The 128,268-nt window shown below is 40.9% G+C and overlaps 2 protein-coding genes across 2 annotated transcripts; one reads left to right on the top strand and one right to left on the bottom strand.

The window, feature by feature from the left end:
• Positions 1 to 21,758: 21,758 nt before the first annotated feature.
• Positions 21,759 to 73,236, top strand: tub (TUB bipartite transcription factor; the record flags this gene model as incomplete). The annotated part of the gene is made up of 12 exons (XM_084057704.1): positions 21,759 to 21,887; positions 37,220 to 37,271; positions 46,129 to 46,291; positions 49,314 to 49,451; positions 53,131 to 53,289; positions 54,970 to 55,091; positions 60,560 to 60,751; positions 63,291 to 63,403; positions 71,337 to 71,451; positions 71,672 to 71,770; positions 72,706 to 72,877; positions 73,103 to 73,236. Exons 1-12 carry the CDS (start codon positions 21,850 to 21,852, stop codon positions 73,234 to 73,236), a joined length of 1,497 nt encoding a protein of 498 aa, XP_083913830.1. The 5' UTR covers positions 21,759 to 21,849.
• Positions 73,237 to 79,462: 6,226 nt separating this feature from the next.
• On the bottom strand, positions 79,463 to 86,971 carry ric3a (RIC3 acetylcholine receptor chaperone a; the record flags this gene model as incomplete). The annotated part of the gene is made up of 7 exons (XM_084054591.1): positions 79,463 to 80,025; positions 80,074 to 80,304; positions 80,739 to 80,908; positions 82,754 to 82,847; positions 83,987 to 84,065; positions 85,910 to 86,124; positions 86,851 to 86,971. The coding sequence occupies 7 exons, from the start codon at positions 86,969 to 86,971 to the stop codon at positions 79,463 to 79,465; spliced, it is 1,473 nt and encodes a 490-aa protein (XP_083910717.1).
• Positions 86,972 to 128,268: the final 41,297 nt, after the last annotated feature.

Here is a 128,268-nt window from a genome sequence, read left to right as displayed (position 1 = left end):
GGGTCGCTCTGCAAGTGACGTTTTGGACAGTTTGATATGCGACTTGGGTGGTTAGAGCAGTTTACTGTGTTCAGACTGAGACGCATCTTTAGAAATCCGATTTGAATCCGATTTGAAACCACCTCTGAATGCGGCTCAAGTCAGATTTGAAAAAATCGGATTCCATGTGACCTGTCTTTGTTAAGACTCCATAAAACAAATCGGATTCCAATCTGGATTTGGCATAAATCTGATTAAGGCTGGATTTGGCCGCCAGTCTAAACGGGCCTAAATCACTCCCCTGCACTGCTCATTTCATTCCTTCTGATCCATTAATTCCCCATGCGTGCTCTGCATCTATCATGCTATTGTGCAATTATTTATCACGACCTGCTCTGCATACCCGTGTGTGTGTGTGTGTGTGTGTGTGTGTGTGTGTGTGTGTGTGTGTGTGTGTGTGTGTGTGTGTGTGTGTGTGTGTGTGTGTGTGTGTGTGTGTGTGTGTGTGTGTGTGTGTGTGTGTGTGTGTGTGTGTGTGTGTGTGTGTGTGTGTGTGCGTGCGTGCGTGCGTGCGTGCGTGCGTGCGTGCGTGCGTGCGTGCGTGCGTGTGCCGTGCATGTGTGGATGATGCCTGTGCAGCTGGTTGCTATGGTGAAACAACATGTTGGACGGTACTATCATGAAGATTCTGAGAAGTGAGGCGCTTTGTGTAATTATGCAGCCCTTCGCCTTTGAGGCTAAACTCTATGTGAATATGTATGCATGGCTGCCTTTCTCCCTCTGTCTTGGGGGGTGGGGGGGGGGGGTTATGGTATATTATATGTCTTTGTTGTGAATAGGGCTGGGTGATATTTCTTCAAATCAATATCACAATTATTTCAAACCTTTGCTTAGATTACGATTAATGAAGGATTATTATTATAATTATTGTGAATATATCAGATTCAACTCACAACACTTTGCATTGCGACGCGTTAGATCGGGAGTGAATCTCAGGCATGATTACGGGCATAATCTCTGACATATACTAGTGTGAGCGGTTCAAAGATCCAATCTTAAGCCTCCCGAGTTGCTCACAGAGAATTTTCATCATACTGTATATCAACAGAGAAACCATCTCTTCCATTGCATTATAGAAACTAGAAATACTGCATTGTTGTTGTATGCCAACGCCAACCTGTTGCCGTTTAGAGTACATCCGTATCTGTACAGACTCAGTTCAAATGGCCACACCACCGGGGTTGGAATTTAGCTTTCATGGTGGGTTAGCTCAGTTCAACATCAAAACATAGACGGCATTATACCATGATGAATGATTGACACAACAGACAGTATTCACAGACTGTCAGAAGACAAAGCTCACAGACTACTTATTGCACCAGGAAATTATGCAGTAAATTATTATGATTTGATGGCCAGAGAACCTGTACAGGCGTTGCGCTTTACGTTTGACAGGCATGTAAATGCTGTAGTAAAAGCCAATTCCAGCTGTGTGCTATTGCCAAAATCAAACGCTTTCTCTCTTTCAAAGACCTTGAGAAGGTCATACGTATACGCCCTCATAACATCCCACCTGAACTACTGCAACTGCCTGTATACGGGGATTAGTCGGTTGTCCTTGTCCCACCTACAACTGGCCCACAATGCTGCTGACAGATACTTAGATGAGGTTACACCTATCCTGGCCTCTCTTCACTGGCTGTCAGTAGTATGTTTCTGAATGTATTGTAAGATTCTCCTAGTTTGTTTATGAAGCCCTAGATTGGCTGCCCTCCTCCTATATCACAGACCTTCTAACCCCTTATGTATAACTCCAGGTCTTTCACATCAACTAACTTGAGGCTCCTGGCTCTCCCTCGATCTAAACTCAGGGGTGACTGCAACTTTCTTGTATTTGTGATTTTAGCTACCTCCATGGTTTTCACATAGTTTGTAGCTAGGCCAACGCATTAAAAAGTATTTTATAAAGAAATGTTACTTTACTAGATAATAGTTTAAGGATTGAATAACGTTCTATTAGGCATAAGGTGAGGCTGCTGAAGAAGCTTCTTAATTAGTTATACCAGTGAGTGAGGTGATAGCCTAGGTGTCTAGGTTGTGACCAGAAGGTTGCTGGTTAGAATCTAGGTTAGGAATTTCAAACACCCTCTCCCCCAACACCCTCTGTTCTTGAGCAAGGCACCTGGAAACTTAGCAGCTCAGTGTAACTATGGTGTGAAGCTGGGTGTTGCTGTGAAATCAGACAAGGCATGCTGGACCAAGCCTTCCGTGATTAAAGGTAAATAAATAAAGTAAATAAATACATACAGCTAGTGTGGCGTTACTGACACGTCTGCCACATGGCCACATGGTGTCACTGCTGGGCCTGCTGTTTCAAACAGAATCAGATCACACAACTTCACAGTAATACATATTCATAACACTTAATCAGCAACAGTTTCAAGATAAGCACATTAAAAATGTAAATAAAGTCAGATAGTTAAGATGGTCGTGTGGCCAAAATGATTTACTCAGTCTTTCCTAGCCTATTATTTTAGCATGGGTGAAACATTCAATAGAATCAATTCTATTTACAACAAACAACCCCTTACACCCAACTTGAATTTATTATTCACCCAGGTTATGGTATGAGAAATGTTATCGTGGAACACACACCATAGTGTAAAACACACACACACACACCATAGTAGTGTGTGTAACACTATGGTGTGTGTTACACCCAGCTGTAAACTGTAGAGCAGCACATGCTGGTGTCTGCTGCCCTCTATTGGTTCAATAAAGAAACACAGTGATCGGGAAGCTGTTAATGCTTATACATTGCCTCCAAAGCCCAGGCCATTAGTCACATCAAATCACACATGAAATCTGACAACTAGGTAATGTTGTGTTTATCTGTATGTTTTCTTCCCCTTACCAAACCCATTATTGTTCAATCGCATACCAGTATGATTGAAAATGATGCTGGTCTACACTGTTGCCATGGTTACAGTGGCCATCCAGAACAGCATTTCTGAGATGCTGAGTTGGGATAGGATCTCTCTCTCTCTCTCTCTCTCTCTCTCTCTCTCTCTCTCTCTCTCTCTCTCTCTCTCTCTCTCTCTCTCTCTCTCTCTCTCTCTCTCTCTCTTATATATAATATTTGCCACTTTAATCTGTTAACACAAGGAATTAAAGAGGCATTTGACCTGAACATGTTCCTCTTGATTAAACTGGTTGCCCTATTATATGTATCTATATTATTATTATTATTTTAATTAACAAGGTGACAGTATTTTCCACTGAATGGATCACCTAATGACTCATAGTTCTTCTTATGTGGCTTGAGGTATTACCTTATTTAATGGTATCCTAAACTGCTGTAGCCTGTAGGTTATAGTTCATAGCGTATTTGTGTAGCAAATCCTGAAGAAACTATGTGAAAATAAGCAAGATAGATACGAGAAAATGTCAATCAACAACTAGATGAAATTGTGAACAACATCAGTTTAGAACTTGTGAGTCACATACTATAAGCTGTATTTAATACTTCCTTGTACGACAGTGTCATATGAAAATAACGGAAATTAGTTCTAGTGCTCATAACACAGCGCTTTGGGAGCTTGTAGACCTTTTTGAAAACCTTCGATTTAATGACATGCCCAAAAATAGGGACACCAGGTTGAAATTGGCACTCTCTAAAGATAGACAAAACATCAGACAATGCACAGCAGCACCTGACAAGATGGCAGTCACATGCAGCAACAACAGCCCTTCACTCTCCTTTCTGCCTCTCAGCAGGGTGTGATGTACCGTACAGGAGTGTGAAGGGATCAGTGTGTTCTGCAGTGCAATGCACACACCTGCTCTTTGAACCAAAGCCAAGGACAGTCTATTTTTTGCAAACTATTACTCCAAAATGACAATGCAGCCTGCGTATAATGAAAATGTATTATGCATGTAAGCCACTGTAACCAGTGGCTTACTTTAGGTCAGATTAGGGCTTTAGCCAAAGGCAGTGTGCTCTTATACCATGTGGAAAACACATCTGACTTTGTTCTGAAGACAGGTTTTTGGATGATATTTTGATCCCGTCTCTAAAATGGACTACAGGTGGACATTGAATGGCACTCTGGTGTACTGAAGCAGTCCATCTGTTTGCCTTGCTGCCACACTGGGACACTGTTTCATCAAGGCTGACATTTCCTAATCCAAATCATGATTTATGGATGTCCTCTGTTGGGCTCTGGGAGATGCGAGAGGCTACAGGGGCATGTGTTGATACAGCTGTGTGTGTGTGTGTGTGTGTGTGTGTGTGTGTGTGTGTGTGTGTGTGTGTGTGTGTGTGTGTGTGTGTGTGTGTGTGTGTGTGTGTGTGTGTGTGTGTGTGTGTGTGTGTGCTTATTTAATGTTGTTTTTATATATTATTTATACTGTGCACTTGCATGGTGTGCAAGGACATGCTGTGATGCAGCTACCTACTCTTTTTTTTCCTTCTAAATTTTCATCCCACGATTTTGTAACCTCTGTTTTTCACCCAGTGCCAATGCCTAAGCTTGTAATCCTGGGTGCTACTCTCCCTCTGCCAGCCTGGGGAGAGCCCCAAACTGAGCTCATGCTTCCTTCAACACTTGAGGAGTTGGCAGACCGCTTCTTATCACCTGACAGGGGAGTTTCCCCGTTAGGACATAGCATGTGGAAGGAACACGTTATTCCATCATGCAACCTTGGGCAAAGCAATGACCCCTGAATGCTAAGAGAGAAAGGTGCACAACCCATAGCATCCCTATTCTGGGGCAAACATTCAACAAAAATGGCAGATCTACAAACATTTAACAACACAAATCTTGTATGGGGGTCCCTGAATATACCCAGAATATACCCACACCTCTCCTTGGCATGGAGCTGGTACCTAAATATCCTGGTGGGCAGAAAGCAGGAAACAGAGCATTATCCCAAATATCTGTCTGACCTTGGGAGCCGTGCGGTGCAGCAGCCCCTATTTATGTCTAACCTTTTATTTCACACTGTCATGTTCTTCTACTCTTTTCTTTTGAAGAGAAAGAGCAAGATTAAGTGGGAGAAATGTCGTGATGCCTGGAGGCTGAAAAGGCATTTTGAGCGTGAGATTAAATTGCGGACGTCATTGTATTTAACACAGCATGCTTGTTTAAATTCACATTTCTTTAGATTTTGGAAGGAGTGTAACTGAAGGGAATTAGATTAGAGTTCTGTTACCGACACTGAATATTAGCTCTGCTCACAAAATGTGATTTGATCCCGTCTCTCTGCCTCAAATGGCACAATAAAGGTGACTGTTCTGCAACGGGCCATCTGTTTGTCTGCCTCTTGACAGGGAACCAACTCAGGCTAGCGTTAGTGATGCCAGTGATGTCAATGTCTGGTGTATCTAGAACGGTGGTTCTCAAACTTTTTCATGTCATGGACTCCCAAATTAGAAATGATTTGGCCTCAGACCCCCATCTGAAAAACTATTTTGCTAGGAGAACCCAACCCATGCAACATTTGTGTGGTTAAAATGTAAAAAAAACATTTTTTCAAGAAAATCTACAGGCAAACTTTGAGTACCACTGAGAGAGATTGCGTGGGGGTGGGGGCTATTAGCGTTTCCCAAACGTATTTTTCTTTTTCCTGGCTTGCTCATTATCCTGATCCTAGTCCATGGGCCAGACCAGATATCTGTACCATTTGAGTGGGCAAAACCTTACCTATACTAAATTGCGTATAGGGTCAATACAAGCAAATTAATATATGATAGCCTTTCCAGAGTACCTTTACATTTTTATTTGACATTTTGTTATTTCCCCCATTAGTGTATTTGTCACAATAATAACCAGTCAGATTTAAGAAGGTGCACTCGTTTTCACCGACACGGAGGCACGCCATCTGAAGGGGACTTGAGCCACGAGTGAGCTTAGGCGAAGTCACCCACCGAGTTATGCCCTGATCGGGACAGAACCGTAAATCATCGTCCCCCTTAGTCTCGGTACCTCCGAGACGTCATTTCCTTTTTTGACTGGGGGGCCCGCCTCGCCGCGGGGGAGTGCAGGAGGTGAACTCGAAGAAAACAAGCACTCTTTTTCCAATCGGACTGGTTTTCCAATCAAACTGTAACATATTCAATGTTTCCAAAAAGCACGCAAACTGCCAATATCATATTTAATCTGGAACTTAAGGCACAGCAGGAGCGGTATTGCAGTCGCTGTACAGCACTGCTGTGACGAGAGAGAGCTGAGCCAGAATCTTCGTTCCTACTCTCACCTATGGTCATGAAGTGTGGGTCATGACCGAAAGAAAAAGGTTGCATATACAAGCGGCCAAAATGAGTTTTCTCAGACGGGTGGCTGGCATCTCCCTTAGAGATAGGGTGAGAAGTTCAGTCACCCGAGAGAGACTCGGAGTAGAGCCGCTGCTCCTTGACTTGGCAAGGAGCCAGCTTAGGTGGTTCGGGCATCTAGTACGGATGCCTCCCGAGCGTTTCCCTAGGGAGGTCCTCGCTGCACGTCCCACTGGGAGGAGACAGGAGACCCCGTGGTAGACCAAGGACCAGATGGGGGGATTACATCTCCACACTGGCCTGGGAACATAATTTCATAAGAAATTATGAAAGATACATGAATATATTCCATTATAATGTAGGTAATTAATGACTACATGAATTACCATGCACCAACAACATCGGAGCACCTGTAATTGTGTGCCCCAAATCATGTGCTCACTGCAGGAAGTGGAGAGAATGATTGTCCGTCTTAATCTTGTGGGAAAGTGGAGATATATTTTACTAAATGCATGTTTTCTGCCATTAAATGTCAAATTATGAAACTAGAGGGCAATTGGCTGACCCCAAGTTAATTATTGGGTGAGTCCAAGCGAGCATTACGACTTTTAATGCAGTCGCAGTGAGCCCCCTCCTGGACGTGTTCTATGGCTGATGTAGGCTATGCTTTATATAAATGTTGGCTATTGTGCACATAGCAATATGTATTATTATTGTCGCTGCTGCTCAAGAGAGAGAGAGAGAGAGAGAGAGAGAGAGAGAAGAGAGAGAGAGAGAGAGAGAGAGAGAGAGAGAGAGAGAGAGAGAGAGAGAGAGAGAGAGAGAATAATACAAATAAATGATTATACTACGTATTATTATTAACTTTAGTAGTTAGTATTTTACTGTGTTTGCATCATTATCTGTGCATTATTGTTTACAGTCAGTGCATGTCATTTCTGTTATTTATATCATAACGTTGACTATGTGGTCCTTAAAACAAATAGCCTATAATAGTTGGTCAAATTGCCTATTAGCCTTCCCTTTTCTCTGCCTATGGTTTCTGGTAATATTATTGACCACTTATTTTGTATGTCCGTGGCAAAAATCTCATTTTGACGAAAATGTCCACCACAAGCTGGCATGGTGGTAATCTCTCAAGAACAGATTCTGCACTGCGTTGAGGTCGCTGTTTTTCCTTGTCAGTTGAATCTGGGTTCCCAGATTGGCATGGTGGTGACCCATTCCTCCCCACTATTGAAATTGGTTCATTCAACTTTTTTACACCATTAACTGTTCCTGGTCAAAAGTGACATTTTGACCGAAATGATTAAGATTATAATCAGTCTCTCTCTCTCTCTCTCTCTCTCTCTCTCTCTCTCTCTCTCTCTCTCTAAAAACCCACACGTTTTAATTTGTCATGTACCGTCGGAGCTCCGTGGTGGGTAGAACATTTATATAAGCCTATGAGATGTTCAACATATAGAAATATGAACAAAGTCAGTCGGGATTGGGATGACAATTCCCCACTTCAGAGTGGACGCTCGGCGCTCGTAAAGACAGTGATGTCACTGAAATGCGACTACTTGTCTGTCTGGCGTCTCCCCTCTGCTGTGTTAACATTATGGGTAATCCATTCAAGTGGCAAATTAAATGTGAAACACATCAACTATTAAGAAAATAAGAAGATATGTTGCCAAAGACACTCCATACATTTGGAAACATATATATTTTTTTTTTAAAGATTTTTTTTTGGGGCTTTTTATAGCTTTATTTGGAGAGGGACAGTGAAAGTAGGCTGACAGGAAACGGGGAGAGAGATGGGGGAAGACACGCAGCAAAGGTCGTCGGGAACGGGACGCGAACCCGCGACACGCTGTCAGTTAAGGGATTTCAACCGAGGGTGCCTGGACCGCGACGCCACGGCCCAGGCCTGGAAACTTATTTTTGATTAAATCAATATCGTCTCCAGTTAATGTACTCTCATATCCTCTCATAGGGAATGCATTGGCAGCTGCAGTTCATAGTTCTCATGGACCTCGAGTAGCGGCACTGTCTCAAAAGTGGGCGTGAAATTTGTAATTCCTGTCTGTGTCTATCAGCTTGGATTCCCCATCGATGATGTCACTGGTAGGCGGGTTTCTAAACTGTCCACATCCCACCTCTGAGATACAGAGTGAGTAGACAGAAAAGACGTTCATTGTCATTGTATTCCGAATACAACGAAATTCTGCTTAGTGCACCCGCCTCAGATGACACCATCATCATACAAATACAGCAGCATTATGCAATAAACTGTTAATACTGTCATCATCATACAGTAAGTCATGTCACAAGTTAAAAAAGTCTGTTGTCAAAGATAAGTCCGCATATCCGGGGAGAATGGGATTATGAATCCAATGATGTGTGTCTGAGTGCATATGTGTATGTGTGCATATTCATTTACGAAAAGAGACATGGGTAGAGAACAAAGAAAGAAAGAAGGGAAACAGGGAAAGTCAGATAACAAACTTTGTCAAAATAGAAATAAAATGGCAAAATGCAGTATGCTTCTTGTGCTGCCGTAGAAACACATTTGCAGCAGCTATAGCGGCAGATAGAGATTCACAGTCTCTTGCGCAGGTGAGAGACATGACTTCACAGCTGCTATCAAGCATCTAAGTTATAGTGCCAGTGCAGCAGCAATGGAGTGTAACTAATCATAGTCATTACTGTACATATAGCGTTAATGCCTGTGTGACAGCTTGTGAAACGGCAACAGGGCTCAGGGCTTCTTCAGCAGACAGATGGATGACATTCGTCTGATGGAAGGGCTTTTGGTACATGGGTATCGCTTGCCTGAACATATTGTGGCTGGGGTGGTGAATGTCCAGAATGATCCGCTTACCCTTGGCTACTCACTGCTTCTTGTATGTCGTGGAGGGAGGGACACTCACCTCAGACTATGTGCTGGGCCAGGCATCTGCAACACCCTCTGTAGTATAATATATAATCCTACTATAATTCTAGTAACCTGACGGTGGATGGGGTCTTGGGACTCCGATCAAACTGCGCATGCGTCGTGTTGCCAGCTTTCGGGAGAGAAACAAGCAACGAGGTCTATGAAAACGAGGCCAAACCAAACGAACCCTATACCACCAACATTGGCCCTAAAGCGCTTACAATCGGCGGACATGGCAACACCGACGCCGACGCTACACCATAGACCCCGCCCACTCTCTACTGTGGAAAGTCAACACTCCAGATTTTTTCCCCCACACACGATGCACATTAACTCCATAAAGAACGGTTCTATGTCGTTCTCTTCCAGGATCGGGCGAACGTCCGCCAAGGCTCCGCTGTTTACCCTTTTGTATACATCGTATCCCAAAACTAATGGTAGATTCTAAACCGCACGGATGTTTAAGGTTTGGTCGGCTGCATAATATTTTAGGTCGCCAGCGAAACTACCCGTTTAAATCGCTTATTTAGTCAGCCTGTGGCCATGTTTCCCATTGGAGCCAAACCGGGAGACACCGGCTACACGAGGCGCGCGGATACGTGCATCCCCCATACGCAGACTTTTAAAATAGGACTGGATCTAAAAGTGAGCGTGTGTGCGTCAAAAACTCTGCTGTGTTTCGTGTGTGTGTGTGTGTGTGTGTGTGTTTGCGACGACGGGGGGGAGTAGCATCGTGCCTCCGTGGTGTGTGTGTGTGGCTGGGGGCTGGGGGGGAGATGATCGCCCGTGTGTGTGTTTGCGACAGGCCACGGGCCGCATGGATGTACCGTGGTGTGTGTGTGTGTGTGTGTGTGTGTGTTACGGCTAACAGCTACGTTAAACATCTTATCAACAACCTGTATGAACGTCAGTGTGGTCAATGTCATCAATGCTAACTAATTAGCCCGTTGAACAGTGTTAATTTGGTGACTTCTGGGGGTTTCTGACTGTGACACAATGTCACGATGTCGCGGACGCAGCTCGCGGGAATCGCGGCCTACTGCGCCACCAGAAGCCTCGGATCATGGTGGCCCTGTCCCCCAATCAACGTGCTTTCAGCACGAACGACAACAACACATCTACCGGATGTACAAACACGGAATGAATAGCTTAGCACTTCCGGTGGTTCCTTCACAATAAAGGTTGCAACAAATACACACACCATGCAATGAAATAATCATATGCGTTTCTTAAACTCTAAATTAATACATTCCTTTTTTAACTGTTTTAACTACTCCTGCAATTACATTTATATGAAATAAATCACAACACCCCCCTATAACATTAAAAAAACGCCCAGTGGTGGACAAAGTCCTCACATTTTCAACTTAAGTAAAAGTATCAATACTGCAATGTAGAAGTACTCTGACACAAGTAAAAGGCCTAAAGTACAAAAGCATTGCCATCAAAATATACTTAAAAGTTCCAAAAGTACAAGTACTAAAATGTTTGAAAATAGCTCATCATCAGGCTCACAACGCGTCGCCATGCGTTGTGAAAATAGCAGATCTACAAGCTCACAATGCCTCGCAATGCGTTGTGAAAATAGGGAGATGGAGAGAGAGGGACGGAGAGAATACTCAAATACCTTGAGTAAAAATAATTCAGAGTACTCAAAATGAGTAAAAACACTTAAAAGTACTGAAAATGAGTAAAAATACTTCAAAGTTGAAAAACAAAGTACAAATACTTAAATATTGATAAAAAACACTAAAAATACCTAAAAGTTGAGAAAAACAGTAAAAATACTTAAAAATAGGGGGGCGCCACGACGGGGCGCGCGCGGGGGAGAAACCGCGCGACAGGACGTGCATTAACCCCAACTTTGCAACTACTTTCGCCTGCGCCCTTCACCGGGTATGGTCTAGTATATATAATAGGTGGTCCATGTCGGTGCAGCTCCCATATAACAGGTGGTGATGCAGCTTGAACGTGTGCTCTTTATGGTGCTGCTGTAGAACATCCTGAGGGAGTCACACTGAATTTCCTCAGCCATTGGAGGCAGTATGGACATTACTGAGCCTTTTTCACCACATGCTTGTGGCCCATTTGAGGTTCTCTGTGGAACTTGAAGTCACATACCCTCTCCACTGTGACACTGTTGATGTCGATGGGGTGTGCACTGTCCTCGGCCTCCTGTAGTCCACGATCAGCTCCTTGTTGACAATGGGAGCTGACCTCCTAATGATGTGTGTGTGTGTGTGTGTGTGTGTGTGTGTGTGTGTGTGTGTGTGTGTGTGTGTGTGTGTGTGTGTGTGTGTGTGTGTGTGTGTGTGTGTGTGTGTGTGTGTGTGTGCGTGCGTGCGTGCGTGCGTGCGTGCGTGCGTGCGTGCGTGCATGTGCGTGCATGTGCGTGCGCGCGCGATAAATAGACTTAACAACGCTTAACCTGAGATGTGAATGCCTTGATGCTGTGCTATCCCATTAGGTGCTCTGATAGGATAGCATTAACTGCTGTCATCAATTGCCAAGGGATCAGGCCTACTGCAATCAAGCACACACACACATAGATCGATCTCTCTCTCTCTCTCTCTCGCTCTCTCTCACACACACACACACACACACACACACACACACACACACACACACACACACACACACACACTACTGTTTGTACAACTCCCTCACAGCAACTGTGACCTCCCTCTTTGGTTTCCGACACAAACCCTAATGCACCTGAAACCTTAGTCAAACCAAGAAGCCAAGGTTTTTAAATCTAGAATGCCATTTTCCATGAGTGTGTTTGTATTTACCTGCATGTTACTAAAAGAAAGGTGTCAAGAATCAAGAAGGGTTTTAATACAATAAAACAAAGTAAGAATAATTATAAAAATGTACAATCAAAGTTACCAATAACGATACAATAGTGGATGTAGCCTAATGGAAATAAGAGTTAAGGTCCTTACACACCGGGGGTGATTTTTTCATGCGAATAATACTTTAAAAAAAAAAACTTATAAAGTCAATGCAAGCTGCCACATCAGTTTCGCGGAGCTAAAAAACGTCTTTTATTTATTGGGACCGAGTCCGAATTTTGCATATATTTGCATAATCGCCTGTGTGTAATGACCTTCAGAGTTAGGGTCTTGTCTTAGAAGGGTACAATAGCTTATTTTTTTGCAGTACATTGTGCAGACCATATGTTGGTGGTCCAACTGTTATTTTCGTTGAGTGTCACGTCACATGACCAGCTCAATGGCCTTTGGTTAGGGTGTCCGCCCTGAGATTTACATTCAATCACCTATGGTCATACTAGAGACTATAAACATTGTACCCAGTGCCTCCCTGCTTTGCACTCACATTTTTTTTTTCATTTATTATTATTATCATTGTTATTATTATCTATGCTGCTGCATTGTCTGAAGGAAGCCAAACAAAAATAAGTTTGACTCTTATGTACCTGTGCACAAGATTTAACAATATAATGTGACTTTGACCTTGACTTTGGCATCAAGGGTCGGATTGGGGGTAAGTGCCCATGTCCAGGGGGTGTACTTGCACATCAAGCCACCTCATGCTACAGAAACACATGGCCCCTATACGCCACATGGCTCAGGTGCCATTCGTTCCCAAGGCTACTTATGTCGCTGACACTACCATCGCTGAATCATCAGACTGTACACTTGCACTTAATGATGAAATGAATGATGAAAGAGAATGTTGACAATGTGGAGAATGTTTTTCACACAGACTTTCTTTTTTTTTTTTTTTTTTTTTTATCCCACGATTTTGTAACCCCTATTTTTTTCACCCTAGTGCCAATGCCTAAGCGTGTAATCCTGGGCACTACCTTCCCTCTGCCAACCTAGGGAGGCCAGGGCCGAGCTCATGCCTCCTTCAATGCATGAGAGCCAACTGACCTTCTTATCACCTGACAGGGGAGAGTTTCCCTGGTTCGACGTAGCGCGTGGAAGGAACACGTTATTCCAACCAGTTCCCTTCCCCTCCATCAGGCGCCCCGGCTGGCCAGGGGGAGGCAGTATAGTGACCAGGATTACTGCATGTTTTTTGTGAGGGTACCTACCCTAGGAGACACGGGGAGAACATGCAAACTCCACACAGAAAGGCCCTTTCGCCAACCCCGCCAAAGACTTTCAACTGACTATCGAAAGTAATCCGAGTTTTGAAGTTGCTCTTGAAGACGCTTGAAAGCTCTATCACTGTTGAGAAATGTGGATTTAGTTAAATGTGGCTGTTTTTGGCCTCTTTCCTGAGCGAGAAGAGGTCTCAGCGGCTTGTATTTTCCAAACACATATTTTCTACTAATTTATTAGATAAATACAGTACATGCTGTTTTCACATTACGAGGATTCTATTGCAAATAGAAGGCTTACAAGCAGCTTGTAGGTGTGTGCATACAGCATAGCCCTTTGAGCCGCTAACGCTGTACTGCGATCAGGTTACACACACTCACAAGATGTTATGCTGTTGTCACATGTCCTGTCTTTTGTCCCTGCCACACTGGGAACTATTTTGTTCCTGCATAATTAAACAAGTGATCATCATTATTAAATGGTACGGTACTGTAGGTGCGGTACAGTACGATATACGTCCTCCAAAACATGACCCGAGCGTCCATTTATTTTACCACATTTAGGAGAGGGACCAGGAGCCCTAGGGTAACACTGTGAAATCCCAAAGTGGACTGACTCCATTGAAGAGGACATCATGGACTGACTCAGCTCGTTGCACAGAATACACTCGCTGTGAGCGTGACTGTGGACTTGAGGCTATTGTTACTTCTGGTATTATTTATCACCACAGGATCACTGAGACCAAAAGAAACTTTCTCCACCACTACTATTTATAAAGATATCATGACCACAGGCTTCCACATCATCCACGGTTGATTCAAACCCACAACCTCCCTACCCACCACCACGGAGGTTGTGGGTTCGAAATGCACCACCGTGGCGTATCCGGCTTTGTCGAGCGTCTAGTCTACTCTACATGAACACAATTGGCCCGTGTTCGGGGGGAGGGAAGCCGGGCGGGGAGGGTGATAATTGCCATTGCATGTAATCCTACGGCCTGGGGAGGCACCTGTCAGCAAGGGAGTGTTTGACGGGAGGAGTAGGACGAAGGCTCTACGTCCTCCCGGTGGGGGCTCCTCACTGGCAGGTGAGTCAGAAGGATACAACACCGGTGACAACACAGAAATGTGTGTGGGGAGGAATCAATTGGCATAGCAACAACATTGGGAGACAAAAGCGGTAAAAAGCTAAAAAGAAGAAAATGTTTTCAATAGTCTGTACACATAAAATGATAAAACAAATGATAAAACTCTTTTAATAATAGTTAAAATATAGCCCTGACGCAGAATTTCAAATCATGGATAAATTCTATGTGGTACGGAGAGAATGGAAGAATGAATACAATCTGTGAGAATGAGGTCACCATGCCATATCAGACTGCTATATTGTTAAGCCTATACGGTAAGAATGCCCTATAAGACTGCTACTGTATATTGTAAAGGCTTCAGTATGAATGCCCTATCAGACTGCTTGCTATATTGTAAAGGCTATATGGTATGAATGCCGTATCAGACTGCTATATTGTAAAGGCTATATGGTATAAATGCTGTGTCATACTGCTATATTGTTACGGCTAAATGTATGAATGCCCTATCAGAATGCTATATTGTTATGGTCTACATGCCCTTTCAGACTTTTATATAATGGCCATATATGGTATAAATGTCCTATCAGACTGTTGTAGTATTATTATAAGGCTATATACCTCTGTGGTACTCAGGTCTGCAGCTTTGTCTCAGCCAGTTTGTGTCTATGAGACAGACACAAACCAGTGCTCCATTTATGTATGGCTCTTCTGTGCCCAGACCCATTATGACAATCACTGATTCCGCCATCCTCCACTTACCAACAATAAAATGTCTCTGGTAAAGCTTCTTAAAAAGAATGGCCTGGCTAAATTGAATTTGGTTAGGAGCATACCATTTCTGCCCCAGGCACGTTTGCCATTTCCATAAAGAAGGAGATTGCATTTCTGACATTGAGTGTATGAAGTGAAAGCACAAGTCATGATAGGAGTGCAGGACTGTGTCATGACTAAAGCTGAACTTCAAAGGGCTTCTTCCAGCATCAAATAGCAACCTTCTTCTACAGAGTTTATGTCAGTGGTGGACATGCCTAACACATTTTAGGCAGGTCTGAGTTTTTGTTTTGGATTATAAACTTTGGATTTCCAACCTACAGTATACCACCATAATGAAGTGAACACATCCAGCCTAAGGGCTCTCCATACTGGGCTGGCCACACTATTGCTCCCCTGACACCCACCTGCCAGCTTTCCTCTTTAATCACAAACATTTCACTAACACTCTCACACACTTAAATGTTAGGTCACTTTGAAATGCCACTAGAACACATGAGTTATATAACTGCCTGTACAAATTGGTTGTGGACGTATAAGAGGAAGAGTAGAGGAAGTGTAATTTTGAGATACAGTGGCCCTCATTTATCTACACGGTGCAGACCAAATAATGGGCGTACGGCGAGATCACCGCAACTTTCGGCATTTATCAATATATTGGCTTCATCCTACCGTACGCTGAGATCTCACGTCTGGTCGAGACCAGTTGTTGACGTTGGCTGCGCCCGTTTATTCCATTGTAGACCTGCGGAGGAGCATTGTCTGACAGGCATCTGGACACATAATCCACTCAATAAATAATCCCTATGAAAATATAATATAACATTTTATAAAGTAATTTAAACAAACTACTTTAACAGTCATTCGGTTAAGCTTGCAGATCAAGCTGCATTGGTTATTTGAAAATAGGTTCGGACGGTTGTGAGCTTGTAGATCTGCTATTTTCAAAATATCCGAGTGCTTCTGCAAGAGCATTTTCGGGAGCCCCGACCATCTTTTCATGGACAGTGAGGTCTACAAACTTACAGTAGGCCTAGCTTGTCCCATGTTATGGAGTTATGTCATAGAGAGTTATGTAGGCTACACAACCTGGCTGGTTTAAGGATATAAACCCGACGACGGTATGGGTTAAATAAATTAATATACAAACGTATTCCATGTGATTGGTATCATAATACGTCATGTAGGCTACAAGCCTACGTGACAAAGATTGTACCGCTACGTACGTGGTGTGTGTGTGTGTGTGTGTGTGTGTGTGTGTGTGTGTGTGTGGCGTGTGGCGAGGCGAGTGGGGGAAACTCTTTCTTATTGGCTTTTCATGATGTGTTTGGTCATATTCTGGCTCTTCATGTCGTAAAATCGGGGCATTTTGAGAATATTTAAGGGCGTGTTATTTAAATGACGCTCGTTTTCAGACGTGAGATTTATCAAAGCTCCAACCTGATGTAGGCTAGGATTGGCTGTATCTCACTTTGATAAATGTGACTTCGACGTTGGTGTACGGCCGAATATATGGAAAAATATAAGCCTTTTTTTACGCTCCGTTGATAAATGAGGGCCAGTATGACATTGACAATAGTGCAAAAGATTTGAAAAGCTTGTATGCTCTACCATAATATGAATGGCCATTGGCCAAGGAGCTTGTGCAAAATTTTTTAGGCCTCCTATCATGGGCTCTAAGGATGGTGGTCCGTCCGACCATCCCAAACAACATAGGCCTACTGTATATCAACAACTACTGGCTGGATTGTCATGTTATTTGCTGTGGTGTGCACCTTCTTGATCCTGAGGGGATGAACCCATACTGATTTTGGCAGTCCAAATGGCCTTTATAGCGCAACATTAGGGGCTCTGTCTACAAAAAGTGTTTTATGAGGCGGAAGAGCGTTTTGGATTTCATGTGCAGAGTAGAGTTCTCAACGGGCCTGAAAATGGGCCGGCCCGAACAGAGCCCGGCTTGAACAATTAGAATAAGGTTAGGCCCGAAAACCAGAAAAAAAAAAGTTTTTTTTTGCAAATAGCCTAGCTGACACAACAGAAAACATCAGGCCGTAAATGACCGGATTGTCAGACACAGCCAGGAGGATCAAACCTGAGAGTGATGAGCAATATCTTCCACTTGACACGCTCAGAGCGCTCCGCCAAAAAAAATGCTCACATATAATCATATTGTTGCTGTGGGGCAGGAAAACCTCTTATCTCGATATTGTAACTTTTTGTGTTTTTAGCGGTGCCAGCCGCTCCACACTTGACTCTGTCCGTCCGTTATGTCCGTCCGAGCCCGGATGTCCGTTTGAGCACGGGCTTCAAACAGCTATAACTCCAGATCGCAGCATGCCAGCAAGTCCAAATTTGGTATGTGGACTTACACCACCAATTGGGACGAGCATTGATTGCTGAAGCCCCGCCCCGCCCTATTATAGCGCCACCAGGAGGCCACTGGCTCCGTTTGAGCACGGGCTTTAAACAGCTATAACTCCAGTTCGCAGCATGCCAGCAAGTCCAAATTTGGTATGTGGACTTACACCACCAATTGGGACGAGCATTGATTGCTGAAGCCCCGCCCCGCCCTATTATAGCGCCACCAGGAGGCCACTGGCTTTAAACAGCGCTTTACACAGCTATAACTCCAGTTCGCAGCATGCCAGCAAGTCCCAAATTGGTATGTGGACTTAGACCACCAATAGGGACGAGCATTGATTGCTGAAGCCCCGCCCCGCCCTATTATAGCGCCACCAGGAGGCCACTGGCTTTAAACAGCTATAACTCCAGCTTGCAGCATATGCCACCAAGTCCAACTAATACCACCAATAGGGACCAACTGTAATTACATAAGCCCCGCCCCCTCTGTCTTCCCATTGGCTGGGCTTTAAACAGCCATAACTCCAGTTCACAGCATGCTACTGAGTACAAATTTGGTACGTGGACTCAGACCACCAATAGGGACGAACTGAAATGTAGTAAGCCCCGCCCCCTCTGTCTTCCTATTGGCTGGGCTTTAAACAGCCATAAGTCCACTTTGCAGCATGCTACCAAATACACATTTACCACGTGAACTTAGACCACCAATAGGGACAAGCTGTAATTGCTGAAGCCCCGCCCCCTCTGTATTGTCATTGGCTGGGCTACAAACAGCCATAACTCCAGTTTGCAGCATGCCACCAAGTCCAAATTTGGTATGTGGACTTACACCACCAATAGGGACGAGCATTAATTGCTGAAGCCCCGCCCCGCCCTATTATAGCGCCACCAGGAGGCCACTCATCAAAGGCACCGCTTCCTTCACACAGGGTGGGATTTTTCGTAAATTGATACTTCATCATACTATGTCACACTAAAGCATCAAAGTAGCAGATCCACAAGCTCGAAACACTGCGCGAAGCGACGTGTTTTGAGCTTGTAGATCTGCTACTTTTGGTACTTTTGAATTTTAATCCTGAAAAGTAACAGTTTTGGACATTTGAGGTTTCCACCCAACAGAGACGATGGGTATATTACATAAGGGTTTATTTATAATTTGTCACACGATTGCGTCACTCAAGACAAATTGCGATATAGTTGTATGTTGAAGCATAAATTAGGGATAAGAATTTGCTAAAGTGAATATCATGTAACACTGGATAATGTAATAAAACCACCAGACGTTTCAAAATGTAATAACGTTTTCCTGTTCACTTAGTTCATAATGTAACAAAACCGGATAATGTAATAGCTAGATAATGAGTAATGTGATGTAGTGATGGGTTGCTCATTATAGTCACTGACAAAAATGTTATTTTTCTTATTAAGACTACGTACAGTACAGTAGCTACTCATTGTAGGTCATGAAATATGTTATCTATTGGAAAATTATGCATTTTAGATACTTATATAGGATGTTATTTATTTGTTTTATAGTTCATACCAGTAGTCTTAGACTAGGTTTAGTTTTTGTGAAGAAGAAAAACAAAACATTTTATGTAATATTATATATGTAAAGAGACATTGAATGTTATTTGTTTCAAACAGAATTTGTGAAAATGTGTTAAATCTTTCAAAACCCCTTTGAAGTGTTCAATAGTCGATGGTAGAGCAGAAACATTTGAATAGAATGTTATTCCTCTAAAGCTAGAGTTAAAACAAAGATAGTAATTGTTAAACAATATTATACACACATTGTACAGTAGCTACATTGGAATTTGCCATATATAAATATACTAGGCCACACTGACTGACTAAATTTAAACTCTCTAAGGTACCGTTCACTGTTATGAATGCATTAGGCAGAATTCATGCAAAGTGTTTTTTTTTTTAATATAACCTAAACCATAGAGGAGTGACTGGCAGCCTTTCTGACTTGTGGGGATGTGCTATTCAGTAATGTACAACTGGTACTGGTACAGTATGTGTACGTGCATGTGTGTGGAGTGTGCACGCACACACACTGAAGTTCCTCCTAGTTCCTCTACACCAGTGGTTCTCAACTGCGGCCAAATTAATATATTTGGCCGCAAACCTAAAAAGATTTTCAGTTCTGAACTGAACTGAACTGTGTTGTTAAAATGTTTTTTGTTTTTAAATAGCCAATCTACAAGTTCAATGTGACGTGTCGTGAGCTTGTGGTTTGGCTATTTTCAAATAGCTGATGTATATGGTTAAAGTGGTAATACTGCTATATTAACTCGTTTTGCTGGGGGTCCCTGGAACCCCCTCAAGGATCCCTAGGGGTCCCTGGAAGCCACACTGCTCTACACCACGATGTTACAGGTTAAAATCAAAGTGACTGTAACTGCTGTAACAGGACAGGGAGGGGCGGATATGACTTTATTTCTGAGGGGGTTTATTGATATAATAATGCAAATTATAATAATAGTATCTTATATTAAAATTGGCTTATGGGAGGGCGGACAGGGAGACCATGGACTCAAACATAACCATAAACAAACCCGATACACCCATATATAGGCATACTGTATATGGAGATCCGGTTGTCTATAGCCACAGATCTGACCGTTTTGCCCATATATGATTATGTGCATATATGGGACCATTCGACTTCAAACTCTGAATTGCATTTGTCCAGAACCGCCGATACAACCGATATGCCCGTATATGGGCATGTCAATATATTTATTGATGACAACAGGGATCTCAATATATGGGCATTCAAGTGACGAGGACTGACAGATACATATACAACGGGTACTCTGACAAAGCCCCCCGACACTATGACTCGGACATATCGGTCGGATTAGCTGTGTGACGTAGGTGTGAGGGCCGCGTAGCCCTCATACCTAGTAATAATATAATATGTGCGTTAGAAGAAGTCACTAGATGGTAAGATGCTTCTATCTACATCTGCTGGAAACAGATCTCATCCCACATGACCATATTTCAAGATTATTGCACTATTTTCTACTATTCCATAGTCATGATCCGATAACCCCATGTGAAGCACACAGTTGCACCATCTGAAGTGGATCTAATCCATGCCTCACACAGCAGCTTTAACCACTTAAACCCGAGACTTTGACCGGATATCCAAGGGCTCTGAACTCGCCGCGATACGAAATTGTAGATCTGCTATTTTTGCCGAATGTTAGGCCCAGAATAGGGATACTAGGGTTGAAGTGGTTCAGATCAATAATGTATTCAGTGGGTTTAACTGTCGGTAGATGGACTCTTAAATAACCCTGGGAACACACAGAGAGGTGTGTGTGCTTATGTGGTGGTAGCGTGGGTGGGGGCGGGCTGGGGGTGTTGGGTTTGGAAGAGGGCGGAAGCAGATGCGTGTGAGAGAGGGGGTTCAGAGAGCCGTGGCACTATCACAGTGTGCCTTTGTCTGTGTTGTCTGCGTGTTTTAATTAAAGTAGTCTGCACAGTCATATGCTGATGGCGATTGCTTTGAAGGAATACATAAATTGTGGTTTGAGAAAACACATCTGATTTCCTGCTTTACATGGCCTGAGTGGCACACACAGTGTGAGGAAGACACAGAGAGAGAGAGAGAGAGGGGGGGGGGGGGTAGCAGTAGAGAAAGAGATGGGGGGGGGGGTAGTCTAAAGATGGGGTCGCACCGTAGAGAAGCTGCGTAGCTGAAACATCAAAGGATCAAGACAAAGGGGATTCACCATTACCTGTTTCCTCCTCCTGAAGTCTGTGGCCATCGCTGTGAGAGAGATGGAGAGAGTGAGACTGGGCGAGGAAGAGAGGGAAATTTAGACATAGGAGGAAGGGGAGGGGAGGGGAGGGGGGATTTAAAGAGAGACACACGGAGGGGCAGAGTGTGCAGAGAGAGAGAGAGAGAGAGAGAGAGAGCGAACGACAGAGCGAGAGAGGGAGGGGGGCGCGAGAGAAAGAGCGGGGGAAGATAGCGCAGAAGAGGTGCCGAGAAAGAGGCGGGCGTGAGGAGGAGAGGAATTGATGGGACCGTGCACACGGGCGAGAGGACACAGACGCACACGGGGGTTTATTCTGTGAGCCCGCCGTGCATGACTGAAGAGTGCGGCTTCTGCATCTGGACCATCAGTTATCTCCAGACTCTGAGATCTGCCTTAGACGTGCCGCTCAGCATCAGCGGACATCGGAAAGGAACACAGAGAGAAGCTGGGGAATACGAGGGGCTGTGTGCAGAGGATGAACAGGCTATGTGGGCTCTGTTGCTGTGATCACTGTCACCAGACCCCACGGTCACTCGTGCTGTCACCGTCGCAGGCCGTTGGCCTCACTCTCGGAAGGGACCAGCTGTCAGTGCGATAGATACATTATGAGCTCCAAGCACTCCTCCGATTGGATCCCCTACAGGTACTGTAGGTACTCTCTCTCTCTCTCTCTCTCTCTCTCTCTCTCTCTCTCTCTCTCTCTCTCTCTCTCTCTCTCTCTCTCTCTCTCTCTCTGTGTATGTATATATATATATATATATATATATATATATATATATATATATATATATATATATATATATATATATATATACTGTAAATACATACATATATATATAATGGATGCTTTATATATACAGTATAATACATAGATAGTGGGAAATACATATTCAATAGATTGACAGGTACTGTATTTGGGATTAGCTTGTATGTCAGCCTGTTTGTTTGCAGTGGATTGGATTTGATTCAATTAGAAGGATTTCTTACTATCATGTTGTCATTGCTGTTCCCATGGTATAATTAGAAATACTGTGTATATAGCATTATGTATTTTCTTTTTTCAGAGAAACACTGCAACAAATGAGATATGCTGAAATAGAGCAAAAACTCCTCAACTTCACAGTTAGATACTGTTTTGCATAATTTAACTCAGTCGTCCACAATCACATTGGGAAGTTTGTGTGTGAATGTGTGTGCACCGGTCCGTATGTGTGTGCAATGCATGTGTTTATGAATGTGCACATAAATGTGTGAATGTAAAACAATTATCCCTTGCATCTTACTGGCAGTTCAGTCTGTTGCTGATCTGTTCCCTTTGACTGAAACCTCATTGACTCCACAAGCTCTTGGTTGCTATAAGTGACATGAATTAAATCTCTCTCCATCACTGTTTTCAGTGAGATATTGTATCAGGATGGATTTCTGTCGCTGGATGGAATTGCTGTATGAACATTGTAATAATGCTGACATTATCACATGTATTTATCTCAGTGTCTCATTTCCGTGTACCGATCAATTTTTACTGTATCAGTACTTTTTCATATCCATGCCCTTGGACTTTCTTTCCTTGTCTGTAGTACATATTCATGTTTTTATTTCTCCACGGGGGAGTAAGCAGCAAGCAGCAGCATAATTTATGACATGATCATGCTACACTTTCTGAACCTCCTCTTCATTCTAGACCCACAGCATGGATGGTCTCCTAGAGCAATAAGCACCTCTTCCCATGGAAGCTGCCATGAAAAATGTATGGCCCTCTGTGCAAGGCTGTGAGTTAGAGACACAGCTGCACTGTGTAGCGGTAGCCCATCTCATTAAACACCCCCCACCCCCGTTTCTCAATCCCCCAACCTTGTTGAGCCAGACCAGTCTGTCATAATGACTGAGGTCACAGCCCTGTAAACACTGCACTTAGTTACACATGGTGCATCCATTCTCCCTGATGATCCATTATATACACCTGCACACTCAAAGAGAAGAATACACAGGGAAATGTCACTGAAGAGACCTACAGTAGAGCTCTGATGTACACAAAACAACGTCATGCTGGTGTATCAACATAACAATCTCTCTCTTTCTCTCTCCCTCTCTCTCTCTCTCTCTCCGTGACACACACACACACACACACACACACACACACACACACACACACACACACACACACACACACACACACACACACACACACACACACACACACACACACACACGCGTTTAATATGCAGAACTTTAAACACATCTTAAAGGTGATGTAAATGATATTTTTGTTAAAAATAAGTGTTACATAGCTCTATTATATTCCAATAAACAAGTGAAATCGGACGGAAGTGTAGTGATGAAACAAATAAATGAGCAGACAAAACTGGCAGTGGAACACAAGCTTTGTGGGGTTCTCTCTCCTGATCGAATTAAATTTGTAACACACCTGAAAATGTTCTTTCTGTTTACTGGAGAGACGGAGAGACCCCTGTTACTGTTAGTAACTGTCTATAGCAATAATTACTATTGAAATTTAGAGCTTTAACTTTTTAACAATAAACTTTTTATTTTAAACAAAAAAAGATCACTTTCAGCACCTTTTTAAAGTTATGTGTTGGTGACACACCAACCATGAATCATGTGGTTGCAGGATAGAACAGAGCTACACTGTACATTACCTAAGTTAGTTAGGTTACACACTACAAGTAACACAACCACCACAACACTGCATTATTGTAGTTCACATTGTCCCAATTTAGTGCTGTACTGTAGGTCACTGGTTCTCAAACATTGTCATGTGAAGGACCCAAGTTAATATGTATTTGGCCATGGACCCCCATCTGAAAATCTTTTGTGCCAGGGACCCCAGTAACGTTTTCCCCCAAATTCTTCACAGATGTACAAGCTCACAAAGTGTTGCATTGCGACGGGTTGTGAGCTTGTAGAGCTGATATTTTCAGAATCATTATATCAGTATCGGCAATTAAAAAGACCTTAAAAATGCAATATTGGCATTGAACCGATATCAAAATATTATATTGGTTTTAGCCGATATTTTATTTTATATAATATTTAGGTTTCGAGAGCCTGTAAGGCTTCGAACCCTATTACATCTCTACACTTTCACTATTATTAGGTTTCGAGAGCCTGTAAGGCTTCGAACCCTATTACATTCCTTGGCTTTCATTATTATTATTATTCTTCCGCCGTTTTTGCCAGTTCTGGCCTAACCGCCTGGTCACTTCTTATGAAATTCGGCAATATGGTAGAGGGCTATGCCAAACGGCGAAAACCCGAAACTCACAACCATTGGCCAAAGGGTGGCGCTGTAGCACTCAATTGAACATGCCAACTTTGAACAGGTACAGCTCATGCCCTGTTCGACCTACAGCCATGAAACTTCGATACACACATGCGTCTCCTCATGCCTAACAACTTTCACTGTTTGACTTTTGACCTCTGACCTTTAGATCTCCCACCATTTCGAATTCTATGAAAAGCAGTAAAAAGCAGTAAAAAGCCTACTCCTCCTGGGATTTATGAGCAATCTGTACGAAACTGTATACACATGAACTTTGGACCAATGCCGACAGACGTAACTTAGCGGATTTTCCATAAGTGAAAACGTTAAGCTTTTATAAGCCAATGAAAATTGCAGCTTTTTTTAAATTATTCATCTGCCCCTAACACATACATGCAGACTCACATTTGTTTGACACTTTGCAATATTGTAGAGGGTCCTTCCAAGTATCACTGAAACCAATCTTACTCCAATTGGTCAAAGGGGGGCGCTATAGCAATTTTTTGAAAATGCAAACTTTAAACAGGCAAAAGTCATGCCTCGTTTGGCCGACAGCCGTTAAACCTGCTTACACATGTGCCTTGACTCATGAGGAACACATGTATCACTTTGACCAGTAAGCTCTGCCCTTAGATTGTCTGCAATTTTGAGCAGTTTGAAAAACATTTAAATCCAGGATATCTGAGCAATTTGCATGAAACTGTGTCAAATACATGTTTGAGGCCCTTTTTCACAGGTTCAGGTGTGTTGGTTCAATAGCTTGATCGCTTAATCATCTGCCTTGAAACCATAGGGTAGCCGGTTCGAATCCCACCTCAGGTAGACTTAATTATAATTGCATTGCACACAACATGACTATATCAATGAATACATGTGCAATTGTTAAAGATGACGAGAAATGAATACTTGAAAGTAGTTATTTTCAATGTATGACGTACTTCATTCGCGCTTTTGTTTTGTTTTGTTGGATTCTCCCTTTTCACTGTCTAAGGCTGTGTATTGGATAGCTCCACCAGTAGAGTGTGAGTCTCATGTGCCAAAGGTCCCTGGTTCGAATCCCACTTATTACAGTTCACATTTAAATTGCATTGTACAAAACATGACCCTGTTAATTCAGACATGTGCAATGTTTAGACAATAACACGAAATGCTTTTGAGAGTAGTTTTTTTTTATGTATGACATACTTTCTTGTGAAAATAGCCGATCTACAATCTCACACCTTTTTAGATAGCAACGCGTTGTGAGCTTGTAGATCGACTATTTTCCACTAGTTTCCATTCCGAAATATATTGAGCAGTTTGAAAAACATTTAAACCAAGGATTTCTGAGCAATTTGCGTGAAAGTGTGTCATGTGTGTAAACTCCCTTTTCACTAGTACAGGTCTGTTGGCCCAATGGCTTAATCATCTGCCTTGAAACCACAGGGTTCCTGGTTCGAATCCCACGTCATGTAGAATTCATTATAATTGCATTGCACACAACATGACTGTATCAATGAATGCATGTGCAATTGTTAACCAGTAAACTCCGCCCTTAGATTGTCTGCAATTTTGAGCAGTTTGAAAAACATTTAAATCCAGTATTTCTGAGCAATTTGCGTGAAAGTGTGTCATGTCTGTGAACTCCCTTTTCATCAGTTCGGGTCTGTTGGCCCAATGGCTTAATCATCTGCCTTGATACCAGAACGTCGCCGGTTCAAATCTCACCTCATGCAGACCTCAACTCAATTGCATTACACACAACATGACTGTATCAATGAATAAACATGCAATTGTTAAATGAAACGCTTATTGAGAGTAGTTGTTTTCAATGTATGATGTACTTCATTCCCTCTTTTGTTTTGTTTTGTTTTGTTGGATTCTCCCTTCTCACTGACCAAGGCTGTGGATTGAATAGCTTGATCAATACAGTGTTAGTCTCATGTGCCAAAGGTCCACGGCTCAAACCCCACTTGTCACAGTTTACATTTAAATTGCATTATGCAAAACATGACCCTGTTAATTCAGACATGTGCACTTTGCTCTCTCTCTCTCTCTCTCTCTCTCTCTCTCTCTCTCTCTCTCTCACTCTGTCACAGTCTGTCTGTCTGCCTGTCTGCCACTCTGTCACTGTCTGTCTGTCTGCCAGTCTGCCACTCTGTCACTGTCTGTCTGTCTGTCTGCCAGTCTGCCAGTCTGCCACTCTGTCACTCTGTCACTCTGTCACAGTCTGTCTGTCTGCCTGTCTGCCACTCTGTCACTGTCTGTCTGTCTGCCAGTCTGCCACTCTGTCACTGTCTGTCTGTCTGTCTGCCAGTCTGCCACTCTGTCACAGTCTGTCTGTCTGTCTGCCAGTCTGCCACTCTGTCACTGTCTGTCTGTCTGCCAGTCTGCCAGTCTGCCACAGTCTGTCTGTCTGCCAGTCTGCCACTCTGTCACTGTCTGTCTGTCTGCCAGTCTGCCACTCTGCCACTCTGTCACAGTCTGTCTGTTTGTCTGTCTGCCAGTCTGCCAGTCTGTCACAGTCTGCCAGTCTGCCACTCTGTCACTGTCTGTCTGTCTGTCTGCCAGTCTGCCAGTCTGCCACAGTCTGTCTGTCTGCCAGTCTGCCAGTCTGCCACAGTCTGTCACAGTCTGCCAGTCTGCCACTCTGTCACAGTCTGCCAGTCTGCCACTCTGTCAAAGTCTGCCAGTCTGCCAGTATGCCAGTCTGCCACTCTGTCAAAGTCTGCCAGTCTGCCAGTCTGCCACTCTTGTCACAGTCTGCCAGTCTGCCAGTTTTCTCGAAACCGCTCATTGCTGCTTGCAGCTATATTTATTATTATTATTCTTCCGCCGTTTTTGCCAGTTCTGGCCTAGCCGCCTGGTCACTTCTTATGAAATTCGGCAATATGGTAGAGGGCTATGCCAAACGGCGAAAACCCGAAACTCACAACCATTGGCCAAAGGGTGGCGCTGTAGCACTCAATTGAACATGCCAACTTTGAACAGGTACAGCTCATGCCCTGTTCGACCTACAGCCATGAAACTTCGATACACACATGCGTCTCCTCATGCCTAACAACTTTCACTGTTTGACTTTTGACCTCTGACCTTTAGATCTCCCACCATTTCGAATTCTATGAAAAGCAGTAAAAAGCAGTAAAAAGCCTACTCCTCCTGGGATTTATGAGCAATCTGTACAAAACTGTATACACATGAACTTTGGACCAATGCCGACAGACGTAACTTAGCGGATTTTCCATAAGTGAAAACGTTAAGCTTTTATAAGCCAATGAAAATTGCAGCTTTTTTTAAATTATTCATCTGCCCCTAACACATACATGCAGACTCACATTTGTTTGACACTTTGCAATATTGTAGAGGGTCCTTCCAAGTATCACTGAAACCAATCTTACTCCAATTGGTCAAAGGGGGGCGCTATAGCAATTTTTTGAAAATGCAAACTTTAAACAGGCAAAAGTCATGCCTCGTTTGGCCGACAGCCGTTAAACCTGCTTACACATGTGCCTTGACTCATGAGGAACACATGTATCACTTTGACCAGTAAGCTCTGCCCTTAGATTGTCTGCAATTTTGAGCAGTTTGAAAAACATTTAAATCCAGGATTTCTGAGCAATTTGCATGAAACTGTGTCAAATACATGTTTGAGGCCCTTTTTCACAGGTTCAGGTGTGTTGGTTCAATAGCTTGATCGCTTAATCATCTGCCTTGAAACCATAGGGTAGCCGGTTCGAATCCCACCTCAGGTAGACTTAATTATAATTGCATTGCACACAACATGACTATATCAATGAATACATGTGCAATTGTTAAAGATGACGAGAAATGAATACTTGAAAGTAGTTATTTTCAATGTATGACGTACTTCATTCGCGCTTTTGTTTTGTTTTGTTGGATTCTCCCTTTTCACTGTCTAAGGCTGTGTATTGGATAGCTCCACCAGTAGAGTGTGAGTCTCATGTGCCGAAGGTCCCTGGTTCGAATCCCACTTATTACAGTTCACATTTAAATTGCATTGTACAAAACATGACCCTGTTAATTCAGACATGTGCAATGTTTAGACAATAACACGAAATGCTTTTGAGAGTAGTTTTTTTTTATGTATGACATACTTTCTTGTGAAAATAGCCGATCTACAATCTCACACCTTTTTAGATAGCAACGCGTTGTGAGCTTGTAGATCGACTATTTTCCACTAGTTTCCATTCCGAAATATATTGAGCAGTTTGAAAAACATTTAAACCAAGGATTTCTGAGCAATTTGCGTGAAAGTGTGTCATGTGTGTAAACTCCCTTTTCACTAGTACAGGTCTGTTGGCCCAATGGCTTAATCATCTGCCTTGAAACCACAGGGTTCCTGGTTCGAATCCCACGTCATGTAGAATTCATTATAATTGCATTGCACACAACATGACTGTATCAATGAATACATGTGCAATTGTTAACCAGTAAACTCCGCCCTTAGATTGTCTGCAATTTTGAGCAGTTTGAAAAACATTTAAATCCACTATTTCTGAGCAATTTGCGTGAAAGTGTGTCATGTGTGTGAACTCCCTTTTCATCAGTTCGGGTCTGTTGGCCCAATGGCTTAATCATCTGCCTTGATACCAGAGGGTTGCCGGTTCAAATCTCACCTCATGCAGACCTCAACTCAATTGCATTGCACACAACATGACTGTATCAATGAATAAACATGCAATTGTTAAATTAAATGCTTATTGAGAGTAGTTGTTTTCAATGTATGATGTACTTCATTCCCTCTTTTGTGTTTTGTTTTGTTTTGTTGGATTCTCCCTTCTCACTGACCAAGGCTGTGGATTGAATAGCTTGATCAATACAGTGTTAGTCTCATGTGCCAAAGGTCCACGGCTCAAACCCCACTTGTCACAGTTTACATTTAAATTGCATTATGCAAAACATGACCCTGTTAATTCAGACATGTGCACTTTGCTCTCTCTCTCTCTCTCTCTCTCTCTCTCTCTCTCTCTCTCTCTCTCTCTCTCTCTCTCTCTCTCTCTCTCTCTCTCTCACTCTGTCACAGTCTGTCTGTCTGCCACTCTGTCACTGTCTGTCTGTCTGCCAGTCTGCCACTCTGTCACTGTCTGTCTGTCTGTCTGCCAGTCTGCCACTCTGTCACAGTCTGTCTGTCTGTCTGCCAGTCTGCCACTCGGTCACTGTCTGTCTGTCTGCCAGTCTGCCACAGTCTGTCTGTCTGCCAGTCTGCCAGTCTGCCACTCTGTCACTGTCTGTCTGTCTGCCAGTCTGCCACTCTGCCACTCTGTCACAGTCTGTCTGTTTGTCTGTCTGCCACTCTGTCACAGTCTGCCAGTCTGCCAGTCTGTCACAGTCTGCCAGTCTGCCACTCTGTCACTGTCTGTCTGTCTGTCTGCCAGTCTGCCAGTCTGCCACAGTCTGTCTGTCTGCCAGTCTGCCAGTCTGCCACAGTCTGTCACAGTCTGCCAGTCTGCCACTCTGTCACAGTCTGCCAGTCTGCCACTCTGTCAAAGTCTGCCAGTCTGCCAGTCTGCCAGTCTGCCACTCTGTCAAAGTCTGCCAGTCTGCCAGTCTGCCACTCTTGTCACAGTCTGCCAGTCTGCCATTATTCTCGAAACCGCTAATTGCTGCTTGCAGCTATATTTATCTTTGAATTTGAAGCTGAAAAAGCATTTTGTGATGATGAAGGCTGCCGTTTCAATCAGTGTTTTCCTTAGCTTAGTGGGAATATGCATGCAAACTTTCCCAGCAATCGGGCGATTTATTCATGATGTGTGGCATTTTGTGCAAAACGGACACCCCCACTAACTTTGGAAGCCAATCATATCCAATCCATCGGAATGGATAATGTATACGGATTTGCGTACAGGTTTTTAGAAAATCTGTAGAAGCTGTAGCAAAAATCTGTCTCATGGTGGCGGTATAACTGGTCAATTTGAGAAAATAAATTGGGTGAAAATTCTTCCTTTGCCTACAGGGAGTAAAGCAGGCCCCTCCAGCAAACTTTGAAAGCCAATCGTAGTCTGTCAGAATAGAATCTGAGAGATCAAAACGGGCCACTCCTGCAAACTTTGGAGGCCAATCTTAGCCAATCAGGATGGAATATGAAAAATCTGACAGATCCGTCATGATCACATGACTATAGAGATAATGTGTACTGATTGGCTTGATGTTTGGACAAAATCTGCAGGAGTAAAAAATCTGTTTAGCAAAAATCGGCCTCCTGGTGGTGCTATAACAGCCCGATGTGAAAGATTTGGGGCAGAGGTTTCTCCTTGGCCTCTAGGGAGTGTGCTTGCACATTTGCGTGCCCACAGACAGACGGACAAACACACACACACACACACACACACACACACACACACACACACACACATACAAGGACACACGAACGGACAGACGGGCGAAAACATAGTCTCACCCTAAACCCTACTGGAAACTTGTAGTGCAATGTCGATATCAGTATCGGTCGATTAGACAATGCAATTAATCGGATATCGGATATCGGCCAATATTGTATTTGAATATTGGGCATTCCTACTGGAATGTATACCGAAAAAGAAGATATACCGTCATGGATCCATGAAAAGATATCGATTTCTACTAACCCTCATCAATGATGTACATATCGCAAAACAAAACAATATATACTGCATATTTTTAAGTGAATCAATTTGTTTCCCCTTGCAGCAGAATTAAAACGTTAAAGAAAACCGACCGCTTTGAATGGAATAGGACCATGACAATTGTTTTATAAAATATAAGACAAAAATAAGACAAACAATATGTCATATCATATCACATTGTACTGAAAAATATTGTGATATGATATTTTGGGCATATCGCCCAGCCCTAAAATGAGTCTCTTGACAATAATGAGGTGGTTGACCTCCAAGGTAACAGTTCTGTGTCATTACATTCCAGTCGGATGCTTATTCTCACACTTGATTACACTGATTGCAGATGTTGAGTGCTTTGTTTTTCTGTGTGCTTGACTAAGAGTGGGAGGTAAAATGTATTTTTTATTATGCCTATTAGTCAGTTACAGTATGAATAAACTAGCAACTAGAATAGGCTCTGCATAGATTCCAAGCTGGAGCCATCCAAGGATAGATATATATGTCACAGTATGACTGGAAAACCAGTCAGATTGAAAAAGGCACTCGTTTTCACCGACGGAGGCGCGCCGTCTGAAGGTGACTTGAGCCACGAGAGGCACCGCCGAGCGAGCTTAGGTGAGCGAGTCGGCGTGCCGAGTGTTGCGAAGTCACCTTCAGCTGACTCAGCGCCGTCCGAGTTATGTCCTAATAGGGACAGAATCGTCCCCCCCTAGTCTCGGTACCTCCGAGACGTCATTTCTTTTTTTGACGGAAGAAAATGAGCACTCCTTTTTCAAATTGACTGTTGACACAGTTCTAAGATGTGTAAAAGGATGAGAGCTTGCCATGCTTGTCAATCTCTTTTCATCAGTGGTGGACTAAGTACTCAACCACCCCAGTACTTGGTAAATGGTGCATTTATATAGTGCCTTTATCTAAGGCTTTACATTCACCCATTCACACACCCATTCACACACCCATTCACACACCGACGGCAGAGGAAACCATGCAAAGCACCAACCTGCTCATTGGCAATTAGCGGTTCAGTGTCTTGCTCAAGGACACTTCGGGCACTAACTCTAGAGGGGCTCAGGATGGAACTGGGAACCTTTCGGTTCCCAAGCGGCCGTTCTACCTTGTGAGGCACTGCCGCTCGGTACTTGTCACAGTATCGATGCTCCTGGTCAAATATTACTCAACAAGTGAAAGTTGCTCAGTCAAATTCGTACTTGAGTTAAAGTACTGGTGAACACTGATTTTAAAGTACAAATTCCAAAGTACTTTTGTACTTTTTTCTTTTAAATATCAATGCATTTGCTGTATTGAAAATTAGAACATTTCCCCCCGAAATTCAAAGATTTTCTAGAAATGATCAACAAATATCAATGATAGTGAAAAAAGCCAATCTACAAGCTCACAACGTGCCCTGATGCGGCGCGTTGTGAGCTTGTAGATCTGCTCTTTTCACTATACAGTTTATAGTGCTTAAGTGGTTAATTCATGTGCCCTTTCCCTTCCTAGAAACGTAGTGGAGCCAAAAGTACAATATTTGTCTTTGAAATGTAGTGGAGTGAGAGCCATCCAAAAAATACACATACTCAAGTAAAGTACAGATACTAAAAACGTTTTACATAACTTCAAGTAAATGTACTTTGTTGCTGTCATACCTCTTGGAATCACTGGTTCCAAGAGGTATGAAAAGAACACATTTTGAGAGATCGCCATGCATGTCAGTCTCTCTTCATAGTCCTTAACCCATTCAATCCCATAACGCATCTCTGTCATTTTAGATTTCTTTGGCGATTCAAAAATAGCAGATCTACAAGCTCATAGCCGCGCTATGAGCTTGTAGATCTGCTATTTTTGAAAGATTGTAAAAGGTTTGCAAATCTTTGAATATGTATTTTTTAAAGCGAACATTTGTAAAATATTTTGTTCCAGGGACCCCCAGAAGCAAAGATTTGAGTTACAAATGTTCGCTTTAGAAAATATAATATATATTCCAAAATGTTCACGATTTTTCTAAAATAGCAGATCAACAAGCTCATAGCGCGGCACTCTGTGCTTGTATATCTGCTATTTTTGAATAGCCAAAGAAATCTAAAATGACAGAGATGCGTTCCGGTATTGAATGGGTGCCTCACCAGCCTCCCTGTCCCGCTCTCTCTCTAATACAATTCTTCCCCCAGCAGCCTAATTAATCTGAAACCATTCATTAACCTTCTCTCACTGTGTGGATGCTTCTTGACATCCAGCTCACTTGGAAGAAACCTCTCTCTGCCTTTTTAAAGGGATATTTCACTTTCAAACATGTTTGAGGTCATTTTATCGTCTACTCAGACTTTTGTGTTTCACCACAGGCAGTTTTTAATTTGCTTGATTCAGCATTTAGATATTTGATATTCATTTTATCAGACACGCCCCCTTCCTATACAAACGCATGGCAAACTCCATTTTAACAGTCTCTTCTGGTGACTGATATTGTCCTTCTAATGCGTGAGGAGACCGTGTTACTTTTTAAATTAATTTCTTATAATTTTTATATACCTTTTTTCACCCCCCCTCCCCCAAAGAAAGACTTTGTCATTGTTGATTAAAGGTAGGGTAAGTGATATATATATTTATATATATTATTATTTTTTGGTTAAAAAGGTTAAAGTACTATATTCTGATAGTAATCATTGCTACAGAGTTTGTTCGGTCACAGTGGTATCTCCAAGAATTTAGTACATTTTCAGGTAGGTGACAACATTTAAGCCAATCAGGAGAGAGCACTGAAAATGCATTTTCTGTTTAAAGAGCTGGAGAGACATGGGAGACTCCTTTTACTGAACAAACACTCTATAGCAATGAGTACTGTCAGAATATTGAGCTATTTAACACTTATTTTAACAAAAGTAAATCACATACCCTTTAAGAAGTGACCTGATAAATTGATGCAATATTCCAACTCTCATAATGTTCTTTCAGCTTTCATCTTTGTTGCATGCTGTTAATGGTTTTACACTTGAACTGTGCTGAGCACAAGGCCTCCTAATTGTATTCCATTGTATGCCAAAATCATTACTATTATAATTGTTTTATTATAAAGTTTATGAAATAAAAAGGGTATCAGTGTAAGACAAGGGGAAGAATTTAGATGTCTCTCACATTTCCATGACACAGAACTATTGGTTCAGAAAATAACTTAATTAAAGCGGTCCAGTTTTTTGTGACATGATTATTTTGAAAGCTTTGTGCTTACACTATAATGTTTCTCTGCTTATTATACCTATAATCAGATAATTCAGATACTGATTTAAAAAAAAGGGTTCATCATCAACAATTGTTGAGGCAATGTTGCTCGTCTATAAATGCTATAACAATGTAAAGAAAGGACAAGGGTCTTGTGTGTTCAATTACTGTAGGCCTACATATTATCAGTATTATGACTGAAAAAATACTGCTTTACTACTGACCTGAAATTCCGAAACACTATATTATTATTATTATTGTTATTATTATTATTACTCAGTACCACCGAGCTTGTCGATCGGCTATTTTCAGCGAAAGCTGTACAGAAAATACACTAGTATTGAGCCCTGAGGGACTCAGGTTACCCATATAGGCTTTAAGTGGTTAAACAGACATTTTAAAAAAATGCTATATTGCATGGCACCAAAGTATGACTTAAAAAACAGGCATAACATTGTGTGACACCTGAGCAAGTGGAGCAATGCATCCCCAGGGAGTAGGCTTTTGTCGTATCACCTGTTACATGTCAATAGATGTAATGAAGCAGACAGCTTATACCAAAGCCTTCCATATGGAAAGCTTTCCTTTGACATTGAACAATCAGTGATTTAGCATGAGCAAAGCTTAGTACGTTTATCAAGTCGTACGAAAGTAATCATTTGACTCCCCCCCCCCCCTAATAAATATAATAATGATGAATATTATGTTGTAAACAACAAGCATGGCATCTCTTCTAAACAAGCGATCATCATAAATTTAAATTGTCAATGTCATTATAACCTTGGTTGTGCAGTGCATACAGACCGAAGCCAGGTCTGGGACGGTGGATCCTGCTAAAATGATTAATTGCAAGTCCTACCGAAGGAATTGGAGCCAAGATTTTCACAACTATTTGCTATCAACTCAGTCTGCTGATGGGTCTTGTTTGTGTCGACATCATTCTTCATTAACCACACCAGCAAGTGGTGCTATTGAGAATAGCTGCCACTACAACCTGTGTGTGAAATACGTAAACAGTGGGATTGGAATTATATAGTTTGTTGTGAGGCCATTTCATTCATTAAAATGGTTGGTAGTTTGTTGAAACTGTTACACTATTCAATAGTGTGAAACCCTCAGGTTTAACACAGTTTAACCAGTCTTCATTATCCAAATCATATTGTGATGTGTTGCGTTGAAGGCTATTTCATTTATATTAATTGTTTGTCCTTGTTTGATCTTGAAGTTGGCCTAACAGACTGCAACATAGGTCTGCTATCACTTTAGGCAACATAATGTGTTTTCAATCATTTCCTCCCCTGATCCACTCAATATCTGTACAATGCTGTGTATGCTGTCCTTGATGCATTATTCTTTTTCATAGAGTCATAGTGGCTGTTTCTTGACCAAGAGGTTAAGTTATGTTGAAATGCAGTTTATTTTGAATTAAAAAAAGACCCCTCTCCCTTACAGTATGCTGCATTCTCACAGTATTCAATGAAACAAACCTTTTCAGAGAACACCATCCCACCTTGAGTGCATACAGTACATCAACAAAACTTGTTGTGTGTGATTATGCACTTTCAACCTGGCCTCCCCATTTTGGGCATTGTAGCAGAAAGTGTTTTAGAAATATCTAAAATAGCCAATAGCTCAGTCAGTTGCCAGCTTGTAGATCGGCTATCGCCGTACAACAAAGTGTATTGGGCACTGTTTCCTTGGGTTGCGGACCACTTTTATGGGTCGTAAGCAGGGCAGGAATTTCAGGGAGGCCAGGAAGGCCATGGCCGTTGTTGCCCCTCAGTTTGGCCTTGTGCCCCTCAAAAACATTGCATGCTCTGAGGCCACAGTGGCCTTACTGTACCACTTTCTCCTCTGTTTCTTTCTTGTCATGTAGACACCAGTGTCTTTTGTTGAGATTCTGAATTCTTAACTCCCCTGAGCCCCCATCTTTAAACCAATCCAGTAACTTTGATTGGTGCAAGGCTGAGCATGGATCAGATTGTAATACCATCATTTATTTATTTCACTGCAGATAGTCTACAGTATACCATACATTCAATACCTTAAATTCAATTAATTCTAGTGGTTGAATGTAGGCTGTTTTCGCCAGAAAGCAACAGAAAGCCATTCTTCCATATCGATTAACAAGGAAGTGAACGGGCTGTTTTTTTTTGCGATCACATGACCTGTTGCTTCTTTGCTTCTTTGCTTCTCTGGGAGCCAAACGGTGACCCATAGGCGAGCGAATAGCACCATCTAGTGGAAAACCACTGAAAACACGTCATTGGCATACTGCACCATAGCAAAATATGGCGAGAAATCTCGTCATTGGCAGTCAAAGAGTTATATTACGAAATTCCAGAAGAAGGCTTAATGTAGGCTGTTTTCGCCAGAAAGCAACAGACAGCCATTCTTCCATATCGATTAACAAGGAAGTGAACGGGCTGTTTTTTTAATATATAACTCAAAGAGTTATATTACGAAATTCCAGGCCTGGTCGCAAGTAAATATCCCCTTTTTTGTTTCTTACATAAAAAAAAAATATATATATATACTGTAGGCTATATTCAAAAGATTTAAAAAAGTTTAAACAGAAAAGGTCACAACTTATCATCAATTAAAAACAACAAACATTTTCCAAAAGTATTTAATGAATAAAATAGAAAAATCTAATCATTAACATAAATACATTTGAAAAACGTTTAAGAAGCAGTGAAAAGAGCAGCAACGTGGCGCCAAGTGACGTTTTGTGAGCTTGTAGATCTGCTATTTTCCCTAGTTTGGGTCCCGGGCAAACGTCTAATTTCTCTTTTGGGTCTTGACCTAAAAAGTTTGGGAACCACTGGTATAGGGCTTAAGTGGTTATTTAACATCCTTCTTTGTTTTGTTTCCTTCTCTGTGTAGCACTTTAGACGATGAAGGCAGCAACCTCCGACAGCAGAAACTGGACAGACAGGTAGGTGTCTCTGTCAACGCTCTATTGTGCATTTCAGCGGCCAGAGAGCATATCTGATTGGATCAGTACAGCGCTGTTGTAAACGAGAGAGACGTTTATTTTAGAGATGAGAGAGTGAGAGTGCTGCTGTGCCAAAGCTACACAGCATACACACGAAAACAAATACATTATATATACACACACATCACACACAAATAAATAAATGATATATACACACACACGTCACACACAAATAAATAAATGATATATACACACACACGTCACACACAAATAAATAAATGATATATACACAGTCACGTCACACACAAATAAATACATGCACGGATGCACACATGCAAGCGCGCACGCACGTGTGCACTGCGCGCGCGCACGCACACATTTTAACCATTTATTTATGTCCACACAAAGGAGAGTATACAAGGACACAAATATTAAAGGTGCAGTGAGATTACATCACAAAATCATGGAATACGTCTTCATGATACAATAAGCATGTCACTCAGTTTCTCTATGGGTATAAGTAACAGCGTCTCCGCCATATGTGACGGCTGCCAATTATAGCAGAAATAGAACAATACTTTGCCAGCCTTTTTGCCTCCTTTTTGGGCATCCCAAGTTGTTGGAACCCTCTAACAACCAGTCTGTGGGTTCTATGTCCTAGGCTGCCAAATATAAAAACAAATAGTCTGCACCTATAGCCCAGCTCTGAGATGGTATGTAGAAGTGGTTGGTATTTAATGACCTTGGTCATAAAGGCTTCCTCTAGGCTAAGGTCAAAGGTGCAGGCTATCTCTAATACAAACACCTCTCTGGACTCTTCATCAACCACAACAACATCTGGTGTATTAGCTGTCAAAGATGTAAATATGTCTGGGTTATCACAGAGATGAAACATGGATGAAATGACACGGGAATGTTTGTTTCTCACTGAGGGTGCATGATTTTTTGATATGTCCTTTGCGATGAGTTCCACTATTCTATCGTGGCGTGCAATGTACATCCCTTTGTATGCATAACAGCCATTCAAGATGTGTGACAGTGTTTCAGTGATCTGTTCTGTGGTGTGGTGCAGACAATGAGGAGCTTGACTGGTGGGAAACCATATGGAAAGGTTGAGTCTGGTGGGAAGGACTTGTAGTCTGGCTTTTATAGTGAATGTGATGACACACACACACACACACACACACACACACACACACACACACACACACACACACACACACACACACACACACACACACACACACACACACACACACACACACTGATATTGTAATTGATTTTACCACAGTCTTTTTTTCAATTTTATTTTCAATTTTTGCAGTTTTTCAGCCGCAATGTGGAGGAGCCCAAACCTCAAAATTCCTCTCCCTTATGCTTAACAATAGAGAATCTTGAATCTTGAATGATTTAAACAGCCATGACAGCAAAGTGCAAAATCCACATCTATCACACTATAGTTAAATCAGTGGCGGCTCTTGCGATTCTTGATACTGAAACGGGACACTGAAATTAAGATATGTTTAGCTTGAATCAAATTAATAATCATAATTGTGCATTATTATAATAATCAAATGTTTTTTTTGTGTAATCATTTCAAGTGAATGGAATTATAGTGACATTAAACTACTCCACATTCGGGAGGGGGGTGCTTGGATCCCACTTTGAAAACCAGTACAGTACAGTACAGTCACTCATCACATGGCCTAGGGGGCCGTAGGGGTATCATGGTGGATGCTTTGACAGCAAAGCATCCAGCATCCAGCAAAGCAACCAGTCTATTCCTTCATGTTGTCCATCCAGGACTTTCTCTGCCTGCCTCTTCTTCGCTTTCCCTCTACTGTCCCCAGTAAGATGGTCTTTGACAGGGACGTATGTCTTGTGACATGACCATACCAGGCCAGTTTACAATGTTTTACTGTTGAGAGTAGAGGCTCCTGTTCTCCAGCATGGGTGGTAACTGTGTATCGTAATCATTTGACCGGTGGTCTTTATATGGTATATGTAGCATCCTTCTGTAGCACTTGTTTTCGAAGGCTGTATCCTGCACTTAATTTTATTTTTGAAAGATAAAGAAAATGAAAGTTCTGGACCTTTTTTTTGTCAAAAATGGAGACGAAGTCTATAGTGCAGGAAACAAATTGAGATTTAAATCAAATATAATTACGTTTTATTCACACTGTACCAATTATCACTATAAATGAGGGAAGGATTACTGAGGATTTCTAAATTGTATCCTATTTCCTGATTTATCCCATATCCACTTTCCCTTTTCAGTTAAAAAATCTAATCATTTGGATCTCAGGATCAGCATTGGAACAGCGTGTAGTAATGTCGATGAACGCTCACTGTCCTCTCCACTTGCAAATAAAATCTATTTATTAGGAACAGAAAGTTTCTGTTCCCAATAAATATATATTTTTAACCTCAAGTGAAGAAACACTGTCCTCTAAACTTGCAATTAAACAAATAATTATTGGGAACAGAAGGTGTCTCTAACCCAAAAATATATTTTAATTGCAAGTGAAGAGAACAGCACACAGGAGTCTGTTCTTCTAGCTTCTTTCATGAGGCACGACATGACATCTATTATTATGATTTCCTATCTTATCACGGATGAATGCATGAAAGACCACCAAGAGGGAGAATGAATACATGCAGGCTTACTATTTATTAATCATTTCCAATTTAATTGATGATTTACAGAGCAGTATAAAGGCAAGAGCCAGGAGGAAGGTCTGCCTAGAGTGCCTTGGCTAGGAGGACACTCCAGCAGTAACTCAAAACAATCAACACTTAGGGACCACTCAATACTGACAATGAGGATGGAGGATTTTAAAGTGCTCTTAAATGAAAAGGTGTGACCCTCCCAGGGCCATAAATATGTTTTTCTTGACCCTACCCAAGTGATTGAAAACAAAAACTATTAACCCTCCCCAACCAAATAATAAACAACGATTTGATTATAGCCTACTCTCTAGTGGTGTTCTACACCTTTTAAGAATTACAGAATAAAGCGATTGTAGTAATTGTCATTTTTGTGCATGTGCACGACGATCTTAATATTAATTATTCTGTGCCCTGGCCAGCAATGTTTGATACATTATATGATTTGATATGTTGGATACATCCCACAGGATAAAGTTAATATTGCGACTCTGGATGAAGCAAGTTTACTGTCACGGTTATAATACAATGTCAAACCTGTGGTATTATGATTTTTCAACGCAGGTTTCATTTTGAAATCCGCCTTTTAGATTCCACAAAGTCTCTCTCTCTCTCCTGTGGTTTAGGTGCGTTACCAAAATGTTATTAAAATCTTTTTTGAAAGAGAATAATTTCTCCAGTCTTCAGTTTATACTGTATACTATATTTTTAATTGATTGATTAAAATTTGTATGACCCTCCCTTGGACTAAAATGTCAAAAAGCTAGACCCTCCCTTGTTTTCCTCCTGTCGCCCCCTCCCATAAATATTGAACGGTCCCTTATAGGGGAATCTAAAAGGCTTCTTAACATTGTCTCTGTATTAGGGATGCAAATTATCGATGAATTCATTAATTGATAATTGATAACCTTATCAACCGATTAACCGGTTAACTGATAAGCGGCTTTTTTTTTTTATCTGAGAATCTTAATTGCAGATTTTTTAAAAAGTGCTTAGAGGCCGAGATACAGCCTTTTTAAGTAAGTTAAACAAGAAGTGAATGGAGCAGAAAATCTTCAAATCATCATATCTTGGGTTCTGAACATAAAAAAAAAAAAAAAAAAAAAAAGTTTTATTTTATTTTTTTCAATTAATTGTTAATCGTTTGATTTAATCGGATCATTTCTTAATCGATTAATTCGATTAATCGATTAATTGTTAACATCCCTACTCTGTATACAGTGAGTTCTACCAGGAAATCCTCATTCACTTCACAAACAATTCTCAATGGCTGCACCGCTTCACTGAGTGGCTGTGTGCCACTGTCTTTTTCTCACACACAGCTTCCGTCCAACATGATTTCCATGTTTCTCTGAAACATTCAGAGTGGAAACGGTTTCCTTTAAAGGTTCCCTGCTCGATCACTCTTTGTCTCCGCCAGGACGAAAGACATTAACCTGACTTCGTCAGATGGGGGCGGAATTGACTTCACAATACAGCCTCCATCTGGACTCGCTCAGACAGTAGAGCTACCCGCACCGCTGCGTGTTCGAACCAATCAGCGGTTGCTAGGGGCGGGATCATCAATCACCTGCCAAGTAGCTTGAAAAAAAAAGGGACCGCCCCTTCATCGATTGTGCTGCCGAGGTCCCAGATGGAAGTAGCCTGTGAAACAAATGTGACGCAAGCTTCTTCCATCTGGCAGAGTCAGGTTAGAAAGACATGGCCGAGACTATGTTCTGCACCCTGTCCGACTCCGTCCGTCCGTCCGTCCGTCCGTCCGTCCGTCCGTCCGTCCGTCCGTCCGTCCGTCCGTCCGTCCGTCCGTCCGTCCGTGATTCCGTCTGTGATCAGCTAATATTGGCTTGATTGCAGTGAAACTGTGCACACACACTCCTTGGATGCCAGAGCGGAACCTCTGCCCCAAATATTTCACATGGGACTGTTATAGCGCCACCAGAAGGCTGATTTTTGCAAAACTTTTTTTTTTTCTTTTTTTTTTTACAGTACTCCTATACAGATTTTGTCCAAACTTCACGTACACAGTATCTCTATGGTCATTAAACGAAACGGGTCTTTAAGATTTTTCATATTTCATCCTGATTGGCTAAGATTGGCTTCCAAAGTTTGCGGGAGTGCTCCGTTTTGAACAAAATGCATCAAATCATGAACACAGTGTGATTTCCGTGAAATTTTGCACACACATTCACACTAGGCCGAGGAAGAAATGCACTTGACATTTTTCAAATCAGCCTCATGGTGGCGCTATAACAGGCCGATTCGTGTTTTGACCTATAACTGCACCGATCTGTGTAAAACTTTGTATGCACACTCCCCAGAGAAAAACCTTTACCCTGCATTTTTCACATCTGCTTTTTATTGCTTTTTTTTTTTTTTTTATATTACTCCGTCAGATTGTATCCAAATTTCACGCAAATTGTTACACATGATCTCTATAGTTATGTGATCAAGACAGACCTGTTTGATTTTTCATGTTCCATCCTGATTGGTGAATTCCGAACATTGCTGCCCCACAATAACCTACCTGACCTGGCGGAGTCCTGTCTAGTATTGGGCACTCATTTATTTATATACTGTATTGGAAATGTCAATAGCACTAAACAATCGGACAGAAATCTACTGTACTGCTGATCTGCCCTTAATTTCCTTAATAATCAATGTTACAGTCAAATTCTGAACATAACACTGCAGTAGGCCTACAGTATAAACACTGAATTAGCTAATCAATTGTATATTTCTATCATCATGATTTGTAATTAGACCTAGATCCCATGCTTATCCAGCTGTCTAAATTTGCCTTATATCTTGGAATAAACACCCAGGCGGCCTGTTCTAATTCGAGTTGAGTGAAGGTCTGTTGTGCCCACGTTTTGGCTTAGATATGAGTTTGCAGCCAATGGGGGGATTAATGCACTGCACTTAGAATTCTCTGTTGGCAGGAATTACATTTTTCATGAGCAGAATGCTATATTGGGAGATTTGTGTTGTTGTGTTTCAATCACTGGTGGCTGCTGGCCTGGTGAGAGAGCTACGTATATCCAGCCTTTTACCATTGGTAGTGATTTTAGCAAACCCTAAAATATTTTGTACTGTATGTATCATACAAGGTTGCTTTTCAGGCTGTGAGATGTTGTACTACAGGCTGTTGCCACCAGTCCTTTCTGTAATGTGAAAGCCACGCTCTGAGCTCTGTCTTAGTTCTTTGTCTCTCAAGGGGGAGGACGGGCTTAAAAAACGTGTTGCTTTTCGGAGCTACAAGGATTGGCACAATTAAATCTGCTCTTTTGAAAACGTCAAACTAATTATCTTTTGGGAAATAGGATAATGAGTTTGCTCGTTGTGGCCTAGATACAGAGCTGCTAGCAGCTATAACTTCTGTACAAGAAGAGGCACATTAAACATATTCATCTGCAAAGATGGTTTAGTATTATGTGAATTAGGCGATCTTAATCAGTCACTCTCACACTTACTCACATAATGGCTCTCTGTAAGGTAGTCTATGACATGGGGGGATCATTATTGTGTCACTTTACAGTAGGCATTGTTCACAGGCCGAGAACTCCTCATGGGACTCAAAGTAAAATATGTCACAGCATAATTGCAAGCATCCATTTATAGTCATGAATCAATCTTCAGATGCACCTGATACTTTACATATTGAGATTGCACACGCAAACATAGTGTAGCGACCCCACAGAAGTGGCCCGGACGTAACTGGCTCCTCTGAGCGAGGTAGCTCTCTTTTCTCCTCCCTCCTCCAACCATCACCCCCTCCTCCCACATCGTCCCTCCTCCCTGACGGTTTCGCCAACTTCTTTGACAAGAAGGTGAACGATATCCGATCCTCCTTCCCTCTCCCCCCGGCTGGTGGCCTGCGCACCACCCACACCCGTCTGCCTTCCGTGCCCTCCCTCTCTACCTTCATCTACTCCGTTTCCCTCCCTGCCTCCCTCTCTATCCCACTTTTCTCCCCTCTCCCCTAACGAGGTCCATCTCCTTGTTACATCTAGTGGCCCCACCACATGCTCCCTGAACCCGGTCCCATCCACTCTGCTGCAGTCCACTGCACCGGAACTCCTTCCCTTCCTGACCCACCTCATCAACATGTCTCTGATGTCTGGATGCTTTCCCTCTGCCTTCAAGACTGCCAGAGTTACCCCCTCCTGAAGAAACCAACACTTGACCCCTCTGAGATCAAGAACTACAGACCGGTTTCCCTTCTATCCTTCCTATCTAAAACTCTTGAACGTGCTGTCTTCAATCAACCGTCCTCGTACCTCCACCAGAACAACCTCCTGTACTCCCACCAGTCTGGGTTCAAAGTGGGTCACTCGACCGACACTGCCCTCCTGCCAGTGACGGAGTCGCTCCATGCCGCTAGAGCGAACTCTCTCTCCTCCGTCCTGATACTCCTGGACCTGTCTGCAGCGTTCGACACACTGAGTATACATACACACATACATGTGTATATATACACGTATATACTGTAGACAGACAGACGGGTCAATATATGAAAACAAAATCACTAAACCCCCAAAGAGTGATTCAAATGTTTTTTCAGTTGATTTTGGTACCTAGGCATGCTTAATTACTATTCAACCTATAAGCAAGGGCCGGAGTAGACTGTTCTTTCTGAGGACACTGAGGTCCTTCTGGGTGTGCAACAAGATGCTGCTGATGTTTTACATCAGTCTGTACAGTCTGTAGTGGCTACTGTAACTCTCTCTTCTTTGCAAGTGCTTGCTGGGGGGTTACATTAATGCCGGGGACACGAGTAACCTGAACAAGTTGGTCAGGAAAGCCGGCTCCCTCGTGCGGGCTACCCTGGATGGGGTGGAGGAGGTGATGAAGGTGCGTATCGGGAGGAATATACGGAGTTTATATTAGTAGCAGTGGTAATGATAGATCCCCCCCCAGACTGAAGCTCAAAGTTAATATTGAATGAACACTCAAAATATTTCGTAGTTACATTCAAGACTATTTACGGTGTTCGTAGTAATTGAACACTCGAAACATTCAATATTTACATTCATGTCTTCATTCTTATACACATATATACACCCGAATGCCTGCATATACACATATACCCACATTCTAATCTACATACCGTTATATACAAACGCCAACACTACCACATCACACCATACCCCTCAATCCATCAATTTCCTAGTTATTACATATATGTTAACATGTTATACTGAGCAGGCAGCGCTCCCTAATAGTTATATTATATTAATTATTAATCATTACTCAGAGAGTGGACGGGGTCTATGGTCTGGAACCAGGCTAGTTACTTTGCTAAATGCATTGCTTGTAGATCTGCTATTTTTGTTAGTTTTGCGTGATACTAGACTGAAAGAACGAGCCCAATTGATGGTCTTGAAGGGCGGATCCAAACCCAGCCGCAGGGATTCCTGCGGCGCTTCCTATTGCTTCACCAATCTATGTCCCCGCCCTCATGCCCTCTTCTTTTCCCATCCAGACCATTAGTGAAGTTTTGTAGCAGATTCAGTTGGGAGCAGACTTTCAGGCTTGACAAGTGATGAAACAGAGACAACTTAAAGTGTTATATTGCATCGTTGCGAGGGAATCTGTGCGCTTCCACTAAAGGTTATCAATCGCCTCTGTGCTCTGGTTTGGGACAGTGAAAGCATTGCAGAAGACCGAAGGACAGGGTCTCCTTTTACAAGCTTCTGGAAGTCAATATTTCAGCCAAGACCTAAAATCTGAGAAGTAGTGATAACCAGTCACAGCATGGATGAATATCAACTGAGAACACATGTAATGTTCAATGATTTGCTTGTCATACACTTTAAAACTGCCATTAGCTTTGGGCTTGTCTAATCTGACTACAGCCTTTACTATGTTTAATTTGTTTTGTAGAATGGGACATCACCTTGGGACAAACGCCATCTTGAATTTGGCAATAAATAATTAACTGATGGTAATTTCACTGATTCAGTCCCATTCCTTGCGACTGATTATGTGATAAGGTGGCAGGACCACATCATCTGATGGTCAAACTCAAGGACACAGCCTCATCAAGTAGAATGTGCATTATTTACATTTTACTTTTGCATTGGTCAGCGTATGAAAACCAAAATAACAGAGAGAGAGACAGAGCTCAAAATTGTGTGTGTTTGTGTGTGTTTCTCTATGTACATGCTGGCTTGCTGCGCCCTTCGTTTAGCGAGCGCTGCTGGAGCAGAAGCAGAAGAAGAAGAGACAGGAGCCTCTGATGGTTCAGTCTAACGTGGACGCACGGTCTCGTGCGCGTCGCACCAAGCAGAGTGAGGAGCAGGCTCCACTGGTGGAATCGTACCTCAGTAGCAACAGCAGCACCATCTACCATGGTAAGCATGACCAGTGACTCTTGAGTGTGTGGAAAATGGATTTCACTGTGTAGCAGTGGTGTAAAGTAACTGACTACATTTACTCAAGTACTGTGCTAAAGTACAATTTTGAGGTACTTTTACTTTACTCGAGTTTACAGTTGCTCTCGTCGTAAAACATGAACACGAAAAGGCAATAAGCAATAAATATAGAATAAAAGACATTAAAATGAACTCAAATTAAAACCCTGAAAGAAAATTGCATGTCTGTAAGCCTATTGCTCAAATCAAAATCAGTTAATGCCCACTAAGCGTAAAAGCAGGAATAAGCTCCTGTGCCGCTCAGTGCTGCATTTTGGCAGATGTTGAAGGACCGCAATCTCCTTAGAAAGTAGAGAGCTGCTCTGCCCCTTCTTGGAAAGTGTTTTTTGACCAGCCCAGTTTATTATCAGTGTGGAACTCCCAAGTATTTGTAATCCTAAACCAGTGGTTCTCAAACCTTTTTTATTAAAAAAAAAATCTGAACATTCAAAGATTTGCAAAAAATAACAAACAAATTTCAAAAAATAGCAGATATCTATGAGCTTGTATGTCTGTTATTTTTGAATAGCCAAAGTGTCAAATATGGTTAAAGTGGTTCAAATGATTGTGACGCTATATTTAAAAAATGTGTCCCCCCTCCCCCAAGTCCCCCTGGGGAGCCACTTTGAGAACCAATGTCCTAAACAATGTCCACACTGACCCTCTGGATGGAAACGGGGGTCACTGGTGTCTTCTTATTCTTCCTCCTCCGATCCACGACCAGCTCCTTGGTCTTTGTCACGTTGAGCTTCCAGATGGTTTTGCTCACACCATATAATAAGACAAAGTCTCCCAACAGCACTCGGTCCTCATCATCATCATGTACAATGTTGTCGGTTGACATTTAAAGCATTGCGTGGCATTTTCACTTAAAGTGCAGGAGCTGCTGTTGCTGGGGGTGCTGTAGGGGAGTGTCTGACTGCGACTGCGTCATTTTGAGTTCCACTGTGCTGTGTGTAGCATCAAATTATGATTTGGTTCAAATTAAGCTCAAAGTAACTGTCTAAATGTAATAATTGTACATGAGAAATGGGTTGTGTTTATTGAAACACATTATTATTATTATTTTTAATAACATTTTTATACCACCATTTTGTAACCCATTTTTCACCCAGTGCCAATACCTAAGCTTGTAATCCTGGGCGCTACTCTCCCTCTGCCAGCCTGAGGAGAGCCCCGAACTGAGCTCATGCTTCCTTCAACGCATAAGGAGTGAGCAGGCGGCAGGCCACTTCTTATCACCCGACAGGGGGGAGTTTCCTCGGTAGAACGTAACGTGTGGAAGGAACACATTATTCCAACCAGTTCCTTTCCCCTCCGTCAGGTGCCCCGGCTGACCAGGGGGAGGCAGTATAGAGACCAGGATTACTGCATGTTTTTTGTGAAGGTATCTATCTACCCTAAGGGACACGGGGAGGACATGCAACTCCACAGTCCACACAGAAAGGCCATTTCGCCAACCCCACCTAGGGCACTGGTATGGGCACTGATGACACGGAGGAGAGAACACGCCCCCAGCGGGAATCGAACCCTGTGAGGCGACAGCGCTACCGACTGCGCCACCGTGCCCCTGAAACACATTATTAGATTAGTCAGACTCATTCATAAATGTTTTGTATTGTAATAATTTGACGTGAATTGAATTGGTGCAAAGCCCTTGACTCTGGTGCTGCATGCACTGTGAAGATGCCTCTGTCAGATACAGTAGCACTTGAGCCGTGTTGTGGCAGAGATTCATTTAGCCGGCTTATCTACACTCTTGACTTCTGTCTAATCGCAATTCTGAGAGTGACTGTCAACTGTCCCACAGGTTTGAAAACACAATCATTGACTTTAGCCAGCACTTTTAGTCAAATATTCTGTTAAAATGTGGCCTGGACTCTGTTTATAATACTGTAGTATAGAGAAGGACAAAGGCAGGATAATTAAGTTTGCATCTCTACTTCAAAGATTTCTTCAGTCTTCTTGTGCGGATCATTAACCTTCTTGCTTTAAGTCAGTCTGGACAGTAAACCTGTATGGATCGGCTTGTCTAGTATAATATTTCATTGGATTGCAGCCTGACATCAGTCAATGCGCATTCAGCAATCATGCTTCGTCGGTTTGTGGTATTCAAGCCGAGCAGAGAAACAATAACCCTGTTCGATAAAATCCCATTACTTTCTGTTAAAAGGAACAGCACTGCCGTGTACAGGATGGCTGAACGAATATGGATTTAATTTTTTTTAAGTAAAGTTTCAATTCTGTTCACTGTTTACGGTATACTTACCACAACTTTAGATTCTGTCAACATAAATTGATATTTAGAAGCCCATACTGATGTTATTGCTTGTTGAGCCCACTGACTACAAGTCATGAATACTTCAAATTACTACCAACAATTTTCCAAAACATAAACATAACATTTTTTTTCATACTGTATTCACCTGTTTCTTGGCTGTGTGTTTTCCACTTCCTGTCGGATTTCATTGGATATGATTAGTCATCTGACCGGTTTCATTGGATTTCATTGGATCAAAAGACAGGAAGTGGAACACAGTGAAAAGCCTAGGAAACAGGTGGATAAATAAATCTAATATTATAACTCACATTTACATCTTAAACGCATCTGCCTCTACAGATAATATTCACATCACCATATTGAAGCATGGACATCTGAACTTCAAGACTTTTCAATTATTTCTATCAATTGTTCAGCCCGACTGCTGTGTCTATTTTCATTAACCCATTAAATCTGGGAACGCATCTACAAATGGAAATGCAGGTTCCATACAGAGACTAATATCTTCGCAGTGATATTAGTCTGGCCATGCCAGGCGAGCTAGCAGCTGCTTTCGTTCTGACTGTTCAACTGAGCACGCACACACACACACACACACACACACACACACACACACACGCGCCTCGTTTCTATCTCATAATTGCTAACTTGCAACTCTCTCTTCTCTTCCTGTGTGTGTAGTGCAAGAAGCTGAACAGGAGGAGGTGAAGGCCGTGGCAGACGTACAGGCGCCTCGCTCGGCCAAAAAGGGCAAGGCATCAGCCAGCTCCACTCCACAGACGGGCAGTGGCAGGAAGGAGAGGAAGGGGAGACACAAAGGTCAGCCTGCCGCCACTCAAATCCTTTATGGCAGTGATTCCCAACCTGTGGGCATGGGCCCCACTGGTGGGCCGTGAGGATATTGCAAGTGGGCCCCCAAGTACTTGGTAAAACTAATAAGATTGTATTGATAATATAACACATTTAAGCCATTAAGACCGGGAACGCATCTTTGTCATTTTAGATTTCTTTGGCTATTCAAAAATAGCAGATATACAAGCGCATAGCGTGGCACCGAGTGCCGTGCTTTGAGCTTGTAGATCTGCTATTTTTTGAAAAATCTTGAACATTTGTGCAAATATTTGAATATAGATATATTTTTTAAGCGAACATTTGTAACTCAAATCTTTGCTTCTGGGGGTTCCTGGAACAAAATATTTTTAGATGGGGGCCCGCGGCCAAATACATATCATTTTGGGGGTCCTTGACATGAAAAAGCTTGAGCACCACTGATAAATATATAGCAACGGATGGGCCACGAACGCTTTCCAGATTTTCAAGTGGGCCCTGTTCCATGTTGTTGCCATATGACAACAAAACATTTCACATCATTTCCCAGAAATGCTGGAAATGAAAACTCTAAAAACCCATTTGGGTTCTCTGAAACCCATGTCTATAATGCATTATAAACATACTTATACTGCATTATAATATGCTGATAATTACTCACCCCCAGTCCCGCATAGTACACATTTAACTCATACTACTACTCATAATATTTGATTCATCCACTGTCATGCACGTTAAGAATTGATTGTATAGTGCAGTACTTGTCATTAGAAGAACTATGAAATTGTCATGAGATCAGGCTCATTCAACCCACCTTACTCAATCTCTATTTTTTACTCTGTCGTACAACGTATATATATATCTGGTATTGTAGATTATAGGTTGATCTACCATCTTGGTATACAGTAGATCAGGATTTACACCGGATTCAGTGACACAGATTCAGAGAGTGTCATGCTGTTTCCACTCTTCTGCAACACGTACTGTATACGTAACAGAAATCAGCTGAAAGGTCAGTTCATGCACACTTCCAAGTAGTCAATATATCATTATTATCTAATATTATCTATTTTGCGGTACACCATTATATGATGGGGTATAAAATGGGGCTTAAGTGTTTTTTTGCTGCTTTGTACCTTTATAAGTCAGTAACTAATACAACGTATTGAATCTTGAATAACTAGACAATCAATTTAGTCTAATGATAAAAAGTCTTATAGTATATAAAAATTAAAAATATTTAGAAACCACACTTCTCAATTATTCGATTCATCAAAAAAGTAATTGACATGGTAATTGCTAAGAAAATAATCGATAGTTGCAGCCGCCCTACACCCTTGCTTTCAGCAATCACAGTCTCAGTGTGAAAACAGAAGCGAAAAGAAAGTAGAATAGAATTAACTTTTACTGCCCCCCAGCCCACCCACCACCCACCACACCATTGTCCCCTCTGCCAAAGAAAACTAGGAGATTAAATCAGGTCAGGGACTCTAACCTCAGCACTGATTGAACTGTCACACCCTCTGTTTCTCTCTCGCTCTCCCACATACTGTCATGTGTGGCCCTGCCCCACATGACAGCCTGGTGTCAGCCAACAACATCACCTGAGCAGATAGAGCACCCCTCTCAGTGCACCGTTGTGCACCTGTGTTTCCTGGCGCACAAAGTACCAAAAGTAAAAGTACTAAAATGTTTGAAAATAGCAGATCTACAAGCTCACAGCGCGTCGCGATGCAACGCGTTGTGAGCTTGTGTTTCGGCAAAAACATACTTCTAGATTATTTTATTAATACAATAGATTATTTGATTAGGTTATTGGTTCTAAATATTGGTTTCGGAAAAAATGTGTCAATTGCCCCGCCCTACTCTGTCGCATACTTAAAGGTAGGGTAAGTGATATTTTTTGGTTAAAACAAAAAGTATTTTGTTAAAAGGTTAAAGCACTATATTCTGATAGTAATCATTGCCATAGAGTGTTTGTTCAGTAACAGGAGTCTCCCCGTCTCTCCAGCTCTTTAATAAACAGAAAATACATTTTCCGGTAGGTGTCATAATCTCAGCCAATCAGGAGAAAGTGCCCATTTTTAAGCTTCATTTTTATAGTGTTCGGGTTCCAATTTTGCCTGCTCATTTCCTAGTGTCATCACTTCCAATTTCACTTGTTTAATCTATATCCTGATTGAGTTCTCCATCCTGATTGGATAAAATTGGAAATGAAACTGAAACTGAAACAAAAATGCATTTTCTGTTTTATAAAGAGCTGGAGAGACAAGGAGACTCCTTTTACTGAACAAACACTCTATAGCAATGAGTACTATCAGAATATAGAGCTATTTAACACTTATTCTAACCAAAGAAAATCACTTACCCTACCTTTAAATGACTGGTATTGTAGTGGGGAACCCCACCGAAATCAAGCTTAGGCTGGGGTTGCCGTGTCAATCAATTGGCTCATTTGGGCTATGGCCAAAGCCCTTTCTGTCAGTTCTGGACAACCGTCTATCCGACCGACTCGACGCCGGCCACTGTACTCCCTCAGGTCGTCTGCGACGTGTGTGGCGAATTTGAAGTTGGACGGTCAAATGGTTCTCGAGATATGTGGAGTACATGCGTAGTTGCGTACATAAGTACATACGTACAACGATTCCCTGCATTTATTGTAAGAAGATATATTTGTGCTGGCCATGCACGTGCACATCTGATTTAATTCCATGTGTTTCTGTTAGGAGAAGGACTGGGGGGTGGCTTTGAAGTCATAATGGCCTGACCACTTCAATGCTATAGCTAGTATTGCTGTGCTTGAGTGCTTGATGCAGCGGCGGGGACATTATGTTCGTCCTTGTTACAACAGCTAATTGAATGACAAAAGGAACAGAGGGTGCCAGAAGAACCATGAGAAAATCCCAGAGCTGACTAGATGTGCATAAATAACCCAGACAGACGACAAACTGATGCTGCAACGCGCAAATAAACAGTCGACTACTGTGTATTATACGGTAATTCACGTTGTGAGCTTGTAATTCAGCTATTTTCGAAAAGCCGAAGTATAAAATAGGGCTTACAGTAAGCATAGGTGGATTATGAGACAATGGGCCCCTGGGCATAGACTTGTAAAAGGACCCCCCACCCCACTCCATTTGCAGGTACACTGCCTTGCAGACAGCACCACAATAACTATTGTCTCCTGCAACAGGATCTACAGTGCACATGCATAGGCTACATGCAAACGGCACACTCACCTGCATCTCAACAGGATTTTCAGTGCACATACACACAATAATTGACATGAATGACTAAGCCCTCTGACAAGAAATGCCAAGTTAAAAACAGCGACAATTCTTCACACAAAGGCTCTGGCCCTGAGCTCTTGGGACCCTGGGCCCTGGTCCGGTTTCGACCGTGCGGTAATCCACCCCTGAGATTACGTGGTTAATGTATGTTTTGTAATAATTATCTAAATCTGTTAATCACTAAATCTAACTAGTTACTAAAGCTGTCAACTGTAGTGGAGTGAAAATTACAATATTTGCCTCTGAGTTCTAGTGGAGTAGAAATGCTAATGATAAAAAAAATGTATACTCCTGTAAAATAAAAGTACACACCGCAAACTTATACTTAAGTACAGTACTTGAATAAATGTACTTAATTGCCTTCCACCACTGTGTGTCAGCAGGGATGGATGGCTCCACTTCCCATCTGGAGGACAGTCACATCCAGATCCTGACGGTGGGCCATTCAACCACATCGGACAGTGAGGGAGACTCTGTCGTGATGAGCTGCACTCAGTCCCAGAGCAAACAGGACCTGCGAGTCACCATGCTGAAGAAAGGTAGCACAATTGTATATACGTGCTTATTACACTGCTTGGTTGAATTCTTGATTCTGAATTCAGACCGCTGTCTAATTAAAGACTCAGAGCACCTGTTGCGCTGCTTGATGTGATGCTGTATCCAACATGACAGCCATGTAAACAAACACACAATGTCATTTACAACTAAATATTGCTCTCAAGAATGTTTTTGAACATTTGAAGCGAGAAATAGACAATGCAGTAACCGAAAATGTATTCTATTTGATCAACACTTCCTTGTTTTCCGAGGCGACCGTGTCCGCCCAGTTCAACACTTGTGGAATACTTTCGTTAGGCTACCGTAAGCAAGGAAATACTTAGTTTTGTTGTTACTTTTGGGTCAAATTATTAATGTATTTGTTAAGTAGCCGTGTAATAAGTGGGATAATTAAGTAATAAGTGGGGAAATTAGTCACCTCCGCTACGTGTCGGTGCATAATCACCCATGTCGGGATTTATTTCTCAATAATGACCGGTGACCCGTCAATTATCCCTTGCATATCGTCGCTATCAGGCGGACCTTGTGCGTCCGAAAATGTTTCCTTTAAGGAAATGCAAAAGAGAACCAGCGTTCCAATGGATCTAATGTAGTTATTATTTAGTCATAAGCTCTTGTTTATTGCTTTTCATTGCTTCAATATTTATAAAACCCACAGACTTTCACTTTTACTTAAAATAATAGCCGATCTACGGGCTCACAAGGTTGTGACCTTGTATTAGATCAGCTATTTTGGTACTTTTGTGTGACACTGTAGTATGACGAAGTAGGGCATTCATTTACTAAAGTGTTCTGCCCGACAGCAACGATATGATATAAAAGCAGAACCTGGATATGTCAATTACACCTCTGCATTAACCAGTTATGCCCTATTTTATACTTTTTGTACGACGGTGTGCAAAAATATTTGAAATAGCCAACATACAAGCCCACAATAAATAGCTTATAGATCGGCTATTTTATAGCTGTTTTTGAACATGTAAAAACATTTTGGAAATGTTTTTGAAAGACTTCCTCTGTAATAACATGTGTAAAAGAGGGACGCTAGGTTGAAAGTCCATGCCTTGCAATTTTCTAATGCTTCAGCCTGAAAATGATACGGTAAAGTAAAGCGGACGGAATGGTTTTACTTGAGAGGCTAGTTTTCATTAGAGAGTTTCCACTTCTGCAAGAAGAATAAATGACAAATTCAAACTGACAGGGAAGAGATCATGTACAGTGAGTCATTACTAGAAAATAAACTCTGACAAGATGTCAGGGTTTATTTTACTATAATGACCAATGTGCATTATACCACTTATTACACAGCTGCTCACAGACAAAATCAATCATTTGACAATACGTCTTGTTTTTTTCTGCTTCCACAGCAACTTGACCAGAGGCAGAACAATGGTTTGATATAGAGAGCAACAGAGTGCCTTGACCAATCATAATCAAGTATTCATCAAAGCCATGAAAGGAGTATACATGATCTATAATATAACATGCAACCTAGAAACATTGTTCTCGGGAACACACTAACAACTAGCATACAGCAAGCCTGTGAAGAAAGGTCCATAATGTATATATTTCTTATGCATTGACAATATATCTCAGGATGTACGCGATTACAGTGCAATATTGGTATTCCAATGGCAGCTCTGTCCCTTTTGTTTGTGAAGGTATCTCCAGCAGTATGAATTTTGATGAGGAAGAGGATGATGAAGATGAAATGAGTTCCAGTTCCTCCCAGCTCAACAGCAACACAAGACCAGGCTCTGCCACCAGCAGGAAGTCCTGCAAGGTAGCTACAGTACACGCAGTGGTGGACAGTAACTAACTACTACACATTTTTGGAGTATTTACGGGGCCAGAGCTCTGCTCTGGACACGTATTGTTATTCGCATTATTCTGTCACTTCTTCTTCTGCCACTTTTCGCAGTTCTGGCTGAACCGCGCTGTCGGTTTTTACGAAACTCGGCCATATGGTAGATGGTCATGAAAAACGATCAAAAAATAATTCTCACAATCTTTCGTCCAAAGGTGGCGCTATAGCACTCAATTGAAAATGCCAACTTTGACCAGGTACAATTCATGCCCTGTTTGACCTACAGCCATGAAACTTGGATACACATATGCGTCTCCTCATGCTTAACAACTTTCACACTCTGACTTTTGACCTCTGACCTTTAGATCTCCCACCATTTTGAATTATATGAAAAACAGTCATTGGCTCCTAACTTCTGCATTTTTTCACTTATGGAAAATCCGTTGGAAATTTTTGTAGAAAGTGGTCCAACGTTCAAGTACGAAACGTTTCGTGCAGATTGCTCAAAAATCCCAGGAGGAGATAGATTTTAACTATTACAGTTTTATGAAAATTATTCATCTGTGCCTAAAACATACATGCAGACTCACATTTCTTTGAAACTTGGCAGAAATGTACAGGGTCATTCCAAATATCACTGAAACCAATCTCACTCCAATTGGCCAAAAGGGGGCGCTATAGCAATTTTTTGAAAAGGCAGACTTTAAACAGGCATAAGTCATGCCTCGTTTGGCCGAAAGTCGTGAAACTTGCTTACACATGTGCCTTGACTCATGAGGAACACATCTATCTCTTTGACCAGTAAGCTCCGCCCTTAGATTGTCCGCAATTTTGAGCAGTTTGAAAAACACTTAAACCCAGGATTTTTCAGCTATTTGCGTGAAACTGTATCATCTGTGTGATCTCCTTTTTCACAGTTACTTATCTGTTGGGCCAATGGCGTCTCCCTTAAATGAAGGCCTCACAATCTCAGGGTCGCCAGTTCAAGCCTCACTTGATGCAGACTTAATTTAAGTTGAATTGCAAACAACATGACTGTATCATTGAATACATGTGCAACTGTTAAAGGTAATGATGAAATGCTTCTTGGAGAGAGTATGTTTTTTTAATGTATGACAAACTTCATTGTGAAAATAACCGATCTACAATCTCAAAACTTTTCAGATAGCAACATGTTTCTGAGCTTGTAGATCGGCTGCTTTAACTGGTTCACTTTTATCTTCAACAGATGACCTCAGCCTGGACAAAGCTATAGCCCTATAGGTAGTGTCTCAGCCTGTGAATCCAAAGGTCGAGAGTTTGATTCCTGTCAATGGCAATAGGTTGAGATGTTAATGGGTGAGGTTTTTCACCTGGGATTGCCCCCCCTGCGTCCTATATATGACCACCTCAGCTGGGTTGGGCTGAAAAGAATATTCGCCTGTTGGAATCATTTGCTTTGTCTCAATTTCAATCTATTCCCTTTCCATGTCTTATTGTGCTATTATTGCACTTTGCTTTTTGTCTGTCTGTGGGTGGGTCATTCCACTTTTCAATTGCATTGCACAAAACATAACTGCATCAAATAATGCATGTGCAATTGTTAAAGATAACATGAAATGCTAATTTGAGAGTATTTCATGTTAAAGATAACATGAAATGCTTATTCAAAAGTATTGTTGTCAAAACTCTCTCTCTCTTCAATCTATTCCGTTTCCATGTCTCTCTCTCTCTCTATTCACTGGCCCCGTATTATCGCTGCTTGCAGCTATATTACGAATTGTTTTTCGCTCCCTCTCAATTCAAGGCTAATCTTAGTTCTGGCTGAACCGTGCAGTCGCTTTTTACGAAACTCGGCCATATGGTAGATGGTCATGAAAAACGATCAAGAAATAATTCTCACAATCTTTCGTCCAAAGGTGGCGCTATAGCACTCAATTGAAAATGCCAACTTTGAACAGGTACAACTCATGCCCTGTTTGACCTACAGCCATGAAACTTGGATACACATATGCGTCTCCTCATGCTGAACAACTTTCACCCTCTGACTTTTGACCTCTGACCTTTAGATCTCCCACCATTTTGAATTATATGTAAAACAGTCATTGGCTCCTAACTTCTGCATTTTTTCACTTATGGAAAATCCGTAGGAATTTTTTGTAGGCAGTGGTCCAAAGTTCAAGTGTTAAACGTTTCGTGCAGATTGTTCAAAAATCCCAGGAGGAGATAGATTTTAACTATTACAGTTTTATGAAAATTATTCATCTGTGCCTAAAACATACATGCAGACTCACATTTCTTTGAAACGTTGCAGTAATGTAGAGAGTCATTCCAAATATCACTGAAACCAATCTCACTCCAATTGGCCAAAGGGGGGCGCTATAGCAATTTTTTGAAAATGCAAACTTTAAACAGGCAAAAGTCATGCCTCGTTTGGCCGAAAGTCGTGAAACTTGCTTACACTTGTGCCTTGACTCATGAGGAACACATCTATCGCTTTGACCAGTAAGCTCCGCCCTTAGATTGTCCGCAATTTTGAGCAGTTTGAAAAACACTTAAACCCAGGATTTTTCAGCTATTTGCGTGAAACTGTATCATCTGTGTGGTCTCCTTTTTCACAGTTCCTTGTCTGTTGGTCCAAAGGCGTCTCCCTTAAATGAGTGCCTCACAATCTCAAGGTCGCCAGTTCAAGCCTCACTTGATGCAGACTTCATTTAAGTTGAATTGCAAACAACATGACTGTATCAATGAATACATGTGCAAATGGTAAAGATAACCTGAAATGCTTATTTGAGAGTACGCTTTTTCAATGTATGACATACTTCATTCTGAAAATAGCCGATCTACAATCTCAAAACTTTTCAGATAGCAACGTGTTTCTGAGCTTGTAGATCAGCTGCTTTCACTGTTTTCGGTTGCGAGGAGACATACAATTTCTCTATTGGTAAATGGTTTGTGAACGAGTGATCTTAGTGTTGGCTTGGTTCATGACAGAAGGCAAGAGTTTATGATCTTCAACAGACAACATCAGCCTGGACTCAAAGCTATAGCACTATAGGTAATGTTGAAGCCTATTAGTCCGAAGGTTGAGAATTCGATTCCTGTCAATGGCAATAGGTTGAGATGTCCAATCAATCCATTCTGTTTCCATCTCTCTCTCTCTCATCAATCTATTCCGTTTCCGTGTCTCTTTTCAATCTATTCCGTTTCCATGTCTCTCTCTCTCTCTCTCACTCTCTCTCTCTCTCTCTCTCTCTCTCTCTCTTTGTCTCTCTCTGTCTCTTTCCCTCCCTCTCTCTCCAGTTTCCATCTCTCTCTCTCTCTCTCTCTCTCTCTCTCTCTCTCTCTCTCTCTCTCTCTCTCTCTCTCTCTCTCTCTCTGTCTCTTTCCCTCCCTCTCTCTCCAGTTTCCATGTCTGTCTGTCTCTCTCTCACTGGCCCCGTATTATCGCTGCTTGCAGCTATATTTTGTTTTTGTTTTTTTGCAAGCTGGTGACTTTCACTTTCAATTTCAATATTAATGTTTTACTTTTGACCCCACTGCATTTCTAGGAAGGGACTCTTGGAACCGAAACATACAAAAATATATTATGAATTAATCACTTAAGCCCTATTTGCTGTGGCACAATTATTATTTTTTTAATTTCTGAACATTTTGAAAATGTACTTGATAATTTGTACTTTTGTGGTTAAGTGGTTAAGTCTGTGTGGGATAGAGGATGGATGATTTAAGCCAGTGCTTCTCAAAGTGGGGTCCGCAAAATTACTTACATCATCCTTCCTGTCATTTCTATAATCCTATAGAAACCACAGATTAATGCTTTCTCTATAGGAAAGACATTGTTTGCTTTGAAAATATGAAAAATCCCATAAGATATTACTCACTTGAGAGATTCATAATGTCACACGGTGAGAATGTTGCTTTTATTAAATTACATTTTAATTAATTAAATGTTCTTTTAGAGCAGTACACACCTTGTTTTCCTGACCTGTGCTGTTTTTTATTGATCAAGTGAACATTAAAATATTTGATTCAAAAAGCTAATGGTAAGCTGATGCATTATCATTATCATATGCATTAGTAGCCATCCATTTTTATTGTGTTTACTTTGATCAGTTGTATGGACCTATAGGGTATTGTATCTTTTTTTGCATGGATGGAAGACAAGTACATGGCATTTAAAAGGTCGTACTTTTAAATGGAGCTCCATAGTTTTGCTTCCAAGTTGGAAAGCTGAAAACCCTCACTCCATTGGTGAGCTGTTTGTTATTCCGGTGGTGAGAGTGGTTATGGCAGTTGATAATACTGCAAGACTGCACCATTGTTGGATAACAATAAGATAGAAAGTTGAATCAGAGGATAAACACCACCGCAATGTCCACAATACGTCCTACCAACTGTGGTTGCTCGACAACAAGAATGTCACATGTCATGTGTGACACTCAAAACTGTGAATGCTACCACATGCCGCTGTCCCTGACATCAGGATGCTCTTAACATAGAAATAGTCACAAAAACCTTTTCGACAAGAGTCACTTGGCAAAAATGTTTTTCTTTTCTTTTTTCCCCCTCCCCTTTGTCGTTCTGCCAGTTCCCCTTGAAAAAATGAACTACACTACATGAGGTAATTCTGTGCCCCCTGGGACAGTGTTTCATCATCAGTGTGCTGCAAATTCCCGCTTCATCAATGGGGGAGTGGTGCAGCTGCAGCAGATGCTTTTTGGCACCGATTTAGCGCTACTTCAGCAGCCTCCCGGACAGTAATTCGCCGCCGTTACTTTGAATAGTCCAGTCGTCTTATACACAAATCTTCTCTTCTGGGGGTTCCTGGCACAAAACATTTTCAGATGGGGGGGTCCGTGGCCAAATTCATATCAATTTATGGGGTCCTTGACAAGAACAAGTTTGAGAACCACCGCCCTAAAGCCTAAAGCCTGTGCATTAAGCCGGGCCTGAGTAGAGCCACACATTCTACACAGTATGTCTTTGTGTCCAAATACACTTCTAGAGGCAACTGTGTATTGCATATGTTGTGAATGTTTATCAGGCCAATGAACTGCTTATCTGTATGACCACCCAGTCCTCTTTATAACACTTCTTGATTATGATCATAGGCCAGGCCACGTCATAATGCAAACTTGACAACATCCTTAAAAGTGAATCAACTTTTGGGTCCCAATCTGATCAAATTCTTTTCAGGACATTTGACAGTGAAAAGGTGATGTCACACATGGTCTTATACTCATGGAGCCATGATGTGTGTTCATTCCTCCAATCTTCTGTCTCTCATGGCGTGTCCCCATTTAAGACAGCGTGCTTACCCTATTTCAGTCCCGGTGGATGCTCTCTACTTCAGCCCATTTCCCATATCTAAAGAAAATGTAAATCTGACGTGCCACTCAAAGACTAGTCTTCCATCTCATGAAGCGAGTGTTGTCTTGTGTGTGGCTGATCTTGTCCCACAGGAGGCGGCCTCCGCGTCCACGCCGCCGGCTGGTGAACCAGCCATCGATGTTGACGACCTGGAAGAATTCTCACTGCGCCCCGCGCCCCAGGGGATCCGAGTGAAGTGCAGAATCACTCGGGACAAGAAGGGTATGGACAGAGGCATCTACCCCACCTACTACCTCCACCTGGAGAGAGAAGATGGCAAGAAGGTGAGAGTAGGGTCAGTTGGTGGTAGTGGTGTAAAGTAACTAAGTACATTTACTTAAAGCGGCACTATGTAACTTTATCTATATAGCATATTATGTCCTACAAAATTATAAAGTTAAATTTGGAAGCAATAGTAAACACCCTTCCACATCTTTATAGACTAAGGGGGGTTGCTGCTAGGGGCTCATCTGTATTACTATGTACTGACAATGAGGCTCATCCTGGATTCAAGCTCTAGTGTCACACAGTTAGGAACGTCACACACATAAGAGGATTCCCTATTTATCGATTGTTTCACCTGGGGACCGCCTGCCCATTACATACTCCGCCTTTATTATGATGTACGTTATCGTTTGGACAGTGGGCAGCATGCCAGCAGACCTACAAGCTTACACAACGTGTAGCGATGCGTTGTGAGCTTGTAGATCTACTAATAATTCTAGCACCAGTCCTACCTGCTTGTGATTAGCTGAATTCAGGAAGGGGACCGTCCCTTCCTAATAAAAGGCAGAAGTCACACCAAGGCTGAACTGCCAGTCAAAGGGTGGTCGTTGGTCTGAATTCGTTCCCCCCCCACTTAAAAAATTCCATCTCTGCCCTTGAAACAAACAAATAAACATTTGTTTGACATTTGAACGTGCTCTGCGCAGTGCACGAGCAGACAGGTACGGGCATGGAGCTCACCGAAGCACCATTCACCGCTAGTTCCTGCAAAGCCACGCCCATTCAGACAAAAGACTCAAACCAAGGTCAAACATTGATCTCACGTCACTAGCACGACTGAGCAGGGACACAGATAATATTGGGTAATGAAGGTAAAGACGTTGGATGCCATGTTATTTGTATCCTAAGTGGCTGCTGATACCCAACATTACATAGTGTGGCTTTAAGTACAATGTACTCTTATTTTACTGGAGTATTTTCATTTGTTAAACTTTGGACCACTACATCTCAGAGACAAATATTGTACTTTTTACTGCATAATAATTATTTGACAGCTTTAGTTACTAGTTTCTTTGCAGATTTTGATGATTAATAATGAAATCAAATTGAATTAATCAAAAGATCTTCAAGTTCACAAGGCGTCATAATGCGACGTGTTCTGAGTTTGTAGATTGGCTATTTTCGAATATAAGAATTATATAAAATAGGGTTTACATTTTTAAATCGTTTTTGCCCAAAAACATAATATATATGATTCTGAAATGGGCATTCTGCATAATGAGCACTTTTGATGCTAATACTTTTGTACTTTGACTTTTACACTGAATGATTTTCAGACAGATGACAATAGTCATATTATTATCAGTGCTATACATTCAATACAGCATGCTGTTTTTAAAACTCTTTTAAAAATATGAACCTTTCTGTACTTCACTTACCTTCAAGCTTGCTTCTTTTGAAGTATGTTGATAATATTACTGCTATTGTATTATGGTGTGAATAGATTTAACCTTTGTATTCTCTGTGTATTTGAAATTGGATCATCGTGTCCTCTTGGTACTGTGGCCAGTCTTTGTTATGTTCTCTAGCATCAGATTATATAAACATAAAACATATTTCTGCTGGGCAGAAACCTTTTATCTCCATATTTCATCTTTTTATCATATATCTCTTCATAAATTGATGCCCTATTTTATATTGCGTGGTGTCAGTGTGACAAATGTCATGCAGAATTGCAAAATAGCCCATTTCAAGGTCGCAGTGTGATGCGTTGTGTGCTTGTAGATCTATTTTGGAAAGATTTTGAAAAAAAATTGACACATTTTGGAAACATTTGGCCTAATGACATCCACAAAATATGAACGCAAGGTTGAACGTGGTTAAGTCGGTCTGTGGCTTTTATAATTATTTAACCAATGAAAAAGTATTAACAAGAGCTTGTGACTGAAGGATAACTGAATTGGATCCATTGGAACACACGTTCTTATTACATTTCCTGGAAAGCAGTGGTTTTGGACACGGTTTCTGTCTGACAGTGACAATCAATATACACATTTGTGTGTGTGTGTGTGTGTTCCTGGCCCTGTAACATGAATGAGCCATTGTTTAGTAACCCTCCCCCTATAAATAGCCAGGACACAGGTGTGTGGTTTGCCAAAATGCTTCTATTTTTTTGGGTAGCTTTTGCTTTGTATAGCTCCATGCATGCACATTCCTTTTCTTAGTAGTACCAGTACCATTGTGCAAGCATTTTTCTGTTTCTCTTCTATATGTCTTGCTTAGACACCTGACTGGTATTCATGATCGTTTGGACTTTTTAGAGTGCAAACATTTTATTCTCTAAGTTGTTTCAATTTTTATTTTCCATGGAAATAATTATCTGATTTCTTGATAATGATTATGAATAGTTAACAGAAATCAGATACCTCTGACAGGAGTTAAATCAAATATTTCTGACAAGACATCGTAAGTGCTTTGTCAAGCTGTGTGCAGCTGCCTGAAACAACATTGCACAGGCTTACATTTGGTGGCTGCCTGGGGCTTATTGGTGATGCTGATTTGTTGTTATATACTAATTGGATTCCTGGATTGCCATAGGTGTTCCTGTTGGCTGGGAGGAAGAGAAAAAAGAGTAAAACATCTAATTATCTCATCTCCATCGATCCCACGGATCTGTCTCGAGGTGGAGAGAGCTTCATCGGCAAGCTGAGGTAATGCCGCATGACTTCTGTTCTCATTTGATGACATTTGAGGACAAGCTTTGCTGTCTAGCAAGATGAACAGAAAGCAACTGAATTATTTATTATATTATTTATATTTCCTTTGTTCTCCACGTGGTATCCCTAGACACATGTTGTTTTGCACTAGTAGAAGACTTGCAGATGGCAAAATCTGATAAAAGTGTTGTTTGTATTTTAAAAAAGTATAGTTTTTTTTGGTTTATTTTGTTCATTGCTCTTCTGTAATTTGTTTTGCTAATTGCCAGGTTTTAAGGGATGTTGGTCCCATACAAATATGCTGTGTGTGAGGTGAAAATTACACACAATTCTAAGACCAAGCAAGTCAGGACTCTTGCTTGCTCTGCAGGATGGAAAACTGTCACATATCACACACCACTTATATATGCATGCAGTATATATGCATGCAGTCTTTTTTTAATTGATTTAACAGTTTGTTTTATTTATTATAATTGTTTCAGACACAGCATTCAATGTTGCTTTAAGTTCCTGTTGTGAAGCATTTTCGACTCAGAATCTTCCGCTTTACATAGAACGTATTTTGATTTTTTACGCGGCCAGGCTCTGCAAAGCAAGGCTCGGCATTATTCTGCTTTTGTATCACTTTGACCAGTAAGCTCCGCCCTTAGATTTTCCACAATTTTGAGCAGTTTGAAAAACACTTCTTTTTGGCAGTTCTGGCTTAACCGTGCATACGCTTTTTATGAAACTCGGCCATATGGTAGATGGTCATGAAAAACTATCAAGAAATTATTCTCACACTCATTCGTCAAAGGCTGGCGCTATAGCACTCAATTGAGAGTGCCAACTTTGAACAGGTACAACTCATTCCCTGTTTGACCTACAGCCATGAAACTTTGATACACATATGCATCTCTTCATGCCCGACAACTTTCATGGTCTGACTTTTGACCTCTGACCTTTAGATCTCCCACCATTTTGAATTATCATAGTGTTTCTTGAGGTTAGGGGTAGGTTACTGAGGTTAGAGTTAGTGAGGTTTTAAAATGCCCATTTGTTAATTGCATGGTCTTCTTTCTCTCAAGTTCAGTCTTCTATGTTTCTATGGCTTACTCTGCATATTACTTATCATTGCTTCTTTCTTTTTTCTTTCTGCATTCACTGGCCCCGTATCATTGCTGCTTGCAGCTATATATATATTTTTTTTAAATAATTTTTATACCGCGTTTTTTGTAACCTATATTGCAGCTATATTTTTGTACTTATTATACTAATTTATAGTAATACAAATAATATATAATAATAATACAAATACTGATCATAATATTATTATTATTTATATCCATCTATTCATCCGGAATATGTGTGTGTGTCTGTCCTTTATGCCCATATAATTGCCCATAATTTGACATCATAGAACGGGTACTGCACTGAGTACCGAGTACAAAACGGTTGCTGACGTCATAGTTTGCCGATGTTATTGTACACCTTCTCCAGTTTGTGCGCTGACGTCACCATATATGGGCATGAGATGTCAGACTCAACAGATGCTGTTGCCTAACAACGTCAATTTGCACTGACATCCCTCCCACCTCTCTCTCTTTCTCTTGCTGTTTCTTTCGCTATTTGAGCTCTCACAACTTTAAAGACATAATATATTATTAGACTTTGCTTCAGACGCTGCATTCATTGTTGCATTAAGTTCCTTCCTGTTATAAACCATTTTACACTCTCAATCTGCCACTTCTTCCTGTTAGAACATGATTTAAATTGCACTGTGCATGATGATGACTATGAGATCTGGAGAGCTGCTTGTAAAGGTCTTTTCCATTAGACCCCCACTGGTCTCATGTGAATAGAGCTTGAGACAGAAATAACCTCTGTGTCCGCTTAGGAAGAAGAATGGATTCTGCGTTGCATTCTCTGTGATTTTTGATTATCACACCATTTGGGCATTGAATACAAGAGGGTAATTAGTTTAATCACTTCTGACCCATTGTTGAGGAAGGAGCACCTGCAATTACATACACATTTGATAAAAGCTGTATATTTTTTGGTGAGTGACGTCGTTGTTGTGCAGCAAAGTACTGTATGAATTAGGCTTACTAGACCATACCCGTAGGGGGATATGAGCACCCAAAGTGTGCAGTTTGGCTTATGCGCTGTGAACAGACAGTTTATCGGGGATGGAAAGTGAGTTTGTACTCTGTAGTGTGTACACACACGCACATCCCGTCGTGGAGGCACAGAACACACACACAAACACATACATTCTGACACGTGCCTCCCCAACGTGCATGCGCACGTGCGTGTCTACGCATACACGGCCGTGGACCCAAGTTGTGGTGCGATCATCTCCCCCCCCCCCCCACCCACACACACACACACACTCACACACACACTCACACACACACACACCACGGAGCCGCGACGCAGAATGGAATGTGGCTCCCTGGCGTTGCCATGTTCGCCTATTGTAAGCGGTTTAGGGCCAATATTGGTGGTAGTGTGTTTTTGGAGTTGGTTGTGAAAGTGCAGGTGGGTGTGGGGACGCGTTGTGAGCTTGTAGATCGGCTGTTTTCCAAGAGGCAATGTATATGTGTGAAGGCGCTTCGTTTGGCCTTCTTTTCATAGACCTTGTTGCTTGTAGGGCTCGCTTCGTTTGGCCTTGTTTTCATAGACCTTGCTGCTTGTTTGTCGCGCGAAACCTGGCAACCCTGCGCAGCGTGATCCCCCATTGTTTTACACATAAGCACTAACAAGAAGCTGAGATGTGATGAAATATGAAAAACGGACTTCGCAGTTAAGTTCAGATGGTAATGGTCAATGGCTGTGTGCAAAATGAAAGCAATTGCTCCAGCCACTGAGGAGAACCGGGCAGCTTCACCATGAGACCACTACAAACAAACAGAGGTTAGTCAAATTATAGGAGGATAGGAGGATGGCAGAAGAGCAGGGCGATACAGAAGGGGCCGTTCTGTATCTGCACATTTGAATTACATGTGTTAAATGTGTGTGTAAGTAGCACTGGGAATTAACAGCTCCCAATGCTACTTACTAGGTACTATACTTAAAATGTCAGGAGCCTATCTCCTCCAGTTTCCTCAACCCATTAAGACCTGAGGCAGATTCCACAAATGCCTTCTAAACCAGTAGTTCCCACACTTTCAAGATTTTTATTTAAATGTTAAAAAATAGCAGATGTACAAGCTTGCAGCTATTTTTGAATAGCCAACACAAAAATATCTAAAATGACTCGGAAGCTCTCTCGATTTTAATGGGTTAATGTTTGACAGCTTGATGTAAAAGTACACGTGTGTGTGTGTGTGTGTGTGTGTGTGTGTGTGTGTGTGTGTGTGTGTGTGTGTGTGTGTGTGTGTGTGTGTGTGTGTGTGTGTGTGTGTGTGTGTGTGTGTGTGTGTGTGTGTGTGTGTGTTGCGGAACTTTAAGTACATGGCGTACACAAAGTTCACATTATTGTCAAAGCAGTTGAGTGGTTAATGGAACCTGCCTTATGAATTTCAAGCCATAAATATGAATTCGTTATTTTGCAAAATGACAACATTGGTACTTGGTGGTCTAGGAATCTTCAAAATCGGCATCGGACCCACCCAAAAATCTGGCATCGGTCCGGCTGGAAATAGTAATTATCAAGATCAAGGACAATCATTGACCTGGTAAACTGCAGCCATGCAAAAAATGTAGAATACAAAAAATACAAAATTACAATCTTAAATGGAAAGTATCAGTCCAATTACCTGTTCGCATTGTTTTAAAAAAAGCCACTATTGTGATTATGGCAATTTACTAAATGTTGCCCATTCTGAATTAGTGTTACCATTTGTTTCATGAATATATGAATGACCAAAACATTATTTAAAATCCAGATTACAGTGCATGTTTAAATTCAACAACTTATGTTCCCTCTTGCAAAAGGTGTAGGGTTTTATGGTTTAGTTTATTTTGTAGAGATTTAGGTAAAGGAGGGGACAATGTTGCATGAGATGATGTACCACAAAGACACATGGCTAGAGTTAACCCGTTCAGTCTGGGAACGCATCTGTGTCATTTTAGATTTCTTTGGCTATTCAAAAATAGCAGATATAGTACGAGCTCATGGCGTGGCACCGAGTGACGCACTATGAGCTTGTAGATCTGCTATTTTAGAAAAATCATGAAAATGTGTGCAAATCCTTGAATATATATTTTTTAAAGCGAACATTTGTAACCCAAATCTTTGCTTCTGGGGGGGTCCCTGGAACAAAACATTTTGAGATTGGGGGTCCGCGGCCAAATACATATCTAAAAATGTTTTCTAAATCCATAACAGTATGTTGCTATATCAGTGGTGCTCCAACTTTTCCATGTCAAGGACCCCCAAAATGTTATTTGGCCGCGGACCCCCATCTCAAAATATGCTGTTTCAGGGACCCCCAGAAGCACAGTTAAAAACGTTCACTTAAAACATAAATATATATTCAAAGATTTGCACATATTTTCCACGATAAAAAAAATCTGCAAGCTCATAGGCACTCGGGGCCGCGCTATGAGCTTGTATATCTGCTATTTTTTAATAGCCAAAGAAATGTTAAAATGACACAGATGGATTAAGATAACGTTGCTGTTGGGATGAAAACCTCATATGTCCAAAACTGTGACTTTCCAGGAAATGGAGGGAAAAAATAACCTGTATTCCAATGGATCCATTGTAGTTCTTATTTAGTCACAAGCTTGTGTTAATACTTTTCATTGGTTTGACATTTATTAAATCCACAGACAGACTTAAAGGTTACTTATATATATATATATAAATATATACAGCAGTTTCGAGCCGCGTTTGGAGCTTGCAGACCTGCTACTTTAGATACTTTTGTGTGACACTGTAGTATATATATTTTTTTACCTCAATTACACCCCAAAACACTGAACTGGAGTTTCTGTGGTCTGAGGTTTTCTGAATAATTAGGCTCAGAAAAGTGCTGTGATTGGCCCGTTCGTGGACTTAAACCAGCATGTTATGAAACCTTTAACCACTTCCATTTGTAGAACGGCAATTTTTTTGCTACTTTTGTGTGACACTGTAGTATGATGAAGTTGGGCATTGATTCATAAAAATGTTAAAAACGTAATAAAGATGAAATATGGACATACAGGTTAAATTCTGACCGACGGCAACGATAACATATTTGATTATAGAGAAGTTTACTTAACATGCATTGCCATGCATTTCAATGATCCGCCACCAACTTGTGCAAGAAAGCATTATTTTTAGTTTCATTACACCTCATTGTCTCTGTCGGTTGGAAACCTCACATGTCCAAAGCTGTTACTTTTTCAGGATTCAAATTCCAAAAATAGCAAAAGTAGCCTCGAGCCGCGTTTTGAGCATGCAGATCTGCTACTTTAGATACTTTCGTGTGACACTGTAGTATGATCAAGTAGGACATTAAATTAACCAAAAAAAAACACAAAAAGTTAGGATATGCATAAGAGGTTTCTGCCCGACAGCAACGCCATGTACCTGTAGCAGGCTGTGTTCCTTATCAGAGTTTCATGTGAGGTTAGTAAGAAAAAAAGTGACAACGTCACGTCTCATAGATGGAATCTAGTCTTGAAGCCTTGTTCAGACCAGTGTTGATTTTGACAGCAAATTTTGATTTAGTTTTAGTCTTTTGAATAAAATTCCATTTAGTTTTAGTCATATTTTTGTCATCTGAAATGTTTTACTTTAAGTCTAGTTTTAGTCGACTAAATATCATAAGATTATAGTCGACTGAATCTACAGTTGATTTAAGTCGACTATAATGTATTTTGGCGGTGCCTTGATGGCGTCGTAATGGCTGATTTTACACTTGGTTGCATGCTGAAAATAACCGATCTACAAGTTCACAACGTGTCGCAGCGTGACGCGTTGTGAGCTTGTAGATCTGCTATTTTCAGGGCGCAACACCCGAGCGCAACCAAGCATAATATTACTTGTCTTTTAGTTTTACTGGATCTCTTCTCCACTAGTCCCTCACTAACATTTTAGTCTAGTTTTTATTTGTTGACGAAATTGTCAATATATTTAGTCATAGTTTTAGTCATCGTAGCATAGTTTTTCGTCATACTGTAGTTTTGGTCGACGAAATCAACACTGGTTCAGACCATGAGGGCTGAATGAGCCATCAGTGGCTCCATGGACGCCTTGCTGGGGATTTAATCAAACGTGACTGCGTGCGGTCATCATTCATCTTGCTGAGCTGACCAAGCCATTGCTCGATTATCTGCTCAGCTCAAGCCTTTCCCCATCAACCTCCTGTTTGAGTGATGGAGAGGAAATTGCAATTAACTATAACCTTTCAGCTAGTGCTTATCAGAACACTGAAGAGGGCTGTCCAAATTGAAGTCCTGTCCAACTGAAGACCATTATCCAATCAGTGGTATATTGCTGCTATGGGTTTGATTGAAGTAGTAGAGAGTGAGTAAAACCAATGAACATTTACCAGTCTGGCAGTGCATAGTGTTCCATAATGCCTGTGTGCACAGCATATGAGAGAAGATCTTATTGCAACCACATTATGCATTTACAGTACAGTCTACAACTAGGCCTGAGCATCTAAGTAACCTGGTTACTTAGATCCTCCACGAATCCTACGCATCTAAGTAACCTGGTTACTTAGATCATCCACGCATCGTACGCATCTAAGTAACCTGGTTACTTAGATCATCCACTCAGAAACTCCTTTCAGTTCCCCCAACAAACCTCATTACCAAAGGTGACCGGGCATTCTCTGTGGCGTGGCCGCACCTATACTTTGGAATAATCTCCCATTCCACATTGAGGTAAGCCTCACCATTGAGATTTTCAAATCCAAACTGAAGACCCACCTTTTTACTCTTGCGTTTAACACAGTTTAAGGTCATTGTCTGTTTTTGTTTGTTGCTGCTTTGTTGTCTCCGCCAGGCCGAAAGGCATGGCGAGAGAGTATGTTTTGCATCCTGTCCGTCCGTCCGTGTGTCCGTTTGTCCGTGCAATTTCTGTGACATTTATCACTTTTTCCCACTACGCCGAGGAAGAAATGCCACTCTTTTCACATTGGCCTTTTGTAGCGCCACCAGCAGGTCAAATTTGGCACAAAAAAAAATGGAACAAAATGCATCACATCATGAATGCAGTGTCCGTTTGCCGGGAAAGCATAAGAAGAAATGGCACCCTTTTCACATTGGCCTATTATAGCGCCACCAGGAGGCCACAATAACCTACCTAACCTGGCGGAGACTTGTTTGTGTTTTTGTTTTTCTTACTACGTTATATACCTTTATTTTGCTTTGTGAATAGACTACGGTCTATTTTTTGCTCTTGTTTTGGAAAGCACTTTGGGTCAACTGCTGTTGTTTTTAAATGTGCTATATAAATACATTTTACTTGACTTGACTGTAGTTAGTGGCAATTTTCTTTTCTTTTCCAAGATTGCTTTGAATATAGAATAGCGTCTTCTACGTCTAGCTTCCTAGAAATCATTCTTTCCTTCCTTTTTTCTCAGAACGACACTGATTGTGCTGGGGAGTGAAACATGATTAGTGGTGATGATGGTTATTACATATCGCAAGTGATGGCTTGTTACACTAAATGCATTGGTTAGGTTGTTGTTATAAGTGGAGCCGGCATGTTCCATACTACGCTGATTGAAGTACTGTATGAAATTCACTATTCAAGGTTAGGAGCTGAGGGCTACTTTGTGTCTGTCTCTCCCCCGTCTTTCTCTCTCATATTAACCACTCTCAACCCAACCTGGTGTATTTTTGGCATGTCATTATAGGTGAATATTGAAAAAACAAAAAAAACAAAAACAAATGTCAAACAGATTGGCTATTTTAGCTATTTGTCGTATCACTAAGTATATAAGGCTTAAGCAGTTAACCACTGGTCCTTGTTGGTCCATTATGTTGTGTTTCATCACAGGTCTAACCTCATGGGGACCAAATTTACCGTCTACGACAATGGCCTCAATCCTGTGAAGAGCACGACCAGCCTCGAAGCCAGCGACCTACGTCAAGAACTCGCAGCTATTTGCTATGTGAGTGTTAATCTAGCCCTGAGAGTGTACAAATGTACACTATTTTTACACTCCCTTACACTCTTTTGTACACATGCTAAATTGTCACACTATTTTTAAACACACTTTTTTTTCCTTCTCAGAGTTATATTAAGAACCAGCAGGATTATACAATGTACTGCCTGCTGAGTGTGTCATATGGACACCGCTTCCAACATGACTCATTGTCTTTTCACTGTAGGAGACTAATGTCTTAGGCTTCAAGGGACCTCGCAAGATGAGCGTCATCATTCCTGGAATGAACATGGACCATGAGAGGGTGTCCATCCGGCCTCGAAATGTGAGTGTCTTTAAACCTCTACGGCTTCAGTCTTTTACACCAGCGCTTCCCAGCCTGTGGTGCCGGGGCCCACTGGTGGGGCGCGAGGGTATTGCAAGTGGGCCCCCAAATAATTGGTGAAACACTAAGGTTTTAATGATAATATAACATTACTATTAAAAACGTCATACCAATATATATGAACTTGAGTATACTACGCTAGTTTCATTGATTGATTGATCGATTGATTTATCATTCAAATGAAAATGCTCTGAAAATGCAAGGATGCTCTCAAAATGTTCTCAACCAGAGAAGGTTGAGAACCACTGTTTTGCACTATACGGTACGTGCATGTTTGCTCTCTCGCGAGTATCTCAAGATTCAAGATCTAAGATTAGTGTTACAGTATACAAGAGAAAAATGTTTTGTTTTGGCTCATCAACTTTGTAACAACAATAACAAAGCAACAATGCAGAATAACAGCAATAGTAAGAATAAACACTGACGTATACATCATTCATACCACTGGTCATACATTGGTAAACTAATTGCACATTTTGAGGTGCTTGGAGGGGGCACGTCCCCTCCAAATATAAATATAAATATCTATTTACATGTATATCAATTTATACAGTATGTATATTTACATTATGTACATGTTGCATATCGTCGCTGTCGGCCAGAAACCTTGTATCTCCATATTTCAACTTCTTAAGGTTTTCTTTCCCGTAAATTAGCGCTCCACCTCATCATACTACATTGTCACACAAAACTAACAAAAATAGCAGATCTACAAGCTCAAAATGCGTAGCAATGCATTTTTAAAAGTAGCAGTATTGGACATATGAGGTTTCTACGCGACAATGACGATACGTGTGTCTCCTTGTACGGCCCCAGCCCTGCTCTTGAAGAGCGTGCATTAAATTAAATCCTTTTCATGTTCCCTTATCACGCAGGACCATGAGTCATTGCTGGCACGGTGGCAGAACAAGAGCACAGAGAGTGTCATCGAACTCCACAATAAGACCCCCGTATGGAACGACGACACGCAATCTTACGTGCTCAACTTCCATGGCCGGGTCACGCAGGCGTCTGTCAAGAACTTCCAGATCATTCACGACAATGACCGTGAGTTTCCATTGTTCCACTTCTTCTGTTAAATCAAATTAAATCCTTTTTTTCTTTTTTTTTTTTTAATTGCCATATACATTCTGTTCTTTACGATGTCACATAAGAAAGAAAAGCAAATGACTAGAACTCATAGTAATTAGGTTGACTCTGGCCTGGTCAGTCTCAGCGATTCAAATGTTCTTTGCCATTTGTTCCTCAAATGGTTCTTGTCTTCCTTTGTAGCTGACTACATTGTGATGCAGTTTGGCCGTGTGGCAGAAGACGTCTTCACCATGGACTATAACTACCCTATGTGTGCCCTGCAAGCCTTTGCCATTGCTCTCTCTAGCTTTGACAGCAAGTTAGCTTGTGAGTAGCATCCCCACATCCTCCATCTATCAAATACAGTACTTGATCCCAGCATGATGGCCTCTGGAGTACTAGTCCATTTGTCCTCTTGACAAGGGCTGCAGACCTCAGACCCACAAACCAAGATACACCCGGAATGATGGGTTATCTAAAGCACTATTCAAACTTTGTCGCGCGACAGTGTGAGCTTGTAGGTCGGCTATTCTCTGCCGTTCTCGGCACGCAACGCCATCGTGCGACAGAGCATAATTTAGGCTTTAGAATGCTTATGTTTGTGGGTGGATGTTAGCCTGGTAAACCATCCCCCTTCAGGAAATCTCATTTGCATTTAATTTCAGGAATTGGTCTGGCCTGCAGACCTGTATGGGTAATTTGGCTGTGGGCTGGAGCTGGGCGGGAGTAATACCGTTGACTGACAACCCCTTCAGCCAATCAGCAGTTCGTTCCCCTTCAGCCAATCACCAGTTTGTTACAGCACCACCAGAGCAACGTGACACAAGAAGACTTTTGAAAGGGCTGTGCCCAAAATAGGTTGCTTTATTCGGATACATGCGTGTCACTGCCCGCCCCTGCCGGTTCTCTGATTTTTTTTATTTAAATAGGCTCTGTCATGATTAATTGACCACATATATGAAGTTAAACAACTAAATTCTATCCAAACGATATCTTAAAAGTAAATTCTGTGCCTCAAAAAAGAAGTTTGAGAGCGTTTTGAAGTTTTAAAAGAGAGACGAAAACAGCGGACAGAATTCCAATGGCGGCCATTCCATTTCGGTCGGCTCCATTCGGGTTCACTCGGGTTCCACCTGATTGGCCAACCTCCACTGTCAATCTCAGAACAATGAGCGAGGACGCTGATAGTAAAGTTCATGTTATGAACTCCGGAGAAACGCCCAGAAAGACCAATTCCTGAAATCAAATGCAAATGAGATTTCCGGAAGGGGGATGGTTTACCAGGCTAGGTGGATGTGTGTCTCTCTAATTGTTGCGGGAGATAGGCTTGGTCAGTGTAACACAAGCACAAAAGGTATTCCACTCAAAATTAACAAAGTTAATTTGTTTAGCTGTTTTGTTTTTACTTGAAATTATAAAAAAAAAACACAATTCATTTATAAATTATTTGTTCTTAACATTTCTTTATCCATCATTTAAAAACACTAACAATTGCCCAACTTTAGGTTTAAATACTTATTTTCATGTAGTGTTCTCGACAACAACAATTCCTAAACTAAGACTGACTTCTGGGAGGAACATTTACATACATTTCACACCATAATATGTATTTATATTTTCTTATTTATGTATTTATGACATGTCGCTTTTAATTTCTTTCCTGTATCACTTGCACCCGTTTTTATTAGTGTTTGGTGGTCCCTTGGAGCCAGAAGCACATAAACAAATCTCACCTAAACAGGTCAAAAGCATGCCCCTCTATGCTGTGTATCCTTTAACATATTGTATTACACTATCAAACATGAGAATGTACAGTATAGGGTGATGGTGCACTTTACTTTAAAGTCTATGTGGGATGAGATATAGCTGTACATACTTTATTGTGCCTTTGAAGCCTACAGTATGCTTCAACTGTCAATTGAACTGAGATTGAATTTGTCTTTGCTCTTCCTGCTGTGCTATTAGAGATATATATATGTGATTTGATTGGTCAATTCAGTTCTCAAATCCTCCTAATTTCCTCAATAGATGCTGTTTGATTGGCTCCCAAAGCAGCACTTCCGTGAGATAAAAAACTACAGCTACATTATTTGTTATATGATTTGGTAGTATTTTAGTTGATAGCCCAGATATATTCAAATCGACCCTGTTGCACATGATCTAAGTCTGTGTTTTCTTACAGTGTATACAGTCAAATCATCAGTGTTTAATTTATCTATGATTTGTAACAAAGAGAGTGTACAATTGTAACCAAATTATTCCATTTGGTTACATTTTTACACTCAAAGGACGACTTCACCCATTTTCACCTTATCTTCATAGACTGTAAATGGTCCTCACTAATTATAATTAGTTATGGTACATTTTGTGTCTACTTACTCTAGTGGCTGAGAGGAGGGCTGTGGACAGCCTGCCTACCAGTTAACATCGTCAGTAGGCAGGTTTGGTCATTTCAAACAAGATTTCATTTCATTTTTATCTCTTATTAAAGGAAAGAACAATGGCTTCTATCATAGCATACTAACTGTCCACCAATGAGACACAGAGTGAGCAGACGGAAATGTTACCATCTTATAATAAGCATTAGTAAGTAAAGTACCAATTATAAGAACATAAGAACAAGGTTGAAATGGGTTTAAAGTGCTCCTATAAACTGCAATTCAGCTTAATACAATATAACTGAGACAGCTGTGGTGGTTGGAGGTGGTCTTCCTTCTCTCTCTTCTATTCATAGATTTTGACCCTGTGGGTGTAGGATCATGCACTACTGGTTAACAAGGGGTATTGCCTGAAGCTCAAAGTGCAATATCTCTACTGCCCAAGTGGGCATTCTGTCTTAGATCAGTGGTAAAATCTCGGGTAGGACATATTCATTTGTTTTGATTGCAGCTTTAAATTAACACTCATTTTACAGTGTAGTGGTAAGCAAGGGAAGGCGCTCACCCCCAAAATGTATTTTTTTCTATCTGTTACTCACCCTATGAAGCCTTGAATTCATAGAGAATTCTTTGTTTTTGTCGCATTCCTGATCCAATATTCCAAAAAATAATAAAACAAAAAATGCTCCATGAATTCAAGGCTTCATGGGGTGAGTAATTGATTGACTTTAATTAACTACTGGGTGAACTACTCCTTTAAAGGTTCACCCACATTCTCTGAATTGCCCGACTGTGTGACAGCATTCAAGCCAGAAGAATAAAGTTAAACACAGCTGATAATAATCCTCAAAGAATACACAGTAATTGTGTCCATCTGCCACTTCTTTCACTCTATTATACTAACTACTTATTCCACCCATTACTGCTTTCATACTTCACTGATCTGGAGTACGTTATTCATAATACCAGCAGCAGGTTTCTGTACAATGTGGTGTAGGTTTATTGCTGCTCATATTTTTACTCAAAATATTTTTTTTCTCTTTTTACTTGCTTCTTATGGGGCAAAACTCCTTTCTCTATGATACTATTTTGTATTTTATGATTATTAAATGTTAAGAATTTGTTAATGAAGGCAAAGAGCAAAGAACAATCTCCGATATTGCTAATTAATTGTTACTGTGGGTAATGAAGAATTCTTTAATCAAATGTGCTATTCTTGTACTTAATTGTCTTCTAACTATTTTAAATTTCCAAGCAAGTTGATCCTCTTACAGAGAAAGACTGCTTTTTTTCATACACGTGTCTGGGAGCAGGAGGTCCCTTCATTTCATATGTGTTTATAGTGCTTTCATTGTGATGTAAAATGTGTACAATATGTAGTGTTTGTTTACACACTGATTAAATAATTTAAGTGAGTCCAACAAAGCCTCACTTTCATTAGAAAAAATAAAATTATCACCATATAAATGTATCCATTAACTCTGAACCAGTGTTATGACATATCTATATTCGTATTCAAAATCTATTGCAAAAAAAAGTAAAATTCTGGAGATACAATTCATGATCGGCATTCTGTTTTATTTTTATTGATTTGCTGTATACTTAAGTTGTATTAGAATCATAGTATTCTTCACTGTATTTTGATTACAGTAATTCAGCACAAAGGACACCAGCGCCCCTCTGTGGTTAGACTGAAATTTGCAACCCTATTAATGACATCATGATGTGACTGAAATGTTTTGGAAAATAAGATATCATTAGGGTCCCCGCCCTCATAAACAGTATTCTGTATGACACACAGTATGTCATGGGATAAAAACAATGTTGTGGAATTTGGCTTACATACTTTTGTCTTCGTCTATGATTCGACAGACATTGCTGATGGCTTTATTTTGTAACTTGTGCAACTTAACTTTGCAACATTAGGTGATTAAGTTGTACAATGAGGAGATTGTGTGCACATCTTGTACCTGTATTTAGGCCAGGTGCTGGATAAAAAAAAAATCAAAGTGTGGTAAAATATCTGCACAAATATAGCTCCCAAACTATTTTATTTCAAGTGCAACATTTCAACCATGTAGGTCTTCAGGCAATATATATATAAAAAAAAATATACCATACTTTCAATGTAGAATATTATGAAATTCATGACCAATTTGGCTCCAGCTAAAAGGTGTCTCAATGTTTTAAATGAGGGGGAGAAGACCAGTGAGTTAAACAACTTTTATGCAAGGTTTGAAATAGCTGACTTCTCACAGGTTCAAAAGGTGTAGTTACATTACCTGCATCAAACTATCCCAAATTCACCACTGACCAGAATGTAATACAGAGACTGTTCTCATGCACCTGCCTTAGGAAAGCCACTGGACCAGATGGCATTTCTTGCTTTCTGCTGAAATCATGCAGTGAAGAGCTGGCAGAGGCTTACTGTCCTATCTACCAGAAAGTCTTCCACCTTGAAAAACTCTTATTATTCCTGTTCCACAAATTCTGTAAGGAAATTATGGCTACCGCCCAGTTGCTTTGACTTGCAGTAATGTATGTCAAGGGTTTTGCGAAAATCTAACAGAAGTCAGCTGCTCACAAGTTATTTTACATTCACCTACTGTATAATAGGTGTAATAGCTATAGAGGTATGGTAGATGTGGCCATAAGCCATAGTCATGGCTACATTTGATATCTAAGCACAGATGTGTTATGTATGTGTTTTATTTTTAGATTTTAGATCAGTGTTTAATATGGTAAAGCTGCATCTATTAAGAAGTTGAATGACCTTAATGTCCATCCTCTCATTACTAGATAGTAGCCTACCACTCATGACCACTCATAATGATAAGCAATGGCGATTTATTTGACTACTTTTCAGAGATAATTTTTTTTTTTTTTTTCAGAGTTATCATCAGATTCAGCATTTTACACAATGTTGTCGGAGCTTTACATGATAGATAATAAAGCATATGATAGTAATAATAGTAATAATAGTCATAATCATAATCAAAATAAATACCAGGGGAAAATGGTAAAAGTTTTTTTTTAATCGTGTGACATACCACCTTGTCCTGAATGTTAAAAAGACTGAGGCTGTTTGACCACAGGGCAGTGGATTACTGGCCCATTATGTTGTCCATGTTACTGCACTCTGGGAGGAGTTTCATAGTCCCTTGTTGCAGATTAAACAGATTATCGCAGTCAGTGTCAATACAACCTTTTAACAGCAGCAGATAAGTCAAGGAAGAGGCCCGAATGGACATTGGATGATGTTTGTTTTTTAAATTAAAGGGATTTGTATATAGATATTTGCTTTGTGGTCTTCAGCCTGGCCAAGATTATGTTTTCGCCCCTGTCTGTCTGAGAGTTTTTCCTTCTATACTTTCTGTTTATGTATACACACATGTATGTATGTATACATACACATACACAAATATATTGATAGATTTGTAATGGACAGCAGGTTTGTATACATACTGTACAGTACAACAGGATAGTGATGTTTAAAGTACTTGAAAACCATACTTGAGGAAAGATATCTTACTTGAAAGTGACTCCAGTAAAGTCACCCAAAATAAAAACACTTTTATCAGTCTTATAATAGCTCACGTTAGATGTACTTACTTATCAAGAGTATCTGGTGTTAAAATGTACTTAAGTATCTAAAGTAAATAGATAAAAAACCTTTTGAAAAATACTTGAAATGAATCTATAGAGACTGGATAATTGATCCCAGTAACATTCTTCCAGGTGAATGTTCTCGCATTATGTGATTAGAAAAGTTGGGAGGGTAAAGTTGTCATGATGTCTCTCAATGGCTACTGTCCACTGGAAGCTATGTACTGTGTGTGTGTGTGTGTGTGTGTGTGTGTGTGTGTGTGTGTGTGTGTGTGTGTGTGTGTGTGTGTGTGTGTGTGTGTGTGTGTGTGTGTGTGTGTGTGTGTGTGTGTGTGTATATATATATATATATACACACAGTATGTAACAAAGTACTTAGAAAAGGATGCCTACAAGAACGAAAATAGTCATCAGGTTTTTATTATGTGAAAAGTGCAAAAGGAGAGTTGTATCTACATTATACAAAGATGGTGCTAAAAAATAGAACATACATAACTCCTCAGTAGTGTTTCCATATATACACATGTGATAAGAGGGACACACATGGGGACTGTAATTAGGTTAGTGTGTCATGACCTCAGGAGTCTCTTATGTCTCTCCTGTTACGCATCCTCAGCCCACTCCTCCCTGGCCCTTTAGTGGGGTCTGAAAGGGCAGCGCTGTCACCTTCCACCGGCAGCGACACAACCAAATACTCCTCGTCTCCTTCCTCCGCTTCAGCTTCTGGGTTGAAACCCATGTCCCAATCGAAAGTCAAGCTCTCGGCCTCCGTCACTGGATCCTCTTCATCAACCCTCTCCTCTCGGTCGACATCAACCATCATCTGATTACCCTGTTCCTCTTCTACCTCCTCCTCCTCCTCCTCCTCTTCCTCTTCCTCTTCCTCCTCCTCCTCCTCCTCCTTTCCTTCGTCATACGCGTCCTCTTTGGGGTAGTGGTACACATCATTGTGTTCACTGAAGCTGATCTGTTTCTTCCCCACATTGTAACACTCTCTCTGCAGCTCTTTGCTCACATCCAAACCCAGCCTCTCTTCATGCCTCTCTGTAGCATGTCTGTCTGGACGAGGACTGGGCAGCAGCCTCTTCTCTTCCTCAGACTGGTCTTCATCTTCTTCCAGCTCCTCTTCTTCTTCTTCTTCTTCCTCTTCTTCTTCTTTTTCTTCTTCTGTTTCTTCCGTTTCTTCCGTTTCGTCCCTCTCCTCTTCTTCTCTTTCTTCTTCCTCTTCTCTTTCTTCTTCTTCTTCTTGTACTACTTCCAATTTGCGTTCCACTTCCTCCTCCTCCTCTTGCTCCATCCTCTCTGCCAAGGCCTCAGCGGAGGCCAGCCGAGGACTCGGCACCGCCAAGATAACCACGTCGTTGTAATCACGACGTTCGTAGGGTTCCTCATAAACAGGGTAGGTCTCCTCAGCGTAGCCTGGGTGGACACACAAGAGGAGTGCGAATTTATAACGACAACAACTTTACCATGATGAAATGCATAGAGCAGCTGGGCGTGGCTTGAAACCCAAATATAGATAAGAGACCTTAATGAAGATCTGATCACAAATCTTCTCTTCTGGGGGTCCCTGGCACAAAACATTCTCAGATGGGGGTCTGTGGCCAAATACATATTATTTTGTGGGTCCTTGGCACAAAAAGGTTTCAGAACTAGGCTACTGATTTAGAAGGCATTTATAATCGGAGGTCTTAAAGGTGTTTTTTTCCCCCTTGATTGTCTGCTCCACTGGTGGATTTAAAATCAAGCAGGACTTCTTGGATATTTGTTTTGGTATGCTCTGTAGATTCAGTAAATAGTTGTGCTTAAATGGTGATATTGAGGACAGAGAATTCAGTATTATAGTATTTTACCTTCCCAATCCTCTGTGTAAGGCACCTCCTCAGCCTCCATCTCCGGGGAGGCTCCCTCCACGCGGCCTTCTTGCATGAAGTGGGTGATCCGACTCAGCTGCTTGAGTAGTTTCTCCTCCTTCTTTGTTGATTTGTTTGATTGTCCCTTTTTGCTCTTCTTCCCTTTGAAGCTGGAAAGCACCAAAGGTATGGGAACGGAGTCAAACACTAAGAGAGCACCATTGATTACATTTTCTTCTGCAGGGGTGCTGTAAATAGTACTATAATATCCTACTCAAGTAGAAGTACTGTACTCTTACTTGACTTAATTATTACTTAAGTATAAGTAGAGTTAATTGTATTGAAAACTACTAACACACATCGTATCGTGAGTATATGTCAATATAAATACACACTTCCAACCAATCCCTCTCCAAATCAGTGACCATCTTTTCTTTCTCTTAGATTGACTGTGGAAAAGTGGTTCAAAACAAGCTTACATGGAACATTACTTGTTATGGTGCCGACTGATTGCACAGCAGGCAATAACTAGGCTACAAGAATTTTCCCTTGTCATATGAATCATCCATGTTGCATGACCTGCGGATTTTCCAGCGTACAGAATGATCATAACAAAATAAAAAATCACACCCAGTGTGAAGTGGGCGGTGTGGTCACAGTGGTCATCACAGTGGGTGATTCACATAAATGTGTTTTTTTTAAGTGCACAGTCCTATTTATAGGACTGCACATGTGTCATGTGTTTCACTAGCCAATCACAGTCCTGAATAGAGTCAACCAGTGTACAATGGTGGCCAATCACGGTGCAGGGTTAGGGGGGTACAATGGTGGCCAATCACAGAGCAGGGTTGGGGGGGTGCAATGGGTGGGGGTCCAAACCTCACATATAGGGGCGGTTGCACCGCCCAAAAATAAAAATAACCGTGCGTGCCTATTTCATATTTAGAATATGATTTGCCACAGTATATTAGTATTTTGTTCACATGAAACATTGACCTGATAACTACTGACCAAATTATTGGGAACGAAGATTCACATTGTTTGATTGAAGATATCGGAACATGAAGAAAATTGTAATTCAACTTATAAAAAGACAACATGAAATGGTACTTGAGCATGAATGAAAAATCAGCATTTTTTTGTACGAAGATTAATTTTTGGTTTTTAATTTTCATACCAAGCTTATCCATATTAATTCCATGATAATGTAATGTTCTCTGTTGGGGCAGTCTCTAGGGTCATGTACAATGTAATAAGAAATATGAGCAATTGGGGCGTGTTGGGTGGCACAGGGGTAAGGTTTTTCTGCACACACCAGTGGAGACTGGGGTTTGAATCTTCATACAGGTACAGTAGGTCAGGCGCCTATTCAGCACGGAGCGTGTTCCTCCGCAACATGTTCCTCCGCAACACGTTAGGGATAGTTCACCCGGCAAAAGTAGTTAATACAGCGTCACAATCATTTGAACCACTTTAACCATATTTTATACTTTGGCTATCATTTTAGAAGCAGGGCGATACACACCTCAATGGTTGGTGACAGGTGCGTAGGACAGGTGCAAATGTTCAGAAGGGGATCTCTGAGAGCAAATCAAATGGTACTTTGGCTATTCAAAAATAGAAGATATACACGCTCATAGCTATGAGCGTGTAGATCTGCTATTTTTGAAAAATCCTGAAGATTTGAACTCAACATTTTTAACTGGTGGGCCCCGGACCAGACGTTGAGAAACAGTGATCTACACCCATGACCAAACAGTAAGGGTCAGCAGTGACAGGGACTATACACACGGGCAGTGGTGGAAAGTAACTAAGTACATTTTACTCAAGTTCTGTGCTTAAGTGCAATTCTGAGATTTGAATACAGGCCTTAGTAACAGAATACTTTTATATTGTGATATTGCTGCTTTTACTTCTTCTGAGTACTTCATCTACCACTGCACATGGAGGGACTGGCGTAACTAAATTGGGCGACAAAATGAAAAGTGGAAAAAAGAAGGAAACATGAGCAGTACCTGCTAGAACGAAGGCCCTTTCCACTGATGATCCTGTCCATCATGCTCTCTGTTTCCTGCAGCTTCTGCTGAAGCTTGGCCAGTTCATAATCAGCTGAGAGAGAAAACAAGAAAACACACAAAGTTACATTGCCGTATCTCCAGTATTATTTGCAGTGGTGGACAGTGGTGGACAGTAACTAGTCAAAAGTACTGCACTTACTTTTTAAAAAATATTATTATTATTATTATTTTTTCCAAGCTCATGACTTTCACTCCGCTACATTTCAAATAGAAGTATTGTACTTTTGAATCCACCATTTCTCTTGTGACCCAAACTTACAAAAATATTTTTTATTTATAAGCTCACAATGCGTCACATTTCGACGCGTTATGAGCTTGTAGATCTGCTATTTCAATTCATTTCTACTCCTAAATTTCAATACAGCAATGCATTGATACACAAAAAATAACAACTTCATAATTTTTAATTATTTTACTTGAGTATATAGGCCTACATTGTAGTCCACCACTGGTTATTTGGAGTTTTGGAACTGTCGTTATGAGGTGCTGAATGGATTCCACAAAATGCTATAGCATTACAATTATTATGATGCAAATAGGTCAAATATTATGGAACATTCCTCAGTGTTCAGCATGAATGATTTACCATGAAGGATGAGGGGAGGGTGACTGATCCATACAGAGTAAGTCATAAAGACTTTTCTTCTTATCTCTGACACATTACAAGTTACAACCCTTACTGACATATGCAGTTCATGTACAGTTGAATAGATGAATAGAACACACATTGTTATTGCTGATGAAAAAGCTATTTTCTTTTATATCAAAAATTACATTCTTTGTAATTTCTAATCTGCATTTGTTAAAAAACTAAAGACTCTTTGATGCATGTTCCCAATAAGTCCACAAGGGCTCAAGTCTGTCCTTCTGTAAAATCAACTTGTGCATGAGGGCTCTCGCACATATGATTGCTTTGGTTGGAAAGATAGTAAAATGAGATCCAGGTCGAATTTGTCAGGAATTCCCTTTTGTACTGGAATTTTGAAAAAATGCTGAAGAGGTTTTATTTCTGTCTTTACGTATTGAGCTGTTAAATTGCCAAAGTTGGTTTGCCATCATTTGGAAATGGTCACCTAGTATTCACATGTAATGTCTAAACATTTCAAGTGCCATTACATGATGGAAAAGGTTACATGTGGGAAAGCACATTTGATTATAAAACATACTTACTGGTCTTACTCCCCACATTCTCATTTGGTCGTCTTGTATAGTGGTATTCTGATTTTGGAGTCTTTCCTTTACATGTCAGCTGTGCGGAAAGAAAACTTTATGACGATCAATTTAACCATTAGCAGTCGTAAGAAAATATCTACTGTAAAGCATCCCAGCAAATTGCTTTAAACATGAGGAAAATGCGGGCGACAGTGTTTGCATTGCTATAGACCTCCTGGTCTACTGTGGAGATAGACAAGGTATTTTATAAAAGAAGGTACGGTCATCCAGCTGGCAGATTCGTTGCACTGTGAGGCAAGCTGCAGCCGGGAGGACGATGGAATGCATTGCAGTCAATGAGGGCCAGGTGGACCATCTTATAATCTGAATAAACACTATTTCTGGACGACACCTTTGTAAAATACTCGGTCCAGGAAAGTAACAGAAGACATACTGTATTACACATTGTTTTCTGCTGTGTTGCTTTTCGATGTGTACACTGTATACTTTTATAGAGGTATCTACAGAGCACAAAGTACGTTTCTGAACGTGCCAAAGTATCGCAAGACTGTCAATCATTGGCAGTCTGACAACCAAATCTTGCGATACTGCCGAGACAGAAACAATATATGGCGCTGTTTAGATTACGTAGTGTGTGCACATCGAAAAACAAGTTATTAGGAAAGAACCTGTGACATGTCTTCTTTTATATTCCTGAACCGATTAACTGACAAAGGACGCAATCGTTCAGAACTAGTGTTTGTTCACAAGCTGGCCCATTGACTCATTGATTGTGAAATGTATTTCACAGAACTTCTGGATCCAGTTTGCCTGTCAATGGCGCCTGACGAGTTTGTGGAGTGATCGTACCTTCTTCTATCAATTATCTTGGAGGTAGACAGACCATAGAACCTCCCGCTTCCTGGTTTCCAAATTGTTTGGTCACATGGGGTTTTTCCCTCTTTGGTCCCTGGTAGGTGTATGGTTTATTTATGTAGTGTGGTAGGCCAGTAGTTCCCCTCTCATATTTTGGCTATAGCCTACTTTCCTGTTGTACAGGGTTTCTCAGTTTCAAGTGGGTGCCATGATACAAGTCCAGGGGTGCCTCAGAATACTTATTCTATAATACTTAATACTTAAATATTTGGAATTTCTCAATATCACTTCAGTTTAACCACTTAGATCCTTTAAACTTTGTGAAACAGACCTGAGTTATACTGTAGGCTAATGGTGCGATCTTTTTTAGCCTACAGTACACAAAGTCTCTTCACCAAAAATAGCAGATCTACAAACTCACAACGTGTCACGTTGTGAGCTTGTAGATTGGCTATTTTTGGTGAATGTTCCCCCCAGAATAGGGATGTTGGGGTTTAAGTGGTTAAACGTCAAGTAGGCTATAAAAGTTATTTTCAATCTGTCCGAATTTTCCTTGTAACATTGTATCTTAGGGGGAAAGATTTACATATTTGACATAAACGGTGCTGTAAAGTAAATGTTATTCAGGGGTGCCGTGGATGAAAACTTTATTTACAGGGGTGCCCTAGCCAAAAATGTTTGAGAACCATTGCTGTAGTACTCTTAGCCGCAAGTAACTTAGATGCTATAAATGCTTTGCGGCTAGTGGGTTTTAAACAGTACTTCTATTGATTCCTTGATGTTCAATAAAATATTGTGATCTTCGGGGAAATCCTTGTTGCTGTCACATGTATTTGTATTAAGGATCTGTTGAGCTTTTTGCTGTTTCGAGTATTTAAAAGGTCTGCAAGTTAAAACTTCTAAACCAAACCCGGGCCACTTCTTCGGGATAATTTTACTTGTGTAGCTGAAAATAACTGACATTCATTTCTGCAACAAAGTATGAATTAGGCTTCATATAGCGCCTCCATATTCTCTTTCATAGTCACTATGCTTGCCTATTATCCCTAACCATCGGTTACTTGCCTTATAAAAGATGTATACCATATAAAGGAGGATTCCAAAGCCATATATAGGGAGGACTTGGCCGATCAGGCTGTTCGTCCTTCCCTGGCCTTTGATCTTAGTTATGGCCTCGACACTATGTGCCCAGGTGTGAGATGGGTCCTGGTCCCCCCATTGTTCCTGGTCCGCGGGCAGTGACAGACGATGCATCATAGGAGGATGGAACCCTGGCCCAACTATGAAGAAAAGAGGAGAGCGATCAACTGGCTGCGTAGTGCTTAAAAATAATGTACTGTATACAAGTGAAAGATGACAAGTTGAAGATATAGTTTTTAAACTGTAGACTTTGTTGTATGATGAATGGCAATTTTTGACCATTTTTCCCTATGACATGCCCAAAAAGGTACGGCAGGTTCAAGGTATATAGTAACTTTGCCTTGTTTACATAACAAAACTTAGCACATCAACAAAATACAGTGAGAGGGCAATCTGTTTCTGCAGGAAAACCACACACACTAGTCTAGTGGCTGATGACTGCTGGTATGAGGGAAGTGATGGGTAATTTTTTTTATATATTTTATTTTATGTAAACACAGGGCAAAGTTATACTGTCTTTCAGGCAAAGTCAAGGAAGAAATGCACTCCATATACATCATGGATTATAGGCTATAGTTCATTATGCAACTCAGATTGGGATCTCCATAATCACCATATCAGCTTTACACTTCAGACAGACATGATGTCTGTATGTCATGCAGGTTTCAGAACAACACGAAGACAATGATTCTAGTTTATTACAGGCAAAGGTATGCTAGTAACTATAGCTGTCAGCCTGTCACACACTGTATTCTTTGATTCTGTGAATAACAGCAGGCTGCAGTAGCAGCCAGTGACCAAAACAACATCAGATATGGAGGAGATGATGATTGACAGATGATGATCTGTTAAGCCTCCAGTCTTACCCTCGGGTTGTTGCCCCACATCCTTTTTCCCTCTGGATAAAAGCATTTTAGGAAGGAACAGAGAAACACAGAGAACGGAGCATGATATCAGAGTAACCTTCTGGCAAGTTGTCAAAGACATTTTGTCTTAAAAAAATGAAACAAAACAAAAGTGCAAACACGTATTTATTTCCTATAGACTGTGGTGCCAGGCTGCCAGCATCCATCAGAAGATCTGATCCGTCTCCCTGGTGACGCTAAACAGCGTTGCCAAATTCTGCAAGAGAAACAAGCAACTGGGGGTAGGGAAAACAAGCCCAAAAGAAGCGACCGAGCCGCCATTGTGAGCTTGTAGATCTGCTATTTTCCATGAAAAATCTTGGGGAAAAATGAGAAAATTGTGGAATATTTTCAAATCTACACAAATCTTGTATGGGGAGGTCTCAGGCACAACACATTTTCAGAAGGAGGTGGGGGGGTCCGGTCTGCAGACAAATGCATATTAATGTGGGGGTCCATGACATGCAAAACCACTAGTTTAAACAACATTTAGATAACAAGCCCAAACAATCCACTACACTTTAGAAACGAGCCCCATAAAAAACGCAATCCGCAATTACAAGCCCAAAGTCGCTTATAATAAGCGGACATGGCAACCATGACGCTAAGCAGCTTGGCGTGGACGAGAAGTGAACCGTTCATCCCTCTAGTGCTTCACGTCCGTGGCCAGAAGATGGCGCTGTAGACTGGGGTATAGGAACATGGAGTAGCGTCTGACTGGTGTTTCAATTTGTAACGGCCGCAGGTTCAACATGCTGAATCATGTACACATTGAAGACAAAGTAAACATGTTAATTAGGCCTGGGCTGTTTGTTTTCAGTTTCCGTAACATATATGGTAGTAGGCAGTAGGTAGTAGTATTTCCAATTTCCAAAACTTTGAATTCCAGACTTCTAACAGAGTATCTATATTGCAGTATTGATACTTTTACTTATGAGTACTTTTTCCACTGAAAGTAACCCGTATGCATTGAACTGTACAGTACTGTACTGTCAACGTACACAGTATGGCTCCCTCGCCCCAACAGGCCGAATGTGGCTCCAAACAAAAACATGAGACAAGATTTGACAAAATGGGACTACAGGCCTATTTAGCCAACTTTTGCTGTCGTTAGTTTGGCAATAATTACTGCTGAAACACCAGGAAAGACGCCATATACAGACATCAATCTCCAAAACTAGGTGAGTAGACTAACTCTATCATTTATTTTGAGCTTTATTTCTAATCTATGTGAAAGTGTAGAAATAGGAGCACATTCGTGGAAGAACTGGACTTAGTAGCCCAAGAAACAAAGCTAGCAAGCTAAGCTAAGGTTCAATTGCTGGGTGCGAAATTAACTACACCCTCTCATCTAGGACAGCAACCTGTGTGGTCCCCAAAGGATTTTTTTTTTTGGGGTGGGGGTGGGGGGGGGCAGATGACAGTGAAGTGACAATTTAGGGACTTTTAAGACCTTTTAATACCCCAAACAAAATAAATAAATAAATACCATTACTGCATCAAAAGTAATCAACAAACTATATTATAAAAACTGGTCAAACATTGGGCAAATTGTCAAATAACATAGTAAAGAGGCAAACATTTTAAAAATAGCCAATCTACAAGCTCACAAGGCCTCACATTGTGAGCTTGTAGATCGGTATTTTCACAATGTTTGTTTTTAGATCTGCTATTTTCACAATATTTATCTGTGGAACTGAGTCAAACAAAATGTAATGCCTCAACCCCTACAATTGGAATTTCGAACTGCTTGTCAGGGTGGGGGTGGGGGGGGTCCCAGTTCAAATATGATTCTATTGGGGTGTTGCAGCCTGAAAAGGTTGAGAACTACTGATCTAGGCTTCACCAAAAATACGCCTGACATGTTGTGAGCTTGTAGATCTGCTGTTTTTTGGCGAATGCCCCCCCCCCCCCCCCCCCAGAATAGGGATGCTTCAAGGAAAAACCCGACACAAAGCAGCTACAGTACATGTCAGTGGGAAGGGAGCTTTAGTTTTGGGTCTATAGGGCCCCCACGAGCCAGGACAGCATCAATTTACTGGAGGGATGGAACACCATCGCCACCTAAGAAAAACACCCTCAAAACTCATTTGGTGTTTTGGTGGTGGAGAGCACAGACGCTCCAATATCTGCCATACTGAAGGTGTCATATTGGGTTGAGATCTGATAAAGGTTACGGCCATAGAATATTCACAGCATTTTCATACTCATCAAACTATTCATTGGAGGGGGGCATTGTTATCCTGATGATGAGACTACATCAGAATAGCATTTGCTGAGCCTGTGACCTAAGGGGACAAGTGGACCCAAACCATGCCAGGAAAATGCCCCAACTTCCCAAGCATAACAGTGCCCGGACCCCCTCACTGAAGGGGTCAGGCATCAAGAAACGCACTGTTCTCTCATGCACTTATCTGTAAACCAGTGCCTATGGTTTTTACACCACTCTCTCACATGTGATAAGGGTTTCTGCACTGCAACCCTACTACATAACATCCTTCTCTGTGTAGTTGTCGACGGACTGTTCTTGTTGAGTCCGATCACGTCCTGCATTGACATTCTCAGTCACCTGAGGAAGAGTTGCTCTTCTGTTGGTGTTTTCCCTTACATACATATTTCATTAAATGTGGACCTTAGACCACCATTTCCAATCCTATATTTACTGATGTCTTTCCCATACATTGAAATACGGATGACACATGTTTGCTATTGAAACACTAGCCAATTAAGCCTAAGTCTCTTAGGACTGTACTGAAGCTGCTATCATCCATACCCCTATACTGCACCCTCTTCCATATTCACATAGAGCTTTTTTTCTCTTGCCATCTTGATCCAAAATTGGGCATCCTCAGAATATTTATACGGTATACATTGATTCCTTTAACTGTACCATGCAGTTCACCTGTATGGACGCCTCTCCATTTGTTCTGTTTCTCCCATTTATTCAACTTTCCCATACATTTTGTCACCTGTCTGTAGCTAGCTACAGTTGCCTATTACACTCAATAGCATGGTATAGTCTTAACTGTTGTAAATTGTAATATGAATACATTTCTGTTTGTTTATTGTTAACCTGTGGGTGAATACTCGCCCCATTGAGAAGTTGGCTCACATTAGGACCAGAAAAAAGTTCTACTTTAAGTTCCTAATTCATCATTTTTGCACTGTTTCTGTACCATTACAATAGCGGCGAGCGAAGATGAGAGAGAGAGAGAGAGACACACACAGGGGGCATCTCTTTACACAGCAGGCTCTAGCAAGGAAGCTGAAGGTGAAACTGAAGGCCAACAGGTGAACCATAAGGAGTGAAATATTTATCAATCAGTTCTTACAATACAGCGAGTATTTTCCCTCAGTGCTGATAACTTATAACAGCCCTTTCCCCAATAAAACAAGTTTTATGGATTGTAAAACTAATGTTATGTATAAATTATGTGCATCTTTAACATAATATTGAAAATAAGTAATAACTGGACAGTGGTGATGAGTGGACTTTTCTATGTATTCCATTTGATATCACGCACCATCGGATTTATGTAACTGCTGATTTTTAAAATGACATTTTATTCAAAGGAGAAAGGCTCCAGTTCAGAAGAGGAGAATAAGGAAGAGTCTGGAGGTGAGGGAAAGGAGAAAGAAGTAGCTGGCCAGCATCAGACGGCAGCAGGTAAGAGGTTAATGGAGGAGGGTCATGTGATTGAAGGGAGGATTATGCTGAATGTGACAATGAGAACACAGCTCCTTTAAAGTATCAAAAACAACTAGAAAGGGATGCTCAGCAGAGAGCATATCTCTCCGCCAGGCTGGCTTGCCTAGGCTGTGTTAGTCATGGCTTGCAGTTGCCAGGAGGTGAGGAGGGGAGGGGTGGGTAGAATCTTTCTCTACGACATATTGGACATAATGGTGCAACTCTTTAGCATTTGTGGTGTTCGGCTTGCATGTTGAGACTCCTCAACATGCAATTCCAATTTGGGGTTGATTGGATGTAAACACAGGGCAAAATGTTTGAACAGGCAAACTGTATGGGATATCAAAACCCTGTTTGACAGTCATTGTCACGAGTCGCGACTCACAAGATCAATTGTATCTGATTAGATGAAAACATGTTTCTGCAACAAATGGCGACATTTATAGCATTAGTGGCACCGCATAAGGGTCAAAGTGAAATAGCTTTTGGCTCTGTGTCGTTTAGAGGCACCTCAATGTGTAATTCAAATTTTGAGTTCATGCTTTTGGAGGGAGGGAGGGCAGGGTGCCTTTTGTTTTGCTTGTGGTACTTCCCCTCAAAATGTCTGCATGTCACTGGGCATTTCTGTTATTTATTTTTTATTATGTTTCAGCATTCAGACAAAACTCATGTTCCGATCTAATTGATTGACTAGAAGTAACATTGTTGCACTTAATTTGTCCAGATGTTTGTTGACATTTCTATGTTATGAATTCAGAGGGTCAGAAATTTGGGTCCACATGGGTTGATCATAAAACCTACAACCCAGAGTTCCTCAACACAACGTAACACGTTGTTACAATCTAAATTTGATGCATGTGCCAACTATATTTTCCATGAGCTAAATTGTCTTAACCTAGCATCATAGCATCATCATATTGAGTTTCCATGTTTTCATCTTTATTCACATCTCAGCATGGTATATGATATTGTATATGGCATTGGCAGCAAGCCTATATTATGCACATTATTACACACTATTTCAGGTCAAATATGTGGTGAGATTGTGTTTGGAGGCCCCTCAAAGTGACCTTACTGTTCATGAGTGATAATATTATTTGCTATTTCCTATCAATTTGCCTCCAAAAAGTTTTGAAGAATGGCTCAAAGGTTCAATACGTTTGGGGGAACCAAGGGACTTGCTAGCAGAGACTAGAGCTGGTAACACCTATGTCATGTTAGCTTTTCTGGATAGTGGATACACCTAAGAGTCAAAAGTCTGATGGGATTTGATACATGGAAAATTGTGGGATGGGCTTTTCTATTAAGTGTGGATACAGGGTTAAGAATAAGATGGCTTTTTGACTGATCACTTTTTATGAAAAAGATAAGATCACATCTAAAATGTAGCCCTATCTTGAAGTTGAATCCATGGCTTATAGTTTAAAGGAATTTCAAAATGTCAAATTGTTATACTCCTGGAAGTCAACTCTGTTTCAACTAAAGTGTGCTCCTCGGAGCGCATCGCTCCGCCAGGCCTGGTTGCCTACAGGGCCCGCAAACTTTGGAAGGCAGTTATAAACAAATGGAATCTGAGTAATACATCTTGGTCACATAACTTCATAGATAATGTGTATGGATTTATGTGAGCTTTTTCATTTATGTGAAAAATCTGCAGAGATTGTAGCAGAAAGTGTGTTTTGAAGAAAACACTAAGTAGGCTGGCACAAATATGTCCTATAGACCAATTATTTGTTTACAAACATTGAGACTGCACAGGCAATTGCCGATTGCATGTAATCAAATCCCAACAGATACCCAAACATGTTGCTTTGTGGAGCACTGGTTTAGTTTAATTCAATGTCCGGTGTGTAGGCTGGTGAGGTGCTCCCGAGGGAGACACATTCATACTTCGTCGCATGACGGTGTCGCTATACTCTGCCATTCTCGCTCCATCGTGTGACGGAGCATCAATTAGGCTTGAGTGTCTGCTGGGCGAGTAGTACCGTGGTCAGGTATTTGAGGACAAAGGGTTTGAGAATCCCTAGTATCACTTAGACACAATAAAAACCAAGGGGTATATATTTCAAGAGGGAGAGATCACAGTAAACATCCTATAAGTTGCCTTCTTCCGTATTGTGAGGAAACTGCAGCGGCATTTCCTGTATTTTGGCATTTACTGTATTTCGGTTCTCAGAAAACGTTGGTCCGACCAAATTGCCGCTTGGCATTGCAAAACCCCCCGGGTCATTTGGACACACACGCCAAGTTTGAGGCCGCAGATAGATTATTATATTATCATTTTTAGCATTAATGTTATGAACCAATATTCGAAATGAACACTGAGCAAATTAAGAATGAACTAGAAAAGGGTGCTCCTCTGAGCATCCAACCATCTTCAACCGCTTATCTGGAGTCGGGTCGCTAGCCACCTAGGAGCCATGCCGTAAAAACCCTTTCCTAGACGGCGTGGCTAAAAACTGGAAATATAAATATAGAAATAAATCCTTCATTAGGAGTCGCAAACACTGAGTCCATCTGTGGAATGTTTAAATATGTTTGACATGTCATTTCTAATTTCAATAAGGTACATGGGCGGCATGCTTTGGCAATTAATTGATTAAATCAGAGTTAAGTATTACTATACGTAATGTTTCATTTTCAACTTTATTGCTTAAAGGAGTAGTTCACCCAAAACATTACTTATTTCCTATCAATTAAACACCCCATGAAGCCTTGATTTCATGGAGATTTTTTAGTTTTTGTTGCATTCCTAAGCCAATTATTATGACCCGGTGGCTGCTCAGTAGGAGACTCAATTGAGTCCTACCTACCGGAGACTCCGCCGGTCAGTGACATATCTCTAACGTATGACTCCATATTGGATCCCCATGGATTTCTGTGAAACATTTTGCAGGAAAAACAACAGTGGATGCACTACAAGCATAATCTCGTAATATTACCGTCTAGTCCCGCATAATCCTGTAATATTTCCATTGGCACCCAAACACACAGAATGAGAGAGAGGCAGAGTTAGAGAGAGGAGATAAGGCCACTACAGCACCACGGACAGCGACACAGTGGGCTCGGCTGACTTAACTGCTTGACAGTAGGTTATTAAGTAGATGCATTATGCACATACCTGTCGGGAACAACTTTTCAAAATGATGCTCTCCTCTGCATTTAGCCATAAGATTAATGTGTTTGTTAAAGTAAAGCATGACCACACATGCTTCACATGTGCTACATTCGGTGGTGCAGGATTTTGCAGGACACACAGGTTGTTGTTTTTTGACCAGCCCCCCCCCCCCCCCCCCCCCCCCCCCCGCAGGTATTTAAAAAATCACACCCAGTGTGAAGAGAGTGGTGCCTTTGAAAGTGTAACTGGTTGCATCCTTGTGTTGCAATCAGCAACAATATGTTGTCACGTGACAACATATTGTCATGTGAAGCTTGACCAATCAGCCGTGCTCAAACATACGGACGGACATACGGGCGAACGGACATACGGACGGACATACGGACACGCGGACAAATGTAGGAGTGGTTGGCACCACTCAAAAATATTTATATTTCAAATTTAAGCACACGGCCTTGTGAGTGAAGCAACACATTTTAGAGTAACCGAGCTGAATTTCTTTCTGTAATAGTTGGTACAACTGTATATTATTGGCCCTGCTATACTCCCACTATAAGCTTTTAATCCTGGGAAACAAATATGCATTTGTGTACCCTCTCTTGGATGAATGGATTATAAATTATCAGTGCCAACCAGCATATGATGCCAACAGAGATTATGCCTGCTGTATGTTGAATAAAGCAGATAGCAGTGTTTGTGAAATTTTGGCACAATGAACTACTTCAAAGTAGTGAGTATTTTAGACATTCAGGGTATTGGAGACTTTCGTGGGAGAGCTTTCTTTCTCTTAATGGGATGGTATTTGAAGGAAAATAGAGTTTAGAACTTCCACTATCACCCTTCTTCCCTGTTTCCTATTCCCATTATTCCAGTCAACTCAGCTGTGAACTGGCTGAAAATGTATTTCCATATTTCCCCATAATTTCAACATTATTAAAATAAGACTCTTTCATCGTTCTCATGGAAACCCCTAAGTACACATCAAGCCGTGCAATTACTCAAAAAATAAAAGCTGCTAATGTCAGGGTGGTGAAAATATCACAGTGCAGGCCTATTCCCAAAATCCAACTGGGAAGTATTAAATTGTGAATTTGACCACATGCATATCACAGACACATGGAAAAGCTGTTTAAAATGGGGAATACAAAGGACTTTTGGGCCTTTTTGGACAGTGCCTTTGGTAATTTGCCTAGTTCCAGTGATGCCATGCTGGAGGAATGTAGAAGAGCATGTCCAATTCACACTGCAGTGCAGCATATTGTTAATACTAGCACTTGTCCTTTATCTGTTTACTGCGCCTCTCCCTTATCAAGTCTTTAATTACTTAATTATTCTTCATTAGGCCCAATTAAAATACAATGGACTCTGCTGCTGCAAAAGTCAAACTATTTCTGCTCCTGCACAGCGGTACACAAAGCACTAGAGAGAGATAGGCTATTGCAGTTGCCCTTCTATTATGTACTTGGAGAAATGAGTTTTTGTTGTACGGGATGAAAGTCTGAGCTTTCTTATTATTATGCTAACAGCAAAATATAACATTGACTTTTATGAAATGTTCATGCTTCTCTATGTCGAATGAGGAATAGATTCACATACGTGGCAATCAACGCACCTTCACAAACAAAATTACTTTTTAGAAATGGAAATCGTTTTCTTTCTCTAGTCATGCAAGTGATTTGTTGCACAATGTCACCTAACTCAATGGTAGTGAACCTGGTTTACATCACATATTTTTTTTTCTCCCTCCCCTCTCTGCCTCTGTCTAAATCAGTCAATTTATTTCCAAATTGCATGTCGAGTGTAGGAGCAAGGGCTTTTCTGTGGTGGCAGTATATTAAATCAATGCACTCCTATATATTTTGAGAAGGTTTAATTTTTTTATTTGATATTGATGGGGATGCACCTGGCTTTGAGTGTCATGAAGGACATACTGTTACAAATCCCAAGCCTTTATATTCATAGAACAAAGACAGTTGTGAAAAGTGAATGAGGTGGATTAATGGAGTCGAAACATGCTTTACAATACCGGCTAGTCCTTGAGTGGCTTTTACTGCTGTGGTTGACAGACTCCATGCTTTTATTTATTAGCATCAGAAGGACAGTCACCACAAGGCTCAGAATAATACACTGGTCACAAATTTCCATGGATCAAATCTGAGTTTTTGCCACCTTCATGATCATCTCTACCAAAATTGTATTGTAATAGTAATAGAATCAAAGTAGTTATGCAGGTACTGTACTGTACCACTTTAACTCTGGCTTCCCTATTTTGGTCATGTCAATTAGGGGTGGGACGATATGGGTATCTACGATACGATATCTGTGGTGATATTAGGCCCTCGATATCAATAATATCACGATATTCGATATATTGCGATATCACGATATATTGCATGAAATTTCACCAACGATATATCACGATAGTCCTTGTATTCAATTCATATACACAAAATAGCACCAAACAGTTCAAAATCATCATTACACAAATACAGAGTCGGAAAATATTGATTATTTATCGCGGGAGAAAGTATCGGGATATATCGCGATATCGATATATCGTCCCACCCCTAATGTCAATGTAGGTGAAAAGTTAAAAAAATGAAAAATTGTACCTCGACAATTTGTTTATAAAAAATATTGTTTTTTAAATTTTTTTTTTTCTCGAAATAATTAAAAATAAGACTTAACCACTTAAACGCTATACTTAGTTGACCAGGATAGCCCGGAGCTCTAATACTATGGACGCTGGTATTTCCCTCTACACCAATCTCTCTGCCGAAAATAGGCGATCTACAAGCTCACAATGCGTCGTAAGCTGGTAGAGCTGCTATTTTTGCCGAATGTTCGATCCAGGATAGGGACGCTAGGGTTCAAGTGATAAAAAATGCAGAGGTAGAATTATTTTGTGGCGATGGATTCTTAAACTTGTTGGATGTTATCCCCAGTGTCATCAGTTTTGATGTAGAATACATGCTGTTCTAGTGGTTCCCAAACTTTACAGCTTGAGACCCAAAAGAGAAATCCCCCCTGGGACTCAAAATTATAAAAATAATAATATGAATTTATAATTTAAATCCTGTTTCAAAAAATAGTGAAAATAGACGATCTACAAGTTCACAATGTGTGCATCGTGACATATGGAGATTGCTGATGTCATCAGTATATGCCCATATATGATATGGGCATGCCCCTTTTGTGCCTAATGCCATGACGACACATTGAGTTTAGACAACACACTCCATATTTGGGCATAGCTGCATTGGGAAATCCTCCTATATGGTTATGGCTGAGTCATAGTGACATTAGCGTGACGACGTGGTCTGCCGGCCGGCCTGCTGGCCGGTATTCCCTTAAGCCAGTTGTTATATAAAATACAGAGGTAGATTATTGGCCAGCAACTATATCCTAGATTAAAATTGGCTACTGCGAGGGCCGGCCAGCGGACCACGGCCACCTCACTCTGACCCAGACATATACGCCCATATATAGGCATGTCACTATGACTCAGACATAACCATAAACAAATCCGATGCACCCATATATATAGGCATATAGGGAGATGGGTTGTCCAGAGCCACAGATCCATTTCAGTGCATTTATGGGACTGACCGACTTCAAACTCGGCACACGCATCGACAAGGATTCAAGGGAGTGCTGTGCCCGCCGTTGAGTAGTTTGGATATGCGGTTGTCTAGAGCCGCCGATCCATGTCCATATATAAGCATATATAGATATCCAGCACTTTAGAAAACAGAAAATAAATGTTCAGGTGGGACACCAATGTCATCCAATCAGGAGAGAGAGAACCCATATATCTGTTTAAATGTTATAGTGTTCCAATTTTGTCTGCTCACTTTTTTGTGTCATCACTTCCAATTTCACTTGTTTATCCTGCATCCTGTATATGAGTTCTCTCTCCTGATTAGATGAAATTTGTATCCCAACCAGAAAATGTGTTTTGTGTTTATTAAAGAGCTGGAGAGACAGGGAGATCCCTGTTACTGAACAAACACTCAATTGGAATAATTATACACAGCTATTTAAGGCAAACTATAGAGCTATTTAACATTTATTTTAACACACAAATATCACTTACACCCCATTTAATACATTATTTAATTAAAATAATGTATTTTTCTTTATAATTGATCAAACCATTTAGATGTAATCTGTAACTGTTGCACCCCTACACCCAAATGTAATAAATAAATAGAATTTGTGAAAACAGTCACACAGTCACTCTGTCACTCACAATTAACCATGGTTAGGTTAACCATCAAAATGGTTTGTGTTTTATACTCGTTGTGTCCACTGTAAAATATGTAATATTTGTACTTATTAGGGGGTAGATTATTGGCCAGCAACTATATCCTAGATTAAAATTGGCTACTGCGAGGGCCGGCCAGCGGACCACGGCCACCTCACTCTGACCCAGACATATACGCCCATATATAGGCATGTCACTATGACTCAGACATAACCATAAACAAATCCGATGCACCCATATATATAGGCATATAGGGAGATGGGTTGTCCAGAGCCACAGATCCATTTCAGTGCATTTATGGGACTGACCGACTTCAAACTCGGCACACGCATCGACAAGGATTCAAGGGAGTGCTGTGCCCGCCGTTGAGTAGTTTGGATATGCGGTTGTCTAGAGCCGCCGATCCATGTCCATATATAAGCATATATAGATATCCAGCACTTTAGAAAACAGAAAATAAATGTTCAGGTGGGACACCAATGTCATCCAATCAGGAGAGAGAGAACCCATATATCTGTTTAAATGTTATAGTGTTCCAATTTTGTCTGCTCACTTTTTTGTGTCATCACTTCCAATTTCACTTGTTTATCCTGCATCCTGTATGAGTTCTCTCTCCTGATTAGATGAAATTTGTATCCCAACCAGAAAATGTGTTTTGTGTTTATTAAAGAGCTGGAGAGACAGGGAGATCCCTGTTACTGAACAAACACTCAATTGGAATAATTATACACAGCTATTTAAGGCAAACTATAGAGCTATTTACCATTTATTTTAACACACAAATATCACTTACACCCCATTTAATACATTATTTAATTAAAATAATGTATTTTTCTTTATAATTGATCAAACCATTTAGATGTAATCTGTAGCTGTTGCACCCCTACACCCAAATGTAATAAATAAATAGAATTTGTGAAAACAGTCACACAGTCACTCTCAGTCACTCACAATTAACCATGGTTAGGTTAACCATCAAAATGGTTTGTGTTTTATACTCGTTGTGTCCACTGTAAAATATGTAATATTTGTACTTATTAGGGTTAGTTTCGTTTAGTTTGAATTAAAAGCATGAAGGAATACAGAGCTGTAGACGGATGTGCTTATTGTTTTTGTGAACCATTGATGGTTCAGTGGTTTACAAGGTCTGCAGTGTCTGCATTTTGCAACTGAAATTAAGAGACAGTCAATTGTTTTTTGTCTCCATCTTCGTATGGATGATGGATACTAAAGTGTCCTCTCTGTGTTTTTCCGGCACCTTGGATGCCCTTTACCACTACTAATAGGAGATAATGATTGGTGCGCTGCAAAAAGAGATTCTTTTTGAATTATTAACAAGTTAACTTTGTAGTGGAGGCTCTTTATCCCTGAGGACAAACAACCCAAATGTTTGCGAAATATAATTAAGCCGAGGCATCTTTAAATGTCATTGCTGCCTGTGCCATGTTTCAAATTGTTCTGCATCAACAGAATTTAACGAGATGGCTAAGGAATCCATTTCCTGCAAGCATGTGATAAGCCACACATACAGTGGAGCACTTTCATTGATTGCCAAAATAACGCATTTTGTATGCAAATGGGGGAGTGGAGTGGCTAAGCTGATTCAGCCTCATGGACACCAAATAATGGCCTTTACAATTAATACTTTAACATGCTATCCATTGAAAATTTCATCTTCTATTTAATGGCTCTAAAGCATTTACACATGCCCAGAAAAGAGTGTTCCAATGGATTAATATGAAAGCCAACAAACAAATAAAGCCACGCTTCCCTCCCTCCCTCCCCCCACTTGTATATTGGTCCCTTTCCCGTTGTCTCATGCTCCTGCACATTTTGGATTAACTGATAATCTTTGAACATGAAGGAAGGTCTACTAACCTCTAGGGGGGGGGTGGGTTGTAGTGAGGGAAAGAGAGCAGAGGATTGGAGGCAGTGTTGCATTGTTTGAATGAAATGTGCTTGTCTTTTTCTTGTAAACATGTTTTTTTTTTCTGTGGTGAAAAAGACTCACATACTCCTCCTTCCCTCTTGCAGGTTTGTATTGAATGAGTCCTACAGGTCTGTCTAGATAACCACCATTCTGTACAGTACCACAGATCCACAGGACTATTACAAGGGTGAATCAGCGCTAATAATGAGTCAAAAAGAAAAGTCAAATATAAATCCACCTACTGAAGGTTTATGGGTTTGTAGTGACAATACCACTACTTGTACTCCATTAGCATCATTAGTGCACATCCATGGATCCTGCTGTTGACCCGATGCCCTTATAGCGTTGCCAGTTGCGTTATGTATAACTGTTGAGGCCTCTCTCTCCAGAAAACAGAACAGTACATCTGTATTGACATGCCAGGCTTTTATAATTGACTTGCTCACATCTGCGTTACTCCTCCACTACCTCTTCTATCTAATTGGGTCTCTTCATCAACATTATTATGCCTTTGAATAATAATTTGATTCACTAGCTGTGGTGGGTTGCTCATGGATAGATGATTACTGCATTTAAACAATTATGGACCTGTTGATGTTAATATATTCAACCTTCCCTTTGATATAGACTTTTTTAAACTGACAATTACAGTGAACAGTGAATATTCCAAGTCTTAAGTTCCCACCCATGTGAACTTTACTGAGATTTTGTTTCCTGAATACCACATTTTAAGCCATGTTGGTCGGTTGTTGGCTTTGCTAACTTCCTAGCTTTTCTTTTTTTTTTTACTAAAGTAAGACAGACTTACACTATCTGCACTTGGTCTTACTGAGTTAACGTATGTACTCTATCACTGAATATAAAAATCAATGTACAATATGTCACCAGTGAACATATGCACAAATATACGTACATCTATCAACAATTAATATTTGAATAGATTTTGTACAGACTATCAACTGTGGATATGACACTGATATATGTACAGTGTCAGCCCTTCAACAGTGGGTATCTGGATAATATATGGGTCTGTGGCTTAATCTCATCCCCACTAGCACATCATAGATCCTCCCCTCTGCAGCCACCTCCAGATTGTTCCTCACCACCTTGATTCATCTCTTGTATTGATGTTACACTTCCCCCAACACCAACAAACCATGGCAAACAAGATGACATACATTGGCTGCTGCAGACTGGTAGAATACCTTCCGCGACCAGCCGCGACCTGAGCTTCCTCCGGAAGATCAGCCTTCTCTGTCCCTTCCTGTACCCCCTGTATCTCAGAGTTGTCGTTCCAATCCAGTGTATTGTTCATGTGTACTCTCAGGCACTGGTCCACCATCTCCATCTCCTCCCCTTGGATGTTGATTTGGGGGCTTCTTTGTGCTCTTTGAGCTGGAGGTGGTGGTTGTCAAGGAATATTAATATGTCAACGTGTTCTGATGTCAATCTAGTCAGTCTGTTGAGCGTAAGGTTTTCTGCTCAGAGGGAACGGCCATCCCCGGCACACACAGATAGCGTCTGGTAGGTAGCCAGTCTGGCGAAGCGCGAGCTATTAACTATCCACAATTTCCCTCCACAAGGGCTGGGGAAACGTCTCTTAAGTAGCTCTCCACTTAGTTGACTGGCCCTTTTTACTTGGAAGTAACATAGTTACACATGTATGAGGAGCAGCCGCATCACGTTGTTCTTTTTGCGTACCCATCTGTGCGTAATGGATCGCTTGGATGCACAGGTGCTTGTATTCTAAGTGATTTGCCATGTTGCTAGTGCTGCTAATGTATTTGAGCGCCGTTTCGCAAAGTTTACGTGCAGTGGTACAAAACCAAGCTATGTTTTGCAAGTTCCATTTTCCTTCATTCTCACTCTAGATCTCATCTAGACCTCCTGGTGCGTAAACATCCGTAGTGACATCTCTAGTCTAGACCCCTGGCCTTTGGACCCCTGGACCCCTGGCCTTTGGAGAACAGCTTCCCCACCTGGCTAGTTGTGATGATTGGGTTGATGTTGTGGATTTTGGGCTGTCTCCAAGTGTAGGGTACATGCTGGGGGGGGCGACAAGCTCCTGCTTGTTCTTCTCTCACACCAACCCTGTCCATCATACTGTGGTAACATGGGTTTCAGTCACATGCTGAGAGTTTACACTCCATCAAGTGTAGGTCAGATGCCATTGTGTGAGTTAAGGTGTGAAGGGAAGTGAAAGGGTTTGTCAACTCAATGTATTTGAGACAGAGGGAGAATGAGAGCAAAGGATAGAAAACAGGTTAATAGAACAAATAAACATATTATATACATACTGTATATACAGGTAGTGTATGTGAAAGCAGGTATATACATGATATTTAGAACATTTGCATCATATGCAGGAGTAGCTAATCTCCGGCACCGCTGGCCTGATCACACACACTGCCTGGATGCCAGAGCAGAACCTCTGCCCCGAATTTTTCACATGGGCCTGTTATAGCGGCACCAGTAGGCCGATTTTTGCAACAAAAAAATAATTGACAGTACTCCTACAGATTTTGTCCAAACGAAAAACGTTACGCAAATCGGTACACAGTATCTCTAGTCATTAAACGAAACGGGTCTGATTTTTCATATTCCATCCTGATTAGCTAAGATTGGCTTCCAAAGTTTGCAGGAGTGCTCCGTTTTGAACAAAATGTCTCAAATCATGAACGCAGTGTGCGATTGCCGTGAAACTTTGCACGCACATTGCCACTAGGCTGAGGAACAAATCCCACCCTACATTTTTCAAATATGCCTTATAGTGGCGCTATAACAATCCGATTTGTGTTTTTACCTATAACTGGACGGATCAGTGTGAAACCTTCTCACACTCTCCCTAGAGGCCAAGGAAAAACCTTTGCCCTGCATTTTTCACATCTGCCTTTTATAGCCACCAGGAGGCCGATTTTTGCAAAACACATTTCTTGATATTACTCCCAACAGATTTTGTTCAAACATCACACAAATCGGTACACATTATCTCTATAGTCATGTGATCAAGACGGATCTGTCAGATCTTTCATATTCCATCCTGATTGGCGAATTTCAAACATTGCTGGCCCACAATAACCTACCTGACCTGGCGGGGACCTGTGCTCCGAGGAGCACTTTTTCTAGTTCCTACTGCATTCTTTGACTCTGGGCAGAGCCGCCATTTTATGTACATAATACAGTATGCAAGCCATCATACAAACCACAAACCACAAAATCATGAATGAATGAATTTATTTGGTGATAAAAGGAAAGAGCACATCAGCACTTAATTCCACAACATACAATATACACAGTATCACAGAGGATAAAAACACAATAAAGCACTAAGGCTTATTTCCATTGTTGTCCGTCATGAAGACTTTGGCCTCGGTTTTGTGGGCGGTAAATGTTTTTTTCGGGCAGCACAATTAATGGGTTCACAGGTTTGACACACAGCAGCGGAATATGTACATCTGGCACTAAAGGACTGAAAAGGTGGTCCTAATGAAAAGGAACAACCTACCACACAAGTACAGCTGGCCTTTGTTGTGCCCAAATTCCGGGGTATATGGTTCTCCAAATAAAGGGTTTTACATATTTGTTTGTTAGATATGGCAGTCATTAGTCATTAGTGACATACATTACTCACACAGTGACAGTTTTAGCTCACAATAGTCTACTTCCGGTGATATTTTGTTAACTCTTGCATGGAACTCAGCGCAGTGTAATTATTGCCTTAAATAGAGGCCTCAATCTTAAATGAACATTGAATGAAATGAATGAATTAATGAGTATTGATTAAATGTATATACTGTAGGTATTTGAATGTAATTTTGACTGACGGTATAATAACCAGAGTGTGAGTATGACTTCATTTTTGACAGGATAGTTTTATTCCCCCTGCTTGTTGTTGTAAATTATTCTGAAGGCAAATCCCCACCTCGCATTCTCATTCATTAACTCTAAATGCCTTATCCGCTCTTCCCCATCAACTAATTTGCCCTTTGCCCTTCTGTGAACCCTGTGGTGCTTTACAGTCAAGACAGCAACAAAACTGTTGACAGCAGCATTTGAATTAAACGAGAGCTGAGTCCTTCTACAGCTATACTGAAGGCTGGGAGAGGAGCAAAGGCTGGGCCAAGAAGCAGGATGAAGATGATGGGACTGACCTTCTGATCAGGGGAATGGGAAGCCTGGGGGGAGAATCCCCTCTCTGCTGCCCAGGCTGGAATTTTGTGCTTGAAAAGTGTTTAACTTTCTCAAATCCCAATTGCACTCAGCAGGAGGTGTCCTCTCTCCCTTTGCCCGCAGTTTTGTGACTGCCCTTATGCCTGGGCCTGGGCATTTGGAAGAGTGGGGGATCAATAGGATGGCAGCTTTTCTGTCAGACAGAGGTGAAGTTAAGCTCAGAGAGAGAGAGAGAGAGAAAGGAGAGAGATGGAGGAGGCCATAGATATGTGAGTAGGAATTATCCATGACACCTGGGCTCTCAAGCTGCAACCTTTAAGCCCATGATGTGGGATCACCTCTGTTTGTGAAGGAGCCATCGCACATTCAGCGAATTCAATCGTAGCCATTGTGCTCCGGTGGTTTCCACTGTTGAAAGTTATTGTATTACGCTGTTGGTTATTATTTCAAAGATGATATCATTGTTAAATCTTAATGCCAATATTGATTCATCCAGGGATATTTTATTTCATTTCGTACCATCTTTGTTTCGTGTAGTTGGGAGGAAGGTGGGGGGAAAAGCCTTTCAGTCCACCCCTGCATCTTTTCTGCACTGATGAATTGAAGCAGAATAGATTTAGCTCAACAGATAAAAATAATATACCATTTGGAGTAATCTTCCCTTGCTCTCAGAACGGTGTCAATAAACAGACATGTTAAAAACAAACGCAACAGCTTTTTATCTCGGTAAGAATCCACAGTCTTTGCTTCAAACAGAGACGGGAAAAGTAACTTTTATGTTTTGCTTTATTTTCTGAGGCCAGACCCTGCATGTGATTGAAAATGCTGGCTTTCAAACGGTTGACATTTAACTATTGTAGATGTATTGACAGATACAGGAGATGGAGTAGGTTAATGGAAAATGACGATGTTGTGGTTCATCCTTCAAATCGAGGCACATTAATCCACTGTGTTGCAGAAAATGTTGATAAAAAACATAAATACACTGAATATTTGTAACAAGTGACTTCAGTTTCCCTTTTGATTGTCAGTGAATGAAGATTGCTACGCAGATTGCATTATTTATCCAGCCGTGAAAATCACAGAGCTGTAAAATCCTCACTGCCATTTTTCTTGGTGTTCTTGCCGATATCTGTGAAAGACCCCACCAAAGGCTACGTATATATCATTGGTTTAAAATGTCCCCAAAGTGACAACCTCTCTTTTAATCTTCATACCTACATTAATTAAACTTGTCTTTGCCATAGTCTTTGACCCAACCAATTCCTGGCCAATTGTGTATGCATGAATGGTTCTGTCTCAATCTGCTCTCTGATGAGAAGCTGATGCCTTATGTTACTTGGAATGGCTTGAAGTAATAAGAGCCTTTGAGAAGCTTAATAAGTGGAGTAACGAATCCAAGGTCTCAGTAAGTTCACAAAACCTCTGTGACACCAAGAAAGGCTTAATCAAAGCTTTGTTACCCGCCTCCAGTTTTGGGTGACATGACTGAATGATGAGACCTTTTTTTCTTTTATTATTTTTTCAGCATTTCTGTTTTATTTTGGATAATGACAGCGAGAGAGAGATAGGAAAGGCAGGAGAGAGGGGGGATAATATGCAGCAAAGAGCCTTGGGTATGGATTTGAACCTGGTCCAGCTCCAAGAAGCACTATAGCCTTATTCTTAATTTCTTAGCCACCTGGGAATCATGAAGATGACTTTCAATGTCTCTGTCTATGCTGTTTTACTCAGTAAGCAAGGACTGCCACAACAAATAGCTATATAAGATACACTAATAAATAAAAGTTGTACAAAACACCAAGGCCAGCAAAACCCCACATGAGATATATTATTGCAATACAGACATACATTGTCTTGAGATTAACCACTGCACAGTCCAACCCAATATTTTAGGTTAGTGTAGGACCGTTAGACAAATGGTATTTGGAACAATGGGCTGTCAGACTAATGGCATGACACAATTTTGGGTATTGCATTTTAATCGAAAATTTGAAAAGAATATTAGAAAAACTTTTTTTTTTAAAGAAAATTGAAAAATAATTTAGATTTTATTTGTTAAATTGTTAAAATACTACATATGTTGTGCCCCCCCCCCAAACAACATGATCTTAGACAGTATAGTAAATGGCATTATCTGAAATCTGGAAGCTGAAAAATGACCCTGAGAACCTAACGGAGGGGGGATGCAAAAGGCGTTGCTCGGACATCTCCCCATCCCTTGCACTTGTTGAATAAAACATCTGTCTCAAAGCACTAGGTAATGGCAGGCAGAGGGCTTGTGTTTGCGGAGATGAAACTCCCCTATCTTCCAATATGCCCGAGAGAGTTTAGCCTTGATGCATTTTACACTGGTCCAAAAACCTGCGTTGACAAGTTATCTGTGACCTGCGGTGAGAGCAGGGACGGCTGCGGTGAAAATCAATCTTCGCCTCTCCTCTCGCCTTGAATACCAGCAGAGCAAACAAACAGGCCTAAACAATACGATATATACCACATATCAATTACACTAAATGCCTCAGTATCTATACTTCACTGTCCCAGGCACACACCGGTTACAAGGCACACACGCTGCTGTAAGACGATAATGGCTCTGCATTGTTCCTCACCATCTGGAGGACTGATAAGGCTTGCCTGTGCATAGTTGATAATAAGAACAGGCAGAGGAAAAACTGAGTGTTAAACATTTCCTTGGCCCATGAAAAAGGTTCCATTAAGTCCACTGACCCCAATTGAATATTAATGAGCTAATTAACGGATTTATTGTTATACGCAATTTCTGGAGGGGCAATTTTTTCAAGTGCTATTATTTTTTCTAATTATTTTCTGCACTTTTTATAATTGAATCTTTGTAGCTGCCAGCATCCTGTGTGTGCCTTGGCACCAAGGAAAATAATTTGGCATCTGTTTTCTCTTCTTTTACTGTTTGCTGTAAACAACAACAAAAGCGGAGCATTGCTCTCCTCGATAGTAATGTGTTTTTCATCAGGACCTCTCCCCAACACCTTCGCCAACACCCAGACCCCAAATACCTTTTCAAATGACAAATCATCCATATGTGTTTTAGAGAAATAGACAGGGTGAGTGATGTTAAGGTGTTGGATTACAAAACAGTAATTAGTTGGGTTTCTGCTGGCTGCGTTACACTGAGGACTTGACAAAGGTTTAAATGGCCAGTGACAGCTGGGGTTGATAGATAGCATAATCAGCTGATGTGGAGGATGAACTGAAGCAGGCCTCAGTGGACAAAGAGAGAGATGGTAACCTTGAGGGGAATGACTATCGATGTTGACTATTCATACAATGAATGCAGGGGATAGCATCCACTTCATGTTAATTGTACCAGTAACTTCTGTTCTAGTACAACCATACTATTGTAGTCACTAACTTGAGCGTAGTTTTATTTATCTAGACACAAACCTAACTACTGTATATGTTTACACTACACCATTAAATAAAGGTTATGAACACAAACTAAGCCAAACTAATGCCAGTGGTTCTCAACCAGTGTTGAGGGGGTTCCAGGTGGTCTCCAGCTAAATGATGGAGAATTGGTAACCAAATAGACCCTTATAGATCTTTAACTCTTGAGAGTGTAAAATGAAACCCAATGGACCCGTTCCATTTTAGGTTCTCAAGAGTTAAATTATTGTTAAACGTCTGTTATTACTTAATTAAAGAATTGTTATTTTGATAAACAATTTGCCTGTTATCTCTCCTATGGCACCAACATCAATGCAGCATTGAATTGTGGACAAAATCTTATCCAACGGACAACAAAATATTCCCAGTTTTGGGTCTGAGAGTCTAAACCTCATCAAACGGTGGTCTGTTGCTCAAATGCCAAATAGATAATGGACCTTGATATGAAAAGGCTTGAAAACCACTGCTCTATGCTTTTAATGTTAAAAAATATTTAAGTGTTATCTGGTTATGTTTATTGAGTAATTTAAGACTTTATTGAGAACAGATGGAAACAAAGGTGTCTTTCCTCCTGCATTTTTAGTACAGCGTAGTGGGCAACTGTCAGTTTGGACATGCAACTGAATTTCAATCAGCTTGCCAAACCCTTGGAACCGGAACCATCTCAGGGCCGGAAATTGCTCCTCTGTTTGAAAGTGGTGATTAAGAAGCAGCATGGAGCTTGGTGATAACCTTTTTGATAACTCTGATGTAATTATTATTACATTTTGCTGTCTGTGCGTTTGCCTAATTCTATTTATGCCTGAAATTCAATTCTAGCCAAATAAAAGCATCAATTTCTTTTGGTTACTTCACCAATATAACTTGGAGTAATGAACTCATTTTGCTGTTGTATGGAAATTTTGTCTCATTACAATAATTTTGCCTGATCCACCAGCCAGCTAATATTAAGAGCAAGGCCCCACAGTCATAGTCTGGGTTATTATGCTATACATCACAAAGTACATTAGGCTCATAAAACCTGTCAACAATGAGGCTGGAAAGTTTCAGTATGTGGCCCACCAGGTTAATACATTTTCTCCAAAGACTGACTAAAAATGTCCTGGCTATATTGCTGCTGTATGGAAAGCAATTTTCTGGATTCAAGATAACTTTTTTCCTCCCACATTCATACACATTACTTATCCTTAATCAACAGCTGTGTTTCCTGTCCAATCAGCTATTTCAGTCTGCAATTTCTATACAGAATACAGTCTTTCTATTTGTAAAGTTGAATTCTATATATAGACAATTAGAGAAACCTCATGAGAGAATGCAGACCCTCTGTAACTGGAGATCTTTTCATAAACATATGAAAGAAAGAGAATGGAATTAAATCAATTGCAGGCCCAGCTATGTTCTGTCTTCATAAGCAACATCAGTGGCTCCCTGAAAAAGGGGCGGCAGTGGCTCAGGAGGCAGAGCGTCCGTTTGGGAACCGGTTCGATCCTGGGCTCCCCCAGAGTTAGTGTCGAGGTGCCCTTGAGCAAGACACTGAACCCCCAACTGCTCCTGGTGAGCAGGTTGGTTGAGCCTTGGATGGTTTCCTCCGCCGTCTGTGTGTGATGTGAATGTAATGCACATTGTTAAGCGCCTTGGATAAAGGCGCTATATAAATGCACCATTTAAAAGACTATATCCTATCCTATTTTAAACCATTAAGACCTGAGGCCGATTCGACAAATGTCTTCTAAATCCTGATAGTTTTCTGAAAAACGTACATTGCTATATCAGTGGTTCTCAGACCTTTTCATGTCAAGGACCCCCAAAATGATATGTATTTGTCCACGGACCCCCATCTCAAAATATTTTGTTCCAGGGACCCCCAGAAGCAAAGATCTTATTTTGCTTTAAAGATATATATTCAAAGATTTGCTAAGAGTTTATAGGATTTTTCAAAAATAGCAGATCTACGAGCTCATAGCGCGGCACTCGGTGCCGCGCTATGAGCTTGTGTATCTGCTATTTTTGAATAGCCAAAAGTATAAAATAATGCTTTTTAGCTCAAATCTAAAATGACACAGATGCTTTCCCGGTCTTAATGCATTAAGGGTCGTGAGATTGACACGAATTGCAAGATGTCATACAGAATGCCTATTTTTTTCAATACCAACGTTGTTAACTGCTATTTTAATTGAATCGTTTTTTGTTGTTGTGCAATCTGCTCTCTTTGACAGTTTATCACACATCTTTAGGTAATGTTCTGTACATTTGCTATTTACTGTATGGGAGATCCGTTGATGGAAGTCATAATACTGTAGCTGTACGACTCGTGGCTTGCCTTGCCAGTGAGTTGTGCTCACGCTTAAAAGACCAAAGTAGAAACTCAGTCAAGCTGTAAGACAAAGCAGCAAAGTGTAGTAATTGTTTTGCAAACTGCACGCCAGTGTGAATGTTTGACGCTGGAAGACACTTCTTATTTTGCAGTACTTTTAGCCATCAAATTCTCAAATAGCTTGATGCTTCTTGAGGAGGATAATCTTTTGTAACGATCAATTACTATGCATTTCCTCTTGTCTGGGGCTTAATAGCCCCTCTCTGAGCACAATGTGAGGCCTGTGTAGTAAATATACACTATCCTTTAAATGCTTAGAATATGCATGGGGAACAGAGAAACACTATGATGGAGGGGTTGAGCATCAAAGACGATGAAGCAATTCAGATGAGTTTCTCAGTCAGAGAAATGAGAATGGAGCAGTCTGTGGCTTGCCTCCCATTATCCAGATTGAATTACTATGTTTTACTTTTAAGACCATCTGTTCTGATTTAAGTCATATTTCTAAGTCTATGGTGTTTAGTTTGTGGAAAGGGCGTCTTTGATGGGTGGAGGGAGGCAGATTTTTGCTGAAAACAATAACGTGTAAAGACTCTTGTGTCTTTCTACAATTTGCCATGGACAAGAGATTAAAATACAGAGGCATATAGTATACCATATTATATGCCAAGATAGGTACTAGTCTTCAGCTGATCCCTCACAAGAAATGTATTTAAATTAATCACATTAAGTATGTTCCTTGCACTACCTTGAAATTGACTAAAAGATTACACTTGATTGATTCAAAATGTCACATTTGAATTCTGATCTATATACCTGATGTAGTAATTAAATACTTCAGTGGATTTGTCACTGTTGCAATGAGTTGCATACTTGGAGAGAGAGAGAGAGACTGGGACACAACACACATGAATATATTTTATTTTGTATTAAGATTTATTTGGGGTATTTTTATGCTTTTTTAATTTCAGATAGATACAGTGAACAGAGAGACATAGACAATGCAGGGGAGAGGGGTGATATGCAGTAAAGTACCTCGGGTCAGATACGAAGTGAGGTCATCTGCAGGAAGGACTAGCGTGGAACAGGTCAGGTCTCCTGCGTGGAAAGCCAACATCTTATCCACTAGCCTAAAGGGGAATTCCCCCTTTGGCCGGGGAAGATATTAGGCCTTTGGTCATCAGGCAGAGGCTCTGAACCACTACTGCTACACACTCTTACAGTACTTGGTAAGCCACCAGGGCACCCAACACGAATAACAGTATTTTCAATGTTTTTCACACTCTTTATTAAATTCCATTATTCCTAAGCCAGGTAAACTATTTTAGGAGTGAAATCTGCTGATGTAGAGATGAAGTGAGTGATGTGGCTTGCCTAGTGGCATTAGTGTTGAAAGCAACATATTGGATTGCATTATGACAGAATTATTCAAATGACAGGCTATACCACAGAGTAGTTATCATGTATTCATGTGTTGATCTGGCCTGTATGAGTTGGCTCACTAGACAATTGAATTGATGTCTGCTTAGTTTGATTAACACATTCTGAATATTCTGATGGTACCTATATGGGTATAGATTGACTAAGGATTTGCAGGGCTTTGTCTTTGCTAACGACATGAATAGCAGCTGGCCATATTTGTTACACCGGTGCTTTGTGCTAGTAAAATGAGAGAAATGCACCATAGCTAGAAAATAGCTTTCTGATGTTGGACCGCAAAAATATGAGGAGAGAATGAAAATGCAGACATATGGTCTACTAAAGCTGACTTACCAGGCCTGGTGTCCACTGCTGCTTAGGCAATTGCGTCTGTAATTTAACTTAATTTTGGGAAAGCCAGGTGTTTTGCTGCACTACATGGTATTTCCATTATTATTACAGAAGGTACTGCGTTATACAAGATGGGTGGACTGTCCCGCTGATGTACCATCATTTATTTTTAATTAATAAAATCAAATCCCACCACACCTTTTGCATAGTAGTACAGTAGATGCACAGTTGTACCTCAAGATTTCTGTATTTTGGAATGCATTCATTAATGAAGTTAGAAAACAACTAAAATGGTTACTTCGCAGATCTTTTAGCTGAATACTATTGTTCTCCAGTAAGGACCTGTGAAAATCACTGGTCTACTCTCATACGGGTCCTCATGCTCTCTCTCAATGCACTCGACCATGCTCTCTCTTTCACCTCCGAGCACCGCTGTTGCAATGAACGTCTACACGCTCTACTGTCTCTGTCTCCGATGTGCGGGCCAGGCTACTAGATGGAAGGGCCGCGCAGCGGCCCGAACCTCTAGTAATCCTAAATATAATTTTAGAAATGTCAGTCTGTCTGTTCTCCTTGGTTCTCCTCAGTGGCTTAAGCAATTGCTCTGCACTTGCACATGGCCATTGATCATTAGCATATGCACACTGTGAGGAAGCCCCTCTTTCTTTTTGCCACAATTTAAAGGGGTATTTCACTTTCAAAAAAACTTTTGGTGATTTTATCGTCTACTCAGGCTTTTGTGAGCCCCGCAGACAGTTTTTAAGTTGCTTGATTCAATATTTAGATATTAGATATTCATTTTATCAGACACGCCCCCTTCCTATACAAACTCATTGTAACTTCAAACTCCATTTTTAACATGTTAGATTCATCAAAAACACCCGTCCTTGGTTCTGGTGACTCATACCGCCCCCCTAATACGTGAGGGGGCCGTGTTTTCTCAATTCATTTTTTCATTTATTTTAAATATTTTTTTTGGAAAAAAAATAAATAATAAAAAATTAAAAAATTAAATAAAAATAATTTAAAAGAATCTCGGAAAAACACGGCCCCCTCACGCATTAGGAGGGCAGGGTGAGTCACCAGAACCAAGGAAGGGTGTTTTTGATGAATCTAACATGGTTAAAATTTGAGTTTGAAGTTACAATGGGTTTGTATAGGAAGGGGGCGTGTCTGATATAATGAATATCAAATATCTAAATACTGAATCGAGCAACTTAAAAACTGTCTGGGGGCTCACAAAGGCCTGAGTAGATGATAAAATTACCAAACGTTTTTTTGAAAGTGAAATATCCCTTCAACATGTTTATTTGCGTTTTGCTGTGAACAACGGACAATCTGAGTTTGCCTCGGCCGATGGGACTGTCATCATGGTTACAGCCCCCCACCTTATGTGATCGCGCATGCGCGGCCATGTACGGCCATGCACGGCCACGGAGTCCCCACAGTACCGTATGTTGTTAGCTGTTGGTGCTAAGCGTTAGCCTGTTGTTTACTCACTGTCTGATACGTGTATGCGCGGCCATGTAGCATGCACGGCGGGTCTGAGGACCCCCAAGTGGTCCACGACTCCGGGTCCACGGACCCCCTTGGGGGTCTGCTGTCCGTTGCTCCGGGTGTGTGTGTGTGCGTGAAACAAGCGCCGGTGTTGCCACATCCGTGAAACAAGCGGACCATGACTATAATAATTAAGTTATTAAGTAATAACTTAATGTAATCATTTTGTAAACTTACATTATGTATTTTGAGTTATAGTTTACAGTGGAGACTTCGATTTCTGTTGGCTAGAAAAATATTGTTTAATAACACTATGGCTACTTATTGCATCATGTGTACTGCAGATGTGATACAGAATGTGATGTTTGAATTGATGCTTGAATTTTAGGCATACTTGTTTACCGTGTCATATTTTATCTCTTTCCGAGTTGAAATTCTGACACCATTCTAAGCAATTTAGGCCTGGAAGAGCCTCTAAAATGTCAGTGATCCAGTGTGCCGTTGCAGATATGGAGGTGCATGGCTTTAGGGGACAAACCATTTCCCTGCTAGCAGAAAGACTCTCCCGAACAACCTCTCCGCACCCTAGCAGCCTTTGCACTGTCACTGAGTCCCACTATTGAATTGAATGGTCCACAGATTACTCAATTATTTCTATATACCAGCCTTCCATGGCAGACTAAAGGCCCATTATTGGAGGGACTGAGACCATAGGAACTTATTACATGTGTGACCTTTTAAAGCCTTTCACCGTGATGGATCTCAGGTGAGAATTTACTGGAATCAATTTTTATCTGAAAGCTCGATGCTTGCTCACCGGGCCCAGCCCTGTGTGAAACATTCACTTTATAAAAAAAATAGAGAGAGAGGGGGGGGGGGGAGAGAAACTCAGACTACTGGAGATGGGCAGGATTTTAAAGCACCCCAAATGCCTTTGTGTCCTTCCCTCACAAATTAAATAGACTTTGAAATGGAGGGCTTGAGGAAGTGCCGGAGTATTGTGCTTAATCAAGGTAGAAATACAAAGACTGAGCCAGTTCCCTAAAGGTTCACATCAAAAGGTGCATCCCACTTTGTGAGCTATTTAATCAGTTAAAACACAGATGGCAGGCTGCCGCAATTAATTAATCATATATGAGGCATCCTGTACCTGCTAGCAGAAAGTGTGTCAGTGCTGCAGAGATCTCATTTGGTTTTCACTGTACCTGCCACCAGAATAAGCAAGCACTGAATATGAACTTGCTTTTAAAGAGCTGCTGGACATAATGTCCTAAACTTTGAACTATAAAGTCAAGGTGTCTAACTATGATTGGCCTGAGTGAGCATATATCCAATATGCTTTAAAGTGAGATTACTTTTGAATTACCTCTTAACTTTCACCAAAGGCAAGGATTCAGTACCACCTCCCTTTTGGCACACTGTGCTGTAGTTTGGCAATAAGCTCTTTCACAAGAGCTGTTTACACACAAAGCACTTTTCTTTATAGTAATTATCTTCACAAATAAAAGCTTGCTATTCAGTGAAGTTTTCCTTTGATCTTTTGCACACAATTCTCTGTCACACCATTAGTCATTTCAATGACAAAGGAGTAGTGTGCTGAATCCATACAGTATGTCTGGTGATTTCTTGAACAAGCTTTTAGACTGTCATCTGTATTGCAAGTGTTTGCTGGTGCATGTGCAGTTCACATGATCATACAACTTAAGAAAGTTTTGCCACCTTGTAAACATAATGACATTTCCAGATCAATGTGGCACATGTTAAACGTTTTTTTTAAATAACGTAGGGTATCCGTGTTCTGTAGGGACTGGGGGAAGGTGTGAGGCGTTGGGGCTTTATGAGGCATTTAACCTCCCAGATCTTCTCTGTCTGTGGCTTCATGTCATGGCCTTTCCTGGGTGGGCTCCGTATTCCAGCATTGTTCTTCATTATTTCACATTTTTCTCACTCAGAGTTTCCACAATTACACGTACTCTATGCATTTCCATAGAGAGGTCAGGTAGACTTCCTTTAACAAGGATGGATACATTAGCTGTTACGGGGATAGAACCTGTGAAGTTCCAGTTACGAGACATCGTCTCCAACCATATGCCACTGTGCTGCCTCATTTATCATGCAATTATGCAGCCATTCAAAAACCATAAGTATGCAGGCCAACGTAACGCAAACACAGACTTTATCCGCTTTGCACCTTAGTGATATACACACACCAACACACACACACATGGAAGAAGAGCAAACAATTAGGATGTTTTGGTGGATTTGGGGGGATTTATAAAATAATATATCATGTACACATAATGTACATGTACATCCTAAAATAATAATCATGTACATACTGTTCAGCTGGACTATGCTGTGCATATGTAGATAATTTATTTATTGTTTTTTTTTTTCTCCAAAAAATGTTAACCTACGATTTTGTAACCCCATTTTTTACACCTAGTGCCAATTGTCTATGTAATCCTGGGCACTACCTTCCCTCTGCCACCTAGGGAGGCCAGGGCCGAGCTCATGCCTCCTTCAATGCATGAGAACCAACTGACCTTCTTATCACCTGACAGGGGAGAGTTTCCCTGGTTGGACGTAGCACGTGGAAGGAACACGTTATTCCAACCAGTTCCTTTCCCCACCATCAAGCGCCCCGGCTGGCCAGGGGGAGGCAGTATAGTGACCAGGATTACTGCATGTTGCATGTTTTTGTGACGGTACCTACCCTAGGGGACACGGGGAGAACATGCAAACTCCCACACAGAAAGGCCCTTTCGCCAACCCCACCTAGTATGGGCTCTGATGAAGCGGAGGAGAGAACACGCCCCCAGCGCCCACAGCGTCCCCTGCGGGAATCAAACCCAGGACCTTCTAGCTGTGAGATATCGAGATTTTTTGCCTATCCCTGACATATATAATAATATTTACTGTTTTATTTCCTTTCTCCTTGCTCTCCCTGCCCCCCCCTCTTTTTCTCTTGCTGAAAACAACGACGGAGCTCGCACAACTACGAATTTCACCCACTTCTTCACACCTAAACCTGTGATAAACTATTCTAATATGACGAGGCAATAGAGGTATACAATGTCCATCATACTTTACTTCAAGATTATTAATGCAAACTTATTCTGTAGCCTTGATGTTGACAGTGTGTACACCTACAGTATGTAATGTATGGGATGGTGGTGTTTCTATGTTATTACTGTTCAGCTTATTTATTATTATTCCATAAGGTAAACCTTATTCAGGACTGGGACGATATTGAAGTTTGTGGGTCATTTCTTGAATTTAAAGGGAAATACAACATTGATGTGCATTTCATAGAACAACAAGTGGGAGACCAGGGTTTGAGTCGCCAAAGGGGAGACAGAACCCTTTTGGCCGGCCGTACTTGAGTGGGCAGAGAGGCTGTCTGGGAAACAGAAAGCGGTTCGCTACCCGGGTTCACCAAGGCTATGTGTCAAAGTGTCCTTGAGCAAGACACTTAACCCCTTACTGCTCCCAGGATGCCATGTTATTAGCAGTCACTGGTCCTAATAGTTAGGATGGGTAAATGCAGAGATCAAGTTCCACGTGCAAATGTACCCCAACAAACACCAACAATAATGATGATACCACCCATATTGACAGGAATAAATTACCCTTTCTGTCTATTTCGACCCTTCTCAGTGTTCCTACAATTCCCATGATGCATTTTGCTTCGACTGACTATGGCCACCATCAACCCGATTCATACTTTAAAGATACTGTTGGACATGATGATAGTGTCCCTTTAAACATTTTTCATAGAAATGATTTCTGTTGACATCAAGTCTTTATACATTCACATGGCATGTAACACAGCGACAGGGTGTGTGTAATAGCTCTACAGTCATGATTGGATTTAGATCCAACTTCGACAAAGGACTTGAATTGTTGAATATTTAAAATTCATTCATTTTCAAAAATGTCTTCACTGGAAGATTAGGTCTTACACATTTTGAACAAACATCGAGAGAAGCATTGTTTTCTGCCTCACCAGTAATTCTTCAGCTGCTAAATGTGACCCACCTGTCTGGCTGGTACTCTGCTGGTCCCGGAAGACTCCGGAATCTTTTGGGCTTTTTCAGTTGTCCTCTATGAGGATATAATTAAAGCATTTTATGGACTAATCTTTCACATACATGATACAAAGGCTATGAACTAGGGCTTTCACGACTAGAGATTTTTACAGGTCGACTAATTTGACCCAGTGGTAGTCGACTAGTCGAAATTTACATTATTATTATTATTATTATTATTTTTTTTTTAGGGGGGGCATTGTTTGAATGCCATCCTACTACTATATAACTATTATTATTATCCTCCTGCCCTTATTTTTATGGCGTTTTAAGGGAAGCGCTTCTGGCAGAGCAGCACAGCACCACAGCAGTGTCTCCAAGGATCCCATTGCCCAATAATAGGCTTTTATTGGGCATACTTTTGACCCCCTTTTGATAAAAAATAAAGTCAGGAGGACAATAATAATAGTAAGATGGGCCATTACTATGGCATTGAAAAAAAAGAAAAAGAAAAAAAAAAGATTTTTTTGGTGAAAGCCCTACTATGAACACCACTGTGTTTAAATCATAATTATTAAGCATATAATTACAAGAGTTTGAGCATTAGAACTATGACACTATCCCCTGTGGCATTGGCTGCTCTAGCAGCTAGGTCCTATTTTAGTAAACTGCACCCTCCCAGCATCTGTAGTGTTCAATAAAGCACCCAACCCATTATGCACAAATATCTGTATTTCAACTGGCCTCTCTCTATTAAAAAACATGTGTTTTAACCTTTAAGTAAGTACAGTAGCCATGGGAACCAATGACCATGTGGCCCTTAGGTCAGAAAGGGGCAAGGGCCTGATAAAGGTGTTGTTGCTGCTCCATTAAGAATTGTCCTTAAAAAGTTGGAGAGGTCTATAACGAAAAAAATGTATAACGAAAATGAATTTGAAGATGGATTGATATTTTTATGATTATTTTCAATTCATAAACCAATTTGGCCAGTGACAGCCTAGTGTTTTGGTTAGGGAGAGAGGAGGCCAAGCACTGAGCCCTGGGGAACCTCAGTGTAGAGGTCAATGGTGCTTGGTGTGTGGGAATTAGCCGAAAGAAGGTGTTGATTCAAAAGTACAAATTACACAAAAGTACATTTTCAACAAATATCAATAATAGTGAAAACATCAGATCTACAAGCTCATGATGCCTCGAATCATGACGCGTTGAGATCTAGCTTGTAGATCTGCTATTTCAAATACAGCTTAAAGGGGAAATCCACCCATTTTCAATATTTAACTATGTCATTAATATAGCATAAAGGAGTTGTGTGGAAATAAGAAAAAAGTTCCCCCCTTTCTGTGTTGCCTTGAACTGGAGGATTGATTGTGGGTTTAACATTGCAAATTACAACGTGATGACTCATCATGTTGTAATTTGCAATGTTAAACCCACAATTTCCCCTTTAAGAGGGCTTAATGTAGTTGAGTCAAAGTACAATATTTGTCTTGCAAATGTAGTGGATTGAAAAAAAGCAAATACCCAAGTACAGATACACATTTATGTTTTTACTTAAGTACAGTTCTCAAGTAAATGTACTTCGTTACTGTACACCACTGGTAATTGACAAGAGAGTGCATGATAATTAGCACAATTCCTGTATAGTTTTGTGTTGTTTCTCAGTTTCTCAGTCTCAGTTAAGCCATGCCGTAAATGAAAAATAACATAATGAAATCAGGAAGCAACCAAGGGAATAATTTGAATATTGCCTCCCTCTGGCTGTTAATGTTAATAGTAATACCGGTATTACCTTACTGTGGTGTATTTCTAGGAATGTGGAGCAACACATTCCACCACAAAACAAGTGGAGTGTTAAGGGGAAAAGTCGGATTAATTTTCTATGTATTCTGTATAGGCTACTGTAATGCCCAGTTATTGTTTTAGTTTTTTTGAAATAAGTGAGAGACTATAGCTGTGTCTCAATGCAAATGGTCCACACTTCAAAGTGTGCAGCCTAGGTTCCTTTTTGAATTAGTTCTTTATATGTATTGACAAAATCCTATATTACTATTGCCTAATGGGCTGGCGGGCCGGCCGGTGTACAATCGCGGCCCTTGGGGGCCCCTTAGTTAAGTGTTTATTTTATTGTAATATGGATAAGTCAGGGTCAAGATTCAGCAAGGTCAGAAAAATAGCAGATAGCTCACAACACGTTGCATCATTGCGTGAGCTTGCAGATCTGCCTTTTTTTGCTATTTTTGAAGATGTGTGGCAGAGACTAGTAAAAACTATGGACATTTTCTCTATGATTTTATTTCGTTTTGGTTTGTTTTGTAAACACACAAAAGTTTCAGTTAGTTATCGTTTTTTTGTAAAGCCTCATTTTTATTTGTATTTTATTTAACTAAAATGTTTTTCCAATTCTAGTTTTAGTTATTTATTTATTTTTAGTGAACTATAATAACCCTGGTGGGACAGCATGTCCTTGCCGCTACTCCCCATATGGAAGCTGAAAGGCTAAGCTGCATGGGGCCCATCAACTGCATCAAGGCAAGGCCCAGACTATTCAGAATGAACTCAAATCGAATGAACTGGGTCAATGGAACACTGGCATCAGTAGACAAAGTGTTTGTGCACAGGTAAATGGATCTAAGGGTCTGCTGTGGGGACATTGCACCACCTACGTAACTCACCTCAATGCCTGGCCAATAGAAATGTATCATGAACCGGTTAAAGGTGCTTTAAGTGGTAGGCTTTTGTTAAAATAAGTGTTAAATAGCTGTATATTCTGATCGCAGTCATTGCTATAGAGTGTTTGCTCAGTAATCTCCCCATCTCTCCAGCTGTTTAGTGAATAGAAAATAAATGTACAGGTCGGGATACCAATTGTATCCAATCAGAAGAGATAACAGAATAACAGAATAAACAAGTGAAATTGCAAGTGATGAAAGAAACAATGAAATGAGCGGCCAAAATTGGAACTGGAACACAAGGTGATGGATCTTTGTGGGGTTCTCTCCTCTCTCCTGATTGGATGAAATTTACACCTTACCTGAACATTTATTTTCTGTTAAACCAAAGAGCTGGAGAGACAGGGAGATCCCTGCTACTGAACAAACAATCTACAGCAAGTATTACAATCAGAATATAGTCTTATATTTAACTAAATACTAAATACTTTTTGTTTTAACCAAAACATTTCACTCACGGCACCTTTAAGTGCCTTAACCTAGGTGTCCAGCCATTGGGTTATGATGAGCTGTACCCGTTTTCTCCATATATGGGCATAAAAGGGACACAGACTGACAGATACAGAGATTTGTGGATGTGGATTTTGGTTATATGGACAACCACTGATCCGACCAACTTCTCACCGGCACAAAACACCCTCGAGTCCTAGGAGAGACACACACACCAAGTTTGAAGTTGATCGGTCAGATGCGTCTTGAGTTATGCGAGAGACTGCAGTCAGGTTGGCAGGACGGAGGCATTGGACCACTTTGTTTCAGCTTGGTAGTCCGTTGATGAACTCTTTCAGCACTAATCGCTAGGGGAAGGGTCTGCTGTAGCGGAGAAGTAGAGCCCCTTGTACCAGCCCCGATAGCCCTCCAGGGTCAGTCATCGTTCCCAGCTAGGATAGCTCTACTGATGATGGGGTAGTTAGTGTGCAATGTCCCCCGGCAGGCTGTGCGCCGCTAGCTGGGCTTCCCCCCCCGTTAGAAGAGGGAGGAGGTGTAGGGTCCACTCTTAACATGGTCCAAACGCAGGCCTGCGCTATCCCCTCGAATGTCACCGGGAACACCATTATCTCGAGATCGATACACAGACGACCCAGAGGAGTGACCTGTGTGGTCTCAGATGTTGTAGCTTTTGGCATTAGCCCCTCCAATTACCGACGGTCCTCCTCCTGGTGCTGCATGATCTTCAGCAGTAGCTGGCTCTGTTGTTTGCTAGAGCATCACCTAGTTCTCCAGTATGGCAGCGTTACTTGTTAATGTCATTCTTCTACTGTAGATCCCGGTCAATGCATTGCAGTGCTAATAAGCTGTATGTAGATGGATGGCAACCGTGCAACAAAACATATCAACAACAGACACAGACCAACAGGTAAACAAACAATGAACATGCTGTAGTATTTCAGCTACTTGTCTTTCTCTGCTTACACTACGTAGTCACATTTCAGTAGTAACATTTCAGTAGTCCTTTAAAATGTATTGATGATAAGTCCTCGTGGCATGACCCCCCTGTCTCACTGTAAGACGAAAGACAACAAAGCCTGACAGCTCATGAGCCCAATTACAGGTGTGTCTGCTGCAGTGCTCTACCCCATGGCTCACCGCTTGCAGCCAACCACAAAACCACACTCCACTGCCACACTAGGATTGATATGAGGGATTAACTACAACTTGCTAGACATGAGTCAAAGCAAGACAAGGCAAAAGAAAGATGTTAATTGTGCCCTTTGTGGAGAAGATATCGTCACATTCAGTCTGAGACCACACACAGTGGCTTTTACAGCACTGTTGCAAAGGCAGACTTCCTATGCCCATGACTATGGAATAGGTGAGCTGTACAAAATTGGAATAATAATAATAATAATGAACAGGAACTAAGCAGAATAAGAGAGCATTATGTGACGCATATGTCTTTGGGGTTGGGCAGACACTGACATATAAAGTGCTTATTAGCCCTTTAGGGGTTACTGTAGTGTAGACAGTATAAAGTATAGCTGGCAAAGGCAAATTAACTCATAATCCGGTGTTTAAATAAACAAACTGGCCATGTTTTCAGCAATAGACTCTTAATGTGTTTTTCTTTCTACTTTCTAATAATTTGGTGCAAACCACATACTATATGATTGAGCACATGGTTTGTGCATTAGGTAACTAAATAGGGTTTTGGTTAAATGAATGGTGTATCTGAGCAGTGCTGACATTGCTTTGTACACAGTATATCAGACTGGTACACTCATATCTTGAGCTTGTGTTGGTTTTGTGGCGAGTCTATAAACTGTACCTTTCATTACTAAGCTCATTTCACCGTTTCTGTAAGAGCATAAGTACACTGCATCAAAACAGAGATAATCAACAATAATATATACAACCTGCCTGGATCCATCCTTTCTACGCAATATAGGGTGAGGTGCTCTCTTTTTCTCGTCCCTTTATGAGAAGTGAAAATTGCACATCTAATGAAATCCAATTTTAGATTTCATTCTGAGAACCACAATAAACAGAACAAGCAGTAAATACGCTTTTCAAAAACCTGATTACCAAAGCAATTTATTCCCCAGTCCAGGACTGTGTTAAAGCAGAATAGTGCGGGGAGTTGAGGGGGGCCACATTCCAAATCGTCTCTCTTTTTCTTGCCATGTTATTAGCTGGGTTGCTTGGTGAGGAGCCAATCTGATCAACGTATTTTACTATATAATACTCCATCTCCCACAGAAAACGGTTAAAAAAGGATTGTGATTGAGGTCATCCTTGCATCCATTACTGTGGTAAATGAAGTGGAATTCAAGGCTGCTCTATTACCAAGGACTGTTTTCATTGTTGGGGTCTCCTTTCCATACAGCCGAGGTTTGGACCCCAAGGTTGATTACAGTAATGACTTTTTCCATCAACAAAAGAAGTGATTTAGTGAACTCTAATACATAGGGACTCCAGTGACTATCCATATAATAATACTCACCTGTCCCTTGGTCCCATACCCTACAGAGTTTTAGCTTACAACCTGGCATCCCTATTATTGGCACGCAAGGCGAAAAAAATCCTAAATGTTCAAAGATGAACAGAAATAGCAGATCTACAAGCTTGCAACACATTGCAATGCAACACATTGTGAGCTTTCAAATCTGCAAATTTTTCTATTTTTGCACCACCGTTGTAGTATAGAATAGGGCTTTAGAGGTTGATGTGCAATTTCTCTTCCTATTATTTTTGAAAGTTTAGTGTATTTGTAAACATGAGCAAGAAACAAGAGTGTTGTGACTAATCATCCTCTCATTGATGGTAGATGGCAAAACAACGTTGTTGCCGTGTGATAATACCAATGGGACATTTTCTGTTTCAGAACTGTAATACTACGACATTAGACTTAAGTAAAAGCTCAAAAATAAAAAAATAAAGTCCAAACTTCAGTCTTGCATCGATAGTCAATAGAACACCACATGAATCCACTGTCATAAATTGCAGACTCTGATGTTCGTATGTAGGCTATAGTTTACAGAAATATGTTTTTGTTCATGAATACTGATTGAACAATTTAAAATCACATGAATAATGTGAGTTTCATTTCAGGGTGGGTTTTCCTCTCTTTATTTAGAGTAAGAAGACTGTATTATATTAAATATAAATTAAGTTGGTGATGGCATGGGAGAAAATGCTACGTGGGGATTATTCACAGTTATATAATGTGGAGGAGAAAACCAGGCGCTTCTCATTTTGGTCACTTATCCCTCATTGTAAAGGTCTGTATATTTCATTGCTGGTGCAGCAGCTTAGGGGATACATTTCAAAGCAGCAAATAAAAATTGGCTAAACTTCCAAAATTAGCACTTCAAAGTCAAACATGATTTGCAGCAAGGGAATGGGTGGAAGTAGTGTGACTGTGAAAGTGTGTGTGTGTGTGTGTGTGTGTGTGTGTGTGTGTGTGTGTGTGTGTGTGTGTGTGTGTGTGTGTGTGTGTGTGTGTGTGTGTGTGTGTGTGTGTGTGTGTGTGTGTGTGTGTGTGTGTGTGTGTGTGTGTGTGTGTGTGTGTGTGTGTGTGTGTGTGCTTGTATATGCACATGTATGTGTAGGCGTGTGCACACAGCTGATGTAAAGAGTTATGCATTTAGGCCTTAGAACCAATTTCTAGGCAAATTGGTTTCATTTAAGAGTGAGATCACAGAGTAAGCAAACCTCTTTCAGGGCAAGTATATGCATCTGTAGCCATTTATTTCAGTTTTATATGCATTTCCTGGCACTGGCTGTTTGTTTGTAGAATATGCATAATGTTAGCCATGGGTACTGAATGATATTGTAGTTCACATTTAACTTTATTCATAGCTATAAAAGTAAATCATTTCCTCCATTGTGTTATGATCTGTCAGTAGTACCTTTATATTCCCTTATATTTAGTATTTTGTTTTCTATGATCCTCCGGCTGCCTGGTTGGACCAGGTCACCCAGGGAATAATCTCTCAAGATAACAGCTGATTAGGGCAGCACCACTGCCCTAATCATGTAACGTTGTTGTTAGTAGGAATAAACACAGAGGCACCCGGGAGGAAGTGGACTAAGAAAGGGGAGGAGCTAAACCGAGTTCCTGTTTCTACACAAAAAAAGGCAAAAACAAAGGAAAACAATATCTTTTTTTTTAACCGAATGGGTTCCCAGATTGCCCAGCACGCTTGTCCTTAGCTATTTTCATCACTTTAGTTGGTGGAGGCACACCCAGATAAACCCGTTTTATATGTTGTGCTTTTTCTGTTTCACTTTGGTATGAATCCCTCAAGCTGGAAAAAAATATATGAGCATGCTTTTATGCATTCTAGCCCACACGTGACAATGGTTAAATGCTTGTATCCAACAAAACTGTTGTGCGTCATGATGCACAGAGAGCATATTGAAGGCATAATATCCATATACTGTAGGTTTTGCCTTCATAGAAGGTGTACTTATCGAAGAACTATAGATTATTACCCATACTGCCTGCCAGGTTCTGTTTGGCTCATCGCCGGACATCATTGGACTGTTTCTTAAGGTGTTATAAATATAGCGTTTAAAACAGGGAGTCCAGAGGACTGTCTGCAGTCATTTGCCTCACTAGAGGTTTGGGCCGCGTCACATCTACATCACACCGCCGACTTGACCGATATGCACATATATGGAGAATGTCAGACCAATCGACTTCAAACTCGGTGTGTGTATTGCTTAGGACCAAAGGGAGTGATGTGCTGAGTGGGAAGTCAGTCGTATTGGCGGTTGTACAAAAAATATAGATACATCCTCAAATGCCCATAGTCTGCGCAGTGCGTGGTGCACTGTGCACAAATCGGCGTTGTTAGGCAACGGCTTCTGTTGTGTCTAACATCGGTGCATCTTACGTTTTATGACATCCACTGTCCACCAGTGTCCATATATGGGCATGTTAAGTTTGTGGCGTCCGTCGACCCAACGTCCACCCACATGGCAATTTTAATATAGGATGGACCGGTCAGACAGACGGGTTTGATTGGTCATGGCTGTCACTCACAACAGAAACCATTACCTAGCGACTGCGTTGTGAAGTTACATCACGGCAAGGTAAGCTTTGTACTTATTATAGTACAAAGCAAACCTCTACCAAAGTGTCATTGCACTTTCACATAGGCTGGGTGGACCAGGGGGTGAACTGGGGACCTTCTGATTTCCAGATGGCCTCTCTACCCATTCAGCTATGGCCGTAGTTTTGCTGCTAGACTGTCAAGTGATCTGGTGCACCTTCTCTGACTTTCCTGCCCTGTATAGTATTGGTTTAACATGCAATGAGTATAGCAAATTCCTTATACGTAGGTGGTGCGGTTTGAATCTATTTGGTGTGGTGCTATAGCATCTTAAACCCTGAACATGTACTTTTTTGTATAATTTTGCCAATGATTTATAATACATTATTAAACCCCGGAATGAGGTGTCATTCATAATTATACATATTTCTAATTAGTTCTATATTACCTCATAAATGCTATAGCATGTAATGAATGAATGTGCTTATAGTGCATTACAGACACAGCTTTAATTGATAGTTCCCAAAAGTTTTGTCATTCATTCCACAACTTTGTTGTGTTTGTCATTCTACGTGAAGTCAGTATAAGCACCCTCCAGACAGATGTCCTATATGTCTATATGAATGTCTGTCAAGAGAGATTATACATCACATGAATCGAGGCAGATAATGAGCACGAGGGAAGGGCACTTTTTAACACCCCCTCGTGTGCAACATATGACACAAGCCAAGCTAATTAAGCAGATGCCATAATGCAGTAATCAGGAACACAGCGGAGGCTAGAGAATTCTGAAACTTGAGTCATAACGGCTCAACATTTGGTGCTTAAGAACTTCTCCACCGACACAGGCAGATGGGAATGTCAAGCTGCCATGTATGTGTATTTATGTCTGTGTGTGTGCGTGTGTTTACTATATGGTTCTTGGGGGTCTGTGTCGCAGTCTTAAAAATGTGTTCATGGGCATGTATGTTGTGCATACATGCCTTTGTGCATGTGCACACACACACATAAGGGCACATGAAACTCTGTAGCAGTATGTGTTTATGAGTCTGCAGCTGGGGACACGGTGTTGCCTAGTGAGGTCTTTTCCTCATTATTTTTTCTAGAAAATGAGCAATCAGCCATATTGCAGGGAGCCTGATTGTCTCCCTCTGTAAATCAATCCAAGAACTGCAATTAAAAAGTACTCTTATGTGGTGTAATTGATGTCTACCTAATCCTTTATTTGCACACCTGCTGGTGAGTCTGAATTTTTAATGAATTTATAATTAATGCTCTTTCACACTTGATTTATTGTTAGCGAATTATTACTGTTCTTTTGCCTGCTTGTAAAAAAAACCTACTTTCACTAAAAATGATGTCAGGAATGTGATGACTGAGTTGAGTGTATGCCCCTTTATAAAGCAATGTGAAACTATCAATGGCATAGCAATGTAATGTTAGGAAAATGTTGAACGTTTATGGTTATTTTGCAATTGTTCCATTCCCTTGACAGACACATAAAGTACATTCATGTAACAGCCACCATCAACACCAAGTTCTCTCTGTGTGCACCTTTGTAAACATGTGACCAGCTCTGCTTTCCTACCAATTTTATTAGGATTACACTGCCTCACTCAGGGTTTTTGCATTCATCATCTGTTTTTAAGTCTGGAGACTCCTGTCCAGGACAGGCTTCAGATGCGCCTCCTCGCAGGAGACTTGGCTCAGATCTGAACCCATTTGATTTGGCATTAGGGACCTGTTGCGACAGCATAGTTAACCTTGCTGACGTCGACCCTGAGTTGGGTTCGAACCCACAGCCTTCCGCACGAAAGGCGTATGCTCTAACCGCGGCGTTTTTTGCAAAACTCATAAAAATGTATTTGGGTCTGACATTTGCATAATGCACTTCTAGTTTACACCAAACGAGAACAAAAAAACATGTGTTTTAGCATTAAACATGTACATGTTGTAATTTGATTTTAGAGTAGTAAGTCACTCGACAAAATTAGTGTGTAATTTTAGTGTGACTTGTCAACAGCACTTTCTCGCCATAGCATAATACTTAAGGGAATAGGTCTACGGTATGTAATTGCATAATAGTAAACTTGATCAATAGACAGCTGTCCATATTCAAATACTAAGAAAAATAATGCTTACACCTCCCTTTGAACCCAATCTAGTCTCAATAATATTGAGACTGGATTGGGTTCAAGCTACCAAATCATTTTCTCTCATCAAAGCGCCTTTTTGTGGGTGCTTTTGCCTATTTGGTTAACCATTCTCCACTGTTTCCCACACTGGAGATTAAATATTTACTTTCTTAAAAAAATGTCCTCTCTAATTACTTACTGGCGCTTCAAAGTTATATGTTTTACTTGTTATTTTTATTTGATTTTTCTAAATTGTTTTTACTTAACTGTAATAATATGCACTGCTCGTGATGAATAGAATTGCAGACGTTTATTTCTTGACTAATTCACCCTCATAATCAGATGGCAATTGGTGAAGCACGAGAGAGCTACTCATCTCACTGTCTTTCATGACACCTCCTTTTTCACAACAACACGGTTTAGAGAAGCATTCTTTTATTCCAAATAAAATCTTATTTTTTAAACAGCATTTCTAATTCCATCAGAACTCTGCAAAATGTAATAAAATGTGATTTGTTCCATCATGTTTTAAAAAGGACTTCAAATATAGTTTCCTTTGCATGGCTTTTTACAGCGCTGTGGTTTTAGAGATGATTACATTTCAGCACATGGGCCAGCCTCCTTCAACAACTTTGGTTTGGTACAAGAGAGAGAAAAAAAAACTCACTATGAACATTTAAGAATCTTTAATTCACACTAGTAATAAAATTGCATTACATTTCATAAAATAAATGTTCCAGTTTATATATACAGAGAAAACATACTGTACATACCCTCCAAGGAACCATTTCCAAAAGGAAAGAAATAAA

This window comes from Gymnoscopelus microlampas (assembly GCF_963454915.1).
Source record: "Gymnoscopelus microlampas genome assembly, chromosome: 1".
Taxonomy (NCBI): Eukaryota; Metazoa; Chordata; class Actinopteri; order Myctophiformes; family Myctophidae; genus Gymnoscopelus; species Gymnoscopelus microlampas.
Note: the sequence above shows the minus strand (reverse complement) of the source record. Positions and strands in the feature narration are given on the sequence as shown.